This window comes from Anomaloglossus baeobatrachus, chromosome 11, assembly GCF_048569485.1.
Source record: "Anomaloglossus baeobatrachus isolate aAnoBae1 chromosome 11, aAnoBae1.hap1, whole genome shotgun sequence".
Classification (NCBI taxonomy): Eukaryota; Metazoa; Chordata; class Amphibia; order Anura; family Aromobatidae; genus Anomaloglossus; species Anomaloglossus baeobatrachus.
The window spans coordinates 121626301-121770479 of record NC_134363.1 but is presented as its reverse complement, the minus strand read 5'-3'; the positions used below and the strand labels follow the sequence as shown (position 1 = coordinate 121770479).

The window sequence follows — 144179 nt, the reverse complement described above, 5'->3', positions numbered from 1 at the left end:
AGCGGCTGATGGAGAGAGTGGTGGTGGATGGAGGGGGACAGCAAATGGAGGAGGGCGGTGGCAGATCGAAGGCAGTAGCGGCGGTGACTACTGCAGCGGCGGCTGAAAGGGGGCAGCGGTGGATCGGGGGCACTTACCAAATGGCACTTGCAGGGATCACTCTCCTCAGCTTTCACGGATGAAGTGAAGCTGAGGGGAGTGGTCACCTACAGGTCACCAGCCCCAGATCCAAGGTGATTGAAGAGATCGGTCACAGGGCCAATCTCTCCAATCAGAGCTGGGGGCGGGTGAAACAAAGTTCACCCAGCTCCAGCCAGTGATCAGTGCTATAGCTGCACTGATCATGGCTGGATTTCAATGTTTCAGCCATTTTCAATGGCTGAAATATTACAGTGGCTGTGATTGGCTGAGCGGCGTTTGTCAGCCAATCACAGCCTCCGTAGGCCCGGGGGGGAGACACCACCCCTCCTGAGGTCAGGCAGAGGTCCCCTCCTACTCGAATCTAAGGTTTTTGCACACCGATTACAGCCACTGAGGCTCCAGTGCCGCGATTTTGCCATGACGTACTGGGTACATCATGGGTCGTTAAGTACCAGATCACCATGATGTACCCAGTATGTCATGGGTCATTAAGAGGTTAATCAACAATTATTATTTCTTCTATGTTTTTCTATTTTTTATTTTTTACCCCAAAATGCCACCCCCCTGACACGTGCCGCCTGGGGCGGACCGCCCCCTCCGCCCCCCCTTTGCTACGCCACTGACTAGAGGTTCTTCAATATTATCTCCCAGAGTGGCCATAACAGAACCCATTCAAATGAAAGAAAGTGAACATTTGTTGAATGAAAAATTGATCATCTTACTGAAGGAATTTGTCTATATTGTGCTGAAAGCCAAACTGTTAGGACTACCTGCTGTTGTCGCAATCGTCTTCCTCCGCCTCCTAGACTTCCCTTCTGGTCTGTCCGCTCTTGGGGCAGGACTATTTTGCACTCTAGCTGTGCGACTGTCAGGGCTGTGGAGTCGGTGTCCATTTTGGTGGAGTCGGTGTAAAATGGACTGACTCCAACTCCTAAAGTCTAATATATAAAGCTGAATGTGTGTATGTATATGAGTGTGTGTGTATGTCCGGGATTGGTATCTGCACCGTCGCAGCTACAGACACAAAATTTTGCACACTCACACGTCTGGACCCCGAGAGCGTCATAGGCTATTTTGTAAGGCGAAATTTTAACCCTGCGTGTTCCAATTTACCAATCAATTTTGCCCCTATCTACAAAATGGGGAAAAAGTGAAACGAACAGTGTATCCGCACCGTCGCATTTACAATCACGAAGTTTTGCACAGACACCTCATGTGACCCAGGGAACGTCGTAGACTATGTTTTGACAGGAAAATTTAACCCCGCGCTTTACAGTTACTCTCCAAAAAACATGCCTCCATTAAAGTAAAAGGAGCCTGGAACTACAGGTTATTAGTAGGAGCTGTGATTGGTTGCTATAGGAACAAAGGACATTCATAGTATAAGAAGCTTATATGTGAGGTAATAAGATGTCGGTGGTGAGACGGATAGAGAGAGACAGAGAGAAACAGACAGAGAGAGAGACAGAGAGAGACAGAGAGACAGACAGAGACAAATAGTGAAAGAGACAGACCTGGAAAGAGACAGACCTGGAAAGAGACAGACAGGGCACATTACTTGGCCAATTTAGTTAAATCTGTGTGGAATATCTGTGGTGTTGAAATATATGTTGTGACATGCTTCTATTAGCTTAGTTTTTGCCTTTTAATAATTACATTTCTATCTATTTGTTTTGTGGTTTTTGTGTGCAGAATAAATTTTTGTTAATACATCCTATTTTGTTACAATAAATTGGATACAGCAGTTCAATGCAGCATGTAATGAATATTTTTTCATAAGTATTTGGATAAGTTATGAAATGTCCTATAAATGTCTCTTATATTCCTGATTGGAGGATCTCAGCTCTTTAGTTGAGATGAATCTGTGCTGCACTTCAGCTACAGTTAGTGATGTTACCATTTTACTACAGTAAATTTATCACAAACATGAGTCATGTACAGATGAAACCAGAAGTTTACATACACTGCAGGTTTTTCTCATTATCTGACATGAAATGAGAATAAACCTTTCCCGTTTTAGGTCAATTAGGAACCAAAATTATTTATATTTTCAAAAAATACCAGAATAATGAGAGAGAGAGAATGTTTTAAGGCATTTTGATTACTTTTTGGAATGTCAAAAGTTTACATACACTAAAGGCCACGCAACGATGTATCTAACGATATATCGCCGGGGTCACGGATTCCGTGATGCACATCCGGCATCGTTAGCAACGTCGTTGCGTGTGACACCAACGAATGGCCGTTAACGATCAAAAATACTCACCTTATCGTTGATCGTTGACACGTCGATCATTTTCAAATAATCGTTGATTGTTGTAGGACGGAGGTTGTTCCTCGTTCCTGAGGTAGCACACATCGCTATGTGTGACACCTCGGGAACGGCGAACTACAGCTTACCTGCGGCCGCCGGCAATGAGGAAGGAAGGAAGGAGGTGGGCGGGATGTTACGGACGCTCATCTCCGCCCCTCCGCTTCTATTGGGCGGCCGCTTAGTGACGCTGTTGTGACGCCGCACGAACCGCCCCCTTAGAAAGGAGGCGGTTTGCCGGCAACAGCGACGTCGCTAAGCAGGTAAGTCCGTGTAATGGCTCCTAACGATTTTGTGCACCATGGGCAGCGATTTGCCCGTGACACACAAATGACGGGGGCGGGTGCTTTCACCAGCGATATTGCTAGCGATATCGCTTCGTGTAAAGCCCCCTTTAGAGTAGTATGCCTTTAAACAATATAGGACAGCCCATATGATGATGTCATGTCTTTGGAAACTTCTGATGATTTATTGGCAACATCCAAGTTAATTAGAGACACACCTGTAGATATATTTTAATGCACACCTGAAACACACTCCTTCTTTGTGTAACATCATGGAAAAGTCAAAAGAAATCAGCCAAGATCTCAGGAAAAGAATTGTGGACTTGCACAAGTCTGGTTCATCTTTGGGAGCAATTTCCAGATACTTGAGTGCGCCTTGTTCATCTGTACAAACAATTATCTGCAAGTACAAACAAGATGGAACTGTCCAGCCATCATATCGCTCAGGAAGGAGACGGATTCTGTGTACCACAGATGAACGTGCTTTGGTCAGACATGTGCATATCAACCCAAGAACAAAAGCAAAAGACCTTGTAAAGATGCTGGCGCAAGCTGGTAAGTTTGTGTCATTATCCAGGGTGAAATGAGAACTGTATCAACATGGACTGAAAGGCCACTCTGCCATGAAGAAGCCATTACCCCAAAAGAAACATAAAAAAGACAGATTAATGTTTGCAAATGCGCACAGGAACAAAGACCTTAATTTTTGGAGACGTCTTGTGGTCTGATGAAACTAAAATTTAACTGTTTGGGCAATAATGACCATCGTTACATTTGAAGGAAAAAGGGAGAAACTTTGAAGCCTAAGAACACCATCCCAACTGTGAAACACGGGGGTGGCAGCATCATGTGGGGTTGTTTTGCTGCAGGAGGGACTGGTGCACTTCACAAAATGGATGGCATCATGAGGAAAGAAGATTATGTGGCAATACTGAAGCAACATCTTAAGACATCAGCCAGGAACTTAAAGCTTGTACAGAAATGGGTTTTCAAACGGACAATGCATACTGCCTAACTGGTTACAAAGTAGCTTAAAGGTAAGGTGTCGCAGTTTTTTATTTTTGTATTAATAATAGTGGTTATGAAATCAAGTATTTTTAATACAAAATTAAATTCACAGTTTATTTAGTTTTTATTCTAGTTTTACTGAAGCACTGGGGGCTGCCATCTTGGATTTGGTGTTTGTAACGATAGTTACTCACCTCCTTTATGGCAGCCCCCTGGGTATAGAAGACAGTGGTCGGAATCCGACCCATTTAGTAACATTAGATAAGGCGTTTGCTGTGAAATGGACGTGCCCCCTGGGCTGTCGAGATCACAGCAGAGGGAGGCGATCAGGCCATCTTTGTGGAGCACACAGCATGTGCACTTTCCCCCTGTCATCCGCCGGGATGGATGGGGTGAGTACCGGTGCCGGGCAATGGTGATTGCACCGTTACTGAGCCTGACATGCTGCTCTCCCACTTTGCCGTTCAGCTCCCCCACACTCTGCCGCAACCTCCCCTCTCCCCGCACTCTGCCGCAGACCCCCCACCTCCCGCACTCTGCCGTGACCACCCCTCTCCTCCGCACTCTCCCGCGGACCCCCCTCTCCGCGTGTGCTCACCTCGGGCCTCCGCTGCTCATACTATGATGTCTGATAGGACAGGATGCCGAGGCGCAGGTCTGAGGTGAGTGCATGCGGCTTTGGGAAACAGTCAGCCAGCTGAGCGGGGCATTGGGAAACAGTCAGTAGGCAGTGTGGGGCATTGGGAAACAGTCAGTAGGCAGTGTGAGGCATTGGGAAACAGTCAGCAACCAGTGTGGGGCATTGGAAAACAGTCAGTAGGCAGTGTGGGGGCATTGGGAAACAGTCAGTAGCATTTGCTTGGGCCTGTCCCGCCCACAGCCATAATTCAGTCATGACTACGGGATTGAAAAACACCAAGTAAGTGCTGCTAAGAACAGTTTTACTTTTTCACATGTGAGGCCGTATGGCACATTTTATATAAAAATATTTTAGAGTAGGACTGCCCCAAAGAGATTTGCCGTGATGTGGCGGGGTAGCTCAAGAAATTGTAATTTTTTACCAAAAATCTCAAATTTTAATAAGTACAGTTTGGAATTTTCAGTGCTGTAGTGCACATTTAGTGCTGTCTTTCTTGTTTTTTCTTTGAGAAACAGTCAGTAGGCAGTGTGGGGCATTGGGAAACAGTCAGTAGGCAATGTGGGGGCATTTGGGAACAGTCATTAGGCAGTATGGGGGCATTGGGGAACAGTCAGTAGGCAGAGTGGGGCATTGGGAAACAGTCAGTAGGCATTGGGGAACAGTCAGTAGGCAGTGTGGTGGCATTGGAAAACAGTCAGTAGGTAGTGTAGGGCCATTGGGAAACAGTCAGTAGGCAGTGTGGGGCCATTGGGAAACAGTCAGTAGGCAGTGTGGGGCCATTGGGATACAGTCAGAAGGCAGTGTGGAACATTGGGAAACAGTCAGTAGGCAGTGTGGGGGCATTGGGAAACAGTCAGTAGCCAGTGTGGGGGCATTGGGAAACAGTCAGTAGGCAGTGTGGGGCCATTGGGAAACCGTCAGTAGGCAGTGTGGGGCCATTGGGAAACAGTCAGTAGGCAGTGTGGGCCCATTGGGAAACATTCAGTAGACAGTGTGGGCCCATTGGGAAACAGTCAGTAAGCAGTGTGGGCCCATTGGGAAACAGTCAGTAGGCAGTGTGGGTCATTGGGAAAAAGTCAGTAGTCAGTGGGGCATTGAGAAACAGTCAATAGTCAGTGGGGCATTGGGAAACAGTGCGGCGCGGGATACAATGGAGCACTATGCAGCTGGCCTTAGTGACACTTTAGGCTAAGTTCACATTTCCGTTGTTTTGCATCAGTCACATGCGTCGTTTGACGCATGTGACTGATGCTCTGTACAATGGATGACAAAGAACAGAATTCTTTGTTGGACTCCATTGTGTGCGGGGGGCGGAGCGCGAGGAGGCGGAGTTCGGGGTGGGTGGAGCCGAGCGGTGCCGTGGCACTGAGGACGTCAGTGCCGCGGGGACTACAGGGCTGGGGACAGGTGAGTGTGTGAGTGTGTGTGTGTCTGTGAGTGTGTAAGTGTGTGAGTACATGCCGAGTGCGGGAGGGGGCGGAGCCGAGCGGGGAAGTGTCAGGCTCCCTGCACAGCCAGGGTAAATATCAGGTATAAGCAAAGCACTTTTTGCTTGCTTACCCGATATGTATCTTGGTTACCAGCATACACCGCTTAGCGCTGGCTCCCTGCACACGTAACCAGTGTAAATATCGGGTAACTAACCAAAGCGCATTGCTTAGTAACCCGATGTGTATCCTGGTTACGTGTGCAGGGAGCCAGAGAGCGCATGCGCAGCGAAATGCTACGGATCGCGCTGCTCAAAAAACGTTACATGCTGCGTTCCTCCCGCCCGGTGGTCAGTCGTTCCACGACTGATCAGTGGGGCAGAGGGTGCAACGCAACATCATCAGTCACAATCCGCCGCTCATACAAGTCTATGGGAACAACGGAATCCGCCAAACGGATTCCGTTGTTTACCAGAGCAGTGGATTGTGACTGACACAATTTAACGGAAGTGTGAACCTAGCCTTAGACATATTAGGATCCCTCTGTGGCCACCAACAAAATGGCTCCGCACTGTGATCCTAAACTTCATTCTTTCTTATCCTGCTGGAAACACCCAGATTGGGAGAGGGAGGTGACATCACACACAGGAGAGCAGAATCCACCCACTTTTACTGCAGCTGTAATGTGAGATATTTCTACAGTACTTCTACAGTCGGAATTCAGCAGCTGCTCCCCCTAGTGTTTAGAGTGGAAAATATCAAACTTTAATTTTTTTTTTATATTTTTCTCAATTAAAAACAAATAATTTTATTTAAACATAACATTAAAACATTAATACTTTACATTTTTTCAGTTATTGAATTATTATTATTATATTTTTTTTTAAAGACACCTTTCCTTTAAGGATAACAAAGTCAATGGTTTGTAGCAGCCATCACAAAACCCTGATTGCTGATGTACGTAAAGCACTATGGAATTAATAGCGCTATGTAAGTGAATAAATATTATATATTATCTCAGTCCTATTGAAAATGTATGGGCAAAGGTGAAAAGGCCGGTACAAACAAGGCGACCTACAGTACAAACATAGCTCAGTTACATCAGTTCTGTCAGTAGGAATGGGCCCAAATTCCTACCAGCTATTGTGAAAAGCTTGTGGAAGGGTATCCAAAATGTTTACCCCCAAGTCATATGTGGAGCCCCGCATTACCTTCAGGTCGCCTCCGGGTCTTCAGGGACTCCACGTGCTGGGGATCTTCTGACAACAGGCAGGTCAGGTTAACTTCTATGGGAATCGTGACGCCACTCTCGGTAACTGCGGTCAGGGGGTGACTGCCACTGCAGTTTAGGGAGCGCCTGGGGCTGATGGTAAATGCAGTCAGTTATTGTGGCCTCCCGAGAGTTAGGCTGGCCCCAGGGCCCAGTGTAAGTGTGTAGTACCACAGGTCACAGAAGAACTCACACACAGGCAGCAATGTCTTTCAGGGTTTTTACTCACTTTCAGATGGTAGCTGTGAGTCAACCCGGGCGATGCTATGATGAACCAGGTGGAACCAGGTATCCCTTCGGCTGATGTAGGGGTGACTGCTGACTCGCCTTCCGAGCCCTTCTTGTTTGGGGGTAACTCCTACTTGTAGTATTGCGGGGATCACCCAGGGAAGTCGCAACTGCCGTTCTCCCCTTTCTGGCTCGTTTGCTGGCAGCATGGACCAAGGTAAAGATGGCTCCAGGCTCAATCCTCCTTATGCACCCCCTCGTTGCTGCTGATGCTTCGGACTCTGTGTAGGTTGGTGAGGCACATACAGTTCCCTCACCAGCAGGTTTGGCAGGCCAAGTAAATGGGTTCCTGCTCTGGGGACCTGTTTCTCCATGGGGGCTGGGTCTACCGGTAGTCCCCTTACTCAGCCACCTATTGCTACTACCCTAGGTGGTTTTCAGGCGGCACCACTTGGTAGCCTTTCTCCCCCGCCAGCAGCCACTACAGGTGCAGGGTCTGACAGGGTCCTGCTCCACTGCTCTACCCTTCAGACGCGGCTCCTCCACTCCTTCTCCTCTGGCTGCCACTGCACAACTCCTGTCTCCAGTCCCACTACCCACCACTAGCTGGGATGCGAGGGCCAAGCCCCCTCCCTGGGACTGCCCAGGGGTCCCCTCTAAACTGTGTGTGTGTCCTGGTTACTTTATGTCTGTGTGTCCACACCCTAATCAGCCTCTGGGATTACCTGTTTTGTACTGACCCAGCATGGGTGCAATACTCAGTGGTACCTGACCAGGTCAGGGGCGCCACACATACAGTTTAGGGGCAATGGTACCAAATATTAATGAAATATATGGAAACTTATGAATTTGCAGAAAGTAATAAAAATGCCTTAAAACATTCTCTCACTTCAATTATTTTGGCATTTGGAAAATATAAATAATTGTGGTTCCTAATTGACCTAAAAACGGGAAAGGTTTATTATGATTTCATGTCAGATAATGAGAAAAACATGCAGATGTGTCTTTATAGAGAGTTGATGGAAACTTCTGGTTTCAACTGTATGAGGGAGTTGTGGAGTCAGAGTTGGAGTCAGAATCAGGGAAATTGGGGAGTCGGAGTCAGAGTTGGAGTCGGAGGATTGGCTTACCGACTCCACAGCCCTGGCGACTATACACAAAGGTGTCTCATGTGAGGGAGTGGTGTGTGATGTCAGGACGCCACACCTCCCAAGCATTTCATGGTGTAACACCTGCCTGGATCAACAGACTCAGGTAGGATGTAATGGACAGACTAGAGGGAAGCCCCTCACCAAGCAGGACCCCAGAACCCTGAAACCCTTTAACCCCTATACAGGGATTTGGAATTACACAGGGCCCTGGAGATCTCTACCCGTGGAAGGCTGCAGTCTGATGAGAGTAGTCGTCAGGCAGGGTCAAACCAGGAACAGCAGAACAGGGACAGAATCGGCAGGCAAAGGCGTAAACAGAAAACGTAGCAGTGGTCAGATCCGGGTCGGGCAGTGAGGTACAAAACAGCAGGCAGAAGGGTAGTCAACAACAAGCAAGTCAGCGCACAGGAATCACAAAACAAACAGCACATGAGCCAGAATCAGAACTATCTCTGGCAGAGGTCAGCAGACAGGAAGGGGAATAAGAAGGGTGTGGTGTCTTCCCATTAGCTGTAGCTGAATGATGGTACTTCAGCTGGGAGACACCCGCCACCTAAAGCCAGCCAGCGGTACTGCAGATCCCAAGATAACCCAGCCCAGTGGCTGATCGGAGCCTGCGCCCACCGGTGCTGCTGGCATCGACTCCTCTCCCATCACCAGCACCATCCACGGCAGGAACACGGCGTCGCCTGGCGATCGGAGCAGAAGTCGCTGGAGCAGACTCGGGCGGTGACGTAACACATGGCCTGGGAGACAAGGGACACTGTGTCTCCTGGTTGCCAGGCAAGGCAGGGCGCTGCCTTGTCTGGTGTAAGCCAGTAGTGGGAATGTGTGCACCATGCTGTACACCCCTACTGTACAAGTGAGCTGCTCCCTGGACATGACTGGGAGGGAGGCATCACCAGAGCTGAATCATTACCATTGGGCTGGATATTTTAACCCTGCTCGTAACTCAGTCCAATGCTGTTTATTCAGTTCCCTAGCGCAGTGTGTGCTGAGTGGTTTCTGGTAAACTTTTGGTTTCTTCTCAGGATTTGCTAAAGGTGATTTCTGGTTCTTCATCACTGGCTAATGGCTATATCCTGGGATTTCCCTTTGTTATTTTTATTTGGTACTGCACTGCTAGTATTGTTTTTAATCCTATTACCTGACTCTGACATTGTCTTAGTCACCAGACAACAGCTATCCTGCATCAACAGTTTGGGAAGGGCTCTGTCAAAGCCCCCCTTCCTATCGGAAGTCGATGAAGAATATCTCGGCCCTTAAAGGGGTTGTCTCACCAACAAAGTTCATTTTAACCCCTTAGTGACGGAGCTAATTTTCACCTTAATGACCAGACCAAATTTTGCAATTCTGACCAGTGTCACTTCATGAGGTTATAACTCTGGAACGCTTCAACGGATCCCGGTGATTCTGAGATTGTTTTTTCGTCACATATTGGACTTCATGTTAGTACCAAATTTAGGACAATATTTTTTGCGTTTATTGAAGAAAAAAATTGAATATTGGCAAAAATTTTGAAAATTTAGCAATTTTCAACTTTTGAATTTTTATACCGTTAAACCAGAGATTTCTGTGACACAAAATAGTTAATACATAACATTTCCCACATGTCTACTTTACATCAGCACAATTTTGGAAACAAAATTTTTTTTTGTTAGGAAGTTAGAGGGGTTCAAAGTTTATCAGTGATTTCTCATTTTTACATCAAAATTTACAAAACCATTTTTTTAGGGACCACATCACATTTGAAGTGACTTCAATAGGCCTAGGTGACAGAAAATACCCAAAAGTGACACCATTATAAAAACTGCACCCCCCAAAGTACTCAAAACCACATTCAAGAAGTTTATTAACCCTTCAGGTGCTTCACATGAACAAAAGCAATGTGGAATGAAAAAAAGCAAAAATTAAATTTTACCTAAAAATGTTGCTCTAACCCAAATTTATTCACTTTTAGAAGAACTAACACAACAAAATGGACCCCAAAACTTGTTCCCCACTTTCTTATGAGTGCGCCGATACCCCACATGTGGTCAGAAACCTCTGTTTGGACAAATGGGAGGGCTCGGAACAGAAGGAGCAATATTTGAATTTTGGAAAGCAAATTTGGCTGAAATAGATTGCGAGCACCATGTTGCATTTACAGGTCCGCTAAGGTACCTAAACAGAAGAAACCCCTCACAAGTGACACCATTTTGGAAACTAGACCCCTCAAGGCTTCTATCTAGGGGTATAGTGAGCATTTTAGATCCACAGGTACTTCACAGATTTTGTTAATGTTACGTTGTCATATTGAAAATTTTAATAATTTTCTCAAAAATGTTGCTTTAGCATCAATTTTCTCACTTTTTCAAGAGGTAATTCCAAAAATTTGACCTCAAGGTTTGTTAACCACTTTTTTATGAGCGCGGTGATACCTCACATGTGGTCTGAAACCTTTGTTTGGACAAATGGGAGGGCTTGGAACGAAAGGAGCAATATTTGAATTTTGGAAAGGAAATTTGGCTGAAAAAGATTGCGGGCACCATGTCACATTTGGAGGACCCCTAAGGTACCTAAACAGCAGAAACCCCACACAAGTGACCCCATTTTGGAAACTAGGCCCCTCAAGGAATTTATCTAGATGTTTGGTGAGTACCCTGAACCCCCAGGTGCTTCACAGAATTTTATAACGTTGAGCCATGAAAAAAAAAAAAAAAAATTTTACCACAAAATTGTTATTTCAACCAGGTAGCTTTTTTTTTACAAGAGTAAAAGGAAAAAATTCAGCATAACATTTATTGTGCAATTTCTCCTGAGTTTGGCGATACCTTATATGTGGTGGAAATCAACTGTTTGGGCGCATGGCAGGGCTCGGAAGGGAAGGAGTGCCATTTGACTGCAAAATTGGCTGGAATCAATAGCGGACGCCAGGTTGCATTTGGAGAGCCCCTGAGGTGCCTAAACAGTAGAGGTCCCCCACAAGTGACTCCATTCTGGAAACAAGACACCTCAAGGCTTTTATCTAGGTGTATAGTGAGCAGTATGAATCCACGAATACTTCACAGAATTTGATAAGCTTAGGTTGCCATATTGAAAATTTTCATTTTTTTCACAAAAATGTTGCTTCAGCATCAAATTTCTCACTTTTTCAAGAGACAACAACAAACCGTGGACCCAACAGGTTGTTATCCAATGTCTTATGAGCACAGGGATACCCCACATGTGGCCAAAAACCTCTGTTTGGATAAATGGGAGGGCTTGGAATGGAAGCAGCACCATTTGAATTCTGGAAAAATTGAAATAAATTGCGGGCACCATGTCACATTTGCAGGGCCCCTTGGGTACCTATACATTAGAAACCCCCACAAGTGACCCCATTTTGGAAACTGGATTTTATTCAGGAGTATAATAAGCATTTTGAATCCACAGGTACTTCACAAAAATGTTGCTGTAGCAACCAACTTTTAGGCTATGTGGCCATGAGCCAGCGACACGGCGTCTAGTACACAGTGTCAGCCTCCTGCAGAGATGTGAGTGTTGTCCACGGGAGAACGCAGCTGCCCATGCCCACGATTTGGGTTCAGGCCGCTGTGGAGCTCTATGCTACCTGCAGAGAACACTCATCTCCGCAGCATAAATTGACATGCTGAGGCTCAGGAAGCTGCGCCACAGGTCAGTTTATGTGGCGGAGAAAAGAAGCACATTGGGCAAGCACATTGGGCATGGGATTTCTAAAAATCCTTCCACTGTGCTTCTACTGCACAATGCAGCGTTATGGACGCAGGGAAAACACTCTGCGCCCAAAACGCTGCAAATCCCGATTGTGGGCGCACAGCCTAAAATGCTACAATGGATGAATGGATACATGTCAAACATATATAACGTCCCACCCCCTGCATATTCTAAGCTGGCGCCCTTTAGTGCCTTTCATGTGGCACTAAAGGGTGCCTAGCCTTGTATTTAGCCCCCCAAAAAAATAATAATTAAAATAAACGACGTGGGGTCCCCCCCATTTTTGATAGCCAGCTAGGGTAAAGCAGACAGCTGTAGCCTGCAAACCACAGCTGACAGCTTCACCTTGTCTGGTGATCAATTTGGAGGGCTCCCCAGGCGTTTTTTTTTAAAAAAAAAAAAACGTGGGGTCCCCCCCAAATTAGATCACCAGCCAAGGTGAAGCGGACAGCTGGGGTCTGGTATTCTCAGGGTGGGAAGAGCCATGGTTATTGGACTCTTCCCAGCCTAAAAATAGCAGGCCGCAGCCGCCCCAGAAGTGGCGCATCCATTAGATGCGCCAATCCTGGCGCTTCGCCCCAGCTCATCCCGCGCCCTGGTGCGGTGGCAGACGGGGTAATATATGGGGTTGATACCAGCTGTAATGTCACCTGGCATCAAGCCCTGGGGTTAGTGATGTCACGGCATCTAAACAGATACCCGACATCACTAACCCAGTCAAGTAATAGACAAAAAAAAAAAGACAAAAAAAAAATTTATTTGAAAAAAAAACTCCCCGAAACATTCCTCTTTCCCCAATTTATTGAAAATAAAAAAATTACGGTCGCTGTAATCCGCTGTAATCCGTGAGGTCCCACGCCGACTCTGGATCTTCTAGAATATGGGGGGCACGTTCAGGGAACGTATCCCCCATTTTCTGGAAGAGCAAGCTCTCCATGAGCAGTGTGGGTGCAGTAATCTGAGAATACTGCACTCACACTGCCCCGGTCCAACTTAGGGCAGAGTGACCTGCAGTAACCTCATTCCAGAATATGAGGGGCACGCTCACAGAACGTACCCCCCATTTTCTGGAACAGCAGTCTCTCCATGTGAGGACCACACTCCTCACATGGAGAGACTGCTGATTACTGCACTCACTCTCCCCCGGTCCACAGTGGAGCAGCCTGTGCATCAGCGACGTCAGCGTCCCTGCAAGACTGACGTCGCTGATGCACAGGCTGCTCCACTGTGGACCGGGGGAGGAATCCAGCTGACAGCCGCTGTCTGCGCATGCGCCGTCAGCATTCAAGAAGGAGGCGGCGTGATCGCGGGACGGATCACCAGACAGGTAACGTATGACCGGGGGCTCGGGGGCTCGGGGTCTCGGGGGCTCGGGGGGGGGTGATGGGGGGTGACCTAGTGGGACCTGGGGGGACCTGGGGACACCTTTCTGCCGCATGTGACGTGTCACATGCGGCAGAAAGAGCAGAATGAATGCGGGGGAGGGGGGTGGCTCTGGAAACCCGGAGGGGGCTCCGGTGACCAGAGGGCTCCGGTGGACCGGAGGAGGGGTCAGGGGGAGGACATTTCCCTCCGATCTGAAATGTTTGATCATTTCAGATCGGAGGGAAATGAATGCAGAGCCGGCGGCGGCAGTTTTCAGCGCGTGTCGGCGCCATCTTGCACGCTCCGGAGGGGGGCTCTGAAGAACTGGAGGGGGCTCCAGGGACCAAAGAGCTCCGGTGTACCGGAGGAGAGGTCAGGAGGGGGACATTTCCCTCCGATCTGAAATGTTTGATCATTTCAGATCGGAGGGAAATGAATGCAGAGGCGGCGGCGGCGGGAGTTTTCAGCGCGCGTCGGCGCCATCTTGGATTTTCCGGAGGGGGGGGGGGGGGTTGGATGGATTTCTCCGGTACCGGGGGCTTTGGGGGCACTAAGGGCTCACATTTATTTCTCATCTGACATGTTTGATCACGTCAGATGAGAAATAAATAAATTTTACCAGCCATTTTTTTTTTTTTATGTTGTCGCCGGTATACGGTGTATACCGGCGATCGCATTAACGGGGTGCATACAAAACACCCCGATTCATAATCTGGGGGGTCTCAGCTACCCCCGGTAGCTGAAACCCCCGAGATTTTTCGTCACTGGGGGGCGCTACAGGGTTTTTCCGGCCTGACGTCTCAAGACGTCGGAACAGAATAAGTACCCTGTTTTTCCGACGTCTTGAGACGTTAGGCCGTCGCTATGGGGTTAATCAAATAAATCTTGGAATATTAATAATTTACACTATTGGATATGTTTAAAAAAAAAGTGTTATTCTGTTGAGATACTCATATATGTCCCTGCTATGTGCTGTGTAATAGCCATGTCTGACCATACAGGGACATGGTCTGATCATACCACAGCTCCTTGGCCGGGGAGGAAGAAAAAAAAAGTATACAGACATTTCAGTACGGGATCGCAAATAATTATTTTTTTGAGGTAAAATATTTTTTAGAGAGTGAAATGCTTTACCTCACAAAAAGATTCACCTGTTTTCATATGCTGTGCTATTCCAATTGTGGAATTTTGTATTATTCTAAGATCTATTGATTAAAATAAAGTTTAAAATGAAGTTTGTGGGAAAACTGTTTAAAGACTTGCCTAGCAGTGGTGGCTTGCGCCAAGTGCGTCTGTGACTGCGCTATTGCTGGTCCAATGAGAATCTCAACAGGATTGGTCTCCTATAGCGTATAACACAAAGAAAGTTTAGAAACTAGGCAAAGGAAGAAGACTCGCCTTGGGTTTAACTGCATCCTTCATTAAGGCCCCCTTCACACGCACGTGTCTCCGGTACGTGCTAGGTCCGTGCCCGCATGTATCGGAGACACGGGCACATGTAAACCTATTAAAATCAATGGGTTTATGTGCACTCACGTGTTCAGCCATTGGCCCGTGCCTCCGTGTGGAGCAGACGCAAGCCTGTGTGCTCCATACAGAGGCATGTCCGTTTTTCTCCGGCAGCACGGGTGTCACGCGGCCCGCACACGTACCACACGGATGTAGTGTGGATGCGGTTCTGTGTGACACACGCCGGAGAAACACACGTGTCATTTTAAAAATAAAAAAAAACACATACTCACCTCCACCAGCCCTGCAGTCTCTGCCGCGGCTGTCACCTGCATCCAAACCCCACTGAATTTGAACAACGCATCTTCTTCACTGGGGGCGGGAAGCGGCGTCAGCGGGGCGTGGCCTGTGCCATACACTGTCTTTCAGCACCACAGATAGCTCCGGAAGAAACAGGTAAGGCGGGGCTTTCCGTTCTCCGTGTGTTATTACGTATAACACACGGAGAACACGCATGTGCCACAAACACGGCACACGGGGAGCAAACCACCCCTTTAATACGTACGTGAAAAAACAGTACGTTTTTTTCACGAACGTGGGAAAGAGGCCTAAGACAAACTGGTTGTGCCTATGGGTATTTTCCCATAGTTCCTCTATGTTCATTATTATTATTATTATTATTATTATTATTATGCTATTTATGTTCCTATGACACATTTTCATTGATTCTGGAGCTGCACAAAATATTAGAAAGATCTCCCTAGCCAAAATGCTGAAAATTCTTTTTGATTGTTTGCAGATGCTTCTGAAGTTAATCTTCACAAATGACTGCAATTCCTGAAGGTTGTATCCAATTCGGATTGGGAAAGTGACCAGAAAACTTAATTTTGAGAACGTTTCTTTTTTAGTTTTGCCACCTTCTGATGCATTGGGGCTTTTGGGACTTCAGTGACTAAGGGTACCGTCACACTTTAGCGATGCTCCAGCGATCCCACCAGCGATCTGACCTGGTCAGGATCACTAGTGCGTCGCTACATGGTCGCTGGTGAGCTGTCAATCAGGCAGATCTCACCAGCGACAAGGGACCAGCCCCCAGCCAGCAGTGACGCATGGAAGCGATGCTGCGCTTGGTAACTAAGGTAAATATCAGGTAACCAAGCGCTTGGTTACCCGATATTTACCATTGTTACGAGCGCACACCGCTTAGCGCTGGCTCCCTGCACTCATAGCCAGAGTACACATCGGGTTAATAAGCAAATCGCTTTGCTTATTTACCCGATGTGTACTCCGGCTACGTGTGCAGGGAGCAGGGAGCCAGCACTGGCAGCCTGAGAGCAGCGGACGCTAGTAACCAAGGTAAATATCGGGTAACCAAGCAAAGCACTTTGCTTGGTTACCTGATATTTACCTTGGTTACAGCTTACCGCAGGCTGCCAGAAGCCGGATCCCTGCTCCCTGCACATTCAGATCGTTGCTCTCTCGCTGTAAAACACAGCGATGTGTGCTTCACAGCGGGAGAGCAACGTCCAAAAAATGAACCAGCACTGTGTGTAACGAGCAGCGATTTCACAGCAGGGGCCAGATCGCTGCTCAGTGTCACACACAGCGAGATCGCTAATGAGGTCACTGGTGCGTCACAAAAACCTGTGACTCAGCAGCGATCTTGCTAGCTATCTCGCTATGTGAGAAGTACCCCTAATTGCTTTGGTCATTGATTAGTCGTTAGATCAGATCACTCAGTGTGGATTATCTTGTTTTCTAAATTTTCAAAGCTCTATCACAACCACCTTCAACTTTGTTCTGCCTTCATGATCTCCAATTTGCCTGCTCCTTAGTAGGACTTTGAAAATGTCTTTCCTAAACAGAGGGCCAAGGCACTACTGCCACATCAGCCATTTCACTGCGCCCTTTTGCCTCTTCCAGGTACAGTCCTACACAGAGGAAAAATGTATCCTTTACCTACCTCAGCTTGATAAAACCAATGTCTGCTTGATTACAATAAAAAATAATAAAAAAGATACATCTGAAAATCTACATTTTTGTCCAGTTCAGGCTTCTTCTTCGCACGAAACATAGATAATTATGGTCTGAATAAAATCACCCTGAAATATTGTTACCCATTGCTTCTCATCTCGGAACTATTTGACAGACTTAGAAGTCCTACTATCTTCATCGAACAAGACCTGCGTGGAGCTTATAGCCTAATCAGTAGTAAAAATGTAGACTATTGGAAGACCGCATTCATCACCCATGATGGTGACTTTGAATATCTCGAATATGCCTTTTGTGTAATGCAACTACATTTCAGCATTTCATTAATGATATCTTTCCTGATGTACTGTACTTTCCTAATGCAATTTGGATGGCTTCCTAATCTTCTCCAATGTCCTAGACTCCAACTGTTCAGCTGGAAACATTTCTTTTTTAGTTTCTTGAACTGCAATATCTCAGATATAACATCCTATCTGTAGTTTATGTTATTTTAAATGGCCTCAATCTGTTGGTCTTTCATAATTTCTTGACCTTGCAAAATATCAGAAACCCATTCATTAAAAATTACACTCGAGAAGTGGTGTCTCCTCTTATGGCCCTCACATGGAAGAGCGATAATTTTCAGAACTGGTCAGATTCCTCTGTTTAAACCTACCAGTAACTTATATCTTGTTTTTCCACTGCTCCTGTCTTAGGGGTGCTTCACACACAGCGAGCTCGCTGCCGAGATCGCTGCTGAGTCACGCTTTTTGTGACGCAGCAGTGACCTCATTAGCGATCTCGCTGTGTGTGACACTGAGCAGCGATCTGGCCCCTGCTGCGAGATCGCTGCTCGTTACACACAGCCCTGGTTCGTTTTCTTCAAAGCCGCTCTCCCGCTGTGACACACACATCGCTGTGTGTGACAGCGAGAGAGCGACAAATGAAGCGAGCAGGGAGCAGGAGCCGGCGTCTGACAGCTGAGGTAAGCTTGTAACCAAGATAAACATCGGGTAACCAAGGTGGTTACCCGATATTTACCTTAGTTACCAGCCTCCGCAGCTCTCACGCTGCCTGTGCTGCCGGCTCCGGCTCTCTGCACATGTAGCTGCTGTACACATCGGGTTAATTAACCCGATGTGTATAGCAGCTAGGAGAGCAAGGAGCCAGCGCTAAGCAGTGTGCGCGGCTCCTTGCTCTCTGCACATGTAGCTGCATTACACATCGGGTTAATTAACCCGATGTGTACAGCAGCTAGGAGAGCAAGGAGCCAGCGCTCAGTGTGCACGGCTCCCTGCTCCCTGCACACAGCGCTGGTAACTAATGTAAACATCGGGTAACCATACCCGATGTTTACCTTAGTTACCAGTCTCCGCAGCTTCCAGTCGGCGGCTCCGTACAAGCGCAGCGTCGCTTGCACGTCGCTGCTGGCTGGGGGCTGTTCAGTGGTCGCTGGTGAGATCTGCCTGTTTGACAGCTCACCAGCGACCATGTAGCGATGCAGCAGCGATCCTGACCAGGTCAGATCGCTGGTCGGATCGCTGCTGCATCGCTAAGTGTGAAGGTACCCTTACACCAACCTTATATCAACAGATCGTTCTTCCTTAATCTCTTCATGATATATGACATACAGTACAGACCAAACGTTTGGACACACCTTCTCATTCAAAGAGTTTTCTTTATTTTCATGACTCTGAAAATTGTATATTCACACTGAAGGCATCAAAACAGTGAATTAACACATGTGGAATGAAAAACTTAACAAAAAAGTGTGAAACAACTGAAAATATGTCTTATATTCTAGGTTCTTCAAAGTAGCCACCTTTTGCTTTGATTACTGCTTTGCACACTCTTGGCATTCTCTTGATGAGCTTCAAGAGGTAGTCACCGGAAATGGTTTTCACTTCACAGGTGAGCCCTGTCAGGTTTAATAAGTGGGATTTCTTGCCTTAGAAATGGGGTTGGGACCATCAGTTGTGTTGTGCAGCAGTCTGGTGGATACACAGATGATAGTGCTACTGAATAGACTGTTAGGATTTGTATTATGGCAAGAAAAAACAACTGTTAAGAGGAGACTTTGTGCAGCAGGCCTTCATGGTAAAATAGCTGCTGGGAAACCACTGCTAAGGACAGACAACAAGCAGAAGAAACAGTGTTTACTAAGTACCCTATGTTTATATGCACTATGCTTTTATTTAGTTACAGTAGGGTATGTTTTCACATTTTTTTTCCTTGGTTTCTCTTTGTCTCATGGCCAGTGTGAACATGGTCTCACAAGTTCCATGTATACCATCTCATACTCCGGCTCACTTTTTTGTTTTTATGTAGTTTTTTTGTATTCAGTACAAACAGGGAGTGGCCCCCTTCTCAGCGAGCTGGACATTTCATTCTGTGAATCCCCCTGACTGTGTGTGTCCTGTTGGGACCCGGTCGCTCTCAGCCCTTAGCCACATTGAGGCCTATTTTAGACCCATGGTAAGGTTTTAATATTAGAGAGTGTAGGTACTATCCCAACTGGGTACACCTTGACGTTTGGTGGGATAGCTTTATGCTTTTTTTGATCAAAAACAGTGTTTACTAAGTACCCTATGTTTATATGCACTATGCTTTTATTTAGTTACAGCAGGGTATGTTTTCACATTTTTTTCCTTGGTTTCTCTTTGTCTCATGGCCAGTGTGAACATGGTCTCACAAGTTCCATGTATACCATCTCATACTCCGGCTCACTTTTTTGTTTTTGTTTTTTTGTTTTTAAGCAGAAGAGACTTGTTTGGGCTAAAGAACACAAGGAATGGACATTAGACCAGTGGAAATCTGTGTCACCAGCAAAGAACCCCCACACCATCACACCTCCTCCTCCATGCTTCACGGTGGGAACAAGGCATGTAGAGTCCATCTGTTCACCTTTTCTGCGTCGCACAAAGACACGGTGGATTGGATCCAAAGATCTCAAATTTAGACTCATCAGACCAAAGCACAGATTTCCACTGGTCTAATGTCCATTCCTTGTGTTCTTTAGCCCAAACAAGTCTCTTCTGCTTTGACTACATTGACTCCTGCACATTTGTCCGACACACCCCCTTCTGTGATTAGCAGCTCCTCACTGTCTATACTCTTTGTATAGAAAGTCTGGTGTGGGCGGGGGCAGCTTTATCATCTCCGCTGCATTACTAAATCTTAACACTCTGATTGTGTCAGAACCGCTGCACCCAATTATCTAAGTGATACATTGTTGGATTCAGGGCGCCTTTGCCTACAGTCATATGAAAAAGTTTGGGCACCCCTATTAATGTTAACCTTTTTTCTTTATAACAATTTGGGTTTTTGCAACAGCTATTTCAGTTTCATATATCTAATAACTGATGGACTGAGTAATATTTCTGGATTGAAATGAGGTTTATTGTACTAACAGAAAATGTGCAATCCGCATTTAAACAAAATTTGACCGGTGCAAAAGTATGGGCACCTCAACATAAAAGTGACATTAATATTTTGTAGATCTTCCTTTTGCAAAAATCCCAGCCTCTAGTCGCTTCCTGTAGCTTTTAATGAGTTCCTGGATCCTGGATGAAGGTATATTTGACCATTCCTGTTTACAAAACAATTCCAGTTCGGTTAAGTTTGATGGTCGCCGAGCATGGACAGCACGCTTCAAATCATCCCACAGATTATCAATGATATTCAGGTCTGGGGACTGGGATGGCCATTCCAGAACATTGTAATTGTTCATCTGCATGAATGCCTGAGTAGATTTGGAGCGGTGTTTTGGATCATTGTCTTGCTGAAATATCCATCCCCTGCGTAACTTCAACTTCGACACTGATTCTTGCACATTATTGTCAAGAATCTGCTGATACTGAGTTGAATCCATGCGACTCTCAACTTTAACAAGATTCCCGGTGCCGGCATTGGCCACTCAGCCCCAAAGCATGATGAACCTCCACCAAATTTTACTGTGGGTAGCAAGTGCTTTTCTTGGAATGACGTTTTTTTTGCCTCCATGCATAATGCCGTTTTGTATGACCAAACAACTCAATCTTTATTTCATCAGTCCACAGGACCTTCTTCCAAAATGTAACTCGCTTGTCCAAACATGCTTTTGCATTCCTCAGGCGACTCTGTTTGTGGCGTGCTTGCAGAAACGGCTTCTTTCGCATCACTCTCCCATACAGCTTCTCCTTGTGCAACGTGCGCTGTATTGTTGACCAATGCACATTGACACCATCTGCAGCAAGATGAAGCTGCAGGTCTTTGGAGGTGGTCTGTGGATTGTCCTTGACTGTTCTCACCATTCTTCTTCTCTGCCTTTCTGATATTTTTCTTAGGTATTTTTCTTAGATATTTTTATATTTTTCTTTAGATATTTTTAAGGGTGCCCATACTTTTGCACCGTTCAAATTTTGTTTAAATACGGATTGCACATTTTCTGTTAGTACAATAAACCTCATTTCAATCCAGAAATATTACTCAGTCCATCAGTTATTAGATATATGAAACTGAAATAGCTGTTGCAAAAACCCAAATTGTTATAAAGAAAAAAGGTTAACATTAATAGGGGTGCCCAAACTTTTTCATATGACTGTACATCATGCTGCTCTCAGATGAGGTAGCAAAAACATTCTGACAGATTCCCTTTAACACCCGCCGGTATGGGGACGCCATTCTATGTGCACCTGTGGCATGATGGACAGGGTGCTGACGGGTTGGCATGACATGGGTTACTGAACATCCATGATCTTGTCATGACGGTTCTCCTGTCAAAACCAGCACTTAGCTGGCATTTTTAAGAGACCATGATTTTCGATATTCATAGCAGTGCTGTTACAACGCTCTGTATAGTATAAGTATTCGGTTTTTAGTAGGTGCAAGTCCCCTAAGGTAATTATTAAATACAGTAAAAAAATGTCACTGTATTAAAAATATGAAATATGTAAAAGTTCAAATCACTCATCTATTCCCTCATAAAAAAAAAATCAAGAACTTACACAAATTTGGTATCACTGCATATTTAAAATTTTGATCTATCAAAATATAACATAAATCAATCCAATCTGTAATTGACATAAGAATAAAAAAAGAAAACAACAGAATTGCAGTTTTTGGCAAGCTACAACAACACAAATATATAAGCATGCAGGTTTGGCATCTGCGTAATTGTACTGACCTGGAGAATCATATTTTTACCGTAAAATGAACATTGTAAATAAAAAAAAAAACAATTGTGGAATTTCCCTTTTTTCTTTATTTTGCTGCACTTACTTAGATTTGTTTTCCTGATTTCCAATACATCATATGATAAAATAAATGGTGCAAAAAACAAGCAGTCACACAGCTATGTCGATGGAAGAATAAAACAAAACTGGCTTTTGGAATAAGGGAAGGAAAAAACAAAATCTCAAAAACGGAAAATCACCTGGTCAGGAAGAGGTTAAAAATAAAACAATTTAAAAAAAAAAAAAAAAGCACATATTTGGTTGCGCCAATCTCATATCTCAGGAATGGCAAAGTCTTCACTGAATACAGATTTTACCTCAGAATTGAGAATTTTGATAATGACGGATCAATTCTGGCAGAGAAAGAAGCAGATTTATCTGATTAGATATATTACAAAGCTGCTTATTTCCATATGTACTACTGATTTATGATTAAAAATTAACGGTTACACTTTCAACTGGTTTTATTGGTATTTTATATGATATGCCAACACAAAGTAGCAACTATTTGTGAAGTTTACAGAAAATGATATACTCCCGCAGGCGGGCGTGGACCCACTGCACCACGGGCTAATCTTACCTCAGAGGGGCATAGCTAAGAGCCTACCACATATTCACCAGAGCTTCTGATGGTGAGGTTGGACTTGGCTGCTAGTAGACACCAGGTACCAATCTGGGGCAGTCCCCAGTACTGCGGCCGCTAACCCCAGTGGTCAGAAATGTAGATTCGGACTCTAGGTAGCAGACAGAGTAGGCTCAGATCATAGGTAGTAGGACTCAGGTACCGGATCAGGCTAGGTGGCTGATACTGGCAGGATAGTTGATACTGACAGGACGGCTGGTACTGGCAAGACGGCTGGTACAGGTTCGACGGCTGGTACTGGCAAGACAGCTGGTACAGGCTGGATGGCTGGTATTGGCAAAACAGCTGATAAAGGCTGGAGGGCTTGTACTGGTAAGGAAGCTGGCACAGGCTGGATGGCTGGTATTGGCAAGACAGCTGATACAGGCTGGAAGGTTGGTACAGGCTGGACAGCTGATTCTAGCAGGATGGTGGGTACAGGATGGATAGTTGTTACTGGCAGGACAGCTGGCACAGGCTTGACGGCTGGTGCAGACTAGGTGGCTGGTGCAGACTGGACGGCTAATTCAAACTGGATGTCTGTTACTGGCCGGATGGCCAGTATAGGCTGGACGGCTGATATAGAAACACAGGCTACACTGGACCGGTCCTGGAGCAGGGGTTCAAAAACACTGGGCAGCAATTGGTTTCTGGAACACCGGTGGTTTGGGTACACAGGACTAGCTCAGAATGATGAGGACCTGTCAACTAGCACACGTGCAGAAAGACTGAATATACACGTTGCTCAGGTACCTTCCTAAGAAAGAGGATGTCTGAAGTACCCAGTGTATCTCAACCATATGTTGGAGGTACTTCCGTAAATAAGCGTGCTGCCCTTTTCAGAGGCAGAGAGTGCACGCACACGTGCCCTAAGTGCACTCCCAGAAGACCTGCATGGGGTGCATAGTGCAGGGTAAAGAAGGCTCTGCAGAAGGAGAGGGCACAGAGTGGCCGGAATGTTCAGCATTTCAACGTCCCTGCCGGGAGGAGGGTGAGGAACTTTGCAGACGCCAGCGTTACAGGTACATGGTTTTCTAAATATTTTAAAATATAAATCTAAAAATTGTGACTTGAATTTGCATTCAGCCGGCCTGAGTCAATACTTTGTAGGACTACCTTTTTCTGCAATTATTGCTGCAAGTTTTTTGGATTATACTGTAACTCTACCAGGTTTCGACATCTAGAGGGTGAAAGTTTTGCCCGCAGTTTGCACACTAGCTGCAGCTCACTGAGATTGGATGGAGACATCTGTGAAGAGTAGTTTCCAAGTCTTGTCAAAGAGTCTCAATGGTATTTATGTCTGGTCTGTGATTGAGCCATTCCCACATATGGATATGTCCATTGTAGCTCTGGCAGGATGTTTAGGGCTGTTGTCCTGCTAAAAGGAGTACTCAGTCTCAAGACCTTTGCACCCTATATAGGGTTTTCCTCCAGGATTGCCCTGTATTTATCTCCATCCATCTTCACATTAACTCTGACCAGCTTCAGTGTCCCTCCTGAAGAAAAGCCTTCCCACAGCATGATTCTGCCACCACCATGTTTGACCGTGGGGGTGGGGTATTCAGGCTGAAAGCAATGTTAGTTTTCCACCACATACTGTATACAGTGTTTCTATTTGGCTGCTACTCTAATTAGTGTTCTCCTTGCTTGGGACGTTGTAACGCCCATGCCGGCATCCTCACACTTTCCTACTCCCCTCCTGCAGCAAGGATGTCGATTTCCTCACCTGTCCAGGCATCCTGTGGCAATGATCCCATCCCCGTCAAATGCTGCTGCCCGTTGGGCATCTGTACTCCCAGCAGGCCCCAGGCCTCTGCCCGTTGGGCACGCCTGTTTCCACAGCCCCTTTCTTAAAGAGCCAGCGTCCTCTTATCCCTGAAGTACATCCTAGGTCAGCTGGGAGGCCGCAGGTACTTAACGCACCTGTGCCCTATCAGTGGTGTCTGGGTAATGAGTCTAATACGTTGCTAGTTCTCAGGTCCCCTAGCACTGTGCTGCTGCCGCTGATACATTGCGCTAGTTCTGTTTGCTGATACCTGTTTGCATTATAGAGTGCTGCTGCCGTATCCCTACCAAGCTGATATCCCGGCTGCCTACCATAATACTCACTGCCATGAAGTATCGTCCACTGCTGCCACAATTACCCACTTACATGATAGCCGTATTTACAAGTATCCATACCGGACGCTGCTGTTGTATCATACATCCATCCCAGATGAATTCTCGACACCTGCTGCTGCCGCAACCTATTGACAGAGGCTGTCGCTCCCGTACGCCTGGGGCCAGCTAACGCAGCACCAGTTTTTCCGAGTGGCACCCGGACTCACACCTGCAGCGTAACACCCTAAACATTAGGGACTCTGGAGAAGACCAGGTTCAGGTCCGTAGTCAAGCCCCTCTGGGTTTTCTGTGTTGCAGCCCAGTGGGTTCACTAACATCTCTGCTCGCCCAGCAAGAATAACAGATGTCAATTTAGGTGGATGGCCATGTCTTGGCAGGTTTGTAGCTGTGCCATTCTCCTTGTATTTTTGGATAATATATTGAACAAAGCTCCCTGAGGTGTTGAGAGCTTGAGCAATTTTTATTAATAAACTATCCCTGGCTTTACTCTTCTCTACAACTTTATCCCTAACCTGTATGGTGTGTTCCTTGGTCTTCATATTGCTGTTTAATCCTTAACGTTCTTAAACAAATCTTTGAGGCCTTGACAGAATAGCTGTAGTTATCCTGAGAATAAATTACACACAGGTGGACGACTCAATTTAATAATTGAGTGACTAATTGGTCACTCAGGATGTTATTTAGATGTATCAGACTACAGGGGTTGAATACAAATGTTAAATTTTCAGATTTATATTTTTAAAATAGTTAGAAATACTTTGTGTTGGTATATCACATAAAATCCCAATAAAATAAATTTATATGAGAACAAAACTCCCATAAACCATGTTTATCATTATTCCTGATGATTGCATAGATATTGCCAATCAGTAGAAAACATAAACTCCACTATACGGGTAAGTTCACACAGTGCGTTTTTCGCGGCGTTTTTGTGCAGTTTTCGGGTGCGTTTTTGCTCAGAAAACTGCATGACTTTGCTTCCCCAGCAAAGTCTATGAGTTTTCATTTTTGCTGTCTGCACACAGCGTTTTTTTTCAGCTGCGTTTTTGTGGTGCCCCAAAAACGCAGCATGTCAATTATTCCCGCGTTTTTCACTGCGCTTTTCATCCATTGAGTGCAATGGGATGTTGAAAGACGCAATGAGAAACGCAAATAGCTGCGTTTTGGTGCGTTTTGGTGCGTTTCTAAGGCCAAAAACACAGCTATAAACGCAGGAGGTGGGTAGTAAAGTGACATGTACAGGAAGAGGATTCCTTCTGTCAGTAAATACAGAAGCGTGAATCCTCCCGGTACCGTCACCGCTGCGTCCACCTCCAGTCCTGTGCATGTCAGCTGCCGTGCGGCGCCATGTTCGGGCGGGAGGTGGAAGCGGCTGCTAAAACAAAAGTTAACAGTAGAAAAAAAAATAATTCATACTCACCTGTCTGCAGGGTCCCGGTGCCATGCCCGCTCCCATCTCCTCTCACGGTATCACCGCTCCGGGTGTGTGCAGATGGCCGGGACACCTCCGATAGATGCAGGACCTGGCGATGGATCACCTGATGCAGTCACCTGACGCATCAGCTGATCGTAAGTATCGCGGTGACGCGGGCGCCCGGCCGGTTTAACCTATCAGCGGATGCGTCAGGAGACTTCATCCCTGATTACCGGCAGCTGCTGCAGCGATCGGACGGGATCAGACTCCGCTGCAAGAGCTGCCGGTAATCAGCACATAAGTGAGTATTTTTTTTTATTTATTTTTTTTGCACCGATGCATCAGCTGATTGTATAAATGGCTTTTATACAATCAGCTGATGTGTGATGTGCTTCAGCCCCTAGAACCTGACACATCATCTGATTGCTTTGCCTTCCAGCAAACCCATCAGATGATATTGGATCCGGATTGGACGGCGCGGGACCCTGAGCCAGGATTTCTGCGGAGGGGGGTTCTTTATTTCAATAAAGATGGAGTCACTAATTGTGTTGTGTTTTATTTCTAATAAAAATATTTTTCTGTGTGTTGTGGTTTTTTTTATCTTTACTAAAAATTCATGGTGGCCATGTCTAATATTGGCGTGTCACCATGAATTTCGGGCTTAGGGCCAGCTGATAATATACAGCTATCCCTAACCCCATTATTACCCAGTGAGCCACCCGGCATCAGGGCAGCTGGAAGAGTTGGATACAGCGCCAGAAGATGGCGCTTCTATGAAAGCGCCATTTTCTGGGGTGGCTGTGGACTGCAATTCGCAGCGGGGATGCCCAGAAAGCATGGGCACCCTGCACTGTGGATTCCAATCCCCAGCTGCCTAGTTGTACCCTAGCCTTGTAGTTCGACAGGTGCTGTCTGCTCTCCTGCATACACTATTGGATAGAGGATGCTGAGCCTTGTAGGTCTGCTCCCCCTGACTCTCCCTCCAGCATACAGTCCTGGATGGAGCATACTGAGCCTTGTAGTTCTGCAGCTGCTGTCTGCTCTCCTGCATACACTATTGGATGGAAAAAGGGAGGGGAGCCAGCACTGCTTATGAATGGCATGCAACAATGAAGAAATAAAAAGTGTAATATTCACAAATTCATTCCTACTGTAACAATTCAATGAGATTTTTTGCAAATGATTGATCAATGATTTGAGCCCCCCTGCCCCGTCACTGCAAATCTCTATAGGGGGGTCCATAATGCTATATTATAAATTATTATTGTACCATAAGGTCTCATATAATGAGCAGGACCATATGAAAACACCACTTACCCGAGACATGTCTGAACCACTCCCATGCTGCCAGGACTGACAACCGCGAATAAAGGCAGCCCAGCTGCCAGTGTGTGTAGCAGAACCACACACACTAGCACAATGTCAAGACTGGCCCTCACAGTGCCTAACCCCATTATTACCCAGCGAGCCACCCGGCATCAGGGCAGCTGGAAGAGTTTGATACAGCGCCAGAAGATGGCGCTTCTATGAAATCGCCATTTTCTGGGGTGGCTGCGGGACTGCAATTCACAGTGGGGGTGCCCAGAAAGCATGGGTACCCTGCACTGTGGATTCCAATCCCCAGCTGCCTAGTTGTACCCAGCTGGACTCAAAAATTGGGCGAAGCCCACGTCATTTTTTTTTTAAATTATTTCATGAAATTCATGAAATATAAAAAAAAGGGCTTCCCTATATTTTTGGTTTCCAGCCGGGTACAAATAGGCAGCTGGGGTTGGAGGCAGCCTGTACCTGCCTGCTGTACCCGGCTAGCATAGAAAAATATGGCGAAGCCCATGTCATTTTTTTGGGGGGGCAAAAAACTCCTGCATTCAGTCCTGGATGGAGGATACTGAGCCTTGTAGTTCTGCAGCTGCTGTCTGCTCTACTGCATACACTATTGGATGGAGTATGCTGAGCCTTGTAGTTCTGCTCCCTCTGCCACTCCCTCCAGCATACAGTCCTGTATGGAGCATGCTGAGCCTTGTAGTTCTGCAGCTGTCTGCTCTATTGCATATACTAGTGGAGAATGAAGAACATATTGAAGAAGGAAATGACATGAGACCTTTTTTTTTCAACAATCTTTAATGGCATTGTTCACTGATAAAAAACGCATAAAGACGCAGTGAGCAAAAACGCAGCAAAACGCAGCAAAAAAATGCACCAAATCGCGGCAAAACGCGTGCGTTGTTTGCCGCTTTTTTTTACGCGGGTGCATTTTTGTGCGTTTTTTGCCGCAAAAAACGCACAAAAACGCAGCATCAAAAAAACGCAGTGTGTGAACCTAGCCTACATCAGAAAAACCGGAGGACTGGAGTTAAATGTGCAACGTAAATATATATCACATTTTATTTGTGGATTTTAGGTATGCACTTTGTTATTGCACTTTAGACACTAGCACTTTATGTTATGTAGCATTCTAGTCACCATAGTGGGCTATACCGAAATCAGTTTTGTTAATCCACTCCCGAAGAACCTCTTATTTTGAGGGGAAATGCGTCAGGTTGTAGTTTAACCACTCTATTTAGAATGGTTTATTTTTTAACTGCATCTCCCAGATTATAATCTGTCTGGGTGAGTGTTTTTTGGTTATTTACAGTATTTACCTTCCCCTTGTAGGTGTATTATATCTGGTTTTCTGTTATGTGGTAATTGTATTGTTTATTGTCCCTTATCTTGATTTTTTAGGGCTCTGTAGGGCTCTGAGGGTCAGTCGTCGATGAGTGCGATTGCCATTTGCTCAGGACTAGGGTACTGACCTCCGCGGAAAGGCAGCGGCAAGAGTAGGGCCTAGTAGGATCAGCCTCCCTTGCCCTTATATTTATAGTACCCCATTGTGTTTTTTCTAGTGAGTGTTGTTTGTTATGGGACTATTTCTCATTTTTAGTATTTAATCTAATAAATTCTAAATTTTAGGAGTTTATTTTTTTGCTTTTGGCCAAACAAAATGTAGTTTTCTTTTTACAACTACTGGTTTAGTAATGGGGATGTCTTCTAGATGCCCACCTATTACTAATATCAGGGCTTGATGCCAGCTGATATTTCACATCAACCCCATTTATTACCCGGTTTGCCACCATACCAGTGCACCGGGATGAGCCAAGGCGAAGCCCCAGGATAGGTGTATTTAAAGGGAACCTGTCATCAGAAATGTAGCTTTAAACCTAAAAGATTCCCCCTCTGCAGCTCGTGGGCTGCATTCTAGCAATGTTCCTGTACTTTTTGTGCCCCCTTTGAAACCAAATTAAACACTTTATAAAGTTGTACCTTTTTGTCTGTCATTCTTGTAAATTCTCCATGGGGGCGGGCTCTCTTGCGTCCGTTGCTGTCCCTCCTGCAGATTGACGCCGTCCCCCATTGCTCCATTTCATATCTCAGGACGCCGCCCACTGCGCCCGAGGTCCCGTGCACGCGAGGACATCTGGTGATGTGGTCGCAGGCATGAGATTATGGGCGACGCTGTGATTGCATCGCACGTGCCCGCCCATAATCTCGTGACTGCGATCTCCCTTTTGCCTCCAGCGTTCTGCGCAAGCGCGGAAAGATGACACGACGTCACCTCCTTCCCATCCTGCCCTGCAGCAGGAAATAGATGGGAGGAGCGGAGCAGCACAGCACAGGTTACAAAAAAAAACAAAAAAAAACGTTTAGTGCTTTTCACTTTTCAGAAGACAATGTGTGTCTTTGTTTGATTTTACATGTTTTTTTTACTGTGTACGTTGCTCAGATCCTCTCCGCGTCTCCTCGTATCCTGTGGTGGTCTGCTCCGCTCTTCCCATCTATTTCCTGCTGCAGGGCAGGATGGGAAAGGTGACATCGGGTCATCTTCCAGCGCTTGCACAGAACGCTGGAGGCAGAGGGGAGATCGCGGTCACGAGATTATGGGAGGGCACTTCCAATGCAATCACAGCGCCGCCCATAGTCTCGTGCCTGCGACCACGTCACCAGCGGTCCTTGCGTGCACGGGACCTCGGGCGTAGTGGGCGGCGTCCTGAGATATGAAATGGAGCAATGGGGGACGGCGTCAATCTGCAGGAGGGACAGCAACGGACGCAAGAGAGCCCGCCCCCATGGAGAATTTACAAGAATAGCAGACAAAAAGGTACAACTTTATAAAGTGTTTAATTTGGTTTCAAAGGGGACACAAAAAGTGCTAGAATGCAGCCCAGGAGCTGCAGAGGGGGAATATTTTAGGTTTAAAGCTAAATTTCTGATGACAGGTTCCCTTTAATAGATGTGCCACTTCTGGGGTGGCTACAGCCTACTATTTTTAGGCTGGAGAGGGCCCAATAACCATGTGTGTCCCCAGCCTGAAAATAGCAGACCTCAGCTGTCCGCTTTACCTTGGCTGGTGATCCAATTTGGGGAAGACCCCACATTTTTTTTTTAATTATTTATTTAATTTTAAATGAATAATTTAAAGCAACAGAATGGGGTGACCTCTGTTTTGGATTACCAGCCAAGGTTGAGTTACCAGCTGCAGTCTGCAGGCTGCAACTGTCTGCTTCACCTTAGCTACCAAAACTAAGGGGAAACACAACGCGTTTATATTTAAAAGATTGAATTTGGGGCTAAGAACAAGGCTAAATACTTTTTAGTGCCATATGAAAACCACTAAAGGGTGAACGCTTACAATGTCCAGGGGAGTGAGACGTTATATATGTGTTGCACATCTAGCTATTTATCATCTATTTATCTCTCTAGCTCCCTAACTATATAAAATTATAACAGATCCGTTATTGATTCCATTTACTACAATGATAACGGATCAGTTAACGGATCGGTTATAAAAGTGATCCGTTTGTACAATCTGATCATGGATTCGTTATTTTACATCCGTCAGATCTGTTCCAAACGGATCATTACAAGACATGGGAATACAGCCTTAAAATAAAGATAAAATGGACAACCCCTTTAAGTTTAGTATAGCCATAATCATATCGACCTGCATAATAAAGATAACATCCTTACTAAAAAATTACAATAGACGCTATTCATATACTCAGAAAGGTGTCAATAAAAATACAGCTCACCCTGCAGAACAAGAAGCACAAATACAGCTCGGTTGATGGAAAAGGATATCAGCCTTCGAAAATGGAGACATAAACAAATTTTTTTTTTTTTTTAAGCAGTGGTATTGATGCAATTGAGGGGCGTGTGGTAACCCAAAATGATTGTGCAAACTTGCCATAATAAAATTCAAAATTTTAGTGTTCTAATCTGTTGTTGCATTTAACAGAACTTTTCCTTTATTCAGATATGCTAATGAGCCATTTAGTGCATCCTTTTTATGGCTGAGCAATGCAGTGTACTTTCCTACCTATGTATTTTGCATCTACCTCTGCTCCCCTATCTTTGATTGGTAGTTTTTTTTAAGAACTACAGTAGCATGGAGAAAGAAAATAAATAGGAGGGAAGGTGCACTGAGCTGCTTAGCCACGACAAGGGTGCACTGACCATATGTAAATAAAGAATGATATCTGACAAATGCAGCAATAGATTTGGGTCCTGAAAATATTATTTTTTATTAGGCCTTTATCCACAAAGACATGCTGTGCTTGGTTTGAACATCTTGGTTTGTCATTTTATGCTGACAGACCACCTTTAAAAGAGTTCTCTGAAAACAGGAAAAAAAAAACAACTATGTCAATGTTCTTATAAATAAATTACTAATTATCGTAGTTTTAATTAGCAAATCTAGGGTAATAATCACTATAGCATTAAAATGACGGCAGTCTTCTTACATTGACAGAATCTTGTCCTAATAATGGTAATGGTAATGGAGCAGGTACCTGTGAATATGAGCAGTAGTTGCCCTAGCCCTTCCTTTCTAGGAAGATGGGCTTCCAGTAAATATTCTGATCTTACACTGGAGATACCAGGAATGCTGTGCTAAAAAGAGGCTGCTCACACTGGTGTTCACCCTTTCTGACCTTTCTGATCTAATTCCAGACATACCAGGCTGCTGAGGTAAGAAGAGGCTGCTCACACTGCTGTCCACACTGTCTCTCTGATCCAGTACTGGAGATACCATGAATGTATAGGTAAGAAGATGCTGCTCACACTGCTGTCCACCCTACCTATCTGATTTAATACTGGATATATCAGAGGTGCTGAGGTAAGCGGCTGCTCACACTGCTGTCCACTCTGTCTCTCTGATCTAGCACTGGAGATAGGATGGGTGTATATGTAAGAAGAGGCTGGTCACACTGCTGTCCACCCTGTCTCTCTGATCTAGCACTGGAGATACCATGGGTGTATAGGTAAGAAAACGCTGCTCACACTGCTGTCCACCCTGTCTATGTGATTTAATACTGCATATATCGGAGATGATGAGGTAAGAAGAGGCTGCTCACATTGCTGTCCACCCTATCTGATCAAATACTAGAGATGTTGAGAATGTAGAAGAAAACACTGCTCACACTACTGTCCACTCTGTATTTCTGATATAATGCTGCAGATACCAAGAGTGGTGTGATAAGAAGTGACTGATCACACTTCTGTCCACCCTATCTGATCTAACATAGATATCATGAGTGCTGATGTAAGAAGACCTGCTCACACTGCTGTCCACAATGTCTATCTAATTGTCATGTCACAGTCTTGGGACTCTATCCGGTGACCATTTGCTGCATGGTCAGTTTCCTTCCCTACTGAGCCACAGTCTGTTCGGTTGCTGTTCTCATTTTTCTATTTTGTCTCTATTGAGCTATTTATACTCTTCTCTGCTGGCTATATTCCTAGATGAATGGTTGTTTGCTCACACTACCATCAACCCTGTCTATCTGATCTAATGCTGGATAATCTATACCATTAAGAGGTAGATGTTACTATCTAATGTCTATACTTCCTCCTTGCTCTTATTCTCTCTATTCTTTCCTCCCCCCACCTCTCCCTCCTTTTTTTCTTTTACATAGAGTGACAAGCAAAAGGGTAACAATGTTTTTACCTTTTGATTTTCCCACTTCTGTATCTTGCCATCCACAACATCTTTGAGTGTGACACCATTGTTATGGACAATCATCTTAGCTATCTCATAGGCTTGAAACACACATCCATCCGTGAAAAAACACGCACGTGAGTTACGTCCGTTTTTCGGGTCCGTGTCCCGTTTTTGTGTCCGTTTTTATGGTCCGTGTGGCATCTGTGTGAACTGTGTATGCTAGCCGTGTGTGCGTGTGGAATGGCCGTGTGTGCGTGTGAAACTTAACTGACGTGTGTGTGTGTTGTCCGTGTGAAATGTCCGTGTGTGATGTAAAATGTAGTTGCTACATGTCGGCTGACAGCAGAGTCGCGTGCTGAGAATGAACTCGGGTGAACTTCACCCGACTTCATTGTCATACCGCGGCTCTGTCTGTGTCGCATCCTGATTAGCGGTCACCCGTGAAGGACTCACCGGTGACCGCTAATCCCGAGTGACTGAATTGAGAGGCGCGATTAGCGCTGCCGTCACTCAGGCTACCCGCGGCTAGCTGGATCCTCCACCCGTGACCGCAACTCACCTGTGACTTCATCGCTGTCACTCGGGCGACTTTCTGTCACAGGTGGAGGATCCAGCGGTGGCCGCGAGTAACCTGAGTGACAGCTCAGCTGATCGCGCTACTCACCTCAGTTGCTGCGTGGAGGTGACAGGAGCGGCGGTGTTCTTCTGCAGCTCCTGTCATCTTCATGTAGCAGAGCTGGAAGCGACGCGGGACCTCCGTGGATTACGCCGGACAAGGATGGGTTTTTGGGGCATAATAAAGTGGTGAACAATGGTATTTGATAGTGTTTTTTATTGCAAATAAAGGATTTTTTCGGGTGTTTGTGTTTATTAACTTTAACTTACAGATTAATCATTGGGCTGTCTCATAGACGCCTGCAATGATTAATCTAGGACTTAATGGCAGCTATGGTTTGCTGCCATTAACTCCTTATTACCCCATTTGCCAACGCACCAGGGCAAATCGGGAAGAGCCGGGTAGAGTTCCAGAACTGTCACATCTAATGGATGTGGCAATTCTGGGCGGCTGCTGGCTGATATTGTTAGGCTGGGGGGCTCCCCATAACGTGGGGCTCCCCATCCTGAGAATACCAGCCTTCAGCCATTTGGCTTTATCTTGGCTGATATAAAAATTGGGGGGGGGAGGGCGCACGCCTTTTTTTTATTTATTTAATTATTTATTTTACTGCACAGTATAGACCCACCCACCGGCTACTGTGATTGGTTGCAGTGAGACACCTGTCACTCAGCATGGGGGCGTGTCTCACTGAAACCAATCATAGGCACCGGTGGGCATGGAAAGCAGGGAATATGAGATTGATTAATGAGCGGCCGGCTTTTTCAAAATAGTAAAAGCCGCCGGAGTTTTTTTAACAGCTGTGCAGTGCCACGCCGGTGATCGGGGAACGGTGAGTATGTCAGAGGGGGAGACTGAACGACAGACTTGAGAGAGGGACAGACAAGACAGAGAGAGACCGATAGACAGAGATAGAGACCGACCGATGGACTGAGGGAGATTGACCGACATAGATAGAAAACAAAATTACCGACATCACTAGAAAATAACACAAAACGTACACGGAGCATACAGAGATGCGTCCGTGTCACTTATGTGTGCGCACAGACCCATTGACTTTCATTGGGTCCGTGTGTGTGTGCTCCGTGCAGAAAACGGACATGCTTCCGTGCAAAACGGAAACACATACGCATCACGGACACGGACACACGGACCTTATGGAATAACGAATGTGTGACCTCAATGATAGATTAACATTGGTGCATGTTTGTCCGTGTCTCCGGTACATACGCAGAAGGACCAAACACGCACGTGTTTAACGGATGTGTGTTTCAGGCCATACATAAATTTGACTATTTAGCAACTATTTAGCATATTATTCTTGTCATGTCACTGCAATGTTACTGTTTTGCTCCTGTGGTAGAGAAATCTTTATTTTCCTGTATACCACAAATCACAATCTGTTCACACATTCCCTAATAGCTGAGTGTATTAGGTTGATTTACAAGCGAAAGGTCACTGATTTGAATCGAGTAGCATCCAAGAAGATTTCCCAAGAAAAGAGTAACAGCATCATCCAGCTCATTGATAGCGGTCTCTTGGCCAAGAAAATTGCCAAACTGCATTGTGTGAGTGTCATGACAGTTGTAAGAATATGAAATGAAGTCTGTCAATCCATTCAAAATCCAAATGGTGGAGGTCCATGCAAAATATCAGAGTCAACAAGTCGGCTCATCACAAGGTCTATCGGTTTTGGTGCGACAAACACGGCAGTAGAGGTGGCTAGTATGTTTCGTAATTGGGAGATTACAGACATCCAGGCAAGCACTGTGTGACACACATTACAAAAGTCTGGAATAATGGGTAAAAAATGGTGAAGACTCGACTTCAAATATTGTCATTAAAAGCGTCAGCTCAAGTTTGCAAAAAAGTGAACAATAGAAGATTGGAAACGGGTGATTTGTAGCGATGAGACGAATGTCAATAGACTGCTCTGATGGGTGCAAATGGGTCTGGAAGAAACAAGGGGAAAAGGGGCTAACATATCACAAAATTGAAGGAACTGTCAAGTTTGGAGGAGGAAGCCTGATGATATGGGGATGTTTCACAGCCAAAGGCATTGGCTATTTGACCAGGATTGATGGTGGTCTCAATGCTGAGCTATATGAGGGTATCCTAAAAAAAGGAGTTACTTCGTACACCTAAGTACTATAGGTATGAACAAGAAAACATAGTGTTCCAGCAGGACAACGACCCGAAGCATACGTTGAGATTGAGGAAGAAATGTCTCAATGACAATGAAGTAGAGGTGCTGGATTGCCCCCCATAGTCCCTAGATGTCAACCCAATCGAACACTTGTGGGTAGAGTTGAAGAAAAAGCTGTATAGTGAGTCGACCTGTCGACCCAATTGAGTCAATCCGTATGCAACAACATTGGGACCTGATAGAAGAAAGCTGGGATCAGATTTCAGCCGAGGCATGCTTGACTCTGATTGAGAGCATGCCCAGAAAGATTCAGTAAGTGTTGAAAGACAAAGGTGGATTTACTAAATACTAACAGAATAATAATAATTTAAATTTAGACTTTTAGGAGCAAAACAGTAACAATGCAGTGACATTACAAGAATCTGCATAAACTATCATATGCTAAATAGCTGCACGTTAAATTTATGTATGAGATAGGCAAGATGATTGTCTATAAAATGATGGTAGTCTCAGGTTCAAAGCTGTAGTGAATGGTGAGATATGAAGCCTGAAATTCAAAAGTTGAAAACATTGTTATCATTTTGCATGTCAGTGCATCAGAGGTACTGATGTAAGACGATTCTGCTCACACTGCTGTTCATCATGTCTATCTGATCTAATTCTGGAGATACTAGAGTACTGAGGTAAAAATAGACTACTCACACTGCTGCCCACCTTGTTTAGTTCATCTACTACTGAAAATATCAGGAGGACTGAGGTAAGAAGAGGCTGCTCATACTACTGTCCACACTCTATTGATCTAATACTGGAGATTCCAGAGTGCTGAGGTAAGAAGAGGCTGCTAACACTGCTGTCCACTCTGTCTTTCTGACCTAATATTGAATACACTAGGGATACTGAGTTAAGAGGCCACTCACACTGCTGTCCACCAGTACTGTTGTATACTTTACTGAGTTGTTTCTGTTCTAATGATGTTACTCTTCGGTAACAGCTTAGTAAAGTATATGCAGCGAGATTTCGCTATTTTACAGCAAGAAGAGACGCAGAAGCTTTGGGGATCTTAATCTGCATCCTAGGATCCCATAAACTGGAAGTTTGGGCCAACTTTTTCTATAAAATGGTCAACACAGTAGCTTAGTGGTTAGCACTATAGCTTTGCAGCACTGGGAGTCTAAGTTCAATTTCCTCACAGGATGACATCTGCAATGAGTTTGTATGTTCTCCCCATGTTTCCGTGGTATTCCTCCAGGTTCTCTGGTTTACTCCGACATTCAAAAGACATATTGATATGGTATTTAGCTTGTGAGCCCCAATGGGGTCAGAGACGATGTCTGTAATGTGCTGTGAATTATGTTGGTGCTTATAGATAAATAAAATAAAGTCAGGCCCTTTTGGGGGACATTAGAGACTTTTCTGTGTAGTTTAGTTAATAGATGGCAATGGGGACAGAGATGATGTCTGTAAAGTGCTGTGGATTATGGTGGTGATATATAGATAAATAAAATAAAGTCAGGCCCTTTTAGGGGACATTAGGAACTTTTCTGTATAGTTTAGTTAATAGATGGCATTTAGAAAAATTACCAATCTTGCGCTTTTCCCTCTTTAATTAAATAAAAAGGGCAGCCTCAATAGGTGATCTTTATAAATGAAGCGATATATATGTCTGCATTATTATATTATTATATTACCAAGAATAACCCTTTATATTTTTCACCATTTTGAATACATTAGCTAGTAAAATGAATAGTGTCGTTCAAAACTTCAGTTTGTCCAGCAAAAAATAATGGCTCTTGGAAAGAGGGAGGGAAAAACGAAAAAAAAAAAAAAATGGCCTCAAAAGCCCCTGTAAAAAAAACTATAAGATGGTTGTTTAGGATAAATTATATTTTAAAACATATTTGACTTACAAACAACCAACTTATCCATGATCTCTATTTATGAACGTTGGATATTCAAAAAGAAAACAAGAAAAAAAAACCCCAAATACCTATCCAGCTGCCCTGCTCCTTCCCATCCAGTTCTATTCTTTCTGCCGTCATACTGCGCAACTCCGGTCTCTTCAATATAGGCCAGAACATCCGGCTGCGTCCAGCCCAGAGATCACTGCACATCATAAGATTGCGACTTTAATGTCACGACCTTACGCCATAAAGTGAACTTTGGGTCATGGACGCAGTCGCACGTCCTAGCCTAGCCTATATTAAAGAGGCCATAGATGTGGTGCATGACCCTGGTGGAAACAAGAGGACTGAAGGAGGGCGGTGAGCAGCAGGTGGCTGTAGAGGTCAGCAATAAGAAAATATTTTACATTTTTACAGGTACTGTTTCAACGTACGTACAAATTTGGCTTACAGACAACATAACCTATCTAGTTCATAACCTTGAGTCAGCATGTATCTGTGTCGCCCAGGGTGGGAGTACTCAGTCCCGGGCGGTTGCAAACGGGAATGTCCCTTTGGATGGCCGTTGCCCGGTCCCGTGCCTTGGAGACGCTGAATGAAATGGCAGGGGCTATTTACAAGGGATAATAACGTTAATGTTCGTGACGCCACCTGCGGTAGTGCGGCAAGGAAATAGGTGCCGCCGCTGCTGCTTATGAGGGACTGGGGCTGATGGAATCAGCAGCAAGTGTGCTAACCCCCTCCGCAGGTAAGGTAAACTCCAGTGTCCTCTAGGTGCTGGATGAGGTGCAGGCTGAAAGGAATGCCAGCAGGCAAAGTCCGAGTGGAACAGGGAGTCTTTACTGATGATTTACTCACAGGTTACACTCCCCTGGTGCTGGGGACAGATTCTTGGTTCCCTTTGTCCCGGCTCTGTCCGTGCAGACTGGCTATGGCCCCTCCATGCACTTCTCTTGCACAGCTCTGTCAGAGTCCCCTGCAGACCCCGCAGCCAGCGTCTTCTCCCCTGGGCATCGTGCCACCTCAGGCCTTGCACCCAGGCTTGTCACCCAGCCGGGTGTTCTCCTCCCTCCTTCTCCTCACTCCGTCTGGACTCTTCTCCTTCCCTCTAGGGACCTCACTACAGGAGGGTTGGATTTACACCTCATAATCAACCTCCACTTCCTGGGCAGGCTTTACACCATAGGACGGCCAACCCTTTGATAATGTCCTCTTGTGGTCCAGGGTGGTGTTGTGTGAGTGTTTTAGGTGTGTGCAGGTTTAGCCAGAGCTAGGACTCCAGGAACCAGGTTGCAGATCTTAGTAGCATGACCGCAGGGGCGCTACATATCTACCCAAAAAATTGTGAGAAGTGGTTTTGGAGTATGGAAGAAAATAACTTGTGAAACACTGATGTTGGGCCCTCAGTTTAGGAGCTCTACTTATTGTCTGTAATAATTTATAGGGCCTGTGTCTCAGGGATATGGTCTGAGGTTTTGTTTTTTGGGGGTCTGTATTTCTATTTGTAGTGTCTATATTTTGGAAAATAAATAAGGGGTTGCATGCACGATTTGTGATTCAGGATGCATCTTAGATAAATGGGTAGAAAGTAAGGCCATACATTTCACACAGTAGATTAGCACCCCAATTTATACATCTGTTTAGTTTAGTTGGAAGGTATGCCACCAACATTAAAATGTAAATTTAGCAAAAAACTAAAGCAACTTTTCATAGCCAGTTTTTAGCAATGACTAGTGGTCTTTGTAATCTGGTCATGGTTTAGCAGTATTAGACCCTTGAGTGCAGCATTATTCGGTCATTATGTTGTGAGATCATGATGTGGAGGTATTTGACCCTTGTATGTTGTATTATTCAAGCATCATGTGGTGGCAGTATGTGGTCTGGTCATGGTGTGGCAGTATTTGACCCTCATCTGTGGTATTCTTCGAGCACCATGTGGTAGTAATATGTGATCTGGTCATAATATGGAGTTATTTGTCAATGGAATGTGGTATTATTCGGTCACTATGTGGTGGTCATGATGTGGAGGTATTTGTCCAATGAAAACATGTAATCATCTATCCACAGGATAATTTATTGATTGGTGCAGGCCCGACTTCTGGGACCTACACCAATCATCAGCATGGGAAACTTTTATTCACATTAGAATGGCGCTTGTATTCTCCTCGACCACCGATCCATTCATTCCCTCAGTGGCACTTCGCTTTTTCTGGCAGCCCCATAGAAGAAAAATGGAGTGGGGGTCAGACATTCGACTTAAAAAGTTGATAAAAGTGCCATGTCAGGGATAAAAGTTCCCCAATTTTTCTGATCAGTGCTGGTTGGACTCCACCAATATCTAACTTATCACCTAGCCGTGCACTGACTGACATCTTCATCTTAGGCCTCCTTCACACGTCCGTGCAAAATACATACGTTTTGAACGGTCCGTGGTGTAGGTGCGTGTGTCCGTGTGTGTTGTCAGTGTGCTATCCGTGTGACATCCGAATAGCACATGGAGAGCATGAACTTGTATACTTACCTGTCCCCAGCGCTGCTGTCTCCGGTGCTGCTGCTTCTGAGTCCACGGTGCAGTGAATATGCATATGCGTAATGAGCGGGCTGGAAGCAAGTGACAGCAGTGCTGGAGACAGCAGCGCCAGAGACGGGGAAGTATAAAAAATAATTTTCTTTCAGACATGCGTTTTCTCCAGTACGTGTCTCACTGATGTCACACGGATCACATCACTGTGTGAAATCAGTGCTGCCGGAGAAAAATGGACATTTCGCCGTGTGGAGCACATGGACACGCGAGTTAAGCGGGCTTTACACGCTACGACATCGCTAATGCGGAGTCGTTGGGGTCACGGAATTCGTGACGCACATCCGGCCGCATTAGCGATGCCGTTGCGTGTGACATCGATTAGCGATTTTGCATCGTTGCAAAACAGTGAAAAATCGCTAATCGGCGACACGGGGGTCCATTCCCAATTATCGTTACTTCAGCAGTAACGAGGTTGTTCCTCGTTCCTGCGGCATCACACATCGCTGCGTGTGACGCCGCAGGAGCGAGGAACGTCTCCCTACCTGCCTCCCGGCCGCTATGCGGAAGGAAGGAGGTGGGCGGGATGTTACGTCCCGCTCATCTCCGCCCCTCCGCTGCGATTGGGCGGCGGTTCAGTGACGTCGCTGTGACGCCGCACGGACCGCCCCCTTAGAAAGGAGGCGGTTCGCCGGTCACAGCGACGTCGCCGGACAGGTAAGTATGTGTGACGGCTCTGGGCGATGTTGTGCGCCACGGGCAGCGATATGCCCGTGTCGCGCAACAGATGGGGGCGGGTACCCACACTAGCGATATCGGGACCGATATCGCAGTGTGTAAAGTAGCCTTTACTCCACATAGACACACGGTCCATGTCAAAACATGGAGGTGTGCGCAAACCCATTGATTTTAATCAGTTTACGTGTGTCCGTGTCTCCGATGTGAGAACGGACGTTACATGTACCGAAAACACGGACGTTACATGTACCGAAAACACGGACGTGTGAATGAGGCCTTATGGAGGGGGGCGGCTATAGCGGCTGCTCTCCATACACAGACTCAACCTGAATGCTGTTAGGAAGAATAAAGTTAATTTCCTCCTGCCAGCGGGGTTTAGGCTATGTGCGCACTAGAAATGTGAAGTTTCTCAAGAAAATTTCTTGAGAAACTTCTGGGAGTGAAAGATTTCCGGACCTCCGGAAAAAATCCGCACCAAATCCGCATGCGGATTTGCCGCAGAATTGCCACGATTTTCCCGCGGGTGGTTCCCTGCGGATTTTTGCAGGCTGTACTGCCGAAATCCGCAGGGTACCTGCGGAAATAATGGACATGTTCATTTTCTCAAGAAAGTTTCTCGAGAAATTCTTCTCAAGGAAATTTCTTGAGAAAAATCCGCACCAGTGCGCACAGCTATTTTTTTTTTTCATAGAAATTGCTGGGAAATGTCTGCACAAAGATTGCAGACATTTCTCAAGAAATTTCCGCGGCAAATCCGCGGGTAAATCCGCGGGTAAAAAGCTCTAGTGCGCACAGAGCCTTAATGTTTAGGCGCCGGGCAGGTTTAGAACACTATTAAAGGGAACCTGTCATCAGAAATTTCCCCTAAAACCTCACAGATTCCCCCTCTGCAGCTCGTGGGCTGCATTCTAGAAAGGTCCCTGTTATTATTGTGCCCCCTTTCTGACCAAAAAAAAGAGTTTATAAAGAGGTACCTTTTTGGCTTCGGATTCTATAAATCTGACACGGGGGCGGGCAGCCTGATGGCCGTTATTCTGCCCCCTGGTCCTGTATGCCGCCCCCATCGCTGATTTCCATACTGGACGCCGCCCACTGCTCCAGCCATCCCCGCGCATGCCCAGTGCCAGTCTCACGGGACTGAGCACTGTGACTGCTGGTGACGTGTGCGCAGGCAAGTGATTATGGGCGGGACTGTGACTGTTATCAGCAAGTACCCGCCCATAATCTCGTGAGTGCGCAAACCTCTCCAGCGTCACACTGTGCTCAGTGTAGATGCTAGACTGTATGGGCTGCTTCCAGGTATGACATCCCTTTGTCACGTGATAGTATTTTGAACACGCCCCTATCACGTGACAAAGGGACGTCATCCCTGGAAGCAGCCCATACAGTCTAGCATCTACACTGAGCACAGTGTGACGCTGGAGAGGTTTGCGCGCTCACGAGATTATGGGCGGGTACTTGCTGATAACAGTCACAGTCCCGCCCATAATCACTTGCCTGCGCACACGTCACCAGCAGTCACAGTGCTCAGTCCTGTGAGACTGGCACTGGGCATGCGCGGGGATGGCTGGAGCAGTGGGCGGCGTCCAAAAGTATGGAAATCAGCGATGGGGGCGGCATACAGGACCAGGGGGCAGATTAACGGCCATCAGGCTGCCCGCCCCCGTGTCAGATTTATAGAATCCGAAGCCAAAAAGGTACCTCTTTATAAACTCTTTTTTTTGGTCAGAAAGGGGGCACAATAATAACAGGGACCTTTCTAGAATGCAGCCCAGGAGCTGCAGAGGGGGAATCTGTGAGGTTTTAGGGGAAATTTCTGCTGACAGGTTCCCTTTAACCTGCAGATTAATAGTGGATTAATAGCATTTTTTCCAGGTGCAAGGTTCCCTTTAAATCTGCAAGGAAAAAATAAGCAAAGTGTGAACAAGACTTCAGGATTCTCATTCACTTTGCTGGCATCAGGAAATTATGACAATTCTGCGCAGAAAAAAGCGACAAATATACATTGTGTGCACAGGCCCTAATGTTTTTTTTGCCTTTAGCTGCAAAGTGGGCACCAGACACTCCAGTCAAACCATTTGGGGCTCATATTTATGTTGGGGTTCTGCTTTTGGGGGGGGCTATATTTTGAGGAGTGTGATAAAGGTTTCATCCTCTATAAATAGGTGGAAAATGAGTCTAAAGACTTTACACACAAGGTCAGCACGCCACTTTAGGCCTGCAACACACATCCGTGCCGCCAGTACGTTTTTGACACGTATCGGCGAAACGAACACATGTGCTCCAATGTTACCCTATGGTAACAGGCACACACACGTAAAGCCACACGGAACGTGTGTCCGTGTGGTTTGTACGTGTGTACGTTTTTTAACACGGATGACATGTCCACGTTTCCCCGGTATCATGTACCGTGTCTGCACGTACGTGACACGGACGTGTGTTTTCCGTACGGTCCGTGTTTTGTTTTTTTTAAATGGTGGAACGGCTCAAGACACACGGACTGCACACGGACATGACACGTATGTATCTCACGCATACACGGACATTCAACACGCACGCACGGCAAGCATACGCCATCACACTCATGTCACACGTACCGGAGAAACGAACATCCAAAACTGAACACGCACCCGAAAAACGTACCGCGAGACACGCACGTTTTTTGCAGACGTGTGTTTCAAGCCTATACAGCTTTTTTTGCACTGAAGTTGGAGGAGATGCCACACAGCCATTAAAATTTTAATTTGGCATACAAACTAAGGTAACTTTTCATAGCCATACTTATACGACGACTAGAGGATCAGTAATGGTAATTGTAATGTAAAGTTTAGTCAAGAATCATTATAATGGTGGTCTCTGTCGTCGAATTGATAAGTTTGTGATTTTAGTCAGGACACAGAGGACAGTGGCGCCACATTGTAACGTCTGAGGAGTGATGCGCCCACTCTGAGGCGCGGAGGGATTCGAGGAGGAAAGAAGAAGGTCCGGACAATCAGTGCCTGGAGTCAGTTAGTCAGCCACCACATGGCGCCATCGGAGTGAGCCCCCGCCCCTTTCCTGACGTCATCGCGTTCCGAGCACGTATTCTTTTAATTGATTGTTCCGCCGCTGCTGGAGAGCGGGGGTTTCTGTACCGCGCTTCGAGCACCTCGTGTGTATTCATCCGCCATAAGCCAGAGCGCTTGTAGAGGAAGCACAGGGGAATCACCGTCATCGTGATACTGAGAAGCCGCCTGCTGCCCTGAGAACATGTCGGCCACCGTGACGCGCGAAAAGAGGAGCACGGCCACTGCTACCGCCACCGCCACCAATAACAACGGCGATAATGGCAGCGGGGAGCCCGTGACCGACGGCCCGGAGCTGCTGGAGAACTGCGGCGTGTGTAAGGGCCGGCTGCGGGCGGAGCGGGAGCCTCAGCTGCTGCCGTGCCTGCACACCATGTGTAAGATCTGCCTGAGCGCCGAGCCCACCGAGGCCAGCTCCGACCCCGGATCCGGTAAGAGCTTTCCCGCCACTGCGCGTCTGCTCCGCCCGACTCCCCGGCCTGCGCGGCCTCCAGCGGCGCGGCCTCTCCCGCCACCACAGAGGCCCATGAGGCCCGGGCTGCAGAACAAAGGGCCGCCCGCCCTGCAGGCCCGCGATGGCGCCGGGGGACACCTCCGCGCCACTGCCCGCGACCCCACGCTACTCCCCCACTCTGCGCCTGCAACCCCACGCTGCGCCCGCTCAGCTGCGCCCCCTGCAGCCCCGCGCTCCTCCGCCTAGGCCGGCACGTGGTACTAGAAGTCGCACAATGCCCGCACCCCAGAGCGGAACTCCCCAGGACTAGTGGCCCGGGCCGGGATTGTAGGAGCGGGATCGCCCTGGTGTGGGAGGACGGGCCGACGCCATAACTTTCCCAAACTTCCAGCATCGCGGGGGGACTACAGGGATCAGCACGGATTACTCCACGTGCAGGAGTCCATCAGCCTGTAGCGCGGCTGTACTACTACAAATCCCAGCACAGAGCCTTAGTGCAGCCTTTGATTTTTTTTTATTTATTTTTTAGGGCTTGTCTGCATGTGTAGAAGTTTGTTCTGAGTGTAGGTTTAGTGTACACTTTTTTTTTCCCTGAGAATATCCAGCACTGACCTTCAGATTTTTGTTTTGATTTTGCACAAGGCCTTTTCCATGTGCAGAAAATAATTCAGCACTGCTTGTTAGTATTTTCTTTTATGGGGGACATAGTAGTCTTATAACATGAAATCCACATCAAAGCCACTCAGATCCCACACATCTGAACATACACTGGGTCCCTTAATGCCGCAACTTTTTTATTTATATATATACTAGAAGGTGGCCCGATTCTACGCATCGGGTATTCTAGAATTTACGTATTGTGTAGTTCATGTATGATTTTTGTTATATATATATATATATATAGATGTTGTTGTGTGTAGTTACCAAGTGTTTGTGTAGGGCGCTGTACATGTTCTGAGTGTCGCGGGGGGTGAGAGCGGTGTTGTATGTGTGTTGCGTGTGTTGCGTTGTTTGTGGAGCGCTGTGTGTCTGTAGCGTTGTGTGTGTGTGTGTGTGTTGTGCGGTTTGTGTGGGTGTGGTGTGTTTTGGGGGGAGGTATGTTTTGAGCAATGTGTGTGTTGTGCAGTATGTGCGTATATTTGTGTGTGCAGCGTTGTCTGTGTGGGTGTCTGTGTAGGGCGTTGTTTGTGATTCCTAGTGTGTGTGTGTTGTGCAGTGCGCGTGTGTGTGTGTGTTGGGGGGAGGTGTGCACCTCCCATCGTGCTCCATCCGCCATGCTGCGCACTTCTAAACGTGCTCCATCCGCCATGCTGCGCACTCCTAAACGTGCTCCATCCGCCATGCTGCGCACTCCCAAACGTGCTCCATCCGCCATACTGCGCACTCCCGATCGTGCACCATCCGGCATGCTGCGCACTCCCAAACGTGCTCCATCCGCCATGCTGCGCACTCCCAAACGTGCTCCATCCGCCATGCTGCGCATTCTCAAACGTGCTCCATCCGCCATGCTGCGCACTCCCAAACGTGCTCTAGTGCGCAGTATGGCGGATGGAGCACGTTTGGGAGTGCGCAGCATGGCGGATGGAGCACGTTTGGGAGTGCGCAGCATGGCGGATGGAGCACGTTTGGGAGTGCGCAGCATGGCGGATGGACCACGTTTGGGAGTGCGCAGCATGGCGGATGGACCACGTTTGGGAGTGCGCAGCATGGGGGATGCAGCACGATGGGGAGTGCGCAGTATGGCGGATGGAGCACGTTTGCTCAGCCTCTCTCCTTCCAGCCTCCCTCAGCATCAGCCTCCCCTCCTCAGCCTTCCTGAGGATCAGCCTCTCTCGTCCCAGCCTCCTTCCTCCCAGCCTTCCCATCCCAGCCTCCTTCAGCATCAGCATTCCCCTCTTCCCCATGATCAGCCTCTCTGCTCCCAGCCTCCTCCAGCACGGCCTGGTCCTCTGCCGACACTCACACACCCGATCGCATCCACTCACACACACACCCGATCGCATCCACTCACACACACACCCGATCGCATCCACTCACACACACACCCGATCGCATCCACTCACACACACACCCGATCGCATCCACTCACACACACACCCGATCGCATCCACTCACACACACACCCGATCGCATCCACTCACACACACACCCGATCGCATCCACTCACACACACACCCGATCGCATCCACTCACACACACACCCGATCGCATCCACTCACACACACACCCGATCGCATCCACTCACACACACACCCGATCGCATCCACTCACACACACACCCGATCGCATCCACTCACACACACACCCGATCGCATCCACTCACACACACACCCGATCGCATCCACTCACACACACACCCGATCGCATCCACTCACACACACACCCGATCGCATCCACTCACACACACACCCGATCGCATCCACTCACACACACACCCGATCGCATCAACTCACACACACACCCGATCGCATACACTCACACACACACCCGATCGCATCCACTCACACACACACCCGATCGCATCCACTCACACACACACACCCGATCGCATCCACTCACACACACACACACGATCGCATCCACTCACACACACACCCGATCGCATCCACTCACACACACACACCCGATCGCATCCACTCACACACACACACCCGATCGCATCCACTCACACACACCCGATCGCATCCACTCACACACACCCGATCGCATCCACTCACACACACCCGATCGCATCCACTCACACACACCCGATCGCATCCACTCACACACACCCGATCGCATCCACTCACAGACACTGACGATATCGCACTTACGCGCTCATACTCACAACATCCGGGGATATCACATGCTTCTGGCCATGTGATCCTCCGTCAGGTCCTGGAAGATCACAACAGCACATTTTCGCCGCCGAGAAGCAAGCGATATCCCAGGATGTTGTGAGTATGTGGATGCGATGTGAGGTGTTTGTGAGGTGTGTGTAAGAGTGAGTGTGAGTGTGATCTGATGTGTGTGTATGTTTGTGTGTGTGCGTGCGGATCTTCTGGCGCAGCAGGACCTTGATGGGCTTGATACCAACGTATCCACACCACTCCCACCACTGCCGTGCGAGCGGGGGCCGGGGGGGGGGAGGGGGGGGGGAGGGAGTACAGTACTCACCTCCGTGACAGCGCTTGTAACCATGCGAGCATGGTTAGCAACGTATCCACACCAGTCCTGTGCGGGGGGGGGGGGGGGGGGGGGCGGGCAGGGAGTACCGTACTCACCTCCGTGACAGCCGTGTCAGTTCGAGAAATGCGCGGGAGGAGTGAGGGGGTGGGGCCAGAGCTAACGTGCATTGCGTGAGGGGGGCGGGGCGTGGCGTGGCCGAATTGCCAATGCCTGCAGGGTGCCGGGGCGAGAGGCCAATCTGTGGGGGGGGCGGAGCCTGGGCGAGAGGCCAATCTGTGGGGGGGGCGGAGCCTGGGCGAGCGGCTGGCCAATCCGTGTGGGGGCGCAGCCTGGGCGAGCGGCCAATCCGTGTGGGGGGGCGGGGCCATGGCGAGCCCAGCGGCCAATCAGCTTTGTGTCACCGTAAGGACACAATTTTGGAGCATGACAGACAGACAGACAGATAGACAGACAGAATAAGGCAATTATATATATAGATATATATATTACTTTTAGTACTACACAGCCATGCTAGAAAAAAAGTATCAGCATGCAGAGCTTTCCTGGTAGACATACCTGAAGATGGACTTTTTAAGACAACTTTTGGCAATCTATCCAGTGTTTCTCTATAGAGGAAAGTCTGATCTTGGGGGATATACATGATATATAAATGTTTGGGGGAATTTTTTTTTTTTTTATTCCAACGAAGTCTCCATTGAGGCCTCTCTAAAGTTAGAACTGTAAGAACCATGTGCACCAAGGCCTGTAATAACAAGACACTACCAGGTAGTACTACTTCTACACCACAAAAGCCAGCCAGCATCAGAGCAGAGTGGTGCATCTTGTGGAGCCATAAATACCAGTGTACACACTGCACAGAATGGACCCTGGGGGGTGGGGAGCTGCAGCACAGCATGCTGGCTGGGGTTATTTACCTAAAGCTGAAGGCCACAGGTTGGAGACCACCAGGTAATCTTCCCTCCATTCACTGCAGTTGAATTCTTTCTATTGTTCTCCCTTATCAGCCAGATGTTGCTTTTTCTCTCATGGCTATGGACAGGAAGTGCAGATAACTCCCTGCCCCCATCTTCACTCTAAACTCTCCAAACTGTTTCATAGGTGGAAATCAGTTGTTGCAAGTTTATTGTAAAGTGATAAGGCATTTAATAAAAAATATAATATAACCAGTCATCCTTCTGTACTGTACATGTCTAGCAGTGAGATTTATTTATTTTAAAACTATATTGCACCATTTGAAGTTGCTAGTCATTGTCTGAAATAATCCACCATGGCAGATCAAAGTTGTAATATATATATATTTAGCGCTGTTAATTCCACAGTGCCTTACATACATTGGCAACACTGTCCCCATTGGGGCTCACAATCTAGGTTCCCTGAGTATGTTTTTGTTGGTGTGTGGGAGGAAACCCACGCAAACATGGGGAGAACATACAAACTCCTTGCAGATGGTGTCCTTAGTGGGATATGAACCCAGGACCCCAGAGCTGCAAAACTGCAGTGCTAAGCACTGAGCCACCATGCCAAGTTGGCATTATCATTTCTGCAAAAGAATGACTGATATCCTAACAAGAAATCAGCACCCTTCATCCAATGTGATCCATAGGGGGCCACTGACTGTACACTGTGACCGTTAGTAGTTGGGGTGTAGGCTTAAACCCCCGTAACATTTAGCGACTTACCAGTGATCCCGAAAACGATGCGACCTGATAAGGATCGCTGGTAAGTTGCTGGTGAGATGTCAGTCAGACCTTACCAACGATGCAGAAACAATACAAGTCGCAGTAGCGACCTGTATAACAATCTCTGCTATCATTGGGACCCTGTCACACAGTGTCAAACATAGCGATGCGTCTTGCCCAGCAGGACATCGCCTTTGAAGAAAATGGTCCAGGACATTCAGCAAAGACCGGCGACCTCACAGCAGGGGCCAGGTCGTTGCTGGATGTCACACATAACGAGATCGCTAGCAAGATCGCTGTTGCGTCACAAAAAGCGTGACTCCGCAGCAATGTCGCTTAGTGAGACGTGGCCTTAAGGCTATGTGCTCACTGAGCATTTTTCGGGTGCGTTTTTGGGCTTAAAACTGCATGATTTTGCTTCCCCAGCAAAGTCTGACTTACCGTTTTTGCTGTCCGCACACAACTTTTTTTTTTCTGTGTGTTTTTGAGCTAAAAATATGGACACGTCAATTTTTTCCTGCGTTTTCACCCATGCAATGCATTGATCCCAAAGGCGGTAAAAACGCATGTTTAACGGTGCGTTTTTGCGGCCAAAAACGCTCAGTGCGCGCACAGCCTTACTGACCAATAAGACTTGTTGATTTTAAGTAGTGAAATGGCCACTGATTAGTAAATATTGGCAAACGTATCATAGCTTCTTCACACAACTGATGCGGAATGAATGATCTGTAATCACTTGGTACATGTAGACTGCCATTCTCGGCAGCACATTGCCTTGCGTAAACATTCCCTGTGCTGAGCGATGGATGATCTTTTGTGTAACCATAATATCACCCAACTGATAAGCATTTTGCTTGTCGGTTGGTCAGCAGGCTGTGTACGCTGGCAGGTTATCGTGAGCTTCACTATGTGCCCACAGGACAATGTACTCGCGGACTTTGTCGCAGGTTTCCCGCAGCTATCCATTGCTACGGGATTCGAGCATTTTTGTTGCAGTAAACCTGCGGGACAAGTGCGGAAATACCTGCGGACGTCCCGCCCTCTATCTCCATAGTGGAAAGGCAGGAATTCTGCAGATATTTCTGCATGAATAATTGACATACAGTTAACGTGCGGTTGCGGGAAATCCGCAGCATTTTCCACAGCCGCACATACCACAGCATTGATACAGCACTCCCAAATCGCATAGGATAACATGGGGAGTGTCTGTACTTGCGTAAACCTGCGGATTTATCTGGAAAATCCAGATAAATCTGCGGCTTTTCCACTGCAGAATCCGCAGGTACGTTGTCATGTGGGCACATAGCCTTAGAACGCTTGTTCAGTATAATCGCACCTTTACAAGAGCGCAAAATCTCAGCACTCCGAAGTATACGGTGAATAAGCAAAACGTTTATTGTGCTGATTCAGTTACAAAATATGAAATCATTTAGTCCTAAACTCCCGACCTTCATCGGACATAACTGTTTGCCGCAGGAGAAGGGGGGTTCCAGAGGTCAGAACGGAAGAGTAAAGAGGCCATAGTTGCATGTGTCGGGTTGCTTTAGGCTATGTGCCCACGCTACAGGATTTATCGCGGATTTGACGCGGATTTAGCGCGGATTTGCCGAAAATCTGCAGCACAGCTACTCCCCAGCCATTTCAAGGGCATTTTGGAAATGCTGTGCCCATGCTGCGGATTTTTCCGCTGCGGATTTTGCCGCGGATTTTGATGCGGAACAAACTGCAGCATGTCAATTGTTTGGTGCGGATTTGGTGCGGATTTTCTGTTTTGAATGGGGAAAAAAAAAAAAATAAAATCCGCATCAAAATCCGCGGCAAATCCGCGGTAAATCCGCGGGTGCGGATTTGCCGCGAAAGTTGCGGATTTTCAGGCAAAAAAATCCGCAGGGACCTTTTACTGTGGACACATAGCCTTACTCTTGCCCCTGACCTCTGGAACCCTTTCTGTCAAAGCAATGAGCCACATTCTGATAAAGGTCTGGAATTTAGGACTAAATTGTTTAAATATTTGTGTTTCACATAATCACCCCATACTTCAGAGTGCCGGGTTTTTGCTCATACAGTTACGGAGTAGATCCCTATTTGGGCACCAGCTCTTATGGCGTAATGTGTGATATATTTGAATCCACCTTTAGACAGAATGGAGGGAAGTCACCTGCTTTTGTAGTGATGGGCATTCGAGCTCCTATTGGTGGTCCGGCTCACATGCCTCCATTCACCAAAAGAGCCGGCTCTTTCAGATCCATGCCCAGTTAAATAAATATTTAAGGCTACTTTCACACATCAGTTTTTTGCATTCAGGCACAATGTTTTTTTTTTTTTTTTTCCTGATCCAACGGATCCGGCAAAAAATGTAAAAACCGGATCCGTTAAAAGGATCCGATGGATCAGTTTTGCCTCCGGTTCGTCCGTTTTTTTGTTGTTTTTTTTAGCTGTATCCGTTTTTTCAAAACATTGGAGCATGCGCAGTTTACAAAAACGGATCCGACAGCCGCATTTGTTTTTGCCGCATTGTGCCGGATCCGGCGTACATAGGCTTCCATTGTAAAACACGCCAGATCCGGCGCGATGCGTTTTTTTTTTTTTTGCAGGACAAAAAAAAGTTACAAGATACGTTGCCTCCGGCCGCCGCTTTAATTAATTTTGCCGTATCTGGAAAAAACGGATGCAAAGCAATCAGGCACAATCCGGTAACAATGCAAATCTATAGGGATAAAACAAATGCGGTACCGGATCCGTTTTTTTACGGATTGTGCCTGATGGAAAAAACTTGATGTGTGAAAGTAGCCTAATACTGTTAACATAATCGAAACCTCACCCACTGACAACCTGCCCACCTGCAGTGCAACAGACCAATTAAAATGTAGAATGGGATGGTTTGTTCAGGTGGGTGGTGTTCTGCGTGCCGATCACCAGACTTTTATGTCCAGTGAGAGCCATTGAAAGAATTTAGTGGCTCACTGGTGTGCCTGCTCACGACATTAACAGCAGGGAGCCGGCTCTGTGGGATCGGTCTGGACAGTCACATCACTACTGCTTGGGTTTCTTTTGAGTCTCATCATTTTAGTGGATTATGCAATTATATCAATGGTCATTCACCTGGATGGCGCCATGTTTTCCTGCGTACTCCATGTTGTGGCAATTATCACAGTACATCTTTTATGATCAGGCACTCAAGGGCATTGCCATATCCAGAGAAATTTCAATCTGACTTTTTTTCTATGCTGCAATAGGACTAAGGCTATGTGCCCACGGGGGACAGTGTCCTGCGATTATTTCCACAGGAGCTCCCAGAAAACCGCAGCACAGCTTTGTCTTCATGCTGCGGTTTATTTGCGGAATGTCCTGCGGATATGGTGCAGGCATTCTGCATTGAGGATACAGTACCATGGCTTCGGCACTGCATCCTCAATGCAGAACAAGTGCTGAGTGATCCATACCGCCATCATGCAGCACTTCTCTCCAGTCTCCGGCCGTGTTTACACTGTGAAGAAGGTGGGCGGGCCTGAACTAGCTCCGGCTGTCACGTGACCGGAGCTCATGCAGGCCCCACTCACCTCCTCCTTTCTTCTCCTGTGCACGAATGGAAAATGACCAGGTGTCTGCTATCAAGGCAGGTACGTATGGGCCAAAGCAGGGGATTTCCGCAGGTAATGCTGCAGGGATAATTGACATGCAGTTATGTGCGGCTGCGGGATATCCGCAGTATATTCCACAACCGCACATTCCGCAACGTGGACACAGCACTCCCCATGTCCCATAGGATAACATGGGGAGTGTCTGTACGTGCTGAAACCTGCATTTTTATCTGGAAAATCCAGATAAATCTGCGGGTTTTCTGCTGCAGAAGCAAGCTCCTGTGGGCACAGGGCCTTATACCTAGGGTTTTGAGCAACCTTCCATTATTGGTAACTAATGAGCAGCTGGAGCTTTTATAAACAGCCCAGAAAGGGTTAAAATGGCCTGTGTGCAGCATGCAAATTATAGCCCAAAACTGAATGCAGAGAGGGAAACGGGTGAGCTTTTTTTTTTCTTTCATGTACATAGCTGCATACATGGAACTTGCCTAAACTGACGACAGTTCCACTTCCAGGAATTTAATAAATGTAAATGGCCATCTTCAGTCAGTTCTGCAAGAGTATGTTCACATGTGGCATCTTACATTTTTTTTTTTTTTGTTACAGCATTTTTGTTCCAAAAAAACATTACAAACGCGGTAAACCTGCGGGCATTCGTGTGACTTACCTGCAGAAATCCCGGCCTCTGTCTCCATAGTGGAGGGTTGGGATTTCCGCAGGTAATTCTGCAGAAATAATTGACATGCAGTTACGTGCGGCTGCAGGACATCAGCATGTTCCGCAGCATGGACACAGCACTCCCAATGTCCCATAGGATAACATGGGGAGTGTCTGTACATGCTGAAACCTGTGGATTTATCTAGAAAATCCACGGATTTTCCACAGATAAATCTGCAGGTTTAATCTCCCATGGGCACATAGCCTAAGGCTATGTGCGCATGTTGCGTAATTGCATGCAGTTACGCTGCGATCTGCACCGTAACTGTATGCGTTCTGCCTCCCCTGCACAATCTATGGAGATTGTGCAGGAGCCGTGCGCACGTGGCGTATTAGAGCGCAGCGCTTCGGCTGCTGCCCGAAGAGCGCGTTCTAAGAAGTGACATGCCACTACTTTCCTGCGTTTTGCCTGCATCCCCCGCCCTGTCTATGGGAGGGGCTGCAGTCAGAGCGCATGGAATCGGCTTTTTTTTTTTTTTATTATTATTACGGACTGTTTCTGCAGCGATTTGAAGCGCACGTGTGCTCTTTAAATCGCTGCAGAAATTTCTGCACTGACAGTACGCAACGTGTGCACATAGCCTAAGAGTAACCATTGTCTTAAAGTGCACCAATCGGCATGATTTTCCTATATAACCTAAAGCCAGTGCTATAGTGGCACTATCGGGCTGATTCTTTACATACCTTTAGATGTCAGCTAGAATGTAATGTTTTAGAAACACAAGCAAAGTTGCCGATGTTATATCCATGTGACAAGGGTGGGGCCTTGGCTAACAGCTGATACCTGGAAGCAACATTATTTTTTTTTTGTTGGCTGAGGCCCTGCCCCTTCTGGTCACATGTGTATGACATCAGCAAAGGTCCTTCTAGCCACTTAATAAAACACTTCTATAATAAAATTAGAGTAAATTAAAGTTAGAGGACATACAGGCAAGGGGGCAGGAATCCTATGAATAACAACCCCAACTATCAGCTGATCGGCTGCTGCTGCCAATCAAAAAGCTGGTCATTTTACAAACTTGTTTCTACAACATTACATCCGAGCTGACAATTAATAAAGGTATGTATAGAATCAGCATGATGGCACCACTATAGCACTGGCTTTAGGTTACAATGAAAAATCCTGGTGATTGGTGCGCTTTAATTTTATTTCATCAATAGTGCCCAAGAGAATACATTTTTAAATTTCTCTAACATATCTTGCTTATTTCCATGCATTAAAATACATTTAAACGGCTTTTAATGTTTAAAGGCAGATTGGCGATCAAGGGCGTACCTGTACCTCCTTGGTCGTTAAGGGGTTAAAGCACCACTGCAGCATTTTTATTTTTTCTTTGCTGGGGTTCTTTAAACCAAAGTCCACAGCCCAAGTTCTTATACTCCATCAGGCATTCACCTTTTTCAACATTGCACCGGTTCCCTGAAGCTATATAAGAGAAGGTTCCCTGGCACTATCTGACTGGCCTGAAGTTGTCACAAGCTCTCAATAAAAGTATGGAAGCCAGAGCAATACTCTCGTAGAGATGTATTGAGTTGTGACCATCTTAAAACACTGGAGCCGCTGACAGGTCACAAACTGGAGAAGACAGAATGGAGCAACTGATAATTTGTCGCAGGAAGGCGAGTATAAGACAAAGGGCAGGGGGGGCCTGCCTTTAAAGCACCACTCCAGTGCTAAAATAAAATAGCTGGAGTGGTGCTTTAAGCCTTTTAGGATTGAAAAGTTTGGAGAACATCCAGAAATGTCAATGTACTTCCCGTGTTAAGGAACTTTTCAATATAAGTTGCCTTGTATACGTTAGAAATGATAAAATTTCTGGGTATGACTTGCGTCCTGTATTTATACCAATTTTCCCCCTGTAGGCTGCCTCCATTTTCAGTTTTCTCTGAACTAGTGGGAGGAGACAAGCTGCTGAGATGTCTCCCACACACAGGTTCCTGTTTCTTTGTTTAGCACATGTTCAAACATTGCAGCGGCATGGAGATTCTAGAACAGTACTGAGCTATGTGACTGTGAATCTAGCTATTAGTTAAACCAAATAACATTCTAAATTGGTGTTATCAGACTGTATCAATTTGTAACGAATTGACGAGCGAATCCTTATTGCGTCGCTATGATGCATACAAGCTCATTATTAGAAAAGCAAATGTTCGCTCGAAAGATCAGTTCCTTTTTCCACAATATTTAGTTTCACAGCCTTGCTTGTGCCATCCGTCCACGTCAGCCAAATTCATACGTTGCTAGTGGCCTTTGCCAAAAAGCATGACTCTACCATTTTGTGCTGCCTGGTACAAAGTACTCACTTGTACTTTCTCCACAATATTTTTGGGGTTAAAGTTTCCTTGGCTTGGGCTATCAACATCTGCAAATGTCAGCAAAACCCAAAATGACAAAATGCAGTTGACATGGGCGTAGTGTTGTCAGTGGTGGGCAACAAGAGACTGAGTTTGTGTGAGGTCCGAAGAAGCTTGATGCATCCACTATGCTCCTTGCCAAATTTCCCAGTCTGGAAGGAAAGTGTGTGTGGAAGCTAGAAGAGAGCAGATTTTGTCTTTGATGGCAGACAAGGCCTCTTCACATTTGTCAAGCAGCAACCAATCTTTCATGACCAGGGTCTACTGTGAATGCAGATGTGTGCACCATCCAATCCTCAACCTGGCCCTCCTTGCTCCTCCCTTCATCAGTCACAGGAGACATGACCAAGCTTGGCCACTGAGGATCTTTTTTTGTACGTACCCATTGGTTGGCTTTGGCCTCTCACCGTGCGGCATGGAAGAGGAATGTGAGGCTGTGGCATGCATTGATGCAAAAGTATTTGAGGACCTACGGCCAGAAAGCCAGTTTGAGGAACCTGATATACATTCTCCAGAGGTGAAGGCTGATGATCATGAGACACAGTTGCCATCAGGTCAGCCTACAATCTCAAGTGGGAAGTAGGATGAGATGGAAGACAAGGTGGTCAATGAGTCCACTGATCCGACCTTGACCGTTGACATACATATCCAGCACGGCAACAGAGGAAGATTCAAATGTAGCACTAACACAGGCACCAAGGGGTAGTGGTTTGCCCAGAGTGAGAACTGGGTCAACTGTTCCCAAGAGCACTAGTGGCCCGAGTCAGGGCATGGGTGTGTTCAGCTGCTGTCTGGAATTTTTTCTTTTTTCTGAAAGTCCTTCAGGGAAAAAAATTATCTGTAGCATCTTCCATACAAAGTTGAGCAGAGGCCAGGGCAAAGGCAACCTGAGCACCACCAATATGCAGAACCACATGGCAGTCAAGCACCCCAGTAGGTGGGCCAAACACCAGGTTACCAAATTTCTTTCTGCAGGTCAAACCACTGCTGTCGCCTGTGCAACGTCCTTCAGTCTGCTGTCCAGGAAGCAGGCGTTCATACATCCTGCCCACAAGGTGCAATTGCACACACAGCAAACATCCAGCACAATCCACTTCCTTGTCCCAGGGAAGCATCCAGTGGTCTGTGCCTGAGGTCTTGGAAAGGAAGCGTAAGTACCCAGCCACGCACCCACAGGCACAAAACCTAAACTTGCACATTGCCAAATTGCTAGGCGTGGAGATGTGGCCGTTTAGGCTTGTGGAAAGTGGTTCCGTGATCTCTTGGATGTGGCTCCCCACAATAGTGTTCTCAGCCGCCACTATTTTGCCTGTTTTGTCGTCCTCTCGTTACACAAGCACGTGTTAAATAATCTCAACAGTGTGCTGACCAACGCCGTAACCTGGAAGTTCCACCTAACACACGTAGACAAGTTGTTGTGGACAGGGACGATGCATATCTGTCATGGCACACTGGGTGAACCCGGCGGAGGTTGGGACAAAGTCGCAAACTGTAACATCACACATCCTCCCCACGCCAAGTATAGCGGGCCCAACTTCTACCAGTGTTTCCGCCTTATATTATGCCACTTCCTGTCTCCTCTCCACCTCATCCTCTGCTGAATTACTCTCCCCATTACTACCAAGGTGGGAGCTGTGCAGCAGCGTATCGGCAAAGCGGCAACACTTTGCTGAAGTTGATCGGTTTAGGTCACAAACCACACTGCAGCTCAGGTGTGGCAAGGTATAAAAGAGACCAATCAGTGGCTGTTCCCTCTGCACCTCCAACCTTTTGCGACAATGGGCGTAACCTGGTGGCGGCTTTAAAGGTCGGAAAGCTAGTATATTTGCCATGCATGGCTCATGTGCTGAACCTAGTTGAGAAATTTAGGAAAACCTACCTTGACTTGGCATACCTTCCGCCATTCCTCTACCACTTTTGCTGGTCTTATAGTGCTGCAAAAGCACTTTAATTTTCAAAGTCACCGACTCGTGTTCGACCTGCCCACACGGTGGAACTCAACATTCTGTGTTGGCGAAGATCACTGTGCAGAAGAGGGCAGTAGCTGAATACCAGCTTCAATTGACAGTCATACTGAGTCAGCCACAACATAACTGTCGAGTGGGTGTGGATTGCTAATATTTGTGGGGTTCTTGAGAACTTTGAGTACTGCACCAAGCTCGTGAGCGGTGATCAGGTTATCCCCTTAACCATCCCGCTGCTGTCTGTTTGAAATAATCACTGCATAATCTCAAAGTTGAAGCATGTGGCTATGGAGCCAGATTTTCCTTTGCAGCTTGGCCCACATGGCACAGTTCATGTGTATGTGGAAAGATCCTCGTGTGATACCTTTTTACTGGTTGGCCACCTTTCTGGACCCACGGCACAATGAGCAACTTTTCTCTCCTTTTAGAGTCACCAAAGGGTTGCACAATGGAATCCTTCAAAAGGGTCATTAGTAGATCAGTTGTTTGAAAACATCACCCTCATACATTGCTGAGTTACCGGCTCTTTTCAGCACCAAGGATTAATGGGGAGATACTAACACCAGGTCCAACAGATGATGGGGGGTGGGGGGGGGGAAGGAATGTGCGCAAACTGGGCCACTTTCAATAAACCAGTACATCAGCAAGGGCTATCTGTGCCTGTAACAATGCCAAGGAGCGAGAAGTTGCACAACATGGTCGAGGGGTACTTAAGTGACCATACCTGTGTCCTTTCTGATGCTTCACTTTCCTTAATTATTGGGTGTCCAAGCTGAACACTTGGCCCGACCTCTCCTTATATGCCTTGGAGGTGCTGGCCTGCTAGTATGTTAGTGTGTGTTTTCAGTTCTGCTGGGGCAATCCTCACTGATATGCGCTCATGCCTGTCCACGGAAGATGCAGACACTAATTCTGATTAAATTCAACAAGGACTAGATTTCTCCACGATTTGCAATCCCTCCAGATGACAGCAAGCCAAACTAAAGTCCCCAAAAATTCCCCCTGGTCATATAAAGCAGTTTTTCCTGGGTCAACCATGTATACCCCTTTCACATGTAAAGCGCCATGGAATAGATGGCGCTATAATTTGTAAACACTATGCATTGTGCAGTGGCGGACAAACCAGGACAGTACTACTGCAGCCTAGCTGTCATTGGAGGCCCTTGTGATGGGGACTTCCTGCGTCAACCAGGACTCGGGCCATAGGGTTCATTTTTTTTTTTTTTTTAAAGCAATGCACATCTGTGTAACAACCGCATCCTTTTTATTCTGTATACGGTCTGTTTTACATCAATGTGCCTTCCGTTTTTTGGGGGGGGGTTTGTAGACCGCAAAAAGCTATGGTAAAGAGGACATCTGTGGTCTGGTATTCTAGGGAGGTTTATGGTTATAGGACCCTCCCCAGCCTAAAAATAGCAGCCGCCCCAGAAGCAGCGCATCCATTAGATGCACCAATCCTGGCGCTTCACCCCAGCTAATCCTGGTGCGGCGGCAAACTGGGTAATATATGGGGTTGATCCCAGCCCCCATCCTGCTATATACAGTCAGCCTGGCATATGGCCGCATCCTGCAATATACTGGCATATGGCCATATCCTGCTATATACCCCATCCTGGAATATGGCCCCATCCTGCTCATATACCTCCATCCTGCCGTAACCCTCAGTCTGATACAGCGCCGCACAATCAGCTCTACCCTAACCTACTGTATCCTCACCTATCCCTTGTAGACCTGTGAGCCTTTGCGGGCAGGGACCTCTGTCCTCCTGTACCTGTCTGTCTTGTATTGTTTATGATTATTGTACTTGTCCCTATTATGTATACCCCTTTCACATGTAAAGTGCCATGGAATTGATGGCGCTATAATAATCCTGCTCATAATATACCCCCATCGTGCTATACGGCCCGCATCCTGTGCCACATAAAAAAAATTTAAACGTTCATACTCTCCTTACCTCACTCCCTGCAGCATCGCTCCTTCTCCAGTCTGTCAGCAGCAGCACTGGAGTGTGGCGCCGGCCACGATCCCTGCAGCATCGCAATGACCTCCTGTCTGTGACTGCGGCAGCTGCGTGTGGACACATGCGCACAGCGATGACGTCATCGCCGTGCGTACCGCTAGTCTCACGTAGTCTGGAGGACATTGGTGCTGCAGGGAGCATGACCGGTGAGTTATACTGATTCACTGCACCACGCGCTGATGATGATGATGCACGCGGGGGGCAGTGAATACAGCCGCACATGATCACTCCAGGCTGTAGTTGCCAGGGGTGATCATGCGGGAAGGCTGTTTAATATGGGCGCATTCCCCGCTCACCTGTCAGCGCTGGCTTCAGTGCTGAGATGATGGGCGTGCATATTAAATGAGCGGGTTCACGTGGTCACGGCAGGCGCTGTGCAGCCTGCTCATGCCCCCGATTACCTGCTCCAGCACAGCACCCTCATTGCCCGCAGCCCTACATTCAGACTATAAGACGCACCCCCCCACTTTCCCCCAAAATTACAATAGTAGTAGGGTCAGTTTTTTTTTTGTTTTTTTCTCCAACGAAATGTACAAAAATTTAATTTTTTAGGCTAAGTTCACACATCCTGTGTTTTCAATCCGTCAGGTCCGTCAGCAACGGATCAGTCATTTTCAAGATGTCAACTGATGCAACTGATGTGTTTTTCACAGGATTCCTTTCACAGGAATCCTGTGAAAAAACGGATCAGTTGCGTCCGTTACATCCGCTGTGCGTCCGTTTTTTGACGGATCAGTCATGATCCGTCTGTGTTTGGGACAGCCCAGTGGGCGTGCCAAGCATGCTGGGCATGCTCAGTAGAGCATGACGGAATCCTGCGCTGGATTCCGTTGTAAGACGGATTACGACGGAATCCAGCACCATAGACATGCATTACAAGCTTGACGGATGGCGACGGATTCCTGCGCGGCGCGTTAATTTTGACGGCCCGAAAAACGTTACATTCAGCGTTGCTACCCGCTCGGCGGTCAGTCAAAAACGACGGACCGCGACGCAGCGGATGCAACGCAGGGTCATCAGTCGCAATCCGTCGCTAATAGAAGTCTATGGGGAAATACAGGATTCCTGCAAAATATTTTGCAGGTTACCGTAATTCCCCAAGGCGACGGATTGTGACTGATGCAAAACACAGGATGTGTGAACTTAGCCTTAGGGATCACATCGCATTTGAAGTGACTGAGAGGCTGAGGTGACAGAAAATACCCAAGTGACACCATTCTAAACACTGCACCCCTCTAAGTACTCAAAACCACATCAAAGAAGCTTATTAACCCTTCAGGTGTTTCACAGGAACTAAAGCGATGTGTAATGAAGAAAAACCAAAAAGATCATTTTTCCTAAAATGTTGCTCTAGCCTCAATTTATTCACTTTTAGAAGAAATAACGCAACATTATGGACCCCAAAATTTGTTAGCCAGTTTTATTCTGAGTGTGCTGATACCACACACATGGTCACACCTCTGGACAAATGGGACGGTTCGGAACAGGAGCAATACTTGAACTTTGGAAAGCATTTTTGTTTGCAGGCACAATGTTGCATTTGCAGTGCCCCTAAGGTACCTAAACAGCAGAAACCTTCCACAATTCACCCCATTTTGGAAACTAACCATTCAAGGAATTTTTCTACATATATGAGCACCTTGAACCCCCTTGGTGCTTCAGACGTTTATACCATTGAGCTATGAAAATAAAAAAACAAACTTTTTACCACAAAATTGTTACGTCAACCAAATAGTGTTTTTTTTTTTTTTTTTTTTTTTTTCTCCCCAAGGGTAACAGGAAAAAATGCACCATTAAAATTGTGCAATTCTTCCTGAGTACGCAGACACCTCATATGAGGTGGAAATCAACTGTTTGGGCGCATGGAACTGCTCTCCACTCGCTGCTGTCTGTTATATTGCAGTGTAATGGGCTGGAGCTGAGCTTCCTTTTGCTGCTTTCAGTTACTGATGGCAGCACTTGAATGGCACAGTTGCCAGTGCTCACGTGCACCAGCTTTCATCAGACTTCTGTGATGCTTTTCCAGGGCACTAATGGGTTACCTAGGCAGCTGGGAGCCTGCTGAAGGCCCCTATCACTGCCATCTTGGTACTCCTGTGACACTCGGCCATTGGTGTACGGATGCAGTGTGCACCTAATCTACGCCTGATTTGTGACCAATGACAGCAAAAACATGATGGAACTATGGGTTAATGGAGGAATTCATGAAGATTGTGACATTGTTAGACTGGAGTCACACTTGCGTCTGACTTGTGGGAGAATCAAGTCTCATCACCGAGCACGGTCTGTCGCTCTCCAGACATAAGCGTGCAGATGCATGTATTTCTATGCAGATGCATGCTTTTGTCTGGAGCGGCACTGTGCTGGGTGATGCATCTGACTTGAGCAAGAACAGTGTCGCAAGTGACTGCGGCTTTACACAAATATCATTGACTTAGGCTGCATTTTGTCTGAGGATTCAGATTTTTTTTGTTTGACTGATGCTGTCCTTTCATTACTTGCTCTGTGCTTTTGTGTGTGGAACTTTATATGTAATGTCTTGTAGTCCGGACCCTTCATACTCTGGTGTTCGTACAGGTCCTTAGCCAACCATAGAAATTAGGCCCACTGAGATCCAGGATTTAAAGTTTGTTTCTTTTCTGTAGTCAGGCAACTTAAATAGTAAACAATTATAAATCTGTACAATGGTGGCAATGATGAACTGCGCAGGGGTACGGACCTCGGCTGAATCATGGGAGCCGAATGTAGTGCTGGATATTCTGAGGCTGCTGACGTGTGGTTGGCTGCCTGGAACTGGCCTGCATGAACTTGTCGCCTAACTGAGCCACATCTATGTACTTAAAAGCCCCAAATCCAGTCTGCCGATCAACAAAGTTTAAAGGGAACCTGTCGCCACTTTTTTGGCGTATAAGCTGCGGCCACCACCACTGGTTTCTTATATACAGCATGTTAGAATGCTGTATATAAGAGCCCAGGCCGGGGGTATAACATAAAAAAACACTTAATATTTAACGGTCGCGTGGTGGGCCTTATGGGCGTCTCCGTTGTCCGGTGCCGGCGCCTCCTCTTTCAGCAATCTTCCTCCTCTTTCTGAAGCCTGGGTGCATGACGTGGATACATCATTGACACTCGCCGGTCCTGTGCAGGCGCACTACAATACTTTGATCGGCCCTGCTCAGGACCTGAATGCCGGCGAGTGTGTATGACGTCATACCCATCATGCACCGTGGCTGGAGAAGGAGCACAAAGATGGCCAAAAGAGGCGGCATCGGAAAACAGACGCCCATAAGGCCCACCGCACGACTGTTAGGTAGGTTTTATAAAGTGTTTTTTTTTATGTTATACCCCCGGCCTGGGCTCTTATATACAGCATGTTAGAAGGCTGTATATAAGAGCCCGGTGGTGGTGGCCGCAGCTTATAGCCAAATAAGTGGTGACAGGTTCCCTTTTAAAAAAAAAAACACATTTTACCCTATCCTATTCTGAAATATTGCCATAACTAGAGTCCCGGAGTATAGCAAGAGTTTGACTACCCCATATTAAAGTAAAGTCCATATCTTACATCTTACTGTGGGAAGCTTCTATATGTCCTAGAAAAATGCACTGCAAATGGTATGTAGTTTTCAATAGTTGGAGCTGAAAAATCCAAGCCTTGAGCCCACATGCAAGTGCCACTTAACCCCTTCAGCCCCCAGGCACTTTCCGTTTGTTTTTGCTCCCCTTCTTCTGAGAGGCGTAATTTTTTTTTTTTTTTTTTTCCCATCAATCTTGCCATATGAGGGCTTGTTTTTTGCGGGACGAGTTGTACTTTTTAAATGAAACCATAAGTTTTACCATATAGTGTACTGGAAAACGGCAAACAAATTCCAAGTGCGGAAAAATTGCAAAAAAAGTGAGATCGTACAATAGTTTTTGGGATATTTTATTCAGTGTTCACTATATGGTAAAACTGAGATATCTATGTGATGCCTCAGGTCAGTACGAGTTTGTAGACACCAAACATGTATAGGTTTACTTGTATCTAAGGGGTTAAAAAAAAATTCACAAGCTTGTCCAAAAAACGTGGCGAACGTTTTGCGCCATCTTCCAAAACCCGTAGCATTCTCATTTTTCAGGATCTGAGGCTCAGTGATGGCTTATTTTTTGCGTCTCGACCTGACGTTTTTAACGGTACCATTTTTGCGCAGATGCTATGTTTTGATCACCTGTTATTGCATTTTGCGCAAAATTTGCGGCGACCAAAAAATCAGGCATTTCTGAACGTGGCGATACCAAATGTGTTTATTTTGTATTTTTTTAACCCTTTAATTTTCAATGGGGTGATTTGAACTTTTTAGGTATTTTTTTATTTAAATTTTTAAAACTTTTTTTTACTTTTTTTTTTTTTTTAACTAGTCCCCCTAGGGGGCTATAGCAATCAGCAATCCGATCGCTCTATCTGCAGATCTCAGCTACAGAGCTGAGAACTGCAGATTTGCTGCTTTACTTTCAATGCTGGCTGTATTCCAGCATTGAGAGGAAGTGAGTCATGTTAGCTACAGGCGTCATCACATGACCCTGTGCTACCTTGGCAACCACCGAAAGTCATGTGATCATGTCACGTGACTTCCGGTGGGGGCGGGGTAAGTGACTGTCATGGTGGCGCCCATATACATATCGCTGCCAGATTTTGGCAGCAAAATGTAAGGGGTTAATGGCCGCGGGTGGAAGCGATTCCACCCGCGGCTAGCAGGCACACATGTCAGCTGTTGATAACAACTGATATGTGCGCGGATCGCGGCAGGGGGCGGGGCTTACCAGCACACGATCCATGACGTACCCAGTACGTTAAGGGGTTAAAGTACTGTTTTGATCTACTCACAATTGCATCCACCCTTTTCTTTACGCTTCCAGGACATTTTGCAAGTGGGTTTACACCTAGTTTTTTTTTTTTTTTTTTGTGGTGTGGGAGTTTTGTTTTTTTTTGTACTAAAACCAATACAGCCACGCCAGTGGTTTAAGTGCATTAGTTTACTAGGGGAAAAAAAAATTCATTTTCTAGAGTAGCCATACACCGAGCCATCAGAACAACTTAGCCCTGGTTGGATTTTTCTAATCATGTGTATATTGGTACTGCACATGGCAGCAGGGATATCCTCCTGTCCAGAGACCACTACAGGCCACTTCTACCTAGCCTAATGCGGCAGATATCAGTGAGCCATATATAGTATTTAAATACATGATGATTGGCAAAAGCTACTTTCCTACTTGAAACCAACACTTACCCCAAATTCCTTATACTTAGTATATGTGCTATGGCCAAACCTCCCATTCTGCAAGAATGCTTTAATAAAAGTGAACTCTAAAGTAACATCTCCTGCCTCTTACTATTTGTGTATTATGTATTTGATTATCTTTTCTGCTTAGCTGGTACTGCTGTTTGACTTAATGGTCTCTTGTACCTTTCTAGTTATGGTCAACTGTCCAGTGTGCAAGAATCAGTGCTATCAGAAGGAAATTGTGGAGAACTATTTTCTTAGAGAGGATGCTTCTGCAGACCAAGCAGCTGAAACCATTCAGGTAAGATTGGTATAAGTACCTAGTCATACCTAGTATAGCAATGTTAAACCGTACGAAGACTCTCCCTCCCCCTTACCCTCTCAACTCAAGAGTTGCACTATTAAATGCAGTTGGGCAAGGCAAGCTTACTCTCAAAGACTGGTTTTAGGAACATGGCTCCTATTTCCACTTAGTGGCACAGAGCCCTTCTGCAATGTGACGGCCTTGTTCCTTCCTCCTTCAAGGGAACCTGTCACTAGATTAGTCCTCTATACACTGCGGCCATCACCAGTAATCATTATATTCAGCATTCTAGATTACAGTATATAAGTGCTCAAGCATATCGGTATACCCTAAATAGACTTTTTATTATACTCGCGTTGCACGCTGTTCCCATGGGCGTTGCTGCTCTCGGTCCGGTGCCTCTTATATTCTTAAGATCACAGGTCCTCCTTCACTGCTAAATGTTGTGGATAACGTGTCCTATGTCATCCACTCTATCCTCCATTGCTCACGTGCACTTCTCTCTGCCCTGCTGAGGGCAGATAAAAGCATTGTAGTGTGCATGTGATGGCGGTCTTTGATCTTTCACTGTACATTACAGTGCTTTGCTCTGCCCGCAGCAGGGCAGTGAGGTGGCATATGTGCAGGAGTGTAATGGAGGACTCTGTGGGGATAACATGGGACTCGCCATTCACATAGAGCAGGGAAGGAGGATGGTGGTCGTAAGAGGAGGTGGCGTGTACTGGGATCAGCGACATCCACTGCACTGGACCACCCCTCACATGAGTATAAGGCTTGTTTCACACATTCAGCATTTTGCCGGATCTGGCATGCAATACAGTACATTCATTTACAGTGGAAGCGCAACACCATGCGGTCTTGTGCTTAATGCACAACCACATTTGTCCGCATGGTGTCGCACTTCCACTGTAAATGAATGTACAGCATGCGTGCCGGATCCGGCGAAATGCCAAATGTGTGAAATCGCCCTAATCAAAACTTTTTTTCTTTGTCGCTCTATTGGGAGACCCAGACAATTGGTGTATAGCTTCTGCCTCCGGAGGCCACACAAAGTATTACACTTTAAAAAGTGTAACCCCTCCCCTCTGCCTATACACCCTCCTGTGGATCACAGGCTCCTCAGTTTTATGCTTTGTGTGGAAGGAGGCACACATCCACTCATGCATTCTCATATTAGTTATGTCGGTTGGAAGAAAAGAGGGCCCCCACGGGGCCCCCGGCATGTTCCCTTCTCACCCCACTATGTCGGCGGTGTTGTTAAGGTTGAGGTACCCATTGCGGGTACAAAGGCTGGAGCCTCATGCAGTCTCCTTCACCATCCCTTAGCGGCTCTGGGAGAAGTGGGATCCTGAACGGTCAGCCATTTGCTGGGACCGTGCTCCCTCCGCAGCCCCTGTGGGAATCTGCCGGACCGGAGTCTATTCAACCTCAGGTACCGGGTCCTGCAACTCTAAGGTACTCTGTGTCCCCATTGGGGAATATGCAGGAGCGCACCTTCTTCCCGGACGCTGCGGCAGCTGCTGAATTGAGAAGACCGGCGGACTTCCGCGCCGACCGTGCCTGCTTGTCGGGCGCGGTCTCAAATTTAGTCCCCGGCTTCATCGCGGCCTAGTCGCAAAAATCCCGCCCCCGGGCCTGCCTGTCAGGGGGTAAGGGCGGGACTGCCGACCTGACGTCGGATGTGAGGGCTGGAGCATCCTGCATGTTTCCTCCCCCCTCACTGATCACTGTGGGGACCCCAGATTCCCGCACTTTCCTGGCGCCGCCCACGGCTCCACTCCTCCCCTGATATCTCCGGCAGCCATTTTTGGGCATTCTGCCGGTGGAGGATTCTCAGGAACAGCTCTGCAGCTCCAGGGGACCTAAAGCTGGGAATCTGGAGGCACACACTCCGCTTGTTAGCGGTCGGTAAGCCACACCGGTCACCCGGTGCTGGTCCCCCCCCCCCCCAGGGTGCCGGAATAGATACGTATTTATATATATATATATATTTCTGTTCGGTTGGGCTGTATACCCTGTTTTTGCCCATATACCCTCAGTGATCATTCTCCTAGGAGACAACAGCATGTCGTCCACAAGGAGCAAAGCTGTTAAGGCACAGGGTTTTTTTGCGGCCTGTACCTCTTGTGGGGCTATGTTACCTGCGGGTTCCACCTACCCTCACTGTGAGCAATGCTCGACCCCTGTTTCACTTGCTCAGCCGGAGCCTCGGTCACTAGTGGACCCCTCGGCTCATGTAGACCCCCCCCCCTGCTCCCCCTGTCCAGGCGCCAGGGACAGAGTTCTCCTCTTTTGCTGAGAAACTCTGAGTCACTTTCACAATCCATGGCTCAGTCTATGGACAAATGGTCTGCTAAGCTGCTAGAAGCTTTGCAGTCCAGACCGGTCCTTACACAGGCCCCGGCCCCTGTTGGATCGTCACCTCCAGGCCCCTCTCGGTCTGAGCCGCAGCACGCTCCCAGGTTGGGCCCTAGGTCCCACACGGAGGACTCCTGCCAGGACCACAGTCCTAGACAGGCTAAGCGGGCTCGCTGGGAATCTTCCCCGACTTCTTCACGCTGCTCGGGTTCCCAGCTTGAGGACTCTCTGGAGGACGAGGCGGACGTCGCAGCTCAGGGTTCTGACCCTGACGTCGCCCTTAACCTTGATACACCTTAGGGGGAAGCATTAGTGAATGATCTTATCTCGTCCATCAACCAGGTGTTGGATCTCTCTCCCCCGCCTCCTACTGTGGAGGAGTCGGCGTCTCAGCAGGAGAAACACCAGTTTCGGTTCCCCAAACGTACACGTAGTGCGTTCTTCGATCACTCTAACTTCAGAGATGCTGTCCAGAAGCCCAGAGCGGTTCCGGACAAGCGCTTTACTAAGCGCCTCACTAACACGCGTTACCCCTTCCCCGCTGAAGTCGTTAAGGGGTGGGCTCAATGTCCCAAGGTGGATCCTCCAGTCTCTAGATTGGCGGCTAGATCTGTGGTATCGGTGGCAGATGGCTCATCGCTAAAGGATGCCACTGACAGGCAGAGCTCCTGGTGAAGTCCATCTATGAGGCCACGGGCGCGTCTTTTGCCCCGGCCTTTGCAGCCGTGTGGGCACTCCAAGCTATCTCGGCTTGTCTGACTGAGATTAATGCTGTCACACGTAATTCTGCTCCGCAAGTTGCGTCTTTGACTTCTCAAGCGTCAGCTTTTTCTTCCTACGCCATGAACGCAGGCCTAGACTCGGCTAGCCGTACAGCTGTGGCATCCGCTAACTCTGTGGCAGTCCGCAGGGCCATGTGGCTGCGCGAATGGAAGGCAGACTCTGCCTCCAAGAGGTTCTTAACCGGTTTGCCGTTTTCTGGCGAACGCTTGTTTGGCGAACGATTGGATGAAATTAAGGAATCCAAGGGAAAGGACTCCTCCTTACCCCAGTCCAGACCTAAGAGACCTCAAGAACGGAAAATACAATCGAGGTTTCGGTCCTTTCGTCCCTCCGCCAAGCCCCAATCCTCTTCGTCCAGCAGGCAGGAGAAAGGCCAGAGGAACTCCTATGCGTGGCGGTCCAAGTCACGCCCCCAAAAGGCCGCAGGAGGCACTGCCTCCAAGGCGGCCTCCTCATGACTCTCGGCATCCCCTAACCGCATCCTCTGTCGGTGGCAGGCTCTCCCGCTTTGGCGACGCCTGGTGGCCACATATTCAAGACCGATGGGTGAGAGACATTCTGTCTCGCGGTTACAGGATAGAGTTCTGCTCCCGTCCTGCGGCTCGTTTCTTCAGAACCTCTCCGCCCCCCGCTCAGGCCGACGCACTTTTTCAGGCGGTGGACGCTCTGAAGACAGAAGGAGTTGTGACACCCCCCCCCCCCCCCCGTTCCCCTTCAGGAACGTGGTCGCGGCTTTTACTCCAACTTGTTCGTGGTGCCAAAAAAAACCGGATCATTCCGTCCCGTTCTGGACCTCAAACTGCTCAACAGACACGTGAAAACCAGAAGGTTTCGGATGGAATCTCTCCGCTCGGTCATCGCCTCGATGTCACAAGGAGACTTCCTAGCATCGATCGACATCAAAGATGCTTATCTCTACGTGCCGATCGCACCCGAACATCAACGCTTCTTGCGTTTCGCCATCAGGGACGAACACCTTCAGTTCGTGGCATTGCCTTTCGGCCTGGTGACAGCCCCACGGGTTTTCACCAAAGTCATGGCATCCGTCGTGGCGGTCCTACACTCTCAGGGCCACTCGGTGATTCCCTACCTAGACGATCTCCTAGTCAGGGCCCCTTCTCGGGTGGCGTGTCAACACAGCCTTACAGTCGCTCTGACGACTCTCCAGCAGTTCGGGTGGATCATCAACTTCCCAAAATCCAAGTTGACACCGACCCAATCACTGACTTACCTCGGGATGGAGTTTCATACACAGTCAGCGGTAGTCAAGCTACCGCGAGACAAACAGCTTTCTCTGCAGGCAGGGGTGCAATCACTTCTTCGGAGTCAGTCACACCCCTTAAGGCGCCTCATGCACTTCCTGGGGAAGATGGTGGCAGCGATGGAGGCAGTGCCGTTCGCGCAATTCCATCTACGGCAGCTCCAATGGGACATTCTCCGCAAATGGGACAGGAGATCGGCTTCCCTCGACAGGAACGTCTCTTTCCCTTGCAACCAAGACGTCACTTCAGTGGTGGCTCCTTCCCAACTCTCTCTCGCAGGGAAAATCCTTCCTACCCCCGACCTGGGCTGTGGTCACCACGGACGCGAGCCTGTCAGGGTGGGGAGCGGTTTTTCTCCACCACAGGGCTCAGGGAACCTGGACTCCGATAGTCATCCCTTCAGATCAATGTTCTGGACATGAGGGCAGTGTATCTAGCCCTATTGGCTTTTCAGCGGTGGCTGGAGGGCAGGCAGATCCGTATCCAGTCGGACAACGCCACTGCCGTCGCATACATCAACCACCAAGGCGGCACTCGCAGTCGTCAAGCCTTCCAGGAAGTCCGGCGGATTCTGCAGTGGGTGGAAGCCACAGCCTCCACCATCTCCGCAGTTCACATCCCGGGCGTAGAAAACTGGGAAGCAGATTTTCTCAGTCGTCAGGGCATGGATGCGGGGGAATGGTCTCTGCACCCAGAAGTGTTTCGAGAGATCTGTCGCCGCTGGGGAACGCCGGACGTCGATCTCATGGCGTCACGGCACAACAACAAAGTCCCGGCATTCATGGCACGGTCTCAGGATCACAGAGCTCTGGCGGCGGACGCGTTAGTTCAGGACTGGTCGCAGTTCCGACTGCCTTATGTGTTTCCTCCTCTGGCGATGCTGCCCAGAGTGTTACGCAAGATCAGGTCCGACTGCCGTCGCGCCATTCTCGTCGCTCCAGACTAGCCGAGGCGGTCGTGGTACCCGGATCTGTGGCATCTCACGGTGGGTCAGCCGTGGGCGCTTCCAGACCGCCCAGACTTGCTGTCACAAGGGCCATTTTTCCATCTGAATTCTGTGGCCCACAACCTGACTGTGTGGCCATTGAGTCCTGGCTCCTAGCGTCTTCAGGGTTATCTCAGGATGTCATTGCCACCATGAGACAAGCCAGGAAGCCAACGTCCGCCAAGATCTATTACAGGTCTTGGCAAATCTTCTTATCCTGGTGCTCTGATAACGGTTCCTCTCCATGGCAGTTTGCCTTACCCACTTTTCTTTCATTCCTCCAATCCGGAATGGACAAGGGTTTGTCACTCTGCTCTCTCAAGGGCCAAGTATCGGCGCTCTCCGTATTTTTTCAAAAGCGTCTAGCCAGACTTCCGCAGGTCCGCACGTTCCTGCAGGGAGTTTGCCACATAGTCCCACCTTACAAGCGTCCGCTGGAACCCTGGGATCTTAACAGGGTGCTAACGGCTCTGCAGAAACCACCTTTCGAGCCGCTGCGGGATGTCTCTTTATCACGTCTTTCGCAAAAGGTGGCCTTTCTAGTGGCAATTACATCACTCCGGAGAGTGTCTGAGCTTGCAGCGCTGTCATGCAAAGCCCCCTTCCTGGTGTTTCACCAGGATAAGGTGGTTCTGCGTCTGGTTCCGGAATTTCTCCCTAAGGTGGTATCTACTTTTCACCTCAATCAGGATATCTCCTTACCTTCATTTTGCCCTAATCCAATGTGAAAAGGATTTGCACTGTTTGGATCTGGTGAGAGCACTCCGGCTCTACGTGTCTCGCACGGCGCCCCTGCGTCGTTCAGATGCGCTCTTTGTCTTTGTCGCTGGCCAGCGTAAGGGTTCGCAGGCTTCCAAGTCAACCTTGGCTCGGTGGATCAAGGAACCGATTCTTGAAGCCTACCATTCTTCTGGGCTTCCGCTTCCTTCAGGGCTGAAAGCCCATTCTACCAGAGCCGTGGGTGCGTCCTGGGCATTGCGGCACAGGGCTACGGCTCAGCAGGTGTGTCAGGCAGCGACGTGGTCTAGTCTGCACACTTTCACGAAGCACTATCAAGTGCATGCCTATGCTTCGGCAGACGCCAGTCTAGGTAGGCGAGTCCTTCAGGCGGCGGTTGCCCACCTGTAAGAGGAGGGCTGTTCGGCTCTTTTTATTGAGGTATTCTTTTACCCACCTAGGGACTGCTTTTGGACGTCCCAATTGTCTGGGTCTCCCAATGGAGCGACAAAGAAGGGAATTTTGTTTACTTACCGTAAATTCCTTTTCTTCTAGCTCCTATTGGGAGACCCAGCACCCGCCCCTGTTCCCTTCGGGCTGGTTGTTCTTTTGTGTACACATGTTGTTCATGTTGAATTGTTCTTTTGGTTCATGGTTCAGTTCTCCGAACATCCTTCGGATTGAATTTACCCTAGACCAATTCATAAGTCTTCTCCTTCCTGCTTTTGCACCAAAACTGAGGAGCCCGTGATGCACGGGAGGGTGTATAGGCAGAGGGGAGGGGTTACACTTTTTAAAGTGCAATACTTTGTGTGGCCTCCGGAGGCAGAAGCTATACACCCAATTGTCTGGGTCTCCCAATAGGAGCTAGAAGAAGAAAAATTTACGGTAAGTAAACAATTCCCTTCTTTGTTGTACAGATAGACTTGGCCACTTGTATACAGCATTCTAGAATGCTGTATACAAGGGCTCACTGGTAGTGGCTGCAGCTTATAAGCGACAAATCTGGAGACGGGTTTCCTTTTAATTGGTGAATGTAAAAAAACAAATCCGCATCTCTGATCTTTATTGTTGTATAATGTACATTTTCGTTAGGTTAGTTATCAAGAATATAAAATTGATATGTTCTGATATAAAACTGCTTACATTGTAATTTGATGTGGAACACTTCTGTAATGTGTAAACGTGGCCCATTGCTGGCAGCACACACGCCCCGATGCTGGCAGATACACATGCAGATTTTGTGGCAATTTCTGGTACATTTTAGCTAGTTAACATCTCACCAAGAAGAATGGAAAATGTGGAGGAAGGACTGGCATGTCACCTTCCTGCTGGATCTACAACGGATATTCATATTTGCTTTAAAGACAATGTCATTTACATGAAGCTGTTGTAGATTTGCCTTAAGGAAAACTTGGACATAAGTAAGCTGAATATTGTCATCCACTATTTGCTCAATGTACACAGTGGCTTCTGTAGTAATGATGGAGGCACTTCATTACAGCTAATCACAATAGGGCTTTGCAAATCTGAGCTGCTAAATGTGTGGTCCGTGTAAGTGATGTTAGTAACCTGCAATCTGTGTTCAAGGTTTTTTAACTTTAACTGTCTGCATATTCCAGACATCTGAACTTAGTTGTACATGACTATTTGTCGCTCCATTGGGAGACCCAGACAATTGGGTGTATAGCTTCTGCCTCCGGAGGCCACACAAAGTATTGCACTTTAAAAAGTGTAAGGCCCCTCCCCTCTGCCTATACACCCCCCGTGCATCACGGGCTCCTCAGTTTTTATGCTTTGTGCGAAGGAGGCTGACATCCACGCATAGCTCCACATCTTAGTCAGCAGCAGCTGCTGACTATGTCGGATGGAAGAAAAGAGGGCCCATAACAGGGCCCCCAGCATGCTCCCTTCTCACCCCACTCTGGTCGGCGGTGCTGTTAAGGTTGAGGTACCCATTGCGGGTACATAGGAAGGAGCCACATGCTGTTTTCCTTCTCCATCCCTTAAGGGCTCTGGGTGAAGTGGGATCCTAATCGGTCTCCAGGCACGGGGACCGTGCTCCCTCCGCAGCCCCTGGGGAATCTGCTGGACAGGAGCCGGGTATCGTCAGGGACAAGGCCCTGCTACTGTGAGGTACTCTGTGTCCCCGTGGGGACCGCGCATGGAGCGCTTGTGCCATACATCACTGCAGCACTGCTGGGTGTGTTAGTGCGCCGGGGACTACCGCGCCGGCCGCGCTTATTTGCCGGCCGCGCTTATAACTTTAGTCCCCAGCTTTTGCGGCCTAGTATCGCATATTCCCGCCCCCAGGCCTGCCAGTCAGGGGAAGGGCGGGACGCTGCACAGGACGTCAGCGCTGAGGGCTGGAGCATACTTTGTATCCTCCTCCCCCCTCACTCAGCACAGTGGGGCACTAGATTCCCGCACTTTCTAGGGCACGCCCACGGCCCCCTCCTCTCCACAGAACGCCGGCAGCCATTCCTGTCAGCACTTCTGACGCTGGAGAGGAGAGACAACACGGCTCTGGGAGGCCCAGGCAGGGATCTGGTGATCACACAACCGCTTTGAGCGGTCGGTAAGCAGCACCTGAGGTGCTGGCCCCACTGAGTGCTGAAGTGTATATATGTATGTATGTGTATATATATATGTGTGTGTGTGTTTATATGCTATACATTTACACTGTACGGTCGCACTGTTGATTTTTGGCTATATACCCTCCTGGATTGTACTCAGAGGAGACAACAGCATGTCGTCCGCAAAAAGCAAGGGTGCCAAAGCACAGGCTTACTTTGCAACCTGTACCTCATGTGCGGCTATACTACCGGCAGGTTCCACCGACCCTCATTGTGTGCAATGCTCGGCCCCTGTGGCACTTACTCAGCCGGAGCCTCTGCTACTGGTGGCCCAAGTGGAACCACCTGCTACCACTGTCCAGGTGACAGGGACGGAGTTTGCAGTATTTGCTGACAAACTTTCTGAGAGTATGGATAAATGGTCTAAGATACTAGAAGCCTTGCAGTCCAGGCCGGTAACACAGGCCCCGGGCACTGTTGAATCATTGCCCCCAGGCCCCCCTCACTTGGAGCAGCAAAGGGCTCCTGGGGTGACCCATAGGTCCCAGGGTGAGGTCTCTGACATGGACCGCAGTCCCAGGCCGCCTAAGCGGGCTCGCTGGGAAATTCCCTCTACTTCATCACACTGTTCAGGGTCTCAGCAGGAGGACTCTCTGGAAGATGAAGCGGAGGTAGCAGATCAGGATTCTGATCCTGAGGCCGCTCTCAACCTAGATACACCTGAAGGTGACGCCATAGTGAATGACCTTATAGCGACCATCAATCAGGTGTTGGATATTTCTCCCCCAGCTCCTACAATTGAGGAGTCAGCTTCTCAGCAGGAGAAATTCCGTTTCAGGTTTCCCAAGCGTACAATGAGTACGTTTCTGGATCACTCTGACTTCAGAGAGGCAGTCCAGAAACACAGAGCTTGTCCAGATAAGCGTTTTTCCAAGCGCCTTAAGGATACACGTTATCCCTTCCCCCCCCTGACGTTGTCAAAGGCTGGGCTCAGTGTCCTAAGGTGGATCCTCCAGTCTCCAGACTGGCGGCCAGATCCATAGTTGCAGTGGAAGATGGGGCCTCACTCAAAGATGCCACTGACAGACAGATGGAGCTATGGTTGAAATCCATCTATGAAGCTATCGGCGCGTCCTTTGCTCCAGCATTCGCAGCCGTATGTGCACTCCAAGCTATCTCAGCTTGTCATGCGCAGATTAATACAGTCACACGTACATCTGCTCCGCAAGTGGTGTCCTTAACCTCTCAGGCGTCGGCGTTTGCGTCCTACGCCATTAATGCTGTCCTGGACTCTGCGAGCCGTACGGCGGTAGCATCCGCCAATTCGGTGGTAGTCCGCAGGGCCATGTGGCTACGGGAATGGAAGGCAGACTCTGCTTCCAAAAAGTTCTTAATCGGTTTGCCATTTTCTGGCGACCGCCTGTTTGAGCAATTGGATGAAATCATTAAACAATCCAAGGGAAAGGACTCATCCTTACCCCAGTCCAAACCAAACAGACCTCAACCACGGAAGGTACAATCGAGGTTTCGGTCCTTTCGGCCCGCGGGCAGGTCTCAATTCTCCTCGTCCAAAAGGCCTCAGAAGGATCAGAGGAACTCCGATTCATGGCGGTCTAAGTCACGTCCTAAAAAGACCGCCGGAGGAACCGCTCTCAAAGCGGCCTCCTCATGACTTTCGGCCTCCTCACACCGCATCCTCGGTCGGTGGCAGGCTTTCCCGCTTTTGCGACGCCTGGCTGCCACAGGTAAAAGACCGATGGGTGAGAGACATTCTATCTCACGGTTACAGGATAGAGTTCAGTTCTCGTCCTCCGACTCGATTCTTCAGAACATCTCCGCCCCCCGAGAGAGCCGATGCTCTTCTTCAGGCGGTGTGTACTCTGAAGGCGGAAGGAGTGGTGATCCCTGTTCCTCTTCAGCAACAGGGTCAAGGTTTTTACTCCAACTTGTTCGTGGTGCCAAAAAAGGACGGATCCTTCCGTCCTGTTCTGGACCTAAAACTGCTCAACAAACACGTAAAAACCAGGCGGTTCCGGATGGAATCGCTCCGCTCCGTCATCGCCTCAATGTCCCAAGGAGATTTCCTGGCATCAATCGACATCAAAGATGCTTATCTCCGTGTACCGATTGCACCAGAGCATCAGCGCTTCCTGCGTTTCGCCATAGGGGACGAACACCTTCAGTTCGTGGCACTGCCTTTCGGCCTGGCGACAGCCCCACGGGTCTTCACCAAGGTCATGGCAACAGTGGTAGCAGTCCTACACTCTCAGGGACACTCGGTGATCCCTTACTTAGACGATCTTCTTGTCAAGGCCCCCTCTCAAGTGGCATGCCAAAACAGCCTGAACATTGCTCTGGAGACTCTCCAGAGATTCGGGTGGATCATCAATTTCCCAAAGTCAAATCTGACACCGGCCCAATCACTGACATATCTTGGCATGGAGTTTCATACTCTCTCAGCGATAGTGAAGCTTCCGCTGGACAAACAGCGTTCACTACAGACAGGGGTGCAATCTCTCCTTCAAGGCCAGTCACACCCCCTGAGGCGCCTCATGCACTTCCTAGGGAAGATGGTAGCAGCAATGGAGGCAGTTCCTTTTGCGCAGTTTCACCTGCGTCCACTTCAATGGGACATTCTCCGCAAATGGGACAGGAAGTAGACGTCCCTCGACAGGAACGTCTCCCTTTCGCGGGCAGCCAAGGCTTCCCTTCAGTGGTGGCTTCTCCCCACTTCTCTGTCGAAGGGGAAATCCTTCCTGCCCCCATCCTGGGCTGTGGTCACGACGGACGCGAGCCTGTCAGGGTGGGGAGCGGTCTTTCTCCACCACAGGGCTCAGGGTACCTGGACTCAGCCAGAGTCCTCCCTTCAGATCAATGTTCTGGAGATAAGGGCAGTGTATCTTGCCCTAAAGGCGTTCCAGCCGTGGCTGGAAGGCAAGCAGATCCGAATTCAGTCGGACAACTCCACAGCGGTGGCATACATCAACCACCAAGGCGGAACACGCAGTCGGCAAGCCTTCCAAGAAGTCCGGCGGATTCTGCTGTGGGTGGAAGCCACAGCCTCCACCATATCCGCAGTTCACATCCCGGGCGTAGAAAACTGGGAAGCAGACTTTCTCAGTCGCCAGGGCATGGACGCAGGGGAATGGTCCCTTCACCCGGACGTGTTTCAGGAGATCTGTTGCCGCTGGGGGATGCCGGACGTCGACCTAATGGCGTCCCGGCACAACAACAAGGTCCCGACATTCATGGCACGTTCTCAAGATCACAGAGCTCTGGCGGCAGACGCCTTAGTTCAGGATTGGTCGCAGTTTCAACTCCCTTATGTATTTCCTCCTCTGGCACTGCTGCCCAGAGTGTTACGCAAGATCAGGTCCGACTGCCGCCGCGCCATCCTCGTCGCTCCAGACTGGCCGAGGAGGTCGTGGTACCCGGATCTGTGGCATCTCACGGTGGGCCAACCGTGGGCACTACCAGACCGACCAGACTTGCTGTCTCAAGGGCCGTTTTTCCATCTGAATTCTGCGGCCCTCAACCTGACTGTGTGGCCATTGAGTCCTGGATCCTAGCGTCTTCAGGGTTATCTCAAGAGGTCATTGCCACTATGAGGCAGGCTAGGAAACTAACGTCCGCCAAGATCTACCACAGGACGTGGAGGATATTCCTATCTTGGTGCTCTGATCAGAGTTTTTCTCCCTGGCCATTTGCCTTGCCCACTTTTCTTTCCTTCCTTCAATCCGGATTGGAAAAAGGGTTGTCGCTCGGCTCCCTTAAGGGACAAGTCTCGGCGCTCTGTGTTTTTTCAGAAGCGCCTAGCCAGACTTCCACAGGTACGCACGTTCCTGCAGGGGGTTTGTCACATAGTCCCTCCTTACAGGCGGCCGTTAGAACCCTGGGATCTGAACAGGGTGCTGATGGCTCTTCAGAAACCACCTTTCGAGCCAATGAAGGATATTTCTCACGCCTTTCGCAGAAAGTGGTCTTCCTAGTAGCAGTCACATCACTTCGGAGAGTGTCTGAGCTAGCGGCGCTGTCATGCAAAGCCCCTTTCCTGGTGTTTCACCAGGATAAGGTGGTTCTGCGTCCGGTTCCGGAATTTCTCCCTAAGGTCGTATCCCCCTTTCATCTCAATCAGGATATCTCCTTACCCTCTTTTTGTCCTCATCCAGTTCACCAATGTGAAAGGGATTTGCACTTGTTAGATCTGGTGAGAGCACTCACTCTACATTTCTCGTACGGCGCCCCTGCTCCGCTCGGATGCACTCTTTGTCCTTGTCGCTGGCCAGCGTAAAGGGTCACAAGCTTCCAAATCAACCCTGGCTCGGTGGATCAAGGAACCAATTCTCGAAGCTTACCGATCTTCTGGGCTTCCGGTTCCCTCAGGGCTGAAGGCCCATTCTACCAGGGCCGTGGGTGCGTCCTGGGCTTTGCGGCACCAGGCTACGGCTCAGCAGGTGTGTCAGGCGGCTACCTGGTCGAGCCTGCACACTTTCACGAAACACTATCAGGTGCATACCTATGCTTCGGCAGATGCCAGCCTAGGTAGGCGAGTCATTCAGGCGGCGGTTGCCCACCTGTAGGAAGGGGCCGTTTTACGGCTCTATTACGAGGTATTTACCCACCCAGGGACTGCTTTTGGACGTCCCAATTGTCTGGGTCTCCCAATGGAGTGACAAAGAAGGGAATTTTGTTTACTTACCGTAAATTCCTTTTCTTCTAGCTCCAATTGGGAGACCCAGCACCTGCCCCTGTTCCCTTCGGGTTGTTCTTTGTGTACACATGTTGTTCATGTTGAATGGTTTCAGTTCTCCGAAATTCCTTCGGATTGAATTTACTTTAAACCAATTTATAACTTTTCCTCCTTCTTGCTTTTGCACCAAAACTGAGGAGCCCGTGATGCACGGGGGGTGTATAGGCAGAAGGGGAGGGGTTACACTTTAAAGTGTAATACTTTGTGTGGCCTCCGGAGGCAGAAGCTATACACCCAATTGTCTGGGTCTCCCAATTGGAGCTAGAAAAAAGAATTTACGGTAAGTAAACAAAATTCCCTTCTTCTAGTGGTATTATTCTGGCTTGGGTGGACTGCTTTACCTATAATGCTCCAACTTATTTTCTGTTTTGTTGCAGAGATGCACCAGCTGTGAGGACAATGCTATCGCTAATAGCTACTGCGCAGAGTGCACAGAGTGGCTGTGTGAAAACTGTGTTGAGGCTCATCAGCGTGTTAAATACACAAAAGATCACAGTATCCGAGTCACAAGTGAGTCTCTATCCAGGAAACGTTTTTTGGGGTTATTTATTTTTTTTTTTTACCAATACTCTCCTCCTAGAGCTGAATTTCTATCATTCAGAAATATGGCGGCTATTGCAAAATAGTTGTTAAAAAGACGAAAAAAACAAACAATATAACAAGCTTGGAGATGCTGATTTGAGTTTGGAGTGTCACACTTGCTTAGTTTTTGAATGTTTAGATATGCATACCTACCCGCTTAAAAAGAGAAAATAAATGTTTAAACCACTGGACTCGCAGTACTGGTTGGCACTCATTTAATTGCTTGTTTAGGCAAACAGACCACATTTTAAGGCATGTTCACATTGTGGTTTTTGCAGCGTTATCTTTTCTGTACCAAAAGCGAGTGTTGGCAGTAAATATAAGTTTTTACTAGCAATTTTAACCCATTCTTTAAACTGGTGAAAAGTTCTGCAAGAATTGATATATTGCCTCTTGGCAAAATGCAGCAGGGATTAAAACATGCTCAGGGGAACAAAACCCCAGCATGGGAATGAGATTTCAGAAATCTCATTAGTTTTGCTTGGTACTGAAAATATTGCATATTTTAAGTACCAAATATGCTGTCTAAGGTTATGGTCAAAAACGCAACGTGTGAATATACCCTTATATACACAGCACTTTGTAATGGATCATTCAATGCATATTGGCAGCCATTGTTCCTGCCAGCACAGGTCCTGATTACAGAATTTTCTGCTGCCGAGACTATTATCTTTCAAGTAAGCCAAGAAATCATTTCACCCATTAAATGTGAATTTTGCTTGAGTGATCGGCATCAGGTTTAAACTGCATGATTATCAGGGAAGCGAGCGTTCCTAAGCACTAAATAACTGAACCTTTAATTTTTGTTTAGCTGGCTCAAAGAAGGAATCTGAACACATCGTCTACTGCCCAATCCATAACCAAGAGCCCCTTATGCTCTTCTGTGATACCTGTGACACATTGACCTGCCGTGACTGCCAACTGCAGGGACACAAGGATCATCAGTATGTTAGAAATTCGTCACTTGACCCATTGGCTTCTGAATCTTAGTTCTATGTAACTGTACTCCTTTTTTGTGATTATTCTCCAGGTATCAGTTTTTGGAGGATGCTGTCAAAAACCAACGAAAAATCTTGTCTGCTCTAGTGAAGAGACTTGGAGAAAAACATGTTCTTCTGCAAAAGTCCACCAAGGATGTTCACTCTTCGTAAGTAGCATAGTGTGTGTGTGTGTGTGTGTGTGTGTGTGTGTGTGTGTGTGTGTGTGTGTGTGTGTGTGTCTACATGAACAAAAGGATTTTGAATCGCAAACTTTTTCTATGAAGTGGGAAATAAAAATGACTGCTATAAAGCTTAGTACCAGTGCATATGAAATGTTTATGGCTGTCCTGTGCCATTCTGCACTTGCCTCACGTTCTTGTAATACACTAGCAGGATTTCTTTGTTCGACACCTCACATTTTGTTCATCTTTTTAAATCTTATTTTTATATGATGTGCAGGATTCGTCAAGTAATTGACGTACAGAAGAAATTACAAGTAGATGTGAAGATGGCGATCCTGCAGATTATGAAGGAACTTAACAAGCGTGGAAAACTGCTTGTTAATGATATGCAGGTTTGATATTTTTAATTTAAAAAAAAATACATGTGTCAAGGGAGAAGTTTAGTTGAAGATAGCTAATGGTATCTTTTAGGATATTCAGAGGCCGATGCCGTATTAGCTATATATCAGAGATGACAATGAATCAGACAATGATCACACAAGACGTGTTCTCTTTGAGCAAGCTTCACCAACTGAACTTGTGTATTGGATAGATTCAATTATACAGAATGCATCATTGACCTTGGGACTAAAACAGGGAGTTAAGGGAGTATTCCCCTCCCCAATCTTTCCCAGTATGCTGTAAAATAAATCTGTTCATTATACATTCTTTCTATGTGAAACTACTGGTAAAACCTTTGCTCATCGTTATGAAAACTTTCACTGTTTGTACATCCTGTTCATTTATTCTTGGTAACCCCTCCATGAATATACAGCTTAGAATCATATTATAGGTCTGTGCGATTGCTATATAGAAACAGATAATTATGCAACTACATCTTTTTTTTTTTTTTTTCATACACTGATAATCTTATTACGTTAGAACAAACAAGCTATAGCTCTTTCCACCTCCACACGTGAAATCTGTTCTAACCCCCTTCTTAATGTGTGATGTGCTACATCATACACAATAGCCAAGGTTGACTTTATGCTTATCAAGTTAGTCCAGCGCAACCTTTACACATTCAAATATTTGGCTTAACTTTTTTTTTCTTCTAAACTAGTTTGCTTCTTTTTACTCTCCCATAGAAAGTAACAGAAGGACAACAGGATAAATTGGAGAAACAGCACTGGAATATGACCAAACTTCAAAAGCACCAGGAACACATTCTCCGCTTTGCTACCTGGGCACTGGAAAGTGATAACAATACAGCCTTGCTGCTTTCTAAGAAACTGGTACAGTAAACACTTCTCATATAGGTTTACCCTTCTGGTTAATGCAACTACTTCTCTCTGACTTATTGTTTGTGTATTTAGATCTATTTCCAACTGCATCGTGCACTAAAAGTGGTTGTGGACCCTGTTGAGCCACTGGGAGACTTGAGATTCCAGTGGGATGCTGATACCTGGACAAAACATGCAGAATTTTTTGGTGAGACTTCATTATTTTCTAAATAAACAGACTGATACTTCCTGAAATGCAAGTGTGACTAGTTGCATGCCAAACATGAGCTATATTATAACACAGTTGCACTCTATAATGCGAAGGTGTGATCAATGAATATAGGAATATGAGCATACACTACTGTTGAGAAAATATATTGATTGTGTATCCAATGTCAAGGCGTACCTCTAATGTTGGGTTCTTGTCGTCTACTGTAAGGGTGCGTTCCCATGATCAGTGTTTGCTGTGTTTTGGATGCAGCATGCTTCAGTTGCGTCCAAAATGCGTTCTATAGTGCAAGCATAGTTGATGGGATTTCTAGATATCCCATTCCCACTGTGCTTGTTTTTTCCGCAGCAAACACTGACCTACGGTGCGTCTTTCCAGACCGCAGCATGTCAATTGTTTGTTTTTCTCCGGATTCGCATGCATCCTCCGTAGGGAGAACACAAGCGAGAGACCGCAGCGCCCCGAACCCTAATCGTGGGTACAAGCAGCCTCTGTCTCCTGCGTAGGAGACTCGCGGACCCGCTACGTCCGGAGAGTCCTGATCATGGGCACATATCCTAATGCTTCTTTGGGTTAAAAATCAGAAATGTCCTCATCCCCACCCAATCAGTTAGATTTTGTCCTTTGTGTAATCCAATCTATCAGGCTAATTCTCTGCTGTAGCTTTATCTTGTGTATCTCCACTCCACCATGGCAGCTGTTGTCATCGCTACATGAAATCATTTTTATATTTTTTTTTTTTTCGTTATTTTGGGGAGGTAAAGATTCATGCTTCAACTTAGACAATATATATTAAACACTGCATCTTTATTGTAGCTGTGTATTGATAAGCCATAAACTATGGGTCTAGGATGACCTGTGCAAGGCAGGTCTTTAGTGGCTTCAATGCTAGACTGGTACATGCCTTTCCTTTTAAAGGGAATCTGTCACAAAGTTTTTGCTACCCCATCTGAGAACAGCATAATGTAGAGATGGAGACCCTGATTCCAGTGGTGTCTTACTGAGCTGCTTGCTGTAATTTTGATGTTTCCTCTGCTGCTGATCTAGCATTTATGCAAAGCTCATGAATATGCTGGACTACCTGGCAGCATGCTAAGTAGTCCTCTAATGACAAAATCACTGTTTAATCAACAGTTAAAGGGGTTGTCCGACATAACAAAAATGTTTGAGTTTAAGCTAATCTGTGCTGTATTGTCATATAAACACCCCTACATTGTTATTTCTTTGTCGCTCCATTGGGAGACCCAGACAATTGGGTGTATAGGCTATGCCTCCACACCCAATTGTCTGGGTCTCCCAATTGGAGCTAGAAGAAAAGGAATTTACGGTAAGTAAACAAAATTCCCTTCTTTTTGTTTCTTTGTCGCTCCATTGGGAGACCCAGACAATCGGGTGTATAGCTACTGCCTCCGGAGGCCACACAAAGTATTACACTTTAAAAAGTGTAACCCCTCCCCTCTGCCTATACACCCTCCCGTGCATCACGGGCCCATCAGTTTTATGCTTTGTGTTGAAGGAGGCTGACACTCACACAATGCTCCACATTTTAGTCAGCAGCAGCTGCTGATTAGATCGGATGGAAGAAAAGAGGGCCCCTAACAGGGCCCCCGGCATGCTCCCTTCTCACCCCACTGAGTCGGCGGTGCTGTTAAGGTTGAGGTACACATTGCGGGTACAGGCAGGAGCCACATGCCGTTTTCCTTCCCCATCCCTTAGGGGCTCTGGGTGAAGTGGGATCCTAACCGGTCATCCAGCCACTGGGACCGGGCTCCCTTCGCAGCCCCTGGGGGAATCTGCCGGACAGGAGACTGAGTATCGTCAGGGAAGGACCCTGCATCTACAGGTACTCTGTGTCCCCTTTGGGACGGTGCATGAAGCACCTGGGCCTCAGACGCTGCAGCGACTGCGGTGTGATTTTTTTTTTTTTTTTTGACCGGGACTACCGCGCCGACCGTGCCTGTTTGCCGGCCGCGGTTTTTACTTTAGTCCCCGGATTTTGCGGCCTAGTGTATTGAACTCCCGCCCCTGGGCCTGCCAGTCAGGGGGAAGGGCGGGACGGTCGGTATGACGCAGACAGTGAGGGCTGGAGCACACTTCGCTGTCCTCCTCCCCCCTCACTGATCACTATGGGGCACAGATTCCCGCACTTTTGTGGTTCCGCCCTCGGCTCCCTCCTCCCCTCGGAACGCCGGCAGCCATTGTTATATGGAGATTCTGCCGGTGGAGGATCTCAGAATGTGCACTGCAGCTCTGGGAGAGGGGGTTCCTAACCGGTCGCCATGCACTGGGACTGGGCTCCATCTGCAGCCCCTGAGGGATTCTGACGGACAGGAGACTGGACATGATCAGGGACAGAGCCCTGCATCCATAAGGTACTCTGTGTCCCCTTTGGGGACGCTGCATGCAGCACCTGGGTTACAAACGCCGCAGCGGTTGCTGTGTGGTTTGTGAGACCGGGACTACTGCGCCTGTTTGCCGGCTGCGTTTTTAACTTTAGTCCCCGGCTCTTGCGGCCTAGTAGCATATACTCCCGTTCCCGCCAGTCAGGGGTAACGACGGGACGGCCGACTGGACGTCGGCAGTGAGGGCTGGAGCATACTTGGTATCCTCCTCCCCCCTCACTGTGCACTGTGGGGCACCAGTTTCCCAATCGGGGGCTGGCCTCCCTTGGGTGCCGAAGTATATGTATGTATGTATGTATGTATGTATGTATGTATGTATGTATGTATGTGTGTGTGTATATATATATATGTGTATATATATATATGTGTATATATATATATGTGTATATATTTATTTTATATGATTTCACTGTTCGGCAGCACTATTTGCTTTTGGCTATATACCCTCGCTGATTACTAAGTGGTGACAACAGCAGGTCGTCCGCAAACAGTATGGGTGCCAAGGCACAGGCTTTCTTTGCAACCTGTACCTCTTGTGCGGCTATATTGCCGGCAGGTTCCACCTATCATCGTTTGGCCCCTGGGACACTCACTCAGCCGGAGCCTCCGGCACTGGTGGGACCCTCGGCTCAGGTGGTACCACCGGTTTCCACTGCACAGATGGCAGGGACAGAGTTTGCACGTTTGACTGAGCAACTCTCTGAGTCGCTTTCACATTCCATGGCCCAGTCTAGAACTGAGGGGCTGCTAAGATACTGGAAGCTTTGCAGTCCAGACCGGTAACACAGGGCCTGGGCGCTGTGAGTTCATCGCTCCCAGGCCCCTCTGGGTCGGTACAACAAGGGGCTCCTGGGGTAACACCCAGATCCCACGGTGAGATCTCCGACACGGACCGCGGCCTCAGACAGGCTAACCGGGCTCGCTGGGAACCTTCCACGACTCCATCACGCTGTTCGGGGTCTCAGCTTGAGGACTCTCGGGAGAATGAAGCGCAGGTCGCAGCTCTGACCCTGACGTTGCTCTCAATCTGGATACACCTGAAGGGGACGCCATAGTAAATGATCTTATAGCGTCCATCAACCAGGTGCTAGACCTCTCTTCCCCATCTTCTCCTATGGAGGAGTCGGCTTCACAGCGGGAAAAACACCAGTTTAGGTTTCCCAAATGTACACGGAGTACGTTTTTTCGATCACTCTAACTCCAGAGAGGCTGTCCAGAAGCACAGAACTTTCCGGACAAGCGCTTTACTAAGCGCCTTAATGACACACGTTACCCTTTCCCCCACTGACGTAGTTACGGGTTGGGCTCAGTGTCACAAGGTGGATCCTCCAGTCTCCAGACTGGCGGCTAGATCCATAGTATTAGAGGCAGATGGTTCATCCCTCATGGATGCCACTGACAGGCAGAGGAACTCTTCTGCATGGCGGTCTAAGTCACGTCCTCCAAAGACCACCGGAGGCACCGTCTCCAAAGCGGCCTCCTCATGACTTTCGGCCTCCCCAAACCGCATCCTCGGTCGGTGGCAGGCTCTCCCGCTTTTGCGACGCCTGGTGGCCACATGTCCAAGACCGATGGGTGAGAGACATTCTGTCTCACGGTTACAGGATAGAGTTCAGCTCTCGTCCTCCGACTCGTTTTTTTTCAGAACATCTCCGCCCCCCGAACGGACCGTTGCGCTTTTCAGGCGGTGGACACTCTGAAAACAGGAGTGGTGATCCCCGTTCCCCTTCAGGAACGCGGTCGCGGTTTTTACTCCAATCTGTTCGTGGTGCCAAAAAAGGACGGCTCATTCCGTCCCGTTTTGGACCTCAAATTGCTCAACAGAAACCAGGCGGTTTCGCATGGAATCCCTCCGATCTGTCATCGCTTCGATGTCCCAAGGAGACTTCCTAGCAGCAATCGACATCAAAGATGCCTATCTCCATGTGCCGATCGCTCAAGAGCATCAACGCTTCCTGCGTTTCGCCATCGGGGACGAACACCTTCAGTTTGTGGCACTGCCTTTCGGCCTGGCGACAGCCCCACGGGTCTTCACCAAGGTCATGGCATCCGTCGTAGCGATCCTACACTCTCAGGGCCACTCGGTGATCCCTTCCCCAGACGATCTTAGTCAAGGCACCCTCACGGGTGGCTTGTCAACACTGTCTGACCGTTGCTCTGGAGACTCTCCAGAGGTTCGGGTGGATCATCAATTTTCCAAAGTCAAAATTGTCTCCGACCCAGTCACTGACGTACCTCGGGATGGAGTTTCATACTCTCTCAGCGATGGTCAAGCTACCGCTGGACAAACAGCGGTCGCTGCAGACTGGGGCGCAATCCCTTCTTCGGGCCCAGTCGCACCCCTTGAGGCGCCTCATGCACTTCCTTGGGAAGATGGTGGCAGCAATGGAGGCAGTTCCATTTGCGCAATTTCATCTGCGTCCTCTCCAATGGGACATTCTCCGCAAATGGGACAAGAGGCCGACGTCCTTAGACAGGAACGTCTCTGTCTCTGGAAGCCAAGACCTCACTTCAGTGGTGGCTTCTCCCCACTTCTCTGTCAAAAGGAAAATCCTTCTGCCCCATCCTGGACTGGGGTCACGACGGACGCGAGCCTGTCAGGATGGGGAGCGATTTTTCTCCACCGCAAGGCTCAGGGAACCTGGACTCCGACAGAGTCCTCCCTTCAGATCAATGTTTCTGCAGATAAGGGCAGTGTATCTAGCCCTCAAGGCGTTCCATCGGTGGCTCGAGGGCAGGCAGATCCGCATGCAGTCGGATAACGCCACGGCGGTTGCGTACATTAACCACCAGGGCGGCACTCGCAGTCGTCAAGCCTTCCAAGAAGTCCGGCGGATTCTGCTGTGGGCGGAGGCCACAGCCTCCACCATCTCCGCGGTTCCCATTCCGGGCGTAGAAAACTGGGAAGCCGACTTCCTCAGTCGCCAGGGCATGGACGCGGGGGAATGGTCTCTCCACCCGGACGTGTTTCAAGAGATCTGTTGCCGCTGGGGAACGCCGGACGTCGATCTCATGGCGTCTCGGCACAACAACAAGGTCCCGGCATTCATGGCACGGTCTCAGGACCACAGAGCTCTGGCGGCGGACGCCTTAGTTCAGGATTGGTCGCAGTTTCAACTGCCTTATGTATTCCCTCCTCTGGCAATGCTGCCCAGAGTGTTGCGCAAGATCAGGTCCGACTGCCGCCGCGCCATCCTCGTCGCTCCAGATTGGCCGAGGCGGTCGTGGTACCCGGATCTGTGGCATCTCACGGTGGGGCAACCGTGGGCGCTCCCAGACCGACCAGACTTGCTATCTCAAGGGCCATTTTTCCATCTGAATTCTGCGGCCCTCAACCTGACTCAGGCCATTGAGTCCTGGCTCTTAGCGTCCTCAGGGTTGTCTCAAGATGTCATTGCCACTATGAGACAGGCCAGGAAACCAACGTCAGCCAAGATCTATCACAGAACTTGGAGGATCTTCTTAGCCTGGTGCTCTGAGAGGGGGTTTTCCCCCTGGCCGTTTGCCTTACCCAGGTTTCTTTCCTTCCTTCAATCGGGATTGGACAAGGGTTTGTCTCTCGGCTCTCTCAAAGGTCAAGTCTCGGCGCTTTCCGTGTTTTTCTTTGTCGCTCCTAATTGGGAGACCCAGACAATTGTCTGGGTCTCCCAATTGGAGCTAGAAGAAAAGGAATTTACGGTAAGTAAACAAAATTCCCTTCTTTTGCAAAAGCGTCTAGCCAGGCTTCCGCAGGTCCGCACGTTCCTGCAGGGAGTTTGCCACATAGTCCCACCTTACAAGCGTCCGCTGGAACCCTGGGATCTCAACATGGTTCTACGGGCTCTTCAAAAACCACCTTTTGAGCCGCTGTGGGATGTCTCTCTATCACGTCTTTCGTGGAAGGTGGCATTTCTAGTGGCGGTTACTTCACTCCGTAGAGTGTCAGAGCTTGCAGCGCTGTCATGCAAAGGCCCTTTCCTGGTATTTCACCAGGATAAGGTGGTTCTGCGTCTGGTCCCGGACTTCCTCCCTAAGGTGGTGTCCACTTTTCATCTCAATCAGGATATCTCCTTACCTTCATTTTGCCCTCATCCAATTCACCAATATGAAAAGGATTTGCATTTGTTAGATCTAGTGAGAGCACTCCGGATCTACGTGTCTCGCACGGCGCCACTGCGCCGCTCTGATGCGCTCTTTGTCCTTGTCGCTGACCAGCGTAAGGGGTCGCAGGCTTCAAAGTCACCCTTGGCTCGGTGGATCAAGGAACCGATTTTTGAAGCCTACCGTTCTTCTGGGCTTCCGATTCCTTCAGGGCGGAAAGCCCATTCTACCAGAGCCGTGGGTGCGTCCTGGGCATTGCGGCACCAGGCTACGGCTCAGCAGGTGTCAGGCAGCTACCTGGTCGAGTCTGCACACTTTCACGAAAACACTATCAGGTGCATGCCTATGCTTCGGCAGATGCCAGCCTAGGTAGGCGAGTCCTTCAGGCGGCGGTTGCCCACCTGTAAGAGGGGGCCGTTGTTTCGGCTCTTTTTATCGAGGTATTCTTTTACCCACCCAGGGACTGCTTTTGGACATCCCAATTGTCTGGGTCTCCCAATGGAGCGACAAAGAAGGGAATTTTGTTTACTTACCGTAAATTCCTTTTCTTCTAGCTCCTATTGGGAGACCCAGCACCCGCCCCTGTTCCCTTCGGGCTGTTTGTTCTTTTGTGTACACATGTTGTTCATGTTGAATTGTTCTTTTGGTTCATGGTTTCAGTTCTCCGAACATCCTTCGGATTGAATTTACCTGAGACCAATTTATAAGTTCCTCCTTCCTGCTTTGGCACCAAAACTGATGGGCCCGTGATGCACGGGAGGGTGTATAGGCAGAGGGGAGGGGTTACACTTTTAAGTGTAATACTTTGTGTGGCCTGCGGAGGCAGTAGCTATACACCCGATTGTCTGGGTCTCCCAATAGGAGCTAGAAGAAAAGGAATTTATGGTAAGTAAACAAAATTCCCTTCTTTCTAACTTCTGTTCCTCTTGAATTCACCCTTTATTCTCTGCAGCTTCTTGTTTACATTCAGCTCCAGCAAACTGACCACTTCCTGTGCTAAACCTCCCAGTCACAGCTGGCACCGCCCGGCCTCTCTGTCCAGCCCCACCCCAGTGTCCAGCCTCGCCCCCTGCACACAGTCCCTGTCAGTATATTCTGCCCCAGCACCTGACCTGTTATCACTACAGCATTGCAAATAACAGCCCCACATCGGGCTCTGCACCCCACACCACATCGGGCTCTGCACCCCACACCACATCGGGCTCTGCACCCCACACCACATCGGGCTCTGCACCCCACACCACATCGGGCTCTGCACCCCACACACACACCTAGAGTTATATAATATAAATTATCCCCCTCATGCACTCTTCTCTCACTGCACTGTCTCCTCTGCCCCCCAGCACTCCCCTGTCTCTCACCCCCATGAACTCTCGTCTCTGCCCCCCCGCTGTGTCACCCATGATCTCTTCTCTAGCCCCCCACTCTGTCAGCCGTGGACGCTCTTCTCTAGCCCCCTCCCCCCACCCCCTGCTCGCTCTCCCTTCTCACTCGTGCAGCATGCTGTCTCTTCTCCGTGCTGTGATGATTCCAGTGTCCCATACAGAGCTCCGTGCTGTTGTTCGCTGGTGTCAGGTGACATCCCTGCTTCTGACTGTATTCAGAAGCCAGGAGCATGGGAGGCTGCAGTCATAAGAGACAGTGCACGGGGGAGGGGGGTCACAGTTGCCCGGGCACCATACAACATGAGCTGAGGACACTGTTGGGCAAACAGCGCTCACTGTGTCCTAGACAGAGGGCAACCCTGTGTTTGTCCATCACATACAGTGCAGAGATAGCAGCGCACAGGGAGGGGGGCGGGGCTCATCGCACTGTACAGCCCAGCAGGGTGGCAACATGCAGTGGCAGATTTGCATGTCAACATGGTCCTGCCCGTGTTGACATGAAATGACCGGAAGTAGCAAAATCACAGCAGGAGCAGTCACATGACCGCTCTTAGCCTGGGGAGAGGGGCTGACAGCAGGGCAGGTAAGTGGTCTCTATCTACTTACCTGCCCCAATGTAGCCCAATAGTGTAAATGATAAAAAAAGCAAAATAAGCCGGATAACCCCTTTTAATTATCAAAACTACACTAAGCAGCCGAGTAAGTGAAACACTGCTGCAATCAGGATCTCTGCCTCCACCTTATGCTGCTCTCAGATTAAATGTTAAAAAACATTTAAATGTTTACCTAAGGAGATTTCCTACAGGAGCGAGGCAGATAGTAGCTGCCGTGGCCAGCTTCGGACTAGTCACCTTACACAGTCGCTCGCTTTTCAGACGTGGGTTCCCCCTGTGAAATTCTAGCGTTTCAGGGCAAATCATTGCTCCAATAATACAGCCTGACTGTTATTCATGCCGTTCTGTGGTTCAGACACCATATGTCAGGTACTTTTTAATACAATTTGTATGTTGTATTTCCAGCCTTTTAGATACTAAAAAAAAAAAAAAAAATTGTATCAATGAAATAAGTGCTTGATTTATATCCGGATTGTCCTGAAGCCTTGACTTTTGTATATGCAACGGGTGAAATTCATGTGACATGTTCAATATTTATCACCAAATGTCTAACAACCCATCCAATCTACACATGCAAAGACATCAAACCATAGATGTCCATAAATGGTTTTGTAGCAATGCGAAATTACACGTGGAAAAAGTATTAAACACATGCAGAAAAATGTACAAAAATCAGCCATGAAAATGGCGTAATGACACCAGCTGAAATCTCGGTAATTAGAATGGAGATCTGCCACGTAGTGAAAAATAGATCTGGTTCAACTGATGGCTTATAAAAAGGTGTTTTATTACCAAGGTGCCACACACAAAATATCATGATGGGTAAAACTAGTGAGCGGTCTCATGACTTTACAACCTTATTGTTGCAAAACATACTGATGGCATTGGTTACAAAAGAATTTCTAAACAAAGTTCTGGTGAGCACTGTTAAAGCCATACTCCAGAAGCGGAAAGAACATGGTTTCACCATAAACTGGCCATGACTAAATGCTTCCCACAAGATTTTTAGACAGAAATGAAAAGAATGATCAGAAAAGTTGTCCAGGAGCTAAAGGCCACCTGTGGAGGGCTACAGCAAGACCCAGAATCAGCAGGTACAATTGTTTAATAAAAAAAAAAAAAACTAATGCACTCCAGCCTCCATGGCCTGTATGCACACTCATCACACAACTCCATTGCTGAACAAACAGCATGTTCAAGTTTGCTCAACATTTAGACACAGCCTGTGAAGTACTAAGCGAATATAGTCTGGTCAGATGGGACTAAACTGTAACTCTTTAGATGCCATAATTCACACAATGTTTCGAAAGGCAACTGCATATCACCCCAAAACACCATACCAACAGTGAAGTGTGGAGGTGGGAACATCATTGTATGGGGCTGGTTTTTTTTTTTTTTTTTTTTTTTAATACGGCACTGGCAAACTTAAGTTAATGTACTGAGACATTATTGATTTAAAAAGCAGCTGCCATCTACCAGGATGATTAAATAACGGATTTTTCAGCAAGATAAAGATCCCAAACACACAGCCAAGGACACTCTTAATTGGTTTCAGAGAAAATAAAGTTGCTAGAATAGCCGAGCCAATCACCTGGCCTGAATCCAATAGAAAACTAAATTGAAGGAACTGAAGCTCTGAGTTCATAGAAGCCCATGGGACCTTCAGGATTTGATGTGTTGGGTTGAAGAATGGGCCAAAATTGCACCTGAGCAATCCATGCAACTAGTTTATTCATACAGGAGGTGTCATTATCAAAGACGCCTGTAAAAAGCATTAAATACATTTCAGTAAGAGTTCAATACTTTTTCCCTGTCACTTATTATTACACACAATTTATGAACATCTATGGTTTGATTTCTTTGCCTGTGTGCACTGGATGGGGTTGGTACTGACATTTGGTAGGGATTTCAGGTCAACAGTGCTTTCAGAAAATATTTACTTTGAAAATTGACCTGTTTAATATTTTTCACCCGCTGTGTGTAGATTAGATATAGGTGTGAATTGGATTTATAGATCTCCATTGTTGCAGTGGTAATGGATAAAACATTAGAAATGTTACTTAATACAATGAGATTTTTTTTTTTTTTTTTTTCCAGGTAAGATTGTGTCTGATAAAGCAGGGGTTTTGTCAACAACTGCTCAGGCAATGAATTCCTCAGTCCTGACACCACTTACCAACTTCAACCCAATGGTGCAGAATAGAGGAAGGGCTGGTGCTTCTGGGAGAGCTGCTATGGGGAGCTTCATGCAGGTACTGTTTGGCCACTGTTAGAAATGGCCTTTCAACCATTCTCAGCAACTATTTGTAGAAACTAACCAAATTTTATTTTTATTCCTTTTACAGTCCATGGATGACTATGATGGAGGTATGTGATTTAAAAAAAAAAGAGGGTGTTTAGACTGTTCTGCTTGAGGTTTACTTGTAATAACCTTGATTTTGTTCCTTCAGAAGGTGAATCATCTGGATTAGATGCTATGGGTGGACAGAAAAGGTATGTATGCTTATTTATTTTATTTCTCTGTATATTAGCACTAGAAGTCCCAGAAATTTCGAGCGCCCCCCTGCAGTCCCGAAAGAGGGTCAAATGACCCTTAGTCCAAAACTCTGATGGCTCCAATTAGCATCCTTTCATTTGTAAATGTGGCCATTGCCTGAGGAATCTGCAGGGGGCAATTATGTTGATCCACCTCAACAAAGGTCTTGTAAGGGTGTAAACCAAAAAAATGTAAGCTGCCTGAGTGTCTGCCCACCCTCAGCTGCATTGTTGTGCAGGGGATATGCATAGGGTTGCTAACACCTTAGCAAATTTGCATGCAGCCTTTTGTGCTGTGGGGGATAAATAATTTATTCATTTATATAGCGCTATTAATTCCACAGTGCTTTACATACATTGGCAACACTGTCCCCATTGGGGCTCACAATCTAGAGTCCCTATCTGTATGTCTTTCGAGTGTGGGAGGAAACCCACGCAAACACGGGGAGAACATACAAACTCCTTGCAGATGTTGTCCTTGGTGGGATTTGAACCTAGGACCCAAACGCTGCATGACTGCAGTGCTAACCACTGAGCCACCGTGCTGCCCAAATAAAGCCATCATGGTGATACCGAAGTACAAAAGTAATCCAATGGCCAGAAGAAGCTTCTGAATCCAGGGCTGACTGCTTCACCTATTTTGTTCACAAGAAACAAAATGCAGAGAAGGCACACCATTCAACAGGCATTGGAACTGATGCTGAGCAACACCAACCCTTCTGACTCAGATGGAGAAGACATAGTCCTTCAACCGGAATCGGACTCTGAGCTGTCTTCAGGTTAGATTTTTCAAACTATCTATTTTTATTTCCTATTTTTTATTTTTTTTTTTTTTATTTTAGAACCAAAACAAAATGCTAATTTGAAATTATTTATCTTGCAGATGAGGAGACTCCTCCTCTACCAAAAAAGAGAGCTCAGTTGGCGAGTGAGCCGACAGAGACCGCAAAAGATGGCACAGTGTGGTGTGAAGTACAAGTGGGGAAACGTCTCCATTTCACCCCAATAGAACCGTACCCTACAGATGGAGAGCCAAGTGCTAAGGCCAGACAAAGTGTCTGGAGTCGCCTTCAGAGCTTCCTCTGTTTTATCACTCTTGACATGCTTCTTGGCATTCAAGAATGGACTACTCAACATGCACATCACACGGAGGAGGTGGATTGGTTCATGGGTCTCCCGGAACTAATGGCATTTATTTCAATCATTATCTTGCGGGGGGTGACCAAGGTTCCATCACTACGTGACAGCTGGTCAGCAAACCTGGCAAACCCAAGGATAATTTCAACTATGACCCGAAACCGCTTCCAAGACATCATGCAACACCTACGCTTTGATGACATGTTCACACGCAGTGAGCGAGTGGAGACCGATAAGTTTGCTGCCATTTCCGATGTGTGGAGATCGTTTGTCACCAACTGCATCGCATCCTACAACCCTGGTCGACACATCACTATTGACGAACAGCTTATCCCATCAAAGACTCGCTGCTGTTTTCTGCAATACAGTGCAACAAAACCAGAAAAGTTTGGCATAAAGTTTTGGGTGGCTTGCGACTTGAAATCAAAGTACATCTGTAATGTCCTCCCATATCTTGGCAAGGACCCCAGTCGTCCCAGCGGGGAGAGCCTGTCCGAAACTGTAGTGATGAGGCTGATGGAACCATTCATGGACAAGGGCAGAACTGTAACCACGGACAATTTCTTTACATCATTGTCACTTGCACAGCGACTGCTTAGCCGGAAAACCACGATCCTTGGCAGTGTCAACAAGAGTCGCCGGGAAATTCCTCAATCCGCTAGACAGATGGACCGCACTGAATTCACCACTCAGGTGTTTTCAACCACTGGTGCCACACTGACAGTGTATGTACCCAAACGAAAGAAGGCCGTCTACATTCTCAGCAGCATGCACAGCGTGGTTGAGACTGAGGATACCAACAAAAGGAAGCCAAACACTGTCACACAATACAACCACACAAAGTGCGGTGTGGATGTAATGGACCAAATGGTGCGGGAGTACAGCGTGCGTGCAGGAACACGGAGATGGCCAGTCGCTGTGTTCTACAACATGATTGACATGGCAGCACTGAATGCTCATGTTCTTTATCAGGCATGCACTGGGGTGCAGGAGAGACGGGTGGACTTCCTGGTTGAGCTTGCAAAAGAGTTAGGTGTCTCTCATGTGACTGAAAAGAAGGCACGCAAGGAGGAACTCCTTCGGCAACAACCTTCCACACTCGGCCCTGGCAAAAGGGCGAAGTGTCAGGTCAACCATCGATGCACGAACAATTGTGCAACTGAGAGATGTGTTGACTGCTACAAATACACGTGTGGCAAATGTACCAGGGTCATACCCAGGCAGTGCCAGGTATGTTCCGACAGTGCAGACAGACTGCTGAGTGAGTGCTGAAATGCTAGTCACACAAGGAGGACATGCCACTCACACACACGCAGCCCCCCACTGCAGCCTATTGTAAATATGGGTGGAATTGTTTTATTACTTGTATTTTTTTTTTTTCGAACAATAAAGCATGGAAACAAATAACAGTTCTGTTGTATATTTTTCAAACTGAAATTTCAGTCCTCTTGTACGAATTTCACGCGAAAAAAAATCGCAGCCCATTCAAGTCAATGGGTGCGGAAAAAAATCGCAGCTACTTGTGATTTTGTTTTTCTGTCGCTCCATTGGGAGACCCAGACAATTGAGACAATTAGGGTGTATAGCTTCTGCCTCCGGAGGCCACACAAAGTATTACACTTAAGTGTAAACCCCTCCCCTCTGCCTATACACCCCCCCCGTGCATCACGGGCTCCTCAGTTTTTATGCTTTGTGTTGAAGGAGGCACACATGCACGCAAGCTTCACAATTTAGTCAGCAGCAGCTGCTGACTATCGGATGGAAGAAAAGAGGGCCCATAACAGGGCCCCGGCATGCTCCCTTCTCACCCCACTCTGGTCGGCGGTGCTGTTAAGGTTGAGGTACCCATTGCGGGTACAAAGGCTGGAGCCACATGCTGTTTTCCTTCCCCATCCCTTAGGGGCTCTGGGTGAAGTGGGATCCTAACCGGTCACCATGCATGGGACCGTGCTCCCTCCGCAGCCCCTGGGGGAATCTGCTGGACAGGAGACCGGGTATCGTCAGGGACAGGCCCTGCTCCTCTGAGGTACTCTGTGTCCCCTTGGGGACGGCGCATAGAGCGCCTGTGTAACGGACGCTGCAGCACCAGCCGGGTGTTTTGCGTCGCCGGGACTACCGCGCTTGTTTGCCGGCCGCGCTAATAAATTTAGTCCCCGGCTTTTGCGGCCTAGTACCGCAAACTCCCACCCCCGGGCCTGCCAGTCAGGGGTGAGGGCGGGACGCTAGACTGCATGTCAGCTGTGAGGGCTGGAGCATACGGAGGTATCCTCCTCCCCCCTCACTGAGCACTGCGGGGCACCAGATTCCCGCACTTTCTGAGGCACGCCCACGGCTCCCTCCTCCTCTCAGAACGCTGGCAGCCATTCCTATCAGCACTTCTGACGCTGGAGAACTTCAGAGGGGAGACAACACCGAGCTCCAACAGCTCTGGGAGGCCCAGGCAGGGAATCTGGTGGTCACACAACCGCTGAGGGCGGTCGGTAAGCCGCACCTGTTAAGGTGCTGGCCCCCCTGGGTGCCAAAGTGTATATTTATATGCTTATATTGTATACATTTACTCTGTACGGCCGCACTATTTGCTTTTGGCTATATACCCTCACTGATTGCTCTAAGAAAAGACAACAGCATGTCGTCCGCAAAAAGCAAGGGTGCCAAGGCACAGGCTTATTTTGCAACCTGTACCTCATGTGCGGCTATGCTACCTGCAGGTTCCACCTACCCTCATTGTGTGCAATGCTCGGCCCCTGTGACACTCACTCAGCCGGAGCCTCAGCCACTGGTGGGACCCTCGGCCCCGGTGGAACCACCTGCTGCCACTGTCCAGGTGACAGGGACAGAGTTTGCAGTATTCGCTGACAAACTTTCTGAGTCTATGGATAGATGGTCTGCTAAGATACTAGAAGCTTTGCAGTCCAGACCGGTAACACAGGCCCCGGGCACTGTTGAATCATTGTCCCCAGGCCCCCCTCGGTTGGAGCAGCAAAGTGCTCCTGGGGCGACTCATAGGTCCCACGGTGAGGACTCCGACACGGACCGCAGTCCCAGACCGGCTAAGCGGGCTCGCTGGGAGCTTCCCTCGACTTCATCACACTGCTCAGGGTCTCAGCATGAGGACTCTCTGGAGGATGAAGCGGAGGTGGCAGATCAGGGCTCTGAGCCCGACGCTGCGCTCAACCTTGATACACCTGAAGGGGACGCCATAGTAAACGACCTTATAGCGTCCATCAATCAGGTGTTAGAACTTTCTCCTCCAACTCCTCCGATTGAGGAGTCAGCTTCTCAGCAGGAGAAATTCCAATTTAGGTTTCCCAAACGTACACGGAGTGCGTTCCTTGATCACTCCAACTTCAGAGATAGTCCAGAAACACCGAGCTTTTCCGGATAAGCGCTTTACTAAGCGCCTTAATGACACACGTTATCCCTTCCCCCCTGACGTAGTCAAGGGTTGGGCTCAGTGTCCCAAGGTGGATCCTCCAGTCTCCAGACTGGCGGCTAGATCCATAGTTGCAGTGGCAGATGGTGCATCACTCTAGGATGCCACTGACAGGCAGATAGAGCTCCTGATGAAATCCATCTATGAAGCTATAGGCGCGTCTTTTGCTCCGGCATTCGCAGCCGTATGGGCACTCCAAGCTATCTCAGCTTGTCAGTCTGAGATTAATGCAGTCACACGTGCCTCTACTCCGCAGGTTGTGTCTTTAACCTCTCAGGCGTCGGCTTTTGCGTCCTACGCCATGAATGCTGTCCTAGACTCTGCGAGCCGTACGGCGGTAGCATCCGCCAATTCTGTGGCAGTCCGCAGGGCCATGTGGCTACGTGAATGGAAGGCAGACTCTGCTTCCAAAAAGTTCTTAACCGGTTTGCCATTTTCTGGCGACCGCCTGTTTGGCGAGAAATTGGATGAAATCATTAAACAATCCAAGGGAAAGGACTCGTCCTTACCCCAGGCCAAACCAAACAGACCTCAACAACGGAAGGTACAATCGAGGTTTCGGTCCTTTCGGCCCTCAGCCAGATCTCAATTCTCCTCGTCCAACAGGCCACAGAAGGGTCAGAGGAACTCTGATTCATGGCGGTCTAAGGCACGTCCTAAAAAGACCGCCGGAGGAACCGCTCTTAAAGCGGCCTCCTCATGACTTTCGGCCTCCCCAAACCGCATCCTCGGTCGGTGACAGGCTCTCCCGCTTTTGCGACGCCTGGTTGCCACATGTCAAAGACCGATGGGTGAGAGACATTGTCTCACGGTTACAGGATAGAGTTCAGCTCTCGTCCTCCGACTCGTTTCTTCAGAACATCTCCGCCCCCCGAGCGAGCCGATGCTCTTCTTCAGGCAGTGAGCACTCTGAAGGCAGAAGGAGTGGTGATCCCTGTTCCCCTTCAGCAATGGGGTCACGGTTTTTACTCCAACTTGTTTGTGGTGCCAAAAAAGGACGGATCTTTTCGTCCCGTTCTGGACCTCAAACTGCTCAACAGACACGTGAAAACCAGGCGGTTCCGGATGGAATCTCTCCGCTCCGTCATCGCCTCGATGTCCCAAGGAGACTTCCTAGCATCAATCGACATCAGGGATGCTTATCTCCACGTGCCGATTGCACCAGAGCATCAGCGCTTCCTGCGTTTCGCCATCGGGGACGAACACCTTCAGTTCGTGGCACTGCCTTTCAGCCTGGCGACAGCCCCACGGGTCTTCACCAAGGTCATGGCAACAGTGGTAGCAGTCCTACGCTCTCAGGGACACTCGGTGATCCCTTACTTAGACGATCTTCTTGTCAAGGCCCCCTCTCGGGTGGCATGCCAACACAGCCTGAACATTGCTCTGGAGACTCTCCAGAGATTCGGGTGGATCATCAATTTCCCAAAGTCAAAATTGACACCGACCCAATCGCTGACATATCTCGGCATGGAGTTTCATACTCTCTCAGCGATAGTGAAACTTCCGCTGGACAAACAGCGTTCACTACAGACAGGGGTGCAATCTCTCCTTCGAGCCCAGTCGCACCCCTTGAGGCGCCTCATGCACTTCCTAGGGAAGATGGTGGCAGCAATGGAGGCAGTTCCATTTGCGCAGTTTCATCTGCGTCCACTTCAATGGGACATTCTCCGCAAATGGGACAGGAAGTCGACGTCCCTCGACTGGAGCGTCTCCCTTTCTCGGGCAGCCAAGGCCTCCCTTCAGTGGTTGCTTCTTCCCACTTCTTTGTCGAAGGGGAAATCCTTCCTGCCCCCATCCTGGGCTGTGGTCACGACGGACGCGAGTCTGTCAGGGTGGGGAGCGGTCTTCTTCCACCACAGGGCTCAGGGTACCTGGACTCAGCCAGAGTCATCCCTTCAGATCAATGTTCTGGAGATAAGGGCAGTGTATCTAGCCCTAAAGGCGTTCCAGCTGTGGCTGGAAGGCAGGCAGATCCGAATTCAGTCGGACAACGCCACGGCGGTGGCATACATCAACCACCAAGGCGGCACACGCAGTCGGCAAGCCTTCCAGGAAGTTCGGCGGATTCTGCTGTGGGTGGAAGCCACAGCCTCCACCATCTCCGCAGTTCACATCCCGGGCGTAGAAAACTGGGAAGCAGACTTTCTCAGTCGCCAGGGCATGGACGCAGGGGAATGGTCTCTTCACCCGGACGTGTTTCAAGAGATCTGTTGCCGCTGGGGGAAGCCGGACGTCGACCTAATGGCGTCCCGGCACAACAACAAGGTCCCGGCATTCATGGCACGGTCCCAAGATCACAGGGCTCTGGCGGCAGACGCATTAGTTCAGGATTGGTCGCAGTTTCGACTGCCTTATGTATTTCCTCCTCTGGCACTGCTGCCCAGAGTGTTACGCAAGATCAGGTCCGACTGCCGCCGCGCCATCCTCGACGCTCCAGACTGGCCAAGGAGGTCGTGGTACCCGTATCTGTGGCATCTCACGGTGGGCCAACCGTGGGCACTACCAAACCGACCAGACTTGCTGTCTCAAGGGCCATTTTTCCATCTGAATTCTGCGGCCCTCAACCTGACTGTGTGGCCATTGAGTCCTGGATCCTAGCGTCTTCAGGGTTATCTCAAGAGGTCATTGCCACTATGAGGCAGGCTAGGAAACTAACGTCCGCCAAGATCTACCACAGGACGTGGAGGATCTTCTTATCCTGGTGCTCTGATCAGGGTTTTACTCCCTGGCCATTTGCCTTGCCCACTTTTCTGTCCTTCCTTCAATCCGGAATGGAAAAGGGTTTCTCTCGGCTCCCTTAAGGGACAAGTCTCGGCGCTCTCTGTATTTTTTCAAAAGCGCCTAGCCAGGCTTCCGCAGGTACGCACGTTCCTGCAGGGGGTTTGCCACATAGTCCCTCCTTACAAGCGTCCGCTAGAACCCTGGGATCTGAACAGGGTGCTAACGGCTCTTCAGAAACCACCTTTCGAGCCAATGAGGGATATTTCTCTTTCACGCCTTTCGCAGAACGTGGTCTTCCTAGTGGCAGTCACATCACTTCGGAGAGTGTCTGAGCTAGCAGCGCTGTCATGCAAAGCCCCCTTCCTGGTGTTTCACCAGGACAAGGTGGTTCTGCGTCCGGTTCCGGAATTTCTACCTAAGGTGGTATCCCCTTTTCATCTCAATCAGGATATCTCCTTACCTTCTTTTTGTCCTCATCCAGTTCACCAATGTGAAAAGGATTTGCACTTGTTAGATCTTGTGAGAGCACTCAGACTCTACATTTCTCGTACGGCGCCCCTGCGCCGCTCGGATGCACTCTTTGTCCTTGTCGCTGGCCAGCGTAAAGGGTCGCAGGCTTCCAAGTCAACCTTGGCTCGGTGGATCAAGGAACCAATTCTTGAAGCCTACCGTTCTTCTGGGCTTCCGGTTCCTTCAGGGCTGAAAGCCCATTCTACCAGAGCCGTGGGTGCGTCCTGGGCATTGCGGCACCAGGCTACGGCTCAGCAGGTGTGTCAGGCGGCTACCTGGTCGAGTCTGCACACTTTCACGAAACACTATCAGGTGCATACTTACGCTTCGGCAGATGCCAGCCTAGGTAGGCGAGTCCTTCTGGCGGCGGTTGCCCACCTGTAGGAAGGGGCCGTTTTACGGCTCTTTTACCGAGGTATTCTTTTACCCACCCAGGGACTGCTTTTGGACGTCCCAATTGTCTGGGTCTCCCAATGGAGCGACAAAGAAGGGAATTTTGTTTACTTACCGTAAATTCCTTTTTCTTCTAGCTCCTATTGGGAGACCCAGCACCCACCCCTGTTCCCTTCGGGCTGTTGTTCTTTTGTGTACACATGTTGTTCATGTTGAATTGTTCTTGGTTCATGGTTTTCAGTTCTCCGAACATCCTTCGGATTGAATTTACCTTAGACCAATTTATAAGTTTCCTCCTTCCTGCTTTTGCACCAAAACTGAGGAGCCCGTGATGCACGGGGGGGTGTATAGGCAGAAGGGGAGGGGTTTACACTTTTAAGTGTAATACTTTGTGTGGCCTCCGGAGGCAGAAGCTATACACCCCAATTGTCTCAATTGTCTGGGTCTCCCAATAGGAGCTAGAAGAAAAGGAATTTACGGTAAGTAAACAAAATTCCCTCTTTCTCGGACGCCTCATTGGGGGACACAGGACCATGGGTGTTATGCTGCCTATCCATAGGAGGACACTAAGTAGATGCAAAAGACATTAGCTCCTCCTCTGCAGTATACACCCCCTGGCCGGGCCAGGCAACCTCAGTTTTAGCTTAGTGTCTGTAGGAGGCACATCCTTTCAAGGTTTTATTTTTTTTGAGGGCGACTGTTTCCCCTAGGGACTGATCTCCCAATACCATCAACGGGCGGGAACGCGGAGTGTCGCCTCCACGTACACCCTCCTGCGACACTGGATCCTGGGCTGCCTTTTATTGGACGGGTCCCACAGACACCGATTTTCCAGAGCCCAGGACAGAGGCACAATTCCTCAGCTCCTTTTTTTGCAGGCTCTGAGTTGATACATTGCACCTGTGTGGCCGGACACAGCTACTGACTCTGCTATTCCACTGCCTGGACTGAGGCAGTGTTAAGGTGAGATCCCCCTTGACTGTTTTGCCAGACAAAGTGAGAGATTGTGCAGGGAAGGCTCCCAGGACTGCTGAATTTACAGTCTTTATTCCCACCATAGCTGCGTGCTGGCTGGAGGAGGGGAAAGTCCCTTGCTGATTGCAGGGAATCCTGCTGAGATAATCTACCGGTGGCGAGCTGTGTGCTGACTGGAGGAAGGGGGAAAATAACTGTCACAGAAGCTCCCTTCCCGCCGTTTTTTACTACCGACAGCAGGGGGGTTCCTGTCTTCTTCTTGGCGCTCTTATAGCGCTAAGACCCACGGGCCGCGATAAGCCCCGCCCCCCAGGAAAGCGTGCGAAGATCCCCACAGAGCGAGCTTACTCCTTCCTGAGGACGCATGGCCATCGGCTGATTCTGGTGAGGTACACTGAAGCAAATACAATCCTTGCTTCCCACTGCTTCACTTGTAGCTCTGCATATCATTGCTCCCCCTCCTGGCATACTCCTATTAGGAACATGCAGAATTCTAAGGGTACTAAGAGTGCTAAGGCTCAGTCTATTATTCAGCCTGCACTGCCTGCCATGCTGAGCTACCATGTAAACACACCCCTTCTCTCGGAGTCCTGTGCCCTTATAGTCCCCCAAGACACCGCTCCCCCCGCCACCACCGCCGCAACCGTCAGCCCAGAGCCTAGGGCTCCCAGCCCACCGGAATGGGCACAGTTTCTGTTCCTATCCATGGAAAAACTGTCACAGAACCTGGTGCTGGCTATGCAATGTCGTGCTCCACGCCCTTCTGGGCCCCTGGACGGAACGCAGGCTGAGGATACCCCTATGGAGGGTCCTTCTGAGGTAATCCAGGCCCGTGCTTCACCGGTTGCAGGGATCAGAAAAAGAGCACACGGCCGGGTGTCTCCAGCACACTCTCATGGCCCACATGGCTCTCCCTTGGGAGCACACAGGGCAGGCTCTCCCACACGCTCCACGGCTTCTGAAGAGCCGGAGGAGGGAGAATGCTGTTTGTACCAGGATGATTCCTTGGTTTCACCCTCCCCAGATGATCAAACTGCAATAGACTTCCTTATAGCAGCAATCAACCAAACTCTGCATGTGGAGGATTCCCCCCACATCCACTGCCACTGACCATGCGGTCTCTTTTAAGAGGGCAAGGAAACCCCAAAAGGTTTTCGCTGATCACCCAGAGTTTCAGGATATCCTTCCAAAGCAAGAGAAGCCTGACAGGCGCTTCGGTAACCGTAAACTCATGGAGTCCCGGTACCCTGTTGCCTCACCTGCCCCTAAGGGCTGGGCCGATCCGCCCTCGGTCGACCCCCGAAAACTGCACGTACGGAGATTCAGAATTGAGTCCCTAAGGTCCATTATTGCATCCATGGTCGAAGGGGAATTCCTCGCCTCCATAGATATCAAGGACGCGTACCTGCACATACCCATCGCCCCATATCACCAAAAGTTCCTCCGCTTCGCAGTTCAGGACTCCCATTTTCAATTTGTAGCCCTACCCTTCAGCCTTCCACCGCACCAAGGGTCTTCACCAAAGTCATTGCGGCCGCCATGAGCGTCCTTCACGCCAGATTAGTGGTCGTTCTCCCTTACTTGGACGACCTCCTCATCAAGGCCCCCTCCTTCCGCGACTGCTCAACCAGCGTACAGATCACCCTATCCTGCTTAGGGTGGCTACTGAATCTAGACAAATCATCCACGGTTCGCATCACGATCCATCACCTTCCTGGGCATGTCCCTGGACACTGTCGGGGCTTGATCCATCTCTCTCAGGACAAGGCGATCGCTCTTCGATAAGCGGTACGCTGCCTTCTACGTCCTCCGTCTCGCTCCATTCGATTCGGCATGATGGTGGCGGCTATGGAGGCAGTATCCTTTGCTCAACTGCACCTCCGTTCACTGCAGCTAGCCCTTCTAGCTGCCTGGGACAAGAGCTCATTCTCCCTGGACAAACATCTTCACCTGACTCCTTCAGTCAAGTATGCACTCCGCTGGTGGCTTCGGTCCTCATCCCTATCGAAGGGGAGATCTTTTCTCCCAGTGAGCTGGCTGGTCCTGACCACGGACGCCAGCCTCCTAGGCTGGGGAGCAGTGTACCGGCACCACACTGCTCAAGGACGTTGGATGCCCCAGGAGTCTTCCCTACCCATAAACATCCTGGAAATCCGCGCAACCTTCCTCGCGCTCAGGGCGTTCTGCCCTCTGCTAGCGGGTCGTCCGATTTCGAGTCCAATCGGACAATGCGACAGCTGTAGCCTATATCAATCGGCAGGGGGGCACCCGCAGCAAAGCGGCTTATCTCGAGGCCCACAGGATCCTCAGCTGGGCCAAATCGACGGGGTCAGTGATATCAGCGGTACACATACCAGGAGTAGAGAACTGGGCAGCGGACTTTCTAAGTCGCCAAGGCCTGGCCACCGGAGAGTGGTCTCTCCACCCAGAAGTGTTCCTACACATCTGCACTCGCTGGGGTACAGCAGACGTGGATCTAATGGCCTCAAGGTTGAACGCAAAGGTACCCACGTTCATAGCCAGGTCACGCGACCCACAGTCCATCGGCGCGGATGCTCTTGTCTGCTCCTGGCACCACTTCCGCCTGCCTTACATATTTCCACCTCTACCCGCGGTAGCAGGGGTAATCAGGAAGATCAAGGCAGAGGGAGTCCCGGTGATACTGATAGCACCGGACTGGCCCAGGCGTGCCTGGTACACCGAATTGGTACAAATGCTCGCAGACGTACCGTGGCGCCTTCCAGACATCCCAGACTTGCTGACCCAAGGGCCCATTTCCCATCAGACCTCCAGAGCCCTGAAGCTGATGGCATGGCCATTGAGACCTGGGTATTAACAAGAGCGGGATGCTCCCCTGCGGTTATCTCCACCATGATCAGCGCCCGAAAGCCTGCGGCATCCCGCATTTACCACCGTACGTGGAAAATCTTCCTTTCATGGTGCAGGGAAACTAACGTCCAGCCTATGCCTCTGGCCATCCCCAGAATTCTCGACTTTCTGCAGTCTGGCTTGCAAGCGGGGTTGGCTCAGTTCCCTTAAAGGGCAGGGCTCAGCGCTCTCAATCTTCTACCAATGCCGCCTGGCTCAAAAAAACGCAAGTAAAGACCTTCCTCCAGGGAGTTTCCCATCTAGTTCCCCCGTACAAACTGCCGCTGGACCCATGGGACCTCAATCTTGTTCTGGACGGTCTCAGAGGTCCCCCTTTGAACCTCAAGGAATCCTCCCTTGCTCTTCTGTCCTGGAAGGTAACATTCCTGGTGGCAATTACGTCAATCAGACGGGTTTTGGAGCTGGCAGCACTCTTGCTGCAAGCCTTTTCTGATCTTTCACCAGGACAAGGTGGTGGTGCTGCGCCCCCTTTTGGATTTTCTTCCAAAGGTTCCTACCCCGTTTCATTTGAACGAGGACATTCTTCTGCCTTCCTTTTGTCCGCACCCAGTTCATAGGGTGGAAAGGTCTCTGCATTTGTTAGACCTCGTCAGAGCTCTCAGATATTACATATCCAGGACAACCCCCTTTAGGAAAACTGACTGTTCGTCATTCCTGAGGGGCCTAAGAAGGGACAGGCAACTCTGGCTCACTGGATTCACTCTGCAATCAGGAAGTCTACCGCTTGCAACTCAAGCCCATTCCTAGTGGGCTGCGGGCTCCTTCCACGCGAGCAGTTGGCGCTTCGTGGGCCATTCGGCATCAGGCTTCAGTGGAACAGGTGTGTAAGGCTGTGACCTGGTCTAGCCTACATACATCTTCAAAGCATTAGAGTCCATACCCAGGCTTCAGCTGAGGCAAATCTGGGTAGGAAAATTCTGCAAACGGCAGTAGAGCACCTCTCAGTAGGTGCTCCAGACTGTCTGGGACTGGTTCCTCGTCCTTTGGTTGTGTTGTCTTTCTTTCTTTTATTTTTCTCACCCATGGACTGCTTTAGGATGTCCCATGGTCCTGTGTCACCCCCCCCTCCCCCCCCCAATGAGGCGTCAGAGGAAAAACTGATTTTGTGTACTCACCGTAAAATCGTTTTCTCTTAGCCATCATTGGAGGACACAGCACCCACCCTGTTGCCCTGTTGGGCCTTGGTTCTCGCAGTACCTTATTTGGTTGACTTTTTTTTTTTTTTTTCCCCCTCCTACTTGTGTACTAAAACTGAGGTTGCCTGGCCCGGCCAGGGGGTGTATGCTAGGGTAACCGCAAAAAATCGATGTCGGAATTTTGTCCGTCTGGAACCCACAAAACTTTCCAGATATTGAGAGCCAAAATTTGAGCTCGATCAAACGACGTTAACCCAAGCCGCTCGTCACTCAGTTTGAAAAAAATATCAAAATTTTTGGCCAAAAAGCTGACATGGAGCCATAACTCCAGAACGGTAAATAATAAAAACACGCTTAATATTTCAAAAGAAAGCTAATATTATTCAAAATTTATATTTTATACATAATTGTTTTAAGTCAAACTGAGTTACAACAGTTTTTAGCCCCTAGAACGTGACCTGGTACCACTAGGAGCATACTTCGTATATTTTAAGTGATAAATTTTGGGGTTTTTTTGGGTATATTTTTGAGTTTAAAGTAGAAATATAACAAAAAACAAGTAATGCTAAGTCTGACATTTTTTTTATTTTAAAATATAAAAATGAGGTATATAATACAAAACAGACACAGAAAAGATAGACGTAGTACCTACATGAGTTGATTTTATTTACAACCCTAGCGTGCTCTGATGGTTCATCTGTGCTACTGAGCAATTTATTAGCCATTAACAACTTCTCATCGTCTGTAATGTGGGATCAAAAAACGATAATCCCACCAACTCTGCATTAAAATGCCACTAATGGTTTGAAAATGTGGTCACGGCTATTTCTGCAATGTCGTCACATTCTTTATAGTCTAACAGACTATGCAAAATGCCTAAATCTTGCTTTGGCGCAAGATGAGCTTTTGGAGCATTGAACCAAGCTTTACAATAAATTTTAACTAGGAAAACAAATGGCACGCACAGAACTTTCTTCTTCTTTAGACATCTTAAATTGACAAAAAATGAACATTTTTAAGCAGTAAATAGCCTTTGCCATCCACCTAGCGTGATGAATGGCTCCTGGAGTTCTAAAACCCACAACATTGCCGTCTAGTGATCCAACTAATACGAGAACCAACTGCAGCAGCTCCTTGTAGTCATCTCTGGGGTGGCTCTCGGTTAATTTGGTCTCGAATTTAGCAGTAACATTTGCAATTACTTCTGCAGTTAGCTGCTTTTGTATTAGTCACTGATACCTGTGTCGTATTTCTTTGTCGCTCCATTGGGAGACCCAGACAATTGGATGTATAGCTTCTGCCTCCGGAGGCCACACAAAGTATTACACTTAAGAGTGTAAAGCCCCTCCCCTTCTGCCTATACACCCCCCCCCCCCCCCGTGCATCACGGGCTCCTCAGTTTTTATGCGTTGTGCGAAGGAGGCACACATACACGCATAGCTCCACAAATTAGTCAGCAGCAGCTGCTGACTATATCGGATGGAAGAAAAGAGGGCCCATAACAGGGCTCCCGGCATGCTCCCTTCTCACCCCACTCTGGTCGGCGGTGCTGTTAAGGTTGAGGTACCCATTGCGGGTACATAGGCAGGCGCCACATGCTGTTTTCCTTCTCCATCCCTTAAGGGCTCTGGGTGAAGTGGGATCCTAATCAGTCTCCAGACACTGGGACCGTGCTCCCTCCGCAGCCCCTGGGGAATCTGCTGGACAGGAGCCGGGTATCGTCAGGGACAAGGCCCTGCTACTGTGAGGTACTCTGTGTCCCCTTGGGGACTGCGCATGGAGCGCTTGTGTCATACACGCTGCAGCACTGCTGGGTGTGTTAGTGCGCCGGGGACTACCGCGCTTATTTGCCGGCCGCGCTTATAACTTTAGTCCCCGGCTTTTGCGGCCTAGTACCACATATTCCCGCCCCCAGGCCTGCCAGTCAGGGGAAGGGCGGGACGCTGCACAGGACGTCAGCGCTGAGGGCTGGAGCATACTTTGTATCCTCCTCCCCCCTCACTGAGCACCGTGGGGCACCAGATTCCCGCACTTTCTAGGGCACGCCCACGGCCCCCTCCTCCTCACAGAACGCCGGCAGCCATTCCTGTCAGAACATCTGAAGCTAGAGAGGAGAGACAACACGGCTCTGGGAGGCCCAGGCAGGGAATCTGGTGATCACACAACCGCTTTGGGCGGTTGGTAAGCAGCACCTGTTTCTAGGTGCTGGCCCCACTGAGTGCCGAAGTGTATGTATGTATGTATGTATGTATGTATGTATGTGTATATATATTTATATATATATATATACTTATATACTTATGCTATACATTTACACTGTACGGTCGCACTGTTGATTTTTGGCTATATACCCTCCTGGATTGTACTCAGAGGAGACAACAGCATGTCGTCCGCAAAAAGCAAGGGTGCCAAAGCACAGGCTTACTTTGCAACCTGTACCTCATGTGCGGCTATACTACCGGCAGGTTCCACCGACCCTCATTGTGTGCAATGCTCGGCCCCTGTGGCACTTACTCAGCCGGAGCCTCTGCTACTGGTGGCCCAAGTGGAACCACCTGCTACCACTGTCCAGGTGACAGGGACGGAGTTTGCAGTATTTGCTGACAAACTTTCTGAGAGTATGGATAAATGGTCTAAGATACTAGAAGCCTTGCAGTCCAGGCCGGTAACACAGGCCCCGGGCACTGTTGAATCATTGCCCCCAGGCCCCCCTCAGTTGGAGCAGCAATGTGCTCCTGGGGTGACTCATAGGTCCCAGGGTGAGGTCTCTGACACGGACCGCAGTCCCAGACCGCCTAAGCGGGCTCGCTGGGAAATTCCCTCGACTTCATCACACTGCTCAGGGTCTCAGCAGGAGGACTCTCTGGAGGATGAAGCGGAGGTGGCAGATCAGGATTCTGATCCTGAGGCCGCTCTCAACCTAGATACACCTGAAGGAGACGCCATAGTGAATGATCTTATAGCGACCATCAATCAGGTGTTGGATCTTTCTCCCCCAGCTCCTCCAATGGAGGAGTCAGCTTCTCAGCAGGAGAAATTCCGTTTCAGATTTCCCAAGCGTACAATGAGTACGTTTCTGGATCACTCTGACTTCAGAGAGGCAGTCCAGAAACACCGAGCTTGTCCAGATAAGCGTTTTTCCAAGCGCCTTAAGGATACACGTTATCCCTTTCCCCCTGACGTTGTCAAGGGTTGGGCTCAGTGTCCCCAGATGGAGCTCTGGTTGAAATCCATCTATGAAGCTATCGGCGCGTCCTTTGCTCCGGCATTCGCAGCCGTATGGGCACTCCAAGCTATCTCAGCGTGTCACTCGCAGATTAATGCAGTCACACGTGCCTCTGCTCCGCAGGTGGTGTTCTTAACCTCTCAGGCGTCGGCGTTTGCGTCCTACGCCATTAATGCTGTCCTGGACTCTGCGAGCCGTACGGCGGTAGCTTCCGCCAATTCGGTAGCAGTCCGCAGGGCCATGTGGCTACGTGAATGGAAGGCAGACTCTGCTTCCAAAAAGTTCTTAACCGGTTTGCCATTTTCTGGCGACCGCCTGTTTGGTGAGCGATTGGATGAAATCATTAAACAATCCAAGGGAAAGGACTCATCCTTACCCCAGTCCAAACCAAACAGACCTCAACAACGGAAGGTACAATCGAGGTTTCGGTCCTTTCGGCCCGCGGGCAGGTCTCAATTCTCCTCGTCCAACAGGCCACAGAAGGGTCAGAGGGACTCCGATTCATGGCGGTCTAAGTCACGTCCTAAAAAGACCGCCGGACGAACAGCTCCCAAAGCGGCCTCCTCATGACTTTCGGCCTCTTCACACCGCATCCTCGGTCGGTGGCAGGCTCTCCCGCTTTTGCGACGCCTGGCTGCCACAGGTACAAGACCGTTGGGTGAGAGACATTCTGTCTCACGGTTACAGGATAGAGTTCAGCTCTCGTCCTCCGACTCGATTCTTCAGAACATTTCCCCCCCCCCCCGAGCGAGCCGATGCTCTTCAGGCGGTGTGCACTCTGAAGGCAGAAGGAGTGGTGATCCCTGTTCCTCTTCAGCAACAGGGTCACGGTTTTTACTCCAACTTGTTCGTGGTGCCAAAAAAGGACGGATCTTTCCGTCCTGTTCTGGACCTAAAACTGCTCAACAAACACGTAAAAACCAGGCGGTTCCGGATGGAATCGCTCCGCTCAGTCATCGCCTCAATGTCCCAAGGAGATTTCCTGGCATCAATCGACATCAAAGATGCTTATCTCCACGTACCGATTGCACCAGAGCATCAGCGCTTCCTGCGTTTCGCCATAGGGGACGAACACCTTCAGTTCGTGGCACTGCCTTTCGGCCTGGCGACAGCCCCACGGGTCTTCACCAAGGTCATGGCAACAGTAGTAGCAGTCCTACACTCTCAGGGACACTCGGTGATCCCTTACTTAGACGATCTGCTTGTCAAGGCATCCTCTCAGGTGGCATGCCAACACAGCCTGAACATTGCTCTGGAGACTCTCCAGAGATTCGGGTGGATCATCAATTTCCCAAAGTCAAATCTGACACCGGCCCAATCACTGACATATCTTGGCATGGAGTTTCATACTCTCTCAGCGATAGTGAAGCTTCCGCTGGACAAACAGCGTTCACTACAGACAGGGGTGCAATCTCTCCTTCAAGGTCAGTCACACCCCCTGAGGCGCCTCATGCACTTCCTAGGGAAGATGGTAGCAGTAATGGAGGCAGTTCCTTTTGCGCAGTTTCATCTGCGTCCACTTCAATGGGACATTCTCCGCAAATGGGACAGGAAGTCGGCGTCCCTCAACAGGAACGTCTCCCTTTCTCAGGCAGCCAAAACCTCCCTTCGGTGGTGGCTTCTTCCCACTTCATTGTCGAAGGGGAAATCCTTCCTACCCCCATCCTGGGCGGTGGTCACGACGGACGCGAGTCTTTCAGGGTGGGGAGCGGTCTTTCTCCACCACAGGGCTCAGGGTACCTGGACTCAGCCAGAGTCCTCCCTTCAGATCAATGTTCTGGAGATAAGGGCAGTGTATCTTGCCCTAAAGGCGTTCCAGCCGTGGCTGGAAGGCAAGCAGATCCGCATTCAGTCGGACAACTCCACAGCGGTGGCATACATCAACCACCAAGGCGGAACACGCAGTCGGCAAGATGCCAGCAGATGCCAGCCTAGGTAGGAGAGTCCTTCAGGCGGCGGTTGCCCACCTGTAGGAAGGGGCCGTTTTACGGCTCTATTACGAGGTATTATTTTACCCACCCAGGGACTGCTTTTGGACGTCCCAATTGTCTGGGTCTCCCAATGGAGCGACAAAGAAGGGAATTTTGTTTACTTACCGTAAATTCCTTTTCTTCTAGCTCCAATTGGGAGACCCAGCACCCGCCCCTGTTTCCTTCGGGCTGTTATTTGTGTACACATGTTGTTCATGTTGAATGGTTTTCAGTTCTCCGAACATCCTTCGGATTGAATTTACCTTAGACCAATTTATAAGTTTCCTCCTTCCTGCTTTTGCACCAAAACTGAGGAGCCCGTGATGCACGGGGGGGGTGTATAGGCAGAAGGGGAGGGGTTTACACTTTTAAGTGTAATACTTTGTGTGGCCTCCGGAGGCAGAAGCTATACACCCAATTGTCTGGGTCTCCCAATTGGAGCTAGAAGAAAAGGAATTTACGGTAAGTAAACAAAATTCCCTTCTTTCCTTTTGTCTAGCTTGGACCACGCAGTTAGGAATCTTCCATCCCTAAAATAGGACCATCCCTAAAATAGAAATTACATGCACCCTGTGTGTAACACATTTTGAATAACATTAGCTTTCTTTTGAGATATTAAGCGAGTTTTTATTATTTACCGTTCTGGAGTTATGGCTCCATATGTCAGCTTTTTGGCCAAAATTTTATATTTTTCAAACTTTGAGCAACGAGCGGCACGGGTTAACGTCGTTTGATCCAGCTCAAATTTTGGCTATCTCAATATCTGGAAAGGGGAATCGTTTTGTGGGGTCCAGACTAACAAGATTCCGACATTTCCCTCTTCCTATGAGATCCGGTCACCCTAGACTGTATACTGCAGAGGAGGAGCTAATGTCTTTTGAATCTACTTAGTGGCCTCCTATGGATAGGCAGCGTAACACCCATGGTCCTGTGTCCCCCAATGATGGCTAAGAGAAAACGGTGAGTACACAAAAATCCGATTTTTGCGATCTGTCCCATTTGGTCATATAGATCGCTCCTCTGGGATTTTTTCACAGGAAAATTGCACTTATGAAACAAATCGCAGTGATCTTCTCAATGCAATGCGATCTTTTTGCGATGCGGCCTCAAGCACATAAGCAAAAAAAAACGCGTGATAATCGCAATGCGATCCTTTCCCCGCCAGTGTGCTTGAGGCCTTGGACACAAATGCTTCTGGTCATTACTCACAGCTGTACCTTGCTCTAAAATTTTCTAATTCTTTATTTAAAATATATAAAAAATGATTCATTGCTTCAGTGCTTTTTTTTTTTTTTTTTTTTTTTTGCTCAAATAAAACTAAACTAAATACAATATGTATAGTCTTTATATTATCAAATACAATAAACTGAATAGAACTAGCTAGAAACTAGATGGCTAAACTCAATGGAAAACAACCTCCTGTGGTGCGACAGTAATGGCCTTAATTACAGAACAAGACGGTGATTATAGGATGTTGGCTAAAATCCTTCAGGTCATTCGACCAGTCTCTGGGTTCCAAAGGTATCAATGTTAAATGACCCCTCTCTGGGACTTCTAGTGTTAAGGGAGGGGGCTTGTAGGTGTTCACGATCTACCTAATTTCTCCTTTTTTAAAGGGGACGGAGTTCAGAGGGTGGCGATGTAAATGAACTGCTGAAAAAAGTTCCTCGTGTCAGTTTGGAACGTTTGGATGTGGATCTTAATCCTGACACTCAGCCACCAGTCTTTAAAGTTTTTCCTGGAAACACAAATGAGGATTATAATTTAATTGTCATCGAGAGAGGAAACAATGGTGGTGAGCCTGTTGTGAAGGTAAGTGGAGTGTGAAATGTTTTAAAACTTGTTTGCAAAAAATGTGGCATGTTCCAAACACAATTTATCTGTTGGCTAGTAGCGCTTCTACGTTGCTACTGCAGTACTGATAGTGCGGGTACAGGGGTAAAAACGTTATTCCTTCCAAGAGCCACCAGCTTTCAGTCAGGTGTGCCAGAGCAGCTCCTGTCACCGCTACCAGCGCTGCACACTGTACTGTGAGCAGTGGCGTGCACATGACCGCTTGCTGTGTATCGCATCTGTGTGGAGTGAGCTGGGCGTGCGTCTAGCCTCAACTCACAATGCAGCGAGCAGAGTAAATACTCCGGATTACCTGACTCCCAGGAGGAATGAAGTTCCCTTTCCCTGGTGACCGCCCTCTCAGTACGGCAGACTGCCAGCATTGTAACACTATTAACCTGCAGATTAACACTTTTAAAGTTCCCTTTAAAACATACTGTTGTAAATTCATTATTGTGCCCTGTATATTAATAAGCAGAAAAACATTTTGTAAACCCTTATTGGGTTGTTGTAAACCAAACTCTCCCTCCCCAAAAATAAAGTTGGTAAAGGACTGGTCTAAGGTAAAACTTATTCAGACTATTTAAAGGATTGAACAAAAAGGGAGTTCACCAAAGTGGATGAATGACCACTTTTTATTCTACACCTTTAACCCCTTCACGACCCTTGGTGGATCTGTCATGGAGCGTGTGAGGTTAAATCCCACCCCCTGCCGTGGGCAGGATGCGGCGATCCGCGCACATATCGGCTGTTTTCAACAGCTGACGTGTGCCTGCATGTTCCGAGTGGAATCTTCCACTCGCAACATTTAACCCCTTACAACTCGCTGCCAAAGTCTGGTAGTGAGATGTATATGCGCGCGGCCATTACTTTTACTTACCGCCGCCCCCACCAGAAGTCACGTGCGTGATCACGTGACTTTCGGTTGCCATGGTAGCACAGGGTCATGTGATGACGCCTGTAGCTATCATGAGTCACGTCTTCTCAGTGCCGGCATAATGTCAGCCCTGAGTAAAGCACTGTATCTGTAGCTGTGATCTGCAGATAGTGTAGAGCGATCGGATTGCTGATTGCTATAGCCCCCTAAGGGGACTAGTAAAATAAAAAAAGTGAAAAAAAGTCTAAAAGCCGAAAAGTTCAAATCACCCCCCCTTTTTGCCCCATTAAAATTAAAGGGTTAAAAAAATATACACATTTGGTATTGACGCCTTCAGAAATGCCCGATCTAGCAAAATAAAAAATCAATTTTGATTGGTAAATGGCGTAGCGGCAAACAAATTCCAAACTCCAAAATTGTGTTTTGGTCGCTGCAAATTTTGCGCAAAATGCTATAACAGGCGATGAAAACGTAGCATCTGCGCAAAGATGGTACCAGTAGAAACGTCAGCTCGAGACGCAAAAAATAAGCCGTCACTGAGCCATAGATCCAGAAAAATGAACGCTACGGGTTTCGGTAAATGGCGCAAAACGTGTGCCATTTTTATTGGACAAACTTGGGAATTTTTTTAACCCCCTTAGATACAAGTAAACCTATACATGTTTGGTGTCTACAAACTCGCACCGACCTGAGGCATCACACCGACACATCAGTTTATAAGTTTATCAGTTCATATAATGAATATGGTTAATAAAATATCCCAAAAACTATTGTGCCATCACACTTTTTTTTTTTTTGCTGTTTTCCAGTACACCATATGGTAAAACTTATGGTTTCGTTTAAAAGTACAACGCCTCTCACAAAAAACAAGCCCTCATATGGCAAGATTGACAGAAAAATAAAAAAAGTTACGGCTCTCGAAAAAGGGGAGCAAAAAAAAAAATTGAAACCGCCCGGGGGCAGAAGGGGTTAAAATTGTTAACACAGCATTGAGCATGGTGTTCAGTGCATGGGGAATCTAGTTTTGCATCATGTTAGATTTAATCTTTACCACTAAATACACGCATTTTTTAACTACAGGAGGAAGCAATGGAAACTGGCATCAGCATTCCCACAATGGAGTCTGGTGAGGAAAAACCTTACATGCGCTCTGATGGATTATCAGAAAATGTGACTCCTTCAGCTGTGCCCCCGAGTGCAGCCGGTGATGCTGCCGAATTCCAGGGCGCTAGTGCATCTGCTATGTCAGAAGCTGCCTCTGGTGCTCGCTGTAAGGTTTGCCAAAAGGAAGGAGCAATGCTGTCATGCGCCCAGTGTAAGGGCACTTTCCACCGTGACTGCCACCTGCCAGCCATTATAGAAACTATAAGGTATAGAAGTGATGTACATTTTGTATGGTTTATGCTCCAGTATGACAATCTAATAATCTACACATTTTTTTTTTTTCTGTCGGGAAAAAGCCCGAAAACCTAGGATGCCGCTGTTCTGACTTTTCTCATAATGTTAACTGGTTCCTTTCTGAGATGTCTCAAATGTGCATAATACCAAATGCCTTTCGGGGGGGGGGGGGGGGGGGGGGGGGTTTATAATATTGCTTGTTTATAAGTGCTCTTGGTGTGTTTGTCATATGAGTGAATCAGGTGCAGCCGATCTGACAGGTACAGCTCAATTTAGTTTCTTGCTCATCTCCAGATTATCAGTTTCCTCATTTTAATGTTTCCTAATTGTCATGGAAATTAAACGCTACTGGTAATTAAGATATTTGCTACTTTTTGGCCTAAAGTTTCTGGTTATTTGAATGTTTTGGGTTTTTGTTTTTTTTCCCCCTTTTTATAAACGCATCCCTATGAAGATTATGGATTGGTTCTCCTGAAATTGAGATCATTAAATGCTATAGGTTTTATACACTGTGCCTGTACTTGGGAGTGCCAGAGATGTGCATGACTGGGGAAAAAAAAGCTTACGATGTGGCTGCTGTAATGACTTCTTTCCCATCTGTTTGCCATAACGTTAATGGTTCCTTTTGAGATGTCTCCTAAGTGCATAATCGCAAATATCTTTCTAGAGTGTCGGAAAGTTAGATGTTGACTCTGTTGTATAAGAGTACGTGCCCACGATCAGCGTTTTGGATGCAGCGTGTTTTTATCAAAAAAGTGGCGTTGTACAGTACAAGCACAGTGGGTTGGATTTCTAGAAGTCCGATGCCCACACTGCGTGTGCAGCCCGCAGCGAAAACTGACCTGCGGTGCAGCTTTCAGAGGCCGCAGCATGTAAAGTATTTGCTGCGGGGTCGCATGCGTCCTCCATAAGGAGAACACAAGTGAGAGACCGCAACGCACTGAACCCTGATACTGGGCACGAGCCGCTGCGGTCTCCTGCGGAGGAGTCTGCCAGCCCCACAGCTCAGGACCTGCAGCATCCAGGACACATTGAGTCCTGTTCGTTGTCACATACCCTAATAGTTTATCTTGTGTGCTTTTGGTGTTTGCGGTATGAAGTGAAATGTAAGCATAACCATAAGACTGTTGCAATATTATTCCCCCTTCTATCTTTTTCAGTGGAGACTGGAAGTGCATGTTGTGCCTGGACATGCCCAAGGGTGACCAGGGTGAAGCTGATCCTAATGCCACCATCCTCTCTGCAATTGATCAAAAGGTTAAAAACTTAATTTCTCTTCTCATGCTGTTATGTTTTCTGATGCAAAGTTTAGCGACTAGCTGTTTCTTTGTCCCTTGTTTGCTTTGGTAACATCTGCCATTCTGTTTCCAGAAATGTGAGCGTGTGTTGCTGGAACTGCTTTGCCATGATCCTTGCCGGCCCTTCCACAGACTTTCTGCTAGTGCGGTGAGTGTCCCTTTTAATGATTGCAGGAAGATGCTGGTGTTCTCTGCAGTCCTGTGTCTCATCTCATAGCTCCTGTAGCTAGATGAGGACTTGTTTATTTCCGGTCATGTTACCGTATCTCCATAATCTTGTAAGAGCTGGAAAGAATGACTTTTTTGATTCCAAACTTGTTTTAGGATGGGGAACCAATGACTGACTTAACACTCATCCGAGCCAAGCTGCAGCAGAAGGTAACACCTTTCTATCCCAACCCTGATGATTTTGTTTGCGATGTGTGGATGATGTTTAGAAACGTCAGCAAATTTGCAGAGGTGAGAACTTTTTTTTATATTTTTTACTTCTAAAATTCCAAAAGCTCAAACTTTTAAGCAAAAAAACTTTAATTATTTTTTTTTATCCTGTAGGATAAAGCAGTTGTCCAGTCAATCATTGAGCTCCAGTCCTTCTTTGAAGCAAGGCTCAGCCTTCTCTTTGGGGATCGCAAATTCCCATGTCTCGTTGGAGAAGGTGGACGAGATGATGAGCCGAATAGTGAAAGTGCAACTCAAAGAAGCTCCCCTATGAGCACAACCAGCGACAGTGTATCTTCTGTTAAAAACGGCGCTGAACAGATGTAATGAATATCCGTCTGGAGCGCTTCACTTATAATCCAATTTAAGGTGAAATGCGCATGTCTAATTTCAAAGATGGTGACATATGCGCAAGTGACTCAAACTATAGTCCTTCCCTCTTATTTCCATAGATGAGTCCTAGATACAATGGATGGATGACAGAGGCCTGTAATGTAGTTAGTGACCTCTATCTTTTTCACACTGCTTGGATCAACTCAAATAAAGTCCATTGTATCTATTGCTTCTATAATTCCTCCCAGTCTTTCTATAACTCCTCCCTTTCTATCTATAACACCACCTTGTCTATTCTTTCTAGAAGCAACCCTGTCTGTTTCTAGAATACCTCCCCTGCTATGATTTCTAGAACCTGTTCCCATCTATAACACTATCCCTACTGCCTATTGTTTCTAGAAGGCCCCCAATCCCCCCCCCCCCCCCCAAATCTGCTTGTTTCTATAAGGCGTTCCAGTTGTGTAATACAATATGGAAACTGCCATAAATTTTATGCTGCAGTCAAGATGTCAGTCCTTACCAATCTGGCACACCATCCGATTGTCCCACAGAATTTGTAAACCAATCCCTACAGCATAGCTCATAGCTCCTCTGTGGGGACTGCTTTACACATTGTGCAGGCTGGTACATCTTGTATTTTGGCAGACATACTTTCTTTGCTCTTCTAATACCCACATTTTCACCCTTTTCATGGTAGCCTATTCCAGGACCAAATGTTACTTTGCTGCCTTTGCCCTCCCCCGACCCCTTTTCTCCCATGTTGGGCTCCATCAGCAGTCTTGCAATATTTAGGTGCCGATCGGCCGCCTCGAGTCTATGAAGGTTGTTTTTTTTTGTTTTGTTTTTTTTTGTCATCACGGTTTTCATTTGACCTGTTCTCTGCACCCTATCTATGGCAGGCCTTCTAACAAAACGTAGGTGCAAACTGTATAAAAAAAAAAAGGCTTACCATTAAACAAATTCTTACTTTCTCTCACTAGAGTTTGGAAGTTGTACTTTGTAGAGCTTGGTGCCATCTATATTATGTCCTAGAATACTTAGCCCCCTTTCTGCCTTTATATTTCCTTGACCACTTGGATTAAAATAGAATAAAGTCTGCAATGAAGTCAATTTGTTTTAGGCTTTGTTTTGCATTAACACCTAAGATTTGGCAGAAAATTCTGGAGATTTGGTTACTTGAGTTTGAGATTCTCCCCCCCCCCCCCCCCCCCACCCCTCTTTAAAACCAGTTTTGAAAAACTCCAATCAGAATGTAAGATATCATTAATTGATGTACCTTTTTCATTTTTCCATAGCCCTTGTTAGGTTTGTGACTTCTGAGTTTATACTGCTTTTACAGACATGTAGCATTGGTGCCTGGGGGCCATTCTGTATGGCTCTACATCACCATTATGAGAAACAAGTTCTCACACTGGGTGCACTTACACTGCTCGTTTCCTGATAATCATGCAGTATCATCAAAAAAAACGCTTGTTCGTTGGGTGAGATGATTTTCAAGCATGTTGAAAGATCATTGTTTTTGGCATAAACTACTAACAATTGTTCTGTGCACATCAGAAGCGCAGTTGGCTTGTATAAGCTGTCGAGTTGACTTCATTTGCCGATCGGCCATTTAACATCACAAGTCGTGCAGTGTAAATGCACCTAATGACTAGACACTTGAGGGTTAGCATTGCCGCTGAGGACAGTAGATCTGAGCTGATATGTATCATTACTGTACTGTTTCAATCTGACATCTCCCCCATTATTACTGTTGTATCCTGTAAGCACCTTTCTATTCACTAGCCGATGTGCTGTCCTGCTTGCCTTGATACTAAAGGAGATGCCTGGTGAGACCATTTTGTAAAAGCAGTAAATCTTTGAGATGACTTCATGTTTTTGTTTGTTTTTTGGTTTTTCCCCTTCACTTTTTTTTATCAAATAAAGCCTGAACACTTACAAGCTTGTATTTGTTTTACAGAAGTGGCATTTATTCTAGTTCTCTGGTTTATTTTACTAGCAGTACCTGGATATATATTGCTGTATATTTTAGAATGCTTCATGTGAAATAAATATTTGGTGCGTTGATTTCCTTAAGGAATGGTTCTGTTCCTTCCGTCTTTTGCTAAATTGGCATGAGACCTCCTTGGTTCATACCGGTTATTAGCCTTCAAAAACAGATTCTGGGTCTAACTTTAGTGGCTCGAACACCCAACCAGAGAGACCTATCTATTTAAAAGAACAAATATGTAATTAAGAAAATACATAAGACTTCTAACATGCCTAATGGTGATGATCCACTCCTAATATACTTGTTACAAGATCATGTAAAGATAAGGAGAAAGTCACAAAAATGGATCTGGTGTTCTGCTGAAGTCCCAAGACCATTGTCAAATGCCCCTGCAGCACCAACACATCTGTGTAATGCATAAAAGTAGGTGGTATAAAGAGTAGTGAGGCTCTCCTAATACTGATACCAAGTTGGGACATTATCCCCTTACCTCTGTGATCAGGGGATAACTTCCTGATCTATGGGGTCCCCATTGATCCCAAGATCTGGATTGAGTCATGCTTCATGTATGGCTCTGCCAACTTCGTTCCTTTTTCAATTGCAACTCTGAAGGCAGCCAAGCAATCGCTCAGCAATCTCCAGTGCTTCTATCTGTATTAAATAAAATTGTGGTGCGCATGATCAACCACCAACCCATTAATCTAGTTCTTAGGATTAGTGGGGGGGCCCCCAGAGATCAGTAAGTTAACCCCCATTACTGTGATAAGGGGATAACTATCAAAGCTTGAATGTAAGGGTGGTGTCACACAGCGACGACAACGACGTTGCTGCTACGTCACCATTTTCTGTGACATTGCAGTGTCGTCCCGTCGCTGTGTGTGACATCCAGCAACGAGCTGGCCCCTGCTGTGAGGTCGCCGGTCCTTGCTGAATGTCCTGCTTCATTTTTTTGGTCGTCTCCCGCTGTGACGCACACATCACTGTGTGTGACAGCGAGAGAGTGACGAAATGAAGGGAGCAGGAGCTGGCGTTTGTCAGCTGCGGTAAGCTGTAACCAGGGTAAACATCGGGTAACCAAGGGAAGAACTTTCCCTGGTTGCCCGATATTTACCTTCGTTACCAGCCTCCGCCGCTCTCACGCTGCCTGTGCCGGCTCCTGCTTTCTGCACATGTAGCTGCAGTACACATCGGGTAAGCTAAGCAGTGTGCGCGGCTCCCTGATCTCTGCACATGTAGCACAGCGACGCGTGTCGTTAAGATCGCAGCTGCTTCTGCTGTGTTTGACAGCTAAGCAGCGATCATAACAGCTACTTACAAGGTCGCTGTTACGTCACCATTTTCTGTGACGCAACAGCGACGTCGCTGTCGCTATGTGTGAACCCAGCTTTACTCGCTACAATGGAAGTACCAGATTATAAGCCCTTAAAGGGAACCTGTCAGCAGATTTGGTGACTATAAGATGTGGCCACCACCATCTTATATATTATATAACATTATATATTATATAACATGCTGTATATAGGAGCCCAGGCCGCTGTGTAGAACATAAAAATAACTTAATACTTAAACAGTTGGTTCGGTTCAGAATGGTCAGATGGGTGTCTCCGGTAGAGGCGCCTCCTTTTTCAGCCATCTTTGTCCTCCTTCTGAAGCCTGGGTGCATGATGTGTCCCGTCATGCACATGCATTGAGGTCCTACGCAGGCGCACTACAATACTTTGATCTGTCCTGCTCAGAGCAGATAACAGTGCGCCTGCGCAGGACCTCAATGCTGGCCTGTGAATGACATGCAGTTGTTTGTGTTTTTTTTCACCTGCAAGACAATGTGGCTGATGTGTGGTTTTCAAGTAAAAAAAAAAAAAAAAAAAAAAAAAGCAGCATCCCTGCAATAATTTGGGAGTTGTGCTTGGAAATGGTGGGAGGGGGGAACTGCAGCTACACAAGGTTTTTTGCTTGACTGCTATTCTTAGACCTCAGCACCCCTGATATCTCCAGTATTCAATCAGATGCACCACAGTCTGAGCAGCCTCTTCTTACCTCAGCACCCTGGTAGCTCCAGTATTAGATCAGACATATAGGGTAGACAGCAGTGTGGGCAACCTCTTCTCGTATCTCTGGTATTATACTGCTCAACATAAATGACTACATCTCCTTTTTGAAAAAAAGTTTAATCAATGCCACTGAATACAAACAATTTTCAAAATGTTGAGTTTTATAGTAAACTTTAATGTTATGGGTTAAAAAGCTTAACTTTAATTACAAAATCTCCAGTTTGTATCAAATTAGTTGATGCAAAAATGAATACAGCACATTTCAAACACTACTGTACTTCTAGTATTTTGTATGACCGCTATGATTTTAGTGTAAACCTGCAAACTTGCAGATTTCTATGTTCTCCACATGTGTGGATTTCATCCAGGTGCTCTAGTTTTTTACATCACTCCAGAGACATAAGGAATTTGAAATTTGTTTAACGACAAAGAAATAAACCAGGTACATTGTGAAGACATGTATGGTAGATACACATACATACAATTCTATACACATACAATTACACGCACAATGCTATACACGCACAATGCACCAATTGAGTATGCACAACACAAAGTTATTTCACAATAAACATTGCCGGATGCCTGCACTGCCTTACAGCTCGAGTATTTATAGACTGGTGAGATACCTGGGGTATTGAAACACTTCAACTGAGAACCATAACAGATCAACCGTGCTTGCCGATGGATGCCAACTTGGCATCATTAGTATCAGTCCAGAACCATAACGCTAATTACAGTGTCACTTCATATATCTGAGGCTGGCCCTAATAAGGCTAGGTTCACATTTCCGTTGTTTTGCATCAGTCACATGGGTTCCTTGAACATTGTGACTGATGCGTTGTACAAAGGATGATTAAGAATTAGAATTCATTGTCAGACTCCGTTGTAAAACGTGAGAGAATAATCAGCTGATGACAATAGCCGGCCGCCGGCTTTTGAGAGTGAACAATGATCTCCTGGCGGCCAGCTAATGAGATCAGCTGATCACTCACGACCGCTGACCCACTGGGTGATCAGCTGATAGTTCATGGCAGCTGGCCCACTCAGTTTTCTGGCCATAAAGAGACTTGTGCAAGGAAAAAAAAAATTGTGATGGTGAGACCAGGTTCCCTTGTCCAGGACTCCAAAAAAAAAAAACAAAACCCACACCAGTGGGTTGAAAGGTATAGGGAAAGAGGCCATGGAGAATGCTTCCTTCTGGCATGAGAAGGTTTCCAATCATCAGGCACCTCCAAATCATATGGATAAAGTCTGCATCTTCCCTGCGACACCGTGGATAATCCCATAAGGAATTTGGATATCATCTCCATTAGTACTTACAATGTCTGTAATGTGCTATGGAATATGATGGGTGCTATATAAATATATAATAAACTCAACAACCCAAACCCCCCCCTTCATTTATTAAAACATGCTTCATAGCTTGTGAAAAAAAAAACTAAAGAAAATAACTACTTATAACGGTGTGGGCAATCATTTCTCCATGATTTTTAAGGACGACATAAAGTCTTTTGGGCATGGAATGAACAAGTTGGTGACTCTGCAGCAGCCATCTTTTTCCATTCTTCACGTTTGTCCTATTTAAATCCTGGATGGAGAGTTGCTCAGCTGGTCTCAGAACTCCCCATAAGTGTTCGATTTGGTTCAGAGCAGAAGACACTTGGGACCGGAATCAATGTCAACCTGTTCCTCAGAAATGTGTTTTGGATTATCATCATGTTGGGAAAGTGCACAATGTCTACCATCTTTAAATATAAAGCAGTGCATCTATAAATTCATACCATCAATAAAATAAAACTGCTGACAGCATTGCTTATGCAGCTATACATGACACTACCACTGTTATTGTAGGCACCATGCATTTTTCTTTGTACTTCTGACCTTTGTGAAACCATACATTTATGAAGCAATTATTTCCACAAATATCTATCTTTGGCAGGCATCTTCATGCTTTTTTTTCTGCTTTGGATTTGGAGAAGCTTCCTTCATTGATGACACCTATGCATGTCATTCCTCTACAGCAGGGGTCAGGAACCTTTTTGGCTAAGAGAGCCGTAAACGCCACATATTTTGAAATATAATTCCGCGAGAGCCGTACAGTATGTTTAAAGGGCCATTGACAGATCAATCGCTCCAATGTTCACTTAGTACAGCAAGGAATGCTCCTCCCTGCTGTATAAAGCCACAACTGGACTGAAACAATGGTAATTAGCAGTAAAAAAATCAAATAACTTACATTGTGAACTTGCGATGCTGACATCAGTCCAGCAGTCTGGCTTCTTCTTTTTCCTGCGCATGACTGGAAGCTGGCATTCTTCCCACCTGATGTTGAGAGAATGCCAGCTTTGAGGCATTCGCAGAAGAAAGAAGCTGGAATATTGGACATGTCACACAACGCATTGTCAGTTATGTCAATTATCTATTTTATTATTTTACAGCGAATTATTGTTTAGGTCCAGCGGTGGCTTAGTGCAGCAGAGAGGAACACTCCTTTGTGTACTAAGTGACCGCTGGAGCAATTGTATCTGTCAGTGGCCCAGACACCCTGCTTCCCATACAGCCTGCACCCCCATATCACACACACACACTGCTCCCCATACAGCCTGCAGCCCCCATATCCCACACACACACACTGCTCCCCATACAGCCTGCACCCCCCATATCCCACACACACACACACTGCTTCCCATACAGCCTGCACCCCCCAGATCTCACACACTACACCCCCATATGTCACATACCCTGCTTCCCATACAGCCTGCACCCCCCCCCATATCACACACACACACTGCTCCCCATACAGCCTGCACCCCCCATATCCCACACACTACACCCCCATATGTCGCATACCCTGCTCCCCATACAGCCTGCACCCCCCATATCACACACACACACTGCTCCCCATACAGCCTGCACCCCCCATATCCCACACACTACACCCCCATATGTCGCATACCCTGCTCCCCATACAGCCTGCACCCCCATATCACACACACTACACCCCCATATCTCACACACCCTGCTTCCCATACAGCCTACACCCCCATATCTCTCACACCCTGCTTCCCATACAGCCTGCACCCCCCATATCACACACACACACACTGCTCCCCATACGGTCTGCACCCCCCATATTCCACACACACACACACTGCTTCCCATACAGCCTGCACCCCCCAGATCTCACACACTACACCCCCATATGTCACATACCCTGCTTCCCATACAGCCTGCACCCCCCATATCACACACAATACACCCCCATATGTCACATACCCTGCTTCCCATACAACCTGCACCCCCCATATCTCACACACCCTGCTCACATATCTCACCCTGCCTGTACCCCAACTTACCCCTCTCAAACACTCTGCACCCCTTCACATGCTTCTGTCACAGTCTGCAGCCCTCATATGCCCCTCACCCTGCAGCCCCCCTCACCCTCATGTCCCCTCTTTTCTTATTACCAGTCATGTGTCCATTATCTCCTTCAGGATTCAGTATCTTGCTTTCTGCCCGGCCTCCTGTGTCTCCTCCCACACAGTCACATGGGCGTGACATCATCGCAGGTCCTGCAGGATGGAGATTCCGTCTGCTGTGCAGGTCAGGAGCACTCCTGCAGCTCAGACACGGCTGGTGGCCTCTCCAGGTCAGGGGCCCCTCTACTGACACTGGGCTCCCCTGACTCACAGTTCGGCCACTACACAGCAGCACTACACATAGACGCAGAGCGGCTGCCGGGCCCCTATGTGTACTAGTGCCGCTGTGTAGTGGCTGGCCTGTGAGTCAGGGGAGCCCAGTGTCAGTAGAGGGGCGGCTCACGTCTCCTCGTTCCCCCGCTGATCCGGTCTCCTCGGCGCATCGTCCATTGCTGTCGCTCGCTGACCTTTCAGCAGGCGTGCAGTGTTGACGTCACCGCGCTCGCTGCAGAGCTGTCAGAAGAACGCCGATAGTCACAGCGGGGAGAATGATGAGAGAGTGAGCGGCGCTCTCTTTCTTATCATTGCTCTCAATTGTATCGGCACCTGCAATGCCGATGCAATTGAAAGCTCGATCCTCGGCGGGGGGCGGTGACAGCGTGGCCACCGGGCCCCCCTGAGTAGCCGGGTGCTGGCGCCGGCCCTGATCCTTCCCATAGACAGGTAGGAGCCCTGTCTGCGAGCCAGATACGGCCATCAAAAGAGCCATATCTGGCTCGCGAGCCATAGGTTCCCGACCCCTGCTCTACAGTGTACACCGTATTGTCATGGGAAACATTCACCCTGGTTTGCCATTCTAGTTTAACTGCAATGAACTGGCATGTCTATTTTCTTCAACCCTTCTTTATCAGAAGATGTTCTTGTTTGTGTTCTTACAAGGTTGGCCTGGACTTGCCGTTCCAACTTTGATACATTTTTGTAACTGACAAAGCTTTGCTGATCTTGTAGCCTTCGCCTTTCTTGTGTAAAGAAATTTTATTTCCCAGGTCTTGTGATATTTCTCTTCCATGTGATACCATTGGTGAGAGCATGAAATGGAAAGGGGTTTTCTTTAACTCCTTCACCCCTGAGCCTGATTTCACCTTGTTGATCAGGTTATTTTTTTTCCAATTCTGACCAGTGTCATTTTACAAAGTAACTGAAACGCTTCAACGGATTCTAGTGGTTCTGAGATTGGGACACATTGTATGTCATGATAGTGGTAAGTTTAGGATATTTTTTGCATGTGTTTGTAAAAATAACATATTTGGCAAAAAGTTTTGCAATTTTCAAACTGAGTTTTTATATCCTTAAACCAGAGTTATATCACACAATAATAAACCCACATGTCTACTATCGGCACAATTTTTTTAATCCATTTTTTGTTAGGAAGTTAGAAAGGATCAAAGTTTATCAGCAATTTCTAATTTACAAAACCATTTTTTTTTTTATTTTTTTAAAGGGACCACATCACATTTGAAATGACTTTGAGAGGCCTAGGAGACAGAAAATACCCAAAAGGGACACCCTTTACACTGCTCAAAAATACATCCAAGAAGTTTAACCCTGTAAGGGCTTCATAGGAATCAAAGCAATGTGGAAGGAAAAAATGGAAATTTTACTTTTATCCACAAAAATGTTACTTTAGCCCCAAATTTTGTATTTTCACAAGGATAACGAGAAAATGCCCCTGTACAATTTCTCCTGAGTACTCATGTGTTGGAAATCTACTGTTTGGGCACATAAGGCTCGGAAGGGAAGGAAAGCCATTTGACTTTTTGGATGATAATATTGGCCAGAATAATTAGCGGACACCATGTAGTATTTGGAGAGCCCCTGATTTGACTAAACAGTGGAGCTTCCCCACAAGTGACCCTATTTTGGAAACTATATATATGAGGGGTGCACAGCCCACCTAATAATAGACTGAGTGCAGCATCTTGTGTGCAAAAACTACAATTCAAGACGGGAGGAGAGGTCACGCGTAGATGTGCACACCAAAAAATAAGGAATATACTAAATTTTTTATTGAATCCACAGACTAACAAACCACACAATAAAATCATTTAAAATCACAATAACCGACCCCCACTGGATGGTAACATTCTACTCCTATCAATATACATGTATAAACCACAGAGTAATTAGAATGCAAAATGTATAAATTATATGAGCATAGCAATAAATATACCATAACTAGAATATGACCAATTATGTAATGGTTTATATTGCCTACATAAGACAAGGAACATAGATTATGTCTAGGTCAACTTCCATAACCACCATGGATGACCATGTGACCTTATGCCAATGTTGGAGTGCATTAAGCAATTTATAATAAAATACAACATAAATGATCAACATCTTAGACCCACATAGATATGTCATGCATATATACGTATAACCAATATTGCATTTGGGGACTAAGATGTGACACAATGTGAGGCGGAGTATTTCCTTAAGAGGGGGAATAAAGACAAAATTGTCTATGCCGGAATCTCTGTGGCCACCATACTGAGACTGAAACGTTATGCAAAGCACTGTTATATCAATAATGCATTCCCCCTACCTGTGGAGGGGTTAAACACCTGACTGCCCACACCATCACCACCTCACCACACCCCACGGGTGGCGTCACAAACTTTCCTCACCATCCCCTGTACATAATTCCCCTACGTTCGAGGAGTCGCTGGATCCGAGCAGCCCGGCTGCTGACGCTGGGGCGACACACCCTAGAACCAACACTTTTGTGTTTTGTTTTTATTGGTACCATTTTGGGCCACGTAATAGCTTTTGATCACTTTCTATTCCACTTTTTGTGAGACAGAATCGAGAATAAGCAGCAATTCAGGAATAGATTTTTTACGCTGTTCACCTTGCGATAAAAGTGATAAGACCGCTTTATTCTTCGGGTCAGTTTGAGTACGGCAATATCAGATATACATTGGTTGTTTTTTATGTTTTGCCTCTTTTACACCATAAGAAACATTGTCTAGGAAAAAAAAAATGTTTGCATTGCTGCATTCTGAGAGCTATAGCTTTTTTTTTTTCGATGGAGCTGGATGTTAGCTTGTTTTTTGTGGAACAAGATTGTTTTCAGCAGTACCATTTTTTATTTATATTGACTTTTTTTATCACTTTTTTCCCCTTTTTTTGTTAGCTGAATGGTGAAAAAAAGTTGTTGCTACGTTTTTTATTTTCACAGTGTTCACTGAAAGGTTCACTAGTGTGACAGTTTTATAGATCGGGTTGTTACGGACACAGCTATACCAAATATTTGTAGTTTTTTTTACATCAATATAGCTATTGGAATATCTTTTAAAAACAAAAATTAAGAGACCACTGCACAGTTTTATAACAATCTACATGTCTGAAGCCACTCCATTCCAGAGTCAGTTGAATTCCTATCAGAGTCCACCTCATTCTACTTAATGTGCTTCTGATTAGGTGATCACCTGAACCAAATCTTATTTAACGAAGAAAAGTATAAAAAAAAACCACTGCTGTGGTCTTCACAATCCTCTTGCAATAGGACAAGCTGGATGGAAAAACAAGTGCTAGTAATATCCCAAAAGTAACAGGAATGAAAAAATAACTTTTAACCATTCCAAAGGAGTTGAAAAGAAAAGTCGTGAGTGAGGTAAAGAAGGGCTCAATTCTGGCTTTACTAGCAGAGGGATACAGTGAGCGTTTATGTTGCCTCCATCCTTAACATTTCTAAGACGGCAGTCCATTACAACAAGGTCAAGCAGCAGACATTGGGGACAACAAAGCTACACACCGGCAGAGGGCGAAAGCGACTCTCCACTGACTGGGATGACCATCATCTTATTCTAATGTCACTCAGTAACCGCAGGATAACATCAAGTGACCTACAAAAGGAACGACAAATGAAAGCTGGGGTGAAGTGCACTCACAGGAGCATACTAACATGCTAATGAATACGCAGCGTCACAGGAAGATCTCACCTCTCCGCTGCCATCGCTGGATTTCGGCTCAGTGCGCATGACCCCGGAGTTTGGGTCATGCGCATTACATCAGTTTGAAGCCAGGACGCGTACACCAGCTTCATAGTGCGCATGGCCCAAACTTCGGGGTCATGCGCACGGAGCCGAAATCCCCCGTCGGACGCTATGGCAGCAGAGAGGTGAGATCATCCTGTAATGCGTATTTATTAGCATGATAGCATGCAGACAGGTACATACCAACATGTGAAGATGTGGGCCGTTCCTTGTCTTTCTCAGCAAAGACCAACACACATCGTAAAGTCAACAATGTTGGATTTCCCACATAGGTCTTCCTGACCCTTGTCAGTATTCAGACTCTGGTTTAAATCCTGGTTACCTTTCTCTGACGGAAGATATTGTCCTTACCAAGTTCCCCCTGGCTCCAGCCAGGCTTTACACATGGACTTTCCAACCCATACCTTCTCCAGAAGCGTCTCTTTAGCAGAGCAAACACCCTGCTTCTGTTCTCACACTCTGCAGCGCACACACTGCTCCTGTCTCAGAAACATAGGATTGCTTTAACCCTTGCAGCCACACCCATAGGTGGTAAGGAGTGTTTAATCAGCCACACACCCTTCCCAGGCCACAACCATGATTCTGCATGTAATGCAATCCGTGGAACTACAGGTCCCAGCAAACTTCACATTGCAGAGTTCTAATTCTTCTGCAAAACATACCGGCCATTTACAATGCAGCCGGTTGATGCCTCATACCCTCCCCCTCTGTTCAAACCCATAGGGGAGAACACCTGCCAACGACCTGGGGCCCCGAGACATGGCATCCATGCTGCCGTGCCCCACCACTGGAGAGGGCCGTCTCAGTCACCTAAGAGCATCAGTTCCTGAGACATCGTCCGGCACGGTCACCAAACCCCGTCTTGTCAACCTAGGGTCAAGGGACATCCCATTCGCGGACCGTTCTCTCCCTGACCCCCTCCCAGGGTCACCGCAGTAGAGAGACTCATTTCCAGTCAAACCTATGGTATGGTCTAAACCTAGATTTCTTCGGCGCTCTATTGGGAGACCCAGACGATTGGGTGTATAGCACTGCCTCCGGAGGCCACACAAAGCAATTACACTAAAAAGTGTAAGGCCCCTCCCCTTCTGGCTATACACCCCCAGTGGGATCACTGGCTCACCAGTTTTCTGCTTTGTGCGAAGGAGGTCAGACATCCACGCATAGCTCCACTGTTTGTAGTCAGCAGTAGCTGCTGGCTATATCGGATGGAAGAAAAGAGGGCCCATATGGGGCCCCCAGCATGCTCCCTTCTCACCCGCGGTGGTGCTTGTAAGGTTGAGGTACCTATTGCTGGTACAGAGGCTGGAGCCCACATGCTGTTTTCCTTCCACATCCCCTGGAGGGCTCTGTGGAAGTGGGATCTTGCCGGCCCCCAAGCCCTGGGGCCGGGCTCCATCCACAGACCCAGAGAACCTGCTGGATTTGGAGCGGGAGTGCCGTTCAGGGACAAGGCCCTGCAACTTTCAGGTACTCTGTGTCCCCGGCAGGCACGGACACTCTCAAGGCTTGCTGAGCGTTATAGTGCGCCGGGGACAGTAGCGCTGTGCGCTGGGGTTAGGTCACTGCAGCTTTGCTGAGTGACGTTACATGTTGGGAACTACTGCGCCGACCGCTACTGGAGCGGCGGCGCAGCTGCGACTTGTGGTGCGCCGGGGACTTTGCGCCGACCGCGCTTTTACGGCGGCGGCGCTTCTAACTTTAGCCCCCGGCTTCTGCGGCCTAGCGCCGCTTCGTTCCCGCCCCCACCCTGTCAATCAGGGTAGGGGAGAGACGCTGCTCAATAAGCAGCGCCGAGGGCTGGAGCTTTATTTACATGCTCCAGCCCTCTCACTAGGCACAGTGGGAAGCAGGCTTCCCGCTCTTCGTCTGTATACGCCCAGGGCCCGCCCCCCCTCTCCACAAGGACGCCGGCAGCCATTACACATGCGGTCTGGCTGGGGAAAGGCAGCAGGCTCTGGGAGACCCAGACTAAAGGGATTTCGGCGACCACACACCCGCTCCTAAGCGGGCGGTAAGCTGCACTTTAGTGCTGGCCCCACTAGTGCCTCAGTGTTATATTAGTGTACTTTTTTCTTGGTACCATATATATATATAGTTGCACTGTAAGGTCGCTTCTTGGCTGGACACCCTGTACTGCTCTGAGGAGGCAGCAACATGTCATCCGCAAAACGCAAGGGTGCCAAGGCACAGGCTGTGTACACTGTTTGTACTGCATGTGGGGCTAATCTACCAGCAGGCTCCAACGACTCTCATTGTGTGCAATGTTCAGTCCCAGTGGCACTTCGTCAGCCAGAGCCTATGGTGGTAGTGGCCCAGGCAGAGACGCCTGTGAACCCTGCCCCGGTGACGGGGACAGACTTTGCAGTTTTTGCTGATAAAATGTCTGTGACTATGGCAAAAATCCTGGAGACCTTGCAGTCCAGGCCAGTTGCTCAGACCATGGACACTGCTGTGTCTATGCTCTCCGGTCCCCCTCAGTTGGAATTAATCCGTACTTCAGGGGGGTCTCAAGCATCACAGGCTGAAGTCTCTGACTCAGATGACAGTCCCAGGCAGCCTAAGCGAGCTCGCTGGGAAAGACCCTCCACGTCATCACACTGCTCAGGGTCTCAGCGACAAGAGTCTCTCTGTGATGAGACTGAGGACGGTGATCAGGATTCTAATCCTGAGGCCCCTCTCAATCTGGATGCCCCTGATGGTGACGCCATGGTTAATGACCTTATATCGGCCATTAATAGACTGTTGGATATTTCTCCCCCAGCCCCTTCTGCAGAGGAGGCAGCTGCACAGCAGGAGAAGTTCCATTTCCTATATCCCAAGCGTAAATTAAGTGCTTTTTTGGACCACTCTGACTTCAGAGAATCGATCCAGAAACACGACGCTCATCCAGACAAGCGTTTCTCTAAACGTTCTAAGGATACCCGTTATCCTTTTCCCTCTGAGGTGGCCAAACGCTGGACCCAGTGTCCAAAGGTGGATCCCCCAATTTCCAAGCTTGCGGCTAGATCCATAGTCGCAGTAGAGGATGGCGCTTCACTTAAAGATGCCAACGACAGATAGATGGACCTCTGGTTGAAATCTGTCTATGAATCTATCGGCGCGTCGTTTGCTCCAGCATTCGCGGCCGTGTGGGCACTCCAAGCTATTTCAGCTGGTTTAGCACAGGTGGATGCTTTCATACATCCAGCAGTGCCGCAAGTGGCGTCCCTAACTTCGCAAATGTCTGCGTTTGCGACCTATGCTATCAATGCTGTCCTAGAATCTACGAGCCGTACCGCTATGGCGTCCGCCAATTCTGTGGTTTTGCGCAGAGCCTTGTGGTTAAAGGACTGGAAAGCAGATGCTGGTTCCAAAAAATGCTTAACCAGCTTGCCATTATCTAGAGACAGACTGTTTGGTGAGCCATTGGCTGAAATCATAAAACAGTCCAAGGGTAAGGACTCTTCCTTACCACAGCCCAGAGCAAGTAAACCTCAACAGAAAAAGTGGCAGTCGAGGTTTCGGTCCTTTCGAGGCTCGGGCAAGGCCCAATTCTCCTCGTCCAAAAGGACTCAGAAAGAACAAGGGAGCTCAGATTCCTGGCGGGCTCACTCACGCCCCAGGAAAGCAAATGGAGGAACCGCTTCCAAAGCGGCTACCTCATGACTTTCGGCCTCCTCCCTCCGCATCCTCGGTCGGTGGCAGGCTCTCCCGCTTTTGCGACATTTGGCTGTCACAGGTCAAAGACCGGTGGGTAACAGACATTCTGTCTCGCGGGTACAGAATCGAGTTCAGTTCTCGGCCTCCACTTCGGTTCTTCAGAACCTCCCCACACCCCAACCGAGCAGATGCCCTGCTGCAGGCGGTGGACTCTCTAAGAGCAGAAGGAGTCGTGATCCCTGTCCCCCCTCAGGAACGGGGGCGAGGATTTTACTCCAATCTCTTTGTGGTTCCAAAAAAGGACGGCTCCTTCTGTCCTGTTCTGGACCTGAAACTGCTCAACAAGCATGTGAACGCCAGGCGGTTCCGGATGTTATCCCTCCGCTCAGTCATTGCCTCAATGTCTCAAGGAGATTTCCTAGCATCAATAGACATCAAAGATGCTTATCTCCACGTGCCGATTGCTACAGAGCACCAATGCTTTCTACGCTTCGTGATAGGAGACGACCATCTTCAGTTCGTAGCTCTGCCATTTGGTCTGGCGACAGCCCCTCGGGTGTTCACCAAGATCATGGCGGCAGTGGTAGCAGTCTTGCACTCTCACGGACACTCGGTGATCCCTTACTTGGACGATCTACTGGTCAAGGCACCCTCTCAAGAGGCATGCCAACTCAGCCTGAATGTTGCACTGGAGACTCTCCAGGCGTTCGGGTGGATCATCAACTTCCCAAAGTCAAATCTGTCACCGACCCAATCACTAACGTATCTTGGCATGGAGTTTCATACTCTCTCAGCGATAGTGAAGCTTCCGCTGGACAAGCAGCGGTCTCTACAGACTGGGGTGCAGGCTCTCCTTCAAAGTCAGCCGCACTCCTTAAGACGCCTCATGCACTTCCTCGGGAAGATGGTGGCGGCAATAGAGGCGGTTCCGTTTGCGCAGTTTCATCTGCGTCCACTTCAATGGGACATTCTCCGCCAATGGGACGGGAAGTCAACATCCCTGGACAGGAAAGTCTCCCTTTCCCAGACGGCCAAAGACTCTCTGCAGTGGTGGCTTCTTCCCACCTCATTATCACAGGGAAGATCCTTCCTACCACCGTCTTGGGCGGTGGTCACGACAGACGCGAGTCTGTCAGGGTGGGGAGCAGTCTTTCTCCACCACAGGGCTCAGGGTACGTGGTCTCAGCAGGAGTCCACCCTTCAGATCAATGTTCTGGAAATCAGAGCAGTGTATCTTGCCCTACTAGCCTTCCAGCAGTGGCTGGAAGGAAGGCAGATCCGAATTCAGTCGGACAACTCCACAGCGGTGGCATACATCAACCACCAAGGGGGGACACGCAGTCGGCAAGCCTTCCAGGAAGTCCGGCGGATTCTGATGTGGGTGGAAGCCACAGCCTCCACCATATCCGCAGTTCACATCCCCGGCGTAGAAAACTGGGAAGCAGACTTCCTCAGTCGCCAGGGCATGGACGCAGGGGAATGGTCCCTTCACCCAGACGTGTTTCAGGAAATCTGTCGCCGCTGGGGGGTGCCGGACGTCGACCTAATGGCGTCACGGCACAACAACAAGGTCCCAACCTTCATGGCACGGTCTCGCGATCAAAGAGCGCTGGCGGTAGACGCCCTAGTGCAAGATTGGTCGCAGTTCCGGCTCCCTTATGTGTTTCCACCTCTGGCACTCTTGCCCAGAGTGCTACGCAAGATCAGATCCGATTGCAGCTGCGTCATACTTGTCGCCCCAGACTGGCCGAGGAGGGCGTGGTATCTGGATCTGTGGCAGCTCACAGTCGGCCAACCGTGGGCACTCCCAGACCGACCAGACTTACTGTCCCAAGGGCCGTTTTTCCATCGGAATTCTGCGGCCCTGAACCTGACTGTGTGGCCATTGAGTCCTGGATCCTAACGTCTTCAGGATTGTCCCAAGGGGTCGTTGCCACCATGAGACAGGCTAGGAAGCCCACGTCCGCTAAGATCTACCACAGAACGTGGAGGATATTTTTATCCTGGTGCTCTGCTCAGGGAGTGTCTCCCTGGCCATTTGCATTGCCTACCTTTCTTTCTTTCCTGCAATCTGGGTTAGAAAAAGGTTTGTCGCTCGGCTCCCTTAAAGGTCAGGTCTCGGCGCTATCCGTCTTTTTTCAGAGGCGTTTGGCACGCCTTCCTAAGGTGCGCACGTTCCTACAGGGGGTTTGCCATATCGTACCCCCGTACAAGCGGCCGTTAGATCCATGGGATCTGAACAGGGTACTAGTTGCCCTCCAGAAGCCGCCCTTCGAGCCTCTGAAGGAGGTTTCACTTTCTAGACTATCACAGAAAGTGGCTTTTCTGGTAGCGATCACATCTCTTCGGAGAGTGTCTGAGCTGGCAGCACTATCATCCAAGGCTCCCTTCCTGGTCTTCCACCAGGACAAGGTTGTGCTGCGCCCTATTCAGGAGTTTCTCCCGAAGGTGGTATCCTCTTTTCATCTTAATCAGGATATCTCTTTGCCTTCGTTTTGTCCTCATGCAGTTCATCGGTATGAGAAGGATTTACATTTGTTAGATCTGGTGAGAGCACTCAGAATCTACATTTCCCGCACGGCGCCCTTGCGCCGTTCGGATGCACTCTTTGTCCTTGTCGCTGGTAAGCGCAAAGGGTCGCAGGCTTCTAAGGCCACCCTGGCTCGATGGATCAAAGAACCAATTCTTGAGGCCTACCGTTCTGCTGGGCTTCCGGTTCCATCAGGGCTGAAGGCCCATTCTACCAGAGCCGTGGGTGCATCCTGGGCATTACGACACCAGGCTACGGCTCAACAGGTGTGCCAGGCAGCTACCTGGTCGAGTCTGCACACTTTCACCAAACATTATCAGGTGCATACCTATGCTTCGGCGGACGCCAGCCTAGGTAGAAGAGTCCTGCAGGCGGCAGTTGCCTCCCAGTAGGGGAGGGCTGTCTTGCAGCTCTAACATGAGGTATTTCTTTACCCACCCAGGGACAGCTTTTGGACGTCCCAATCGTCTGGGTCTCCCAATAGAGCGCCGAAGAAGAAGGGAATTTTATTACTTACCGTAAATTCCTTTTCTTCTAGCTCTTATTGGGAGACCCAGCACCCGCCCTGTTGTCCTTCGGGATTGTTGGTTTGTTTGCGGGTACACATGTTGTTCATGTTGAACGGTTTTCAGTTCTCCGATGTTACTCGGAGAGAATTTGTTTAAACCAGTTATTGGCTTTCCTCCTTCTTGCTTTTGCACTAAAACTGGTGAGCCAGTGATCCCACTGGGGGTGTATAGCCAGAAGGGGAGGGGCCTTACACTTTTTAGTGTAATTGCTTTGTGTGGCCTCCGGAGGCAGTGCTATACACCCAATCGTCTGGGTCTCCCAATAAGAGCTAGAAGAAAAGGAATTTACGGTAAGTAACAAAATTCCCTTCTTTCTCGTGTACCCACAGGGCTACTGTCGGGAACTCTAAGCTGCAAGCTACAGTGCCTTGCGAAAGTATTCGACCCCCTTTAATTTTTCAACCTTTTTCCACATTTCAGGCTTCAAACATAAAGATAAAAATTTTAATGTTATTTTGAAGAATCAACAACAAGTGGGACACAATTGTGAAGTTGAACGAAATTTATTGCTTATTTTTAACTTTTGTAAGAAAGAATAAACTGAAAATTTGGGGCATGCAATATTATTCGTCCCCTTTCAGTGCAGCAAACTCACTCCAGAAGTTCATTGAGGATCTCTGAATGATCTAATGTTGTCCTAAATGACTGATGATGATAAATATAATCCACCTGTGTGTAATCAAGTCTCCGTATAAATGCACCTCCTCTGTGATAGTCTAAGTGTTCTGTTTAAAGCGCAGATAGCATCATGAAGACCAAGGAACATAACAAGCAGGTCCGTGATACTTTTGTGGAGAAGTTTAAAGCCGGATTTGGTTACAAAAAGATTTCCACAACTTTAAACATCCCAAGGAGCACTGTTCAAGCCATTTCTCAAAGATATCCATAAAAAGTCTCGTTTAAAATTTGCCACAAGCCATCTGGGAGACACACCAAACATGTGGAAGAAGGTGCTCTGGTCAGATGAAACCAAAATCTATCTTTTTGGGCACAATGCCAAACGATATGTTTGGCGTAAAAGCAACACAGCTCATCACCCTGAACACACTATCCCCACTGTCAAACATGGTGGTGGCGGCATCATGGTTTGGGCCTGCTTTTCTTCAGCAGAGACAGGGATGATGGTTAAAATTGATGGGAAGATAGATGGAGCCAAATACAGAACCATTTTTGAAGAAAATCTGTTGGAGACTGCAAAAGACCTGAGACTGGGAAAGAGATTTGTCTTCCAACAAGACAATGATCCCAAACATAAAGCAAAATCTACAATGGAATGGTTCACAAATAAACTTATCCAGGTGTTAGAATGGCCAAGTCAAAGTCCAGACCTGAATCCAATCGAGAATCTGTGGAAAGAGCTGAAAACTGCTGTTGAAAAACGCTCTACACCCAACCTTACTCAGCTCGAGCTGTTTGCAAAGGAAGAATGGGTGAAAATTTCAGTCTCTCGATGTGCAAAACTGATAGACACATACCCCAAGCGACTTGCAGCTGTAATCACAGCAAAAGGTGGCGCTACAAAGTATTAAGTTAAAGGGGACGAATAATATTGCACGCCTCACTTTTCAGTTTATTATTTTTTATAAAAGTTTAAAATAAGCAATAAATTTCGTTCAACTTCACAATTGTGTCCCACTTATTGTTGATTCTTCACCATAAAATTTAAATTATTTTATGTTTATGTTTGAAGCCTGAAATGTGTGAAAATGTTGAAAAATTCAAAGGGGCCGAATACTTTCACAAGGCACTGTAACAGGAGTTTCTCTAACCTCATAGTGTCCACTACCAACAGTAGGTTGGTACTCTGTCGGCGATTTCTTTTATTGTGTGTGCCAACTACCAGACCGACACTCCACTTTCTTCTTTTCTCTGAACAGCGGGTGGAAGACGGTTGATGTCCTCCGCACAGTTGGCGAAGCTGCTCCTCAATTTTCAGTTTTTCTTGCCTCAACTGCTCCATGTCACGTATATGGTTCACCCGATATTCAAGAAAACTTCATATGTTTCCAAGACTCTCTACAGTCCCGACACCGACAAACGGAACCATACCAGCTTCCCGGGGTATCTTGTTCTCGTTATCATCAGGGATTCTCAATCTCACAACTCCCGACTTATTCACCATGTCTTGCATGACTCGTTCGTTTTTTCCGATGACTCTCTCCACCAGAGCACAGGGTACTTGGACGATATCTTCCGCCAGACTCTGCGCTTTACTTTTATACTCCAGCTGTCTAGTGGCTTCTTCATTTTTCACCTGGACATTCCACTTCACACGAACACATCTGAACTACATGTCCTTTAGAATAGCCACCCGCTTCACTGTGGTTTCAGTGGTGGACAATATAACTAACTTTGTAGCCTCTGGCGACCAGTACACTTTACATGCTTCCACAGTCTTCTTAAACTCTTCATGCATGGACTCCCTGGTACACGCTTCTCTCAAGTCTTCCGGTACTTTCACCATGCACTTGACCAAAGATGTCTCCTTCTTCTTTACTGCCATCACATGACTGTCTTGATGAACTTTCAGTGTCAACTCTCTTTGCTCTTCACCTGCTTCAACCTGTTTGGCCAGAAGAGACACTTGTTGCTCCATCTTCTCCAAGGCTACTTTATTCCTTGTCTGGTACTCAACCAGGCAACCTCTGAGCTTAGATACTTCTTCCTTCAGCTCATCTACTCGGTTCTCTGCAGCCTGTCTCAGGAGCTTTTCTTGCTTTAGACAGTCTTTTATGGCCTCCTTGAACTTTTCATGCACAATCTCACTGGCACAAGCTTCTCTTAAGTCTTCGGGCACCTGTACCATGTATTTAAAAACTGGAAAGATTCCTTTACCTTCAAGGCCATTGGACTGTTCCTTGGGTCTTTTGCATTCATCTCTTTCTCTTACCAAAGGCTCCCCCTCTTGAGTTACATACTCCTCAGGCTCAGCTCCAGCCTCAGAGCCTTTGTGTTTCTTACTCTTCTTAACCAAGACATCCAAGTCTTCCATCTTGGTCTTACCAGGCAGGTCATTCAGGCTCTCAGTCCCTGATGAGACCTCTGGTCCAGACTTCACCTTCTCAGAGGCTCTCTTCACTTTTACAGCACCAGCTGTCTCCTGGGTCTTCACTGCGTTACCTTCAACTTCCTCGTGGGTCTCTGCAGTGTCACCTTCAATCTTCTCTTTCTTTTCCTCCCAGGATGTCACACCCTTCAGCGTGGTACTCTGTTCCTTTTAGAAGTTTGACACAGTTTTCACCCTTCATCATCCCAACACTGGGTAGTTTACCAGTCTGCTCACCATGACCTCTGTGACTTTTTACTCCAGCAACACTCCAGGATTCCTTCTCCTGTATTACTCTCTAGGATGTCATCTCCTACAGCGCTTTCCAAGATTTCACCTCTTATAGCGCTCTCATCCAACAGACCATCAGCTTCATGCTTGGAAATTATAGGAAACACCACCATTACTGCTTTGGTCGGCTCCTTTTCTGCAATTTCACCCTGCTGATTTCTGTTGTGACAATGTGTCAGTTCAGTCTCTGATTCCTCTTTCTTTTGCAGGATATCGCTGTCTGACTCTACCTTAGCAGTTGCTACTGGCAACATGTTTTCCTTAACCAGGTATTTCACCTTCTCTGCACCCTCAGATGGTATACCTTGCGCTACCTCTGGGTTCTTCTTACGTCTCCGGCATTTGGAGGAGGTTCTCAATGGTCTGTACCTCACTGTACTCGCATGTCACTTTATTAGCGTCAGTGTCATTACTGGAGTCATCGTCACTCCCCCTGGTGTCCTGGACTCCCATGTCCCCCCCTTATCCAGGTGTCGGCCCTCTTTTTTAGAGCTGTCCCGTTTTTAACGGTCACACTGTCATTTATTCCCTTAATTGTTATGTACCTATAGTGGTGTGTAATGAGGCAATAACTCCGCCTCATTACACACCACTATACAACCAGACTACCCTTCAGTCTCCCGCTGTGGTGGGGCTAGCTGTGGTCTGTTCTGGCTTTTGCACAAGCAACCAGAAACCTCCCCCATCTCCCACAAGTCCAAAAATATTTTAGAGTCCTAGCCTACGACAATTGGGTGCAGTAAGTCTGGGACTACACCAACATCATGCGTTCCAATGACAAGTTCTCTGCTCCCACCTGCCTCAATGACCACTCTGGTCACTGGGTACTTTCTACTATCACCGTGGATGCAACCAGCACGGATCTTCCTTCTGGGAGTCAGTACAACCTGGGTGTGGCCCTCACCAGGGTCACCAAGGACCCCGAGTCTACCAGTCCAGTCATGTAATGCCCATGCACTTCCACGGAACACAGATGTGGCTCCTCACCAAACAGGCAGTCTATACCGCAGACCGGACACTTGTGGCATAAACACCCTTGTCCCTGGCTACGGTCCATCTGAGTCCCTGCGCCTTTGGATTTGGGATGCTCCGCACCATTTTGAGTAGCCACCGCTTTCTGGGACTCCTCCCCCTTTTGGGCATCCACCCCTTTATGGGACTCCACCCCCTTTCGGGCAACCACCTATTTTTGGGCAAACACCCCTTTATGGGACTCCACCCCTTTTGGTCAACCACCCTTTTCTGAGACTCTGCCCCCATTTGGGCATTCTGAGGCTCCCTTGCAGTGTCTTTAGACCCCAGTTCACAGTTCCCTGTTATCTCCCTGTGCACCCTGTGTCCGTACTGGCCCCAGAAGGGAACTCATAAACCGGTCCTCTGCTGCTCACCGACAGCTCCTGCTGTTCACGCACAAGGAACTGATACAGCTCCTCCATAGCATCCAGGCATGCTGCTCCACTCATGGCTGCTCAGTTCCCCCGGAATTTCGTGGACCCGCCGATCCACCGCAAGATGCTTGAGTGCGCCGTCAATTTTCATGGACCCGCTGATCCACCGCAAACCGCTTCAAAACATTTTCGTGGATCCGCCAATCTACAGCAAGCAGTCCGTTTCCCAAGAAATCCGCCCTAGGCCGTTACCATGCGTCAGGTAGCGGGATTAAAGCACGAAGGAGAAATTTGTCACTTTAACAGTCCAAATGGTTTATTAATAGCTCCATAAACCATACCAGGTCACATAACCCAAAAGATGCCGTTCCTTGGCTTTCTCAGCAAAGACCAACACACATCGTAAAGTCTACACTGTTGGATTTCCCATATAGGTCTTCCTGACCCTTGTGAGTGAGTATTCAGAATCTGGTTTCAATCCTGGTTACCTTTCTCTGAAGGAAGATAGTGTCCTTACCAGGTTCCCCCTGGCTCCTGCCAGGCTTTACACATGGACTTACCATCCCATACCTTCTCCAGAAACGTCTCTTTAGCAGAGCAAACACCCTGCTTCTGTTCTCACACTCTGCAGCACACACACTGCTCCTGTCTCAGAAACATAGGATTGCTTTAACCCTTGGAGCCACACCCACAGGTGGTAAGGAGTGTTTAATTAGCCACAGACCCTTCCCAGCACACAACCATGACTCTTCATGTAATACAATATTTATATTGGCGCTATAGAAATAAAGATTATTATTATCATTATTATTACAATCCGTGGAACGACAGGTCCCAGGCAACTTCACATTGCAGAGTACCAATGCTTCTGCAAAACATACTGGCCATTTATAATGCAGTCGGTTGATGCCTCACACATGCTAATGGGGCTGACTAGCCAGTGGAACTAACGCCCAGGGGACTAGTGCTCTCGCTCATTAGCATACGATGTAAGAGCTTTAGAAATACTTTTTCTAAATATCTCTTTATCTATGCTAGTGTATACAGGGACAGTTAGGCAGGAATTACTAATATACATGTGCCACCCTGGCGCAGACTGGGGTTCTCGGATCCGGGGTGGTCGTGGCTCGAGGGGTCCGGATCCAGGCTCGACAGACACTCCGATCCTTGAAAGGGCATTATTTACAGGGGAGAAGTTTGTGACGCCACCTGCGGGTTGCGGTAATGGGGGTACCGCTGCTACCGGGGCAGATGTGTGGAGCAGCAAGGTGTCAGTCCCTCCACAGGTAGGGAAGGCCCCGGCATCTGGGGTGTTGGTGGGATATTTGGGTGTGCAGGGGAACCAGGGTACACACTGTGTAGTTGTGCTGGATGAGGATTATAAAGCAGACACTCACACTGAAGATAAACAAAAGTCTCTGTGCATCACAGTCACTGCGAGGAGCCCATCCCGGTGTCCGCTCCCATTGGTGTCACTTGGCAATCCTAAGCCGCCTCCGTGCACAATTTATTTCTCTCTTGTGGCCCCTTGGCTTGCAGCTGTTAGGGCCCCGCTCACTATATTTAGTGTAGCTGTGCTTTTAATGGCTGGCACTTGGTATTTTAGTGGGCCGCTTTACTGGAAAGCCCTATCCCCCGCAGTGTGCTGTCGCCTTCAATCTTTGTGCTCTTAGGGAAGTTCACAAAGATACTTTCCCTCCCAGGTTAATTATCAGGTGTTATGATCCGGAACCATGGAAGACCACCATAAATCATCGGTAAAAGGTGACAAGAGCATTGGCAACTAATCTGGCCGCCATCCCCTTACTAACCATCAACACTAGAAGTAGCCGAGGGGTGAACTAACATCCTGTGCACCGCGAACCCAGCCGGAGAACTAGCTATCCTAAAAGAAGGAAAGATGAATAACTCTCTGCCTCAGAAAATAAATAAAGAATAGCAAGCCCCCCACATTCAAAGACTGCGGTGATATAGGAAAACACAATACACAGATAGATGATAGGATTAGCAAAAGGTGAGGCCCTACTGACTAAATAGGACAGGACAGGAAAGGGACTGATGGTGGCCAGAGAAAAATCCTGCAAGAATCCAAATACCTGATAGTACAAAAAGGCCCTCATATCACTAGATCTGAACTCCGTCCTATACCAGGCGCTATTATCATACCAATGAATAGAAAGCAGGAATCATTACAAATTCAAGAAGAAACAAACACATGGACTTATAGGAGCAATACTCCAAACATAGCTGTAGGGAGCTTCCCAGCTAAGCAACTGAGAGGGAAGATCCCTGCATGCAAATAAACTGACAACAACCACAGCAAAAGACAAATTCAGATAAGAGCCAAAAGAACCAAGCAACAAAATAAAGAGCAAAGCACTTATCTGAGGTAGATGTGGTCTGGAGCAGGATGAAGCAGGCTGGTGAACAAGGAACAACTGACTAGCCTGCTATCAGATCAGGGTTTAAATAGGCAGAGAGTTGGCAATGGAAACGCCCATTGCTCAACACACCTGGTCTCTGACCAAACCATTTCTGTCCACAAGAGGGAGCCTCACAGCAGCCAAAGCATAACTGACATTCACAACAGTACCCCCCCCCCCTTGAGGAGGGGTCACCGAACCCTCACCAACGCCACCGGGTCGCTCAGGATGAGTATGATGGAAGGCGCGAACCAACCTGTCCGCATGAATGTCAGAAGCCACAACCCAAAAGTTATCCTCCTGCCCTTAACCCTTCCATTTCACAAGGTATTGAAGCTGTCGCCTTCTGCGACGGGAATCCAGAATTTTTTCAACCTCATACTCCAGATCCCCTTGTACCAAAACAGAGTCAGGAGGTGCTGCTGCAGGAACTGTTGGCTCCACATGTCTCTTCAACAAGGAATAATGGAAGACATTGTGAATCTTAAATGACACAGGCAGAGTCAAACGGAAAGATACAGGGTTGATAATCTCCGAAATCTTATAAGGTCCAATAAATCTGGGCTTAAATTTAGGAGATGGAACTCTCATAGGAATATTTTTAGAGGACAACCACACCATGTCCCCCACTTTAAACCGGGGACCAACAGTCCGACGCCGGTTGGCAAACTTCTGGGCAGATTCTTGGAATTGAAACAATTTATCCACTACCTGCCCCC

General features: G+C 47.9%; 1 protein-coding gene and 1 non-coding gene across 2 annotated transcripts; both read left to right on the top strand.

Moving 5' to 3' along the window:
* Nucleotides 1–44319: 44319 nt before the first annotated feature.
* Nucleotides 44320–119993, top strand: TRIM28 (tripartite motif containing 28). The gene is made up of 17 exons (XM_075328696.1): nt 44320–44729; nt 65686–65795; nt 79607–79739; nt 80623–80755; nt 80842–80958; nt 81251–81365; nt 82101–82247; nt 82329–82443; nt 93043–93197; nt 93291–93312; nt 93396–93438; nt 113487–113682; nt 115661–115950; nt 117139–117235; nt 117350–117424; nt 117601–117735; nt 117829–119993. The coding sequence occupies exons 1-17, from the start codon at nt 44483–44485 to the stop codon at nt 118039–118041; spliced, it is 2343 nt and encodes a 780-aa protein (XP_075184811.1). The 5' UTR covers nt 44320–44482; the 3' UTR covers nt 118042–119993.
* LOC142257290 (small nucleolar RNA SNORD94) lies at nt 62924–63064 on the top strand. The gene has a single exon (XR_012727609.1). It is a non-coding gene; the product is annotated as a small nucleolar RNA SNORD94 (small nucleolar RNA).
* Nucleotides 119994–144179: the final 24186 nt, after the last annotated feature.

Coding starts and splice junctions, on each gene's coding strand:
- TRIM28 (XM_075328696.1), top strand. CDS start 44,483: ATGTCGGCCACCGTGACGCGCGAAAAGAGGAGCACGGCCACTGCTACC. Junction 80,756..80,841: donor CAGGGACACAAGGATCATCA/GTATGTTAGAAA, acceptor ATTATTCTCCAG/GTATCAGTTTTTGGAGGATG. Junction 117,236..117,349: donor TCTCTGCAATTGATCAAAAG/GTTAAAAACTTA, acceptor TTCTGTTTCCAG/AAATGTGAGCGTGTGTTGCT.